Consider the following 142,226-nt stretch of genomic DNA (forward strand, 5'->3'; position numbering starts at 1 on the left):
GCACCGACCACCATGAAGATAATGATCACCGATCACAAATCGATGCGCCATTGTCGAAATCCTGTCGTTTCCAGAAGATGGGGAACAGGAGTCGGGTCAAAAGTCATGAAAGACGCCCAAAACCACCAAAATTGGCGCCAGACAACCCCACGCTCCGAGCCTGCAGCACCGATTAGCAAGAATCTTCACCGTTCGATGCGCCATAGTCGATGTCATATCCTTTCCAGAACATGGTGACCTTGGATCGGAGTAAGTCGCTTGAGGCCCGAGTGAGTGTTTAGCGAGTGCATGAAATACATCACTAGCGCTCTTAGCTTCACAATGGTCCTGTGGACTCTATAAACTGAGAGAACTCAAGTTCTGTTAAAATCTTTATCTGGGTTGTACAGAGATATTAATGCCCCTGCGAATGTTGTTAGAAATGGATCAACGATTTGTACTGACATTAACAAAATTATATAGCATTGTGCAACGTAGCTTTGAGGCTGTGTGCTCACATATAGCTACAAAAACGCCGATGCTGGCCTTGGGGTGGAGAGTTTAATCTTCAGTACTGGGGCCCTGACTGGCACAGGACTCTCCCATTGTCTCAATTTAAACACCTATCATAAGTTCTCGTGTTTCCTTTCTACACATTTTATTTTCTTCAACCAGAGTATAGGCCATATGCTACCGCGAAATGAATTATGTCTTAAGTTTATACGAAATGAACGGACAAAATCCTGCATTAAGTGATTGTATGAAATAAATCAACGGCGCTCTTCGTGTTACAATGGCCGGGTGGACTTCTTGAAGCCGACAGAACTCATGATTTTTTTCAGAATTTTTATTTTCGTTGTACAGATGTAACAAGGATTCTGCGAATGCAGATTGAAGGTCCAAATGGGTCAACAGTTTGTCAACATTGCTTGGCCATGTTTGTCTGGATCTATTTAACATCCAGTCAAAATCGAGCAGTAGTGAAAGTTATGTAACGTAGTGTTGAGCATGCGTGCTCGCAAATCTGAGCAACAAAAAAAAGAACTTAATGCCGGGCGTTGCGTTCTCCTTAGGTTGCAGAGCATGGGCCCCGCGGCTAGCATTAGACCGTGGCCAGCAGGTGGACGAAAATGGTGACGCATCGGGAAAGTACCTTTGAACCCTTTATGACACCAAATCTTAGATTTAGAGATTTTCCGGGCGTACATTTTACCTGTGCGTCTTTTAGATAGATGGCAATAACGTTTTGGTCTTTACAGCACCGCTCAACTGTGTTGGAGTCTATTGGTGAAACTGGAATAGTAAAGGTAAAATATTTATTTTCCGTCTTACTGTAGCTGTTAATCTGTCCAGAGTACAACTACAAAGCTGAAAAAAGTGTTTAGTGAAGTTGTTGAACTTTGCGCATGGATTGTGAAAGACATCCAGAAACATTATTTTACGATAGTCATCGTCGCGCGCTCGGCGCCCGTCCCCTGGTGTTACATGCAGTGGCCAACGCTGTTCGGTTTTACGATAACTGCAACCCAAGTCATCGCTACCCTTGCTCCTCGGGATTAGGGCCGTGTCACCGAGGCTTAATGACGCACTCAGCTTCTGGGACTGTATGTGGCGTCGCCAGCCTCTCACTACGGCGGAAAAGGAGGGCACCAAGGAAAATCGAACTCCGTACCTGTGGTTTCCCAGACGCGCAGCGGTTACCACACGCGCGTTCACCACTACACTAACGGTACCCGGCGCGTAGACTCCAAGCTTTTGATGGCATTTGTCTGATGTCCAAACTTTCGATTCTGCAAAATATTGAACGTTCTCAGGGAACTCTGAGATGGCCCTGTGCGTTTTAAAACTCATTTCGATCCACTCCATTCAACATAAATGAGACTCCGGATTTATTTCTGACAAAAGGCCCCCTTTAAGTAAAACACTACAAGGCACATTGTTATTGTTTAGGCCCGTCAAGGGCAAAAGGGCCGTCCTGTCCCACCGCGGTGTGTTTTCCGGCCGTCATTCTGGCGGCATGGGGCGGTATCCCCTGCCCGATCCGGTGGCCGTTGGAGGAATGGTACAGTGGTCAATGCAATGGGTGGTACAATGGAATGATACAATGGATCATATAACAATGGTCCGCTTTCTGACGCAGGAGGCCTTCTGTCACACACAGCTGACCCCGGATGGACGCATGATCCGTCATTAACGCAACAACATCCCCGCTGGCCGCAGTTGGTCAAATAATTAATACATAGACTCCAGTTGCGCTTAACGGGCCCATGCTGGAATAGGGTTGGAGAGCCCACCGTTCGCTACTAAGGGCCCTGACTGGCACAGGACTCTTGTATTACCTCAGTGTGAGCAGTTATCCTAAGTTCTCATGTTTCATTTAATCGCCAGAGCGCCCCGGCCAACGCAAAACTCCCTATGTCATTCGTGGTCCCGTCCCCGTCCCTGCTGAACAAATCTTGCCCTGACCGATCCGAGGCCCCTTGTTGACGCTGAATGGCCTGTCAGGCACTGGGGGCCCCTAAACGATACAGGAGTCCAATCAATGTAAAGTGTGGGCCCGGCTTTGCCCTCCCTTGGGAAATGGGCTCCCAGAGCTCGGACCAACACGGAGCGACTGCTCATTGTTTGTGATCTCTCGCCGAAATAGAGGAACGCCCTGTCTCAGGGGTCCCTATCGGTTCAAGAGATCATTTTAGTGACATTTGAGATCACGGCCCTATGGGCGGTGGTCCTTGATGTGACCTGCAGCCAGCCTTTCAGACCCTTCAGCCATGCCATCGGGCCCTTGGTCTTTGGTCTCGAGAGACCCTTCGACCCCTCCTTGGGCCTTTTCAAACACCGTTCCGACCCGGGGCCACTTGACGCCACAGGACCCTGTTCGGCACTGTGGCCCTTAACGAACACAGGGGCCCTCATTGTGTCAGGAACACCGAATGTTGCAAATCGCGGACCCAGCCTCGCTTCTGTTTGGGAATTGTGTTTCAAGGGCTCAGACTGACATGGGGCCGACTGTTCGATGTTCGTGGTCTCTGACCGGCTTCGACACCCGTATTGTCTCACGGGCTCCTCAAACGGTGCAAAAGGACCTCTGGCTGGTATTTCAGGTCACGGCCCGTAGGGCTGTGATTCTTTATGTGGCCTGCAGCTAGTCCTTCGGACCCTCATGCCTTCCAACCGGGTCTTTGGTCGTCGGTTCCGGTGGGCCGTCCTTGTCCCCCTTCGGGTTTCATAAAACACTTTCCTTGGTCAGATCGGGGCACTTGCGAGCACAGGGTCTCTGTAAGACAGCACAAAACTAGACCATGGTCAACAATAAACGTCAATAACGTCAAAAATACACGTGTTGTTGAAAGCATGCAGCGCGCAGCAAAGGCAAAACAAACTCTACGAAACGCAGTGCGACCGCGGAGCTTTCAAATATTGATTTACTCAGGTTCACGTAACTGGACATGATATCGCAATTTTTATTTGCTTTGGTCTCCTTGGACCCTGAAATAAGTAGTTGAAGCCTTCTTTAAATTTAATAGTTTTTTTTAGCCTTTACTTTTAATATCATTCATGCGCATAGCTTACAGAAATCTGGGGGCCAAACGGGGAGGCATCAAAAAGTCCAGGATCGCAGCGTCCAGAGTTGATGTCGTCCAGGATCGCAGCATCCAGTGTTCATAAGGTCCAGAAAAGTCCAACTCCGTGCCCACTGGGGGAATTCACAAGGTCCATGGACGCAAAGTCCAGAGTCGCAAAGTCCAGAGTCATAAAGTCCAGTGTTCAAAACGTCCAGTATCCATGATAACCAGGCTAGTTTGGATTCCTGCCGCTAGATAGCACCACAGAAGCATCTTTGAGTCCTGCTGCTACTTCCCTCTTTTGTCAACAGATGGCACAGTCAACCTGGCATCCCACTGAGGATCACGTGATCCGTACAGTCAAGCATGGTTATTGTGAATTACCTAGACGCCTGGCGACCGTGTCCGGCCTGGGTGCGGCCGCGCCCCGGGGCCTACCGGCGGACCCTGTGCAGATGCGCCGGGCGGCGGTGCGGCCGGAGACGGGCGCGCGGGCGGCGCGGGCGCGGCAGGAACCGCTGCGCCCGCGCGGTAAGCGGGCTCTCCAGCCCCGCCGCTGCTGCCGTAGCCCCAAATGCTAGGGTACACTCGGTTGCTCAGGCGCCCTTCATACTGGTATCGGGTTCTTTCCACTTGCTTGGAGGACCCGGTGCTGTTGCTGGGGACCCATATAAGGTGAGGCTCCGAGGCACTCGATGCTCAGAAGCCCTCTTCATCGACATATGACTCTTTCCCTTTTTAAGCTTATTTGCTGAGGACACTTGACTTGTCAGAACTCTCTCCGTTAACCTGCCCGGGCACTCTTAATCACACAGAGGCGTTAATTCATGTACACGGATCTTCGGCTAGTGCCCTTTGTTCATGACATCCTGTACTCCGGCCCAACCCTATATGTTAGCCTGCCGGGATGCTCCAGGTAGTTCAAGGCTTCCACCATATTAGTGTTAGGTTATTCTCTCTTGTTATGAGAATCCTTCACTGTTCATTGCAGCCTCTTTGTTGGCCTGCCACGGCACTTTCGTTTGCTCAGGTCTTAGGTCCTTATTGGTTTCGGGTTTTCCATATTATAGGAGGGCCTACGCCATTGGCGGGGATCTAAATTTTAATCATTTTTATTGGGGGTTTACTTCTTACCGACTGATAACTGAATTTGCGGCTATGGCAATTACGTCGATGAATCCGTTACTGTCATCATCGAGCATAATTTTACACGCCGCCGACGTCGTGCATCTTATTTCTAATGCTTATTGAATTTGTGACGATTATTATGCCCGTACGTTACGTTTTAATATATCTTTAAGGATAGGATTTTCTGTATTCTCTTGCAACAGACAGAGCAAAAACTATGCATCAGTCCTCAGCCATCAGCTGATCTCATGAACTACCCGGCTTACCGTGTATAAGCTAGGAATCAAGCTCTTGCTCGATTCTGATGGTATTAGCAGCCAATTTAAGTGTATGCTGCCATGTTTTTTTCGAAATACTTAGCCTTAAAATGATAGAATACACAATGGTCCGACGAAGATGAACAAGATCCATGTATCTGCATACAAAGCGCGCCTAGTTTTCCAGGGCTGTGCTCAGTAAGCTAGGTTCCCGCGTATGAACGGCATACATGAGAATATCAAAGCTTAATGGCCGGAATACGAGGGTTTTTGGTGGATACAGCCCTGAAGTCTGAGGAGCTCACAAAGTAAGAGGACTTCTCCAGTTGTCTGGCATTTTCGAAGTGTACATGTGTGGAGATTTAGTTACCGTGAAGCTTACTGTTTCCGATCACTCCGATATGGTGTCGTGTTAGTTCTGGCCGGTGCTTTTGACCGATATACATATATATATATATATATATATATATATATATATATATATATATATATATGTGTGTGTGTGTGTGTGTGTGTGTGTGTGTGTGTGTGTGTGTGTGTGTGTGTGTGTGTGTGTGTGTGTGTGTGTGTGTGTGTGTGTGTGTGTGTGTGTGTGTGTGTGTGTGTGTGTGTGTGTGTGTGTGTGTGTGTGTGTGTGTGTGTGTGTGTGTGTGTGTGTGTGTGTGTGTGCGTTTGCGTGTGCGTGTGCGTGTGCGTGTGCGTGTGCGCGTGCGCGTGTGTGTGTGTGTGTGTGTGGTTTTATGACGACAGGCAAACGAAGCTCGCAGAACTTGCACGGCATATGACTGATGGCGTGTTCTTCTATATATCTGGCTCTTCATTTCATTTCGACACCCTAAGCACTTTAAATCAGAGCATAAAACACTAGCATGCAAACCAATAATAAACTTTTCACTGCGCAGCACTCACTGCCGTTTTGACTTGGCAACAACAAACAATCTTTTAGCCGTGCAGGAGATAGCATTAGCACCACACATTGTGAATGACACAATCAACACAGCAAACCACAACACTGCATGCCAACCACCCAATACCCGCGCCATTCATCAGTGTCTTATTTCTTGTCTAAGTGAGTTACTGGTTGAGCTGCTCCAAAGACATAATTCATTAGTTTGATTCGTTTCTTTGTTTGGAAGTCGTTTGTGGTCATGAATGAGTAATGCATCCATAATGTTGAGTTTCATTGTTTTGTGTGCAGATGACAAAATTGCACTGTTTTGTGTAAGCGCTCGGCGCACGAGGAGAGTATTGTGGTCGGGTTGTACGTGATTCCTTGGCGCCTCCTTCGTGAGGTACTCTGTAAGACATCGGAACAAACATGTAGTTACACCATTGTAGCACGCGTAACCTTGCAGCAACACCTAGCAGCGGTCAACAGACGGGTGGAAATGACCGCATATCGAAATCGGTACTTTCCAACGCTTTGCGAAGTCAGTGGGTATGCATGTAAAGGGTGTCACCTCGCCGGATGTTTCACTATGCAATTTTTAGGTTGGTGGGCGGAACGGACTGCGGGTAGGCGCAATGGGAAGGCGCAATGGCGTAATCTCTCTTGCTCGTAATGCTGCAACTGCTCAACCCGTTCAGAGAATCAACTGATCAGCCAACTAAATTGCATTGGCAAAACGTTTTGGTCAGCAGCTGAAGGCATTACGTCCCATCCTGGGGTCCCCCAGCGGCTTGTGGTCTAGTGATCGCCCACAGGACCGTACGGAGACCCTCAGAAGGACGCATCACGACCGGTCCCCTCCTCGATGCGGCTGTGTAACTGAGACATCGAGCAACGGTTCGGCGCAGGGGCCTGCGATGATGCAATCAGACTTTTTACTGGCACAGAAAGTCCAATAATTGGCATCGAGACACTAATTCGCCTCGTCGGTCCCTGGTTGAAATGGTGCAGATGATCCCTCGTCCGGTTCTGGTGTCCCTGGCTGACACAGGCCTCGCCACTGTCTCATTGTACATGATGATTCCCTTTTGTCATCTCTCATGAATCATTTCATTGTCAGGAGGGTCCGGACCAGAATAATAGGCTCTTTGACATACCCCATCATCGTCCCTATTCAGCAAATGTGCTCCTGGTTGGGGCTCATTGCCGACACATGGTCTCTTGCTAGGGACTGTGGTCACTGACCAGCAATGTGGGTCCTTCATTGTTTCAGGTGTCCTAACGAATGTAGGATGCCTTCTAATTGGCATTTAGAGATATTGGCCTTGTCTCTGCTCGGGAAATGATGACTGTTTGATATGGCTGTTCTCAGTCAGTTGTTTCAAATAGAGACACAGTCGCACGGGTCTCCGATCAGTGCTAGAGCTACTCTTACATGTTAGGGTTCGGCCTTCAGGCTGTGATTCCTCCATACGACCTCTGGCCTGCCCTTCGTACCCTTTAATCGGACTCTTGATCCGCGGTCCCAAGGGACCAAAAAAGGGCCTTCGGAACCCACGGGACCTTTGCGGCCTAAGGGGAAGGTGGGGGGAGTCGTGCTTAATTAGGTTCCTCGCGAAAATAAAACTTAAGAGGCCGTTTTAAGTGCCCCCAGAATCTTGCATCGTTTTAAAATCTTGAATTGTTCTTTCAATCGCCCACTTGCATTTCAGGTGTCTCAAGGAAATAAATGCAATAGTGGTCCGAGAAAAGGTGTCGCTTAGCCGAATGGGCCGATGCAGGATTTCGTTAATGAAGGGGCACGGGCATTGTGATGACGCGTCGTAAAGCCCCAATGGCAACGGAGGCTGTTTTTTTCCGAAGTGAAAGGCACACCGACTGTAATGCCGCTGGATTTTGGTGCCCTTTTAAATTATGGCTTTGGGCTTTGTAAATGGCCCGCTTTGATTTAGTACCGCTTGGCAATCAAGATGATGTCCCCCTGTGAGGACGGTTTTGTGCCTCCTTGCCCATGATTCCGATCCAGGATTTTATCAGGGCGAAAAGCTGAACATAGTTATGCCCCCGGAATTAATGGGTCTTTCAGGATAAGGAGTTAGGGCCCCTTTTGGTACTCTCTGGAATTGGGTGCTTCTTGAAAATAAAGGTTGTGTTCCCCCGAAATAAAGAATTTGGTGCTCCCTCATCGCATGGGCTGATGCAGTGTTTCGTGGAGACCACGGCACGAACGCCGTGGTGCCCCTGCAATTTGGTGTCTCATAAAAATATAGGTTTTGTGGTTCCGAAATGAAGGTATTATTGCCCCTTGGCAACTGAGATTTGGTGGCTGTTCAGGGAGTCCAAACCTGCTTGGGCGCAAGGGGGAGAGGAATGACCCCATGCCCCCCCCCCCCTCTGGACCCTCTGGACCCCCCCCCCCTACTTTGTGGTGCCCCAGGAAGTGTGCGCCTCTGGAAAATAAAAACTAGGATACCCGGTATTGAAGTTCTTCGGTGCTCTCTCGTGGAGCAGGCAGGTCGAAAATTTTGCAAACTTGAAAGACATAGATATTGTGATATCCATAAATTTTGAACGCTGTTTAAAACCAAAGTTTTGGGAAATTTGAATTGCCCATTTGGATAGAGGGGCTTTGTAAAATGAAGATTATGGTGCTGCGAAATGAAAGTTATGGTGCTCCAAACTGACCGTTTCCATACCCCGTAGCCCAAGGGGCCACTCCAGGATTTTGTCAGGGTAGGAGCCACAACACTGCTGTATCCCTGAAACTTGGTGCCCTCAGAAAATGAAGGGTTTGCGGCGGTTATGGTGTACTCGTATTTCAGTGCATATCGAAATAGATGTTTGTGGTCATTTGTGGTGCATGTGAAATTTTGGGGCCTTTTGAAAATGAAGGTTAAGTGGATACGAAATGAACACTTCGCTGCCCCTTCACCATTATATTTTTTTGCCCCCTCACTCAAAGAGACAGGGGGCACAGCCCCATCAAACTCCCACCCCCTACCAGTCTGGATCCGCCATTGGCCAAGGTCAGTTGACAAGATACACCTCATCGCCTCATCGCCCCATCTATGTCACTTTGATGTGGATCTGAATATATGCCGTGTTGCGTTTATGACCGCGAAACCCAATTCTATGTTCCGAAAAGTGTTGTCTGTACATGCTATGTACCTGGCGCCTCCCTCGAACGAGACATGTGTAGTGGGCCATGCAGCCTCTAAACTCACCCCACGCAGGCTCTACGCGGATATTTCCTTCAACAGGTACCCACCGGCGGTTCAGATACGCACGCGAACAGGTAGGCACGCTGTGTTGCTACATACGGTCCGCTGCTAGACGTCTATTGCATACTGCATCGCTCATCCCGTTTTAAGAGCATTTGCAATAAGCACCGTTGAAGTGCTCCCTGCTGCCCTTGTCCCGAGCACACGATGTTCCTACCTCCATTACCAAGGGTGTAGCAAAACAATAAAACAAACTGTACATATCAAAAACTATAGTTATCACATCCATGATATATATATATATATATATATATATATATATATATATATATATATACTGCATATACTATCAATTGGTCGGACAGGGCCGCTTCCCTCTTTGAGTTTCTCGAGCGCGGTAGTCGTCCGGCACCGGACCCCAGACAGGTCGCGACTTGTCGCGTGGCAGTTGGTTTTCGGAGGTGGGCTCGGTGTGAGATGAAACAAGGAACAATTAGATATGATAGTAAGCAAACATTTTTGCCTAACATGGTTGCAATTGCCGACAAAATAAGGATAATCTTTTCACGAAACATCATTGCCTATACCCAATGCAACTACGATAATGTGTGAGACAGCGAGAGCAGGTAATTACACATGCGTACGACGCAACACATGCAGAAGGGATGCAATCATCAACCACATATTTCTAAGCATTGCATGATATGAATTCACACATTCGTGCTCTCATTCTTGTGACACATGTCTCCCGTTATACAGCTCCGTTCACAACTAGGCATGATATTACGGAGACCAGAAAGATATGTCAGAAGAAACACAAGTTCACGGTATGCCGTCATCTTAACCGAGACATGCATCAGAGAAAACCTGCCTCCGCCTGAATTGACGAAAAAAATCAAATTAAATGGCAGAGCCTGCCGCCGCCCTACTGCCTACCGGCCACGTATCCGCTAAATACCAACAAAAACATGATGACATTTGTCTCAGTGTTGCTATATGCGATCGGTTATTTGTCGCCTAACGCCTACACTTTTGCATCTCCCGTTTCAAGAGCACTTGTAGCATGCCCCACACACTGGGCTTGCCGTAAGCGCACCGTGTGCTTTTACATCCATGATCAAAGACTTCGCGAAACGATGAAAGGAGCTGAACATATTGAAAGCGATTATCATCATATTCAAATTGCATACCCGTATCTTCGTCATATTTCCTTCGGTCTTATGCGTTCATTGCAGTTCGTCTTACGCGATAACAGCGATCGGTTGCCTTGGTTGATCATCTGCTCGTTCGCGCCATTCTCATTAACGCCAACCTGCTCGTCACCAAACGCGTGTCAACAGTATGGCGCGTCAATGAGATGCTCTCGTTGTTCGGACGGGGAAAGTTTCGCGAACATCTAAACCTTTCGGCGCCAGCCCATGGACAGAGCACAACTTGTTGCGAGAGACTTGGTTTTTTGGGACGGGGTCAGCGTGAGGTCAAACTAGGAGCAAGCAATTATGGAAGGAAGCAAGCATTGTTTTTTCCTGTTTTGCCCGCTATGGCTTCAGTTATAAGCAAAATGAGGAATATCGTTTCACGAAAAATCGTTGCCGATACCCAAAGCAGCAACAACATAACGTTTGATAGGCGATGGGCGGCGGATCCTCGCCATGATAGGCGGTGATTATGGCACGTGTTTTGACACTAAAACGTGCTCCTAGATTTTCTGGTTTCGAAGCAGCAGGCAGTTTGTGATGAGCACTCGACGGCGATCTATGGCGGGCTCAGGCGGCGGGCGGCAAGAGAATTGAGCCACAGAATGCACTCAGAATTGAACAAGACGCACGCCACTTTAAGGTTCGTGTAAGTACAAGGCTTGTTCTCGTAAACATAAAACAAAAGCTACAAAGTGCGGTTTTCTGTAACATTCGACCTTAGACCTGCCAACAACATAACAACTAGTACCAATCGTGAGATCGTGTTCAGAACAGTATACTGCTGTCCTCGGCAAGCTCTATCAAGCTTGGAAACGCCGGGGGAGGGTCGCATCAACCCCCCTCTCCCCCCATCAGTCCGAGGTATGCAAAACGGCGGATCAGGGCGATGGATAAGAGATGCAGCGAGCATAGTTACTTAAACATACGTACAACGCATATGCAGAAGGGATATTACTATCAGCCACATATTTTCTGAGCGTGACATTACGTGAATCCACACTTTTGCACTCTCACCTGCGGGTGCCAAAGTTCTCCCATTACGTCACCCTGGCCATAATTCGGCCAGATATTCCCGAGGCTTGACAATCTTCACAAGAAACAGAAAACTGCAGGATATGCTGTCATTTTAACCGAAAGAGTCATCTAAATAACTTGTCATCGTCAATCACGAAAACCTATATGATGCATGTGAGCATTTAGCGGGGCAGTGTCTTTGAGATTTAAGTATTTCTGAAAGTATATTCGCATTGCCCTGCCATGAGACTGTCGTTAGTGAACGGGGACACGCACTGAATCTAACTTTCGATAACAAATCCGATCGACTTAATCTACAATGGCCCTCTGTCTTGGTCGATTCTGGACCACTCTCTGGCGCGAAATCCGATGCATGACTTAACCGTATGTCCCGAATGAGCGGCCAGAGGGGTCCACGAGTTTACGATTGAGGGCTTCCTGGGCTGCTAGACGCTGCTACGGTGTTGGCAGAATTTTTATTTGGCAATATTTTTGCTCTTCTCATTTAGTATGGTCATTTTTTAGACTTCACGGTTCCGAAAAGAGCTCCTCCCAAGGGGTTCCTGGACCCCTCGACCCTCTCTCACCGTCCACCTCCCCCCCCCCTTTCAAAAACCACATCCCAATAGAGTTTTCAGCCAAGCCTTAAGACCCCATGCATTTCTTGATTGGGGCTAAATGACCTTTCCGTCCCCTTTCAGATTGGCAATCGGTTACTTTTACTACACATTTTACATTGGTCCCCTCTCTGACGCCGAATGCCCTCTGACCGGTATGGTTGGCCCTGGATGAACGCGGGACCACTCACCGTTTCAAAAATGTCCCAAAAGTAGCAGGTTTACTAAATAGCACAGGGATCCCGGTTCGACGCATTTGGGCCCTAGAGAAAACAGGCAGAGGGACCCTGTGCGGTGCTGGTTCCCGACTGACATAAGGCTCTTCCATTAAGGCGCCTGTCAAGGAGGAGGAGGGGGGGGGGGGGGGCTCCGGTCCAGCACGAGTGAGATCTCGAGATGCCCGGCACGTCCGGATGTCCGGTCCGCCGAGATGTGAACCGCGGCAAACCGAGCGAAACCGAGTCAGTGGCCTCGGGCTCTGGTGTGAAGATGGCGGCGTGCCCGGCTGAGCTCGCAGCAGTTTCGGCCGCGGAGGGGCTGCCCCACAAGCAGGCCTCGCGCGCATGTGGCGCGGTTCGGTTCTTGGGCGAGGGACGGCGCGCGCGTGAGTGCCTTCTTTTTTGGCGGCCAGGCTGCCTCGTCCGTCGGCCCGCTGCGGGCGTGGCTGCCGGCCGGACCGTCGAGCTGGGCAGCCTTTGGGCTGGCCTATGTGTCCGAGCTCCGCCTCCAACCGGTTGCACATTATTATTCCCACATATATACAGTGATTGAGCGGAAGCATTGTCTGCAAATTTGTCGGGTGGCGGTTTGTTTGTTGGGACGGCCTGTAATACCGATTGGGGCTTTACGTCTCATTGGCTGCTATGGCTATGTTGAGGCCCTATTACGCCTCTATTACGCATTTATTAGGCATAAGGTACGTGGGATGCGGTAGTGGTGTGGCCAAGACTCCATCCCAGGATAGAAAAGTCCAGGGATGAGCACCATAACCACTAACCACCATGCCACTATCGCCCCTCTGCGGGGCGAACTGCACCCCTCTCGATAAACTCCTAACTGATGGTGCTGGACCCCAAATTCTGTACTTGGGAGGTTCTGAAGCGTAAAAGGATAAAAGCGTGTCAAGATCGATGAAGTAGATGACGAATTCAAGCTCACAAGTCTCCCAATTCATTCAGCTTATCTACTTCAAACCAGCTCACCCCGATACTGTCCGCTGTTCAGATGATGAATCAACAGCGCAACAATGTTTTGTGTGACGTTTGGCAGGCAGTTGAATACAATGGCAGTCAACGTAGTGCCGATGTGGCTGCTGATGATGGTGCCGGTGTGACAGGCGACGGTGACAGGCGAGTGTTGCCGCGTCGGAGCGGACGAGAGCGAAGGCCCGTGCGACTGTGTACTTGTTGATCATTAGGATCAGGGTGGGATGTTCGTAATGCAGTTGTACGTTGTGTCCTGCGCCCCTGCTGGGGCGGGGCGCGGCACGTGGTCAGGTTCGCAGGCCGGCCCCGGCTGCGCGGCAGATGCGCGTCGCCGCCGCAGTTCGCACGGCCCCGGCTCGCGGCCCCCGCTGTTGGGAGTCGCCGTGGGGAGAGCAGAGAGGGTAGGTGAACCGTCAGGGGCTGCTGCGGTGCGAGATAAAGATACAGAGAAGTTTTGGTGAAATACTTGGCGTCTCATTACACAACGTTTGCTTTTTTACTTTCTATTTACTTGCAACCGGGAGTGCGGTTCCCTATTCAGTTGTAGGGGCTTCACACCCGCCGTAACTTGGGTTGCGGCCTGCAGACATGTGAGAAAGTGAGCCAAATTCGGAGACAAACCAATTTGTTGGCATATTATCACGGAGCTCTTCGTTGTGTTTTCATCGCTCAGCCAGCTAACTCATTTTGGTAGACCACGCCCGTTTAAAACGTTCTTAATCGAGGAAACGATTGGCCTGGGCCACTGAACGTGTCTCACCAGGGAGTAGTATCCGGATTCAGCTGATGAGACAGCACCCACCCCCTCTCTTTGAGAGTAAAGACATGTATAATTCAGAATAAGTGCCGTTTGCAGGAGCGTGTGAAATACTTTGCAATTGGAGGAGGGAGGGAAACCAGTCAAATAAAATCACTAACAATATAGGCTAGTGTGCCAGGGGCTGGAGATCTATATGCGCGCCTACCTGGAGCAGACATTGAATCAGTCAGCCTTACATATCAGTCATGAATTCCTTTAAAAAATGAGAAACATCACCATCGCATACATCAAAAAACGAAACCAAATACCGCGGAGAACCTTATCCATTGCCAAATCCATAACAATACCAAACAGCAGGCTACCCGACGAGTGTTTTCCACCATTACCGTGCATCTACTACCGAATAACCAGCTTTTTCCGATGCCACGAGCCAGGAGTCAAAGTTTGGGATTCTTTAGTGCGCCTGCTGCCACAGACGTGGCGACGCGGCAAAGTTTGTGCGCTCAAACAAAACTTTGTCGATATCCATGCACAGTGGTTTGACTGGGCAGCACTGTGCTGCATGACGTCACTCGCCGGCTGAGGCGAGCGAAATCGGCTCCGGCAGTCCTCTATCGGGCAATATCCGAGCCATTAGGTGAAGGGTTGCGAGGAAGTGGGACAGTATCTCAAACCGTGAATCTCACGGACGTTGGGCTTTATCAACACTGGACGTTATGGTTCTCCCCTGTCCAGGGGTTTTGGACGTTTTCTGGACCTTGTGAACTCTGGATGCTGCGATTCTGGACTTTTTGACCACTGGACCTTATGAACTCTGGACGTTTCAACACGCATCCGGCTAAACTCGCCGTTGGTGGGGGGGGGGGGAGGACGGATTGGACATTGGGGGGAGGGGTCAGTGGCCCTCTCAAAAGTATACAAATCGACGTCTGTACCCAGGGGGCTTTGTGCCCTAATCCACAACAGCAACACAGTCTTTAAAGGTGAAGATGGCAATTTAAGGTCGCCAGTTCTAGAACGGTTTATGAAACAACATTCTTTCTTTGATTTGTGTTTGTCTGAAAATCTTGACCGCGGTTGCGCACATTGGTCCCGGCTGCATGGATGGCAGCGAAGTATAGGTGTCCAGCGTGAACGCACTGAAAGTTGCACACTGCGACGGTTTCAGCGCTTTGTGTTTTTACGTCGCCATGTGTGATTGTTCGGTGTATGCGGCCTTGGGGTGTACTGTTGTGCTGTGCGCTGGACGTTACCAGGTCCAGCAAGCGATAAGGGATTGTTTATTGGAAAGGTGGGATACAAAAAACCTTTTTAACTTGATATCAACTTACGGTTTCTTTTGAGTTATATTCCTGCGCCCAATCATCTGTTTCATCTAGTTCTGTTCCATCCGCAACTTTTTTTAGTTTTTAGTTTTAGTAGAGTTTTTACCTATTTTAGAATACTTGAATGAAGATTGTATACCTGCCAGTACTATTTTAGATACTTGGGATCACATGTGAATTTCTCATCAGGTGCATTAATTGCATCCTGTGGGCTGCACATTTGGATATTTGTTTTCACCTGTACCATTCTCCAGCTTGTACTTTCTGGTATCTACAAGATGAGCTATTATCAGTATTGGCCAAAGCTTTCAACTCAAATTATAATGTCATATATGGATGGTAGTCTAATGATAGGCACCAACACTTGACATTCATTACACATTGTCATGGGTAACATGTCTACATGTGGAATCCATTATTCAAGTAATCAATAAAGTCTGAATGGAGGGATACCTACTCCATTCCATGATGTCATTCATTTGCCTGCTTCCTTGTGGCTGCTGCTTGCAGTAGGTATGTGCACCCCAAGTAGAAAGCACTTTTTAGGCTTCATATAATGAATTTCAGCCATAGGATTCTGTTTAAAACTAGTCCATATATTAGTTCAAGGATATTGTTTCAGGAAAATCATGCTTTTCATGTTGTGAGTCAAGTTCTATGATGGGGATTCTTGTATGCCCTGCTCCAGTACTGGCCAGTGTCATCACCATTGCACATTTAGCACTCCTATGTTCACCTGACCATGGAGCACTGCATGAATGTCAGAGCAGCCAGGGCTGCAACTTAACTGTCATTCCTATGTGCAGAAAATGGCAGGTTAATACCTACATTAACAGCCAAATAACAAATAACAGTTAACTGATGTAAGTTGGCCAGTAAGTGGGCCAAATATGTGGAAAAACTTCTTTGTTAGTATTTTTGGGTGGAGGGTTTCATATAATTTTAATGCTCAGTCTCAAACCTTTTTTTGTGAAGCCAGGGGCCTGTGCCAGGTTCTCTGCATTAAGTGGCATCAGAAATGCTATGACTTCTTGTAGAGCATGCCAGACATACTCAAATACAACTGTAAATGTCTCACATGTAAGGGATTGAGTGTGTGCTGAACAATTGGCATTCCTGGCAGGCACAGCTGAACCCACATCAGTACCAGGTCTCTGACCTGCTGCAGCTGCAGCAGGGGGCAAAAAGAGGTGCAGCATGCAGCCCTGAAGCCCAATATTATGGCCCCCCATCCCCTCTGCACTTTGAGAAGAGAGTGGGACAAATATATAGGAAATCTATGTATTGACATAATATGTTGGTAATGATGGAGGTTATTTTTCACTGTTTAGTATTTCTCCCTGAGTAATTTTGTAAAAGTATATCCATAGTGTGTCCAGGTTTGTTTTTGATAAGTCATTTAGGAGTCACTGTGTGATCTTCTATCTGTATTCTCTTCACTGGTCCTCACCATTATTGACCACCCTTTGCCAGAAAGAACAATTTATATGCAAAACTCTGAGCATTTATTTTAAGCAGATTCCATGGTAGTAATCTGGCCAGAGCTGCATATTTTGAAGTGCTCAAAGTTTGGCTTTTTGCATGTTGCTCATCTCACCCAGCATGGTTGCATCCTGATGTTTGGGCTGAATTCAATAACCATTATGGCTATGCTGTCACCCAGTCACACAGCTGGCAGAGGGGCATGATCATCAATTTGCAATGTGTGCATTTGTGTGCAATGTGTGTGCAATTTGCATTTGCATGTTGCAATTTTGACCAAAAGGTGCATGGTTTCAGAATGTGGGCAGTGCAGTTAGATGTGTCTTGCTAAAGCTGTTCTCAAGATGTGGTGCACTGCAATGCTGAGTAAATGCTTAGGTGAAAATTTATTGATTATAAAATGTGGATTCTGTATGTTTTGTTGTTGTAAAGTTATCGCTGCATGCATGGCATGTTGTGATATGAAAGAGAGGCATCACAAATATGACTGAGTAACTGCCTTGAAAGCATGCCTGGATCTTTCAAAGCATTTAGCTCATGTCAGTCTTCATTTGCATATCAAGTCCTACACTGATTGAGAAGGGACTTGCCGGGCATCACTGCCTTGTGATAACTTAGCTTGACATCTGGTTGGTCTAGTTTGAATGCCAGCAGTGTGCATTGATGTGCTTGAACACTGCACTTTAGCACACCAAATCATGTATCTGGAGACACATGGAAGGTAGAGGGTCTTATAGATCAGTGATATGCAAAACAAAGAAAAAAACAGTTAAGTGAGACACTGCTTCAATTCAAGAAAATCACATGCAAAAGCAGTTTTATTTACATCATCTAACAGCATTTCATTGGTCTTCAGCTCTACGCCATTCTACCAGTGTATACCGAGTTATTGGGTTCCGTCCCATATTTGTAAGTTAGCACAGAAACCCTTCAACATGGAGTTTAACAATGCATGGTGACTGTTTTATTGTTAGAACTGATGCCCACCACCATAGGGTTTAACAATTTGTGATGACTATTTATGTTATCATCATTGCAGCCATGTCTAAAAGTCTGTTACTGCTTCTAGAGATGGAGTCAACTGGGCAGATGACATCACCTGCTGGTCAGATGACATCATCCATCAATCAGATGACATCACCAGCCGCCCAGTCAGTCAGTGAGGTTGGCTATGGCGCGCTACCAGTCGACCATGACGCATACAGCCTGCTGCTATCGCCGGGTGCTGAAATAGGCACCTTCCTGCTGCCCGAGGGCGGCGGCGCCGTCATGGCACCGATGGCGCGCGTCGTGCCCGTGGGCGTGCTCAAGGCCGGTACAGTGGAGACGTTCTCGGCGGTGGACGACAGCGCGGGCGAGCCTTGCGTTCAGCAGCTGGGGCCGGCCGGCGAAAGCCACTGCCTGGTGTGTAACGGGCCGCCGCCGAGCGAGCCGTATTCACTGTTCGACGGCAGTCTGTACACGACGACGAGCCGGTCGACAGTGCTGGCGACGCTGGAGCAGGCGGTGGAGGCGGCGCTGGACCCGCTGCAGGCGCACAGTCACGTGATCTGCTCCAACTGCTACGACCTGGCCGACCGGCTGGACCAGCTGCAGGAGGAGCTGCGCCAGGCGCGCGACGCCGTGCGCCGGCTCTTCTGGCACACGGCCGGCCTCTATCAGTCAGGGCAGGCGACGCGTCGGCGCGCGCGACCGCAGCCCGCTGCCGCGCTGGCCGCTGGCGCCCCCGCCGCCGCCGCCGCCGCCGCCGCCTCCTCGGACGAGGTGAAGGTGGAGCGGCGGCGGTCGCAACGCGCCGCCACTCAGCACGAGCCCGGACACTACCGCAGTCTGGCCGACGGCCGCACCACCTCGCCGCCCGCTGAGGTCAAGCCGCAGCCGACCGAGGTCAAGCTGCAGCCGACCGAAGCCGGCGCACTCTGCAACGAACTCGACATCGACATCCACGTCGAGAAGACGGCCAAGAAGCGTGAAAAGGTGTGGCTAGGGACGGACTGGCCGAGGAGTGAAGGGTGCAGATGTCTTTTGCTGGTCTACCGGAGCTATATGTATTATGTGGTAGAAGAAGCCGCCGTGGGCTAAATGGCATAGAGAGGGGCAGTGGTCGTATAGTGGTTAGGGTGCTTGGCTCTGGACCTGGTGGCCTTCGGTTCGGGCTCCTGCCACGCCGCCACCGCATCCCACATGATTCCTAGGAAATGTATCCGCCTCGAAATGGTCCTGGTGGTCGGCGAGACGTAAAGCCTCAATCAAATCCACCCATTCAAAGGGTTCGGATCAAATTTATAAAAAAAATAGGTGGCATAAAATATCAACCACGTGATAAAAGACGAAACGCCGGTGAACATTTCCCGGCCCAATTTGCCGGGCTGCGTCAAACAGGTGTAGGAATCAGTGACGATTTGCCATCTCGCCGGCAGAGGGAGGGGCGCCTGTTGTGCCGCTACTGCGGTAAGACGTTCCAGCGGCCAGCTCGTTTGCAGCAGCACGAGGCGTCCCACACTGTGCAGACGGTCAACCAGTGCCACATATGCAGCAAAATATTCAGCCAGAAGTACTACCTGAGGGAGCACATCAAACAGGTGCGTTGCCTGCGGCTGGAACGAATTCTCTATCTCTCTGCTACGGTCCATGCTTGTGACGACCCGTCCGTCGTGGTCGGACTCGGGACAGATGTTATGTTGTTGAACTGGATCGGCACATTCTATTGCTGCGTGCCCTACTGTTCCATTCTTGTTGCATGCTCATTAACGGTGTCGTTTCGTTGTTCGTAACACAGGTATGTTATTTATCACACTGAATGTTAATATTGCATGATAATCGTGATTTACTGAATGATTCTGTTTCACACAGGGACGCATGCTGGCATTGGCAGAGGCAGAGCAGTGCCAACATGCCGCCGATACGGCCACGCCGTCACCAGTTCACTCGGTGCCGTCCATGTCGCAGCTGACCCTTGCCTTCCCCCCCCCAGGTCCACGAGCGGCGCAGCCTACACAGGTGCGACACATGCGGCAAGGTGTTCATGCGTCGTCTGCACCTAGACGACCACGTGCGCACCCACAGCGGCGACCGGCCGTACACGTGTGAGGTGTGCGGACGGGGCTTCAGTCAGCGCGGCAACCTGCGCGCCCACGCGCTGGTGCACACGGTCAGTGCTCGCAGAAACGGCTCGTGCTCGGTTCGGCCCGGCTGTCGCCCCGTGTGTGTATGCGTGTGCGTGCTCGGCCGTGGTAAGTCGGTTATGAGCGCCGCGGGCTCGAGCAGTCTGAGCACGCGCCGGAGAGAAACCTTTCAGCGCACCGCCGTCGTCAATCAGTATAGTATCTGGGGTGGTCCGGGTGGTGACTTCGCGCGCGCGCACTGTCTTGCGCGGGTGCACTGGCTCACACCGGCGGTGCATACCTGGGCGGTCCGCGCTCCGTCACGCCCCCCCCCCCCCCTTGGCCATGTTACGCCTGGGCGCTCGGGCGACTGGTGACTGCATTGTAACTTGGGTTCACTCGTGTTTGGCTCGGCACCGCGTGTCTAGATTCAGAAGGAAAAGTTGGCGGGTCCCACGGCTTATCACAGAGCTTATACGGTTTCATTTACTCACATTGTAGGCTTGATGTATACACGTCTGCGGGCTGCAGACAACGCTGTTTACATGCAGTTTTTTAGGTCTGATTATTGTTTTCGTGATGGAGGCTGCTGCTTTTTGGTGTGAGCTCCATGCTGGGTTCGGGATACCCATTTGGCTCGCTCTATCCAGCAAATGAGATATTGAAGATACATTTGTGCTGCCTGGAAGCTAAATGTCGCTGGAACTTGAAACCAAACCGCATTTTATGCCTTTATCACGGTGCATTTTTCTTGCGCACCCTGCTCTTGCATCCTAGACACTTGTGGTACGGTCTAGTCGCCTAGTCTCAAATGTTGATTTGACACATCTGAGTGTCATGATTGAGTTGTTTTGTTATTAAGCAAAACACACCTGTCATGCGAGGGATGTATTCGCTAGGGTGTGTGTGCGGGGTGGGGGGGAGGGGGGCAAACTTCTCGTAAATTGGCTTAAACGCGAGCCCCGCGCGCTGACACCTCGGGCCCTCTTCGCCAGGGCCAGTTCCGGTACCAGTGTGACACGTGCTTAAACGCGAGCCCCGCGCGCTGACACCTCGCGCCCTCTTCGCCAGGGCCAGTTCCCGTACCAGTGTGACACGTGCGGCAAGCGGCTGCGCACGCGCCAGGCGTTCGAGGCGCACCAGCGCAAGCACAACGACGACCGCCGCTTCGGCTGCGACCTGTGCTCGGCGTCGTTCCTGCTGAAACGCTCGCTAGAGCGGCACCTGCGCAAGCACACCGGTTGGTCAGGCGGGCTGGGGTGGCGTCCTCAGCGCGTCGGGCGCGCCGTTGGGAGCACAAAAGGCGAGGCGTGGCTGCCACCGAAGCGTGGCTTGGTTCGATTTCATAAAGTGGTTTGTACTTGCGGTGACTTGAATGCGGGTGCACTGGAATTTATACCGGATATACCATCCATTATCTTCGCCGTCATTGCACTTGTCGCCTTTTTGGAGGACTTCTGCCACGAACTCCCTTGTCAGGACAGGGTAGAAGTGGTTTCGTGAGTGCGGCGCATTCACCCGCAGACGGTTGATTTATCCCATTAAGTTGGGTCGTTGCATGGCTTCGTCCATTTTCATCAAATCACGTCATGCCCTTCCGGTTTTCAAAACACTGATTGGTGCTGGAATTACGTAAGATGTTTATGCGTTTGCGAAGGACATAATAGACATAGATAAGACAGGAGTAATAGCCTCCTTTCTCGCAGAATATCTAGGCGAATGGAGAGGTGGGTGGATGATATTTCGGCCCTATGCCTCTATCCATGCATGTATCTCTCCATTTTCTAGATTATTTTACGCAGAATAAGGCTACTAGTACTGTCTCATCGCGGCGCAAGGATTACGAGAAATGATTCAAGGCGCGTCTGTTAGTCAACAGAGATACGTCCGGGCGCCGCAGTCTCACCGCGGCCACTGAACAAGACGTTTATGCAGCCGTTGGCCCGAACTGAACGGCGCACGGACAGGCCGGACGGCGCCAGACCGCTCGCGCAGGCCGCCTCACCCGTGCCCCGTCCGGCAGGCGCTCGGCCGTTCAAGTGCAACCACTGTGACCGGGCGTTCCGGGACCGCGGCGACCTGCGCTGCCACGAGGTCATCCACAGCGCGCAGCGGGCGCACGTGTGCCCGCTCTGCGGGCTCGGCTTCACGCGCCGCTACAAGATGCAGAAGCACCTGCGCACCAAGCACGAGCAGTCCGAGGAGCAGGTGCAGGAATTGTGTCTGCTGCAGCAGACGGCGCACCAGGTGAGCGCGCCGGGCGGCACGCCTGGGGCGCGTTACCGGGGACGGCGGCGCCATCCGGCCGACCCGCAGCAAGCGGCTCCCGCTTCAGCGCGTGAAGTTGGTGTAGCCCCGTCCATGATACAGCGCAGAGGATGTCGGATATGCCGTCTTGTGGCGTCTCTGAGCTATATGGTTTGCATGGATGTACAAGATACGGGCCCTCACGTCGTTAGAGTTCAGTGAAGTCACACGCTCGGGACGGTGCACAATGCGCATCCGAATTTTTAAACGTTTTGTAACAGAACCGATGGGCCTTGCGATGGTCACGGAGAGGCCAAGGTGACGGAGGCCAGTAACTGGACTACAAGTAAAAAGCCAAGAAGTCGAAGGATAGAGTCAAATGATCAAAGTCAAGCACAAAAAGTCAAACAGGCAAAAAGTCCAAAGGGATAAAAGTCATATGCATACATGTCAAACATCAACAGGTCAAACGGAAAAGTCAAATTGAAAAGGTTGCAAATTAAAAGAAAGTGTGAAAAGTTCAATGATAAGTTAACTGTAAGATGTCACCGGGGTGAAAGTAAACAGGATCAAGACTACATTAGAAAAAGTCTTCCCACTTGTCTCCCACGTCCCCTTGTAACCTCATTCCCCTTGCATATAAAAAGGGAAGAAATTAGTCTAAGAAATGCAAGTCAAAATGAAAGATAGGCCTGGGAGCCCCGAGGCAAGTAAGCGAAACAACCCTGGTCCATTGCCCGGGGCCCTTTCAGCTCCAATCCAGGGCACCCCATGGCCTCTGCACAGCACAGCACGGTTTTAGGCGTAGTCAGTGACGACGAGCAGGGAGAAAGCAAGGGGACAGGTATCCGCCCCCATAATTGGGCTAGTAGATCCGAATTCGTGTTTCTGACCCTTTCTGCGTCAAGTCGTAAATTTGACTGAGGCTTCGACACTTTGTCTGCTTACAGAGTCCATGGAAAACTAGATAGCTAACCCCATCTTAGTATCTGCCCATACAGTTGTTTGAAGTCTGTAACTTTATCTAACAGATTGTTAACACGCGCCCCGGTGGCCGGCTAGATACCCCTCGCTCGGGTGGGGGTGGGGTCGATTTGACTGCCCCCTGAGATCTCGGGAACTAAGAGAGCTAGAGACACCAAATTTACAGGGTGTATTAAGCTGTACGTGAACTCACTCAAGCGTCAAAGTTTCAGGTTCCTAGGTCATGACCTTCGGGTCAAAAAGGTCAAACAAGGTCAAGTTCCAGGTTGGTCTCCAGTGCTCCCAGACCCTAGATAACCGTTTCTAAGCGGAAGTTCGCATGCTCATTCAAGGCCAGTGACCTTGTTTGACCTTTTTAAGGTCAAGGTGACCAAAATGGTACAAGATTGCTTTCAGTTTTGCATTTGACTAAGCGTCAAAGATTACGCTAGGCAGTATGTTCCTAAAACAAAATATTGACCTGGGTCATTTAGGTCAATGACCTATTCTGACGTCGAAGAAGTCCATGGATGATATATAATGCGGTTCCTGCTACCAATAAATTCGAAATGAGCACCAGAAAGTATCCCATACAGCAAGCCCTAGAGTAATAAAACAGGTTGGTTTTGACCTTGGTGTGACCTTCATACCTGACCTTAGGTCAATGTAATGTGCTCATTCAACTTTTGTGTTGTCTAAGAAAGCATTTCAGAGGTGCATGGCGTCGACCGACACTCTCCGTTGTTGGATCAGATTGAAGGATTCCCAGGAAATTGCCTTCGCTGAAATCATGGCCTGACTTTGACCTGCCATAGGTCAGCGACCTTACGAGTTCCATCTAAATTTTCGATGCCAAACGATCCGCCATGTAATTGTCTACAGCTATGCAAAATTTGGCGCGGCTGCACCGCGCTGTTCGGAAACCATTTTGGAAAAACCTTCGGGGGTCAATTTTACCCCCATCCCCACCCCAACCCGAGCGCGTGTTAAAGCCGACCGAACACTTAAACAGTCACTCTTGCTTTTTACGGCTTAAACCTGTTAAGTCACGGATGTGGCTGCTAACAAGCAGCAAGGTAACGTCGCAAATTTTAGTGGGTCTACGAACTTCGCAAACAAGCAAATTTTAGTATGTCTCCAATTTTGTTTTTGTTTCTTTCATTGCTCTCGTTAACCCAACAAATGTGGTTTCCTTTGCCTTCCCAGAACCCGAAATAATCGAAAAACGGGACATACACCTTCTCCCAATGCGGAAGGTATAGTAGGCTTCTGAGAAGTTGGAATAGAGAGTGGTGATGACGCTGCCGCGCGGGTTACGTCGTCTTCGTCCCGCCGAAGCTCAGGAGGCCCCTTGATGGCCTCACCCAGCAGCTTTCTTTGCGAGGCATTATTTTGTCTAGAGGGCCTGAAATCACCTGGAAAGGTTTTCCCCAGCTCACAATCCGCGACGCCGCTCGTCGGAGGAATGCCCTTTTGTGGGTATGGTTTGCTGTAGCTGAGTGGACCTGAAGTGGATAAGCTAAAGGGTATCACATCGCGAAAAATCATCGTTAGTTAGGACGTGTGTAGTTTCCTATTCAGTTACTGCATCACAGTGCGAAAAATCGTGAGTTAAGACTTACCCGGGTGTGTGGTTTCTTATTCAGTTGGAGGAGCTTGGGGGCTCCGGTCCCCAACTTGAGCTTAAGTCACCCCATCGTTGGGAAGAAAATGGGCAAAATCTGTGGAGAAGCCTGCTTGTCGGCATATTTTGGGGTAGGTTGGGTCATTTTCCGCTGTTCAGCCCCCCTCGAGCCATTTTGAGAAACTACGCCCCTACGCTTCCATCACACAGGAAGGCCCTATTTCGATCAAAGGCTGAGACCCGGCCTATGCTCCTTTCGCGCTGTCAGAGCCGATAAATGGCTTATTAAAAGTGACTGGGCGGGGTGAACTCTTCATACCAACACCTTGCCCCATAGCCCTCCCCGTGAGCGCCTGACCACAGGCCCTTGGTGTATTTTGAACCCCTGTTTAATCCAGGGAAATGATTTGAAGTGTCTGTGTTCTGCTGCTATCCATTTTGCGTTTATCCCTTAAGACTTTTTGCCTTGTGACTTTTGCTTCTGACGTCATCCTATTCGACTTATCCAGTGACTTTTTGCCCATTTGGCAGTTTGCCTTTTGGCGTTCGTGTTTTGTTTTTTTTTACTTTTTCTCTGCGCGGCCTTTTGCATCTGACTTTCATCCTTTTACTTTTTGCCGTTTGACGTTTTGTTCTTTTAACTTCTTGGCTTGTTGCCTTTTTTGCATTTAACTTTTAGCCTGTTTGACTTTTTGTTTCTGACTTTTGTCCTGTGACCACGGAGACCTGCAGCCAGAGACCGTCTGTCCACCGCTGCATCCCACCGGTCATCGTCTCAGTACTGCGCCAGTACGGTCGGCGTTTACGGTCGGCGCGTCGCCCTGTGGCCCAGCACGGGCAGTGTCACGCTGCACGCGGTCCGCCTCCTGCTCAGCCCGCTCCCGCCGCCGGCAGATGCTGTCGCAGCAGGACAAGCTGGACGCGTCGCTGGGGGCAGCGCCGGCCGGGCCTTCCGAACCGGCGGCAGGGCCCGATGGGGCGCGGCCCGCCATTGATCGTGCTGAGCGCCAGCCCCGCTCCCGCCGACTGACTCCCGCGGCGCTGGGCGAGGCGCGCGGCCCGCCACTGATCGTGCCGAGCGCCAGTCCCGCTCCCGCCGACTGACCCCGCGGCGCCGGCCGGGGCGCGCGGCCCGCCACTGATCGTGCTGAGCGCCAGCCCCGCCCGCCGTCTGACCCCCGCAGCGCCGGCCGGGGCGCGACTCTTTGCTGATCGTGCTGAGTGCTGCCCCGCTTCTACCGACTGACCTCCGCGGTGCCGGCCGGGGCGCGCGGCCCGCCACTGATCGTGATGAGCGCCAGCCCCGCCCGCCGTCTGACCCCACAGCGCCGCCCCGGACAGACGACCACCGCCAGATGTACTTAGGCGACGGGCCGCGTGGTACGGTTGACCCGCTCTGCTACGTGTTGAAAGCTTCTTTCACGCAGGCAGAGGTTTTTGCACGTTACGGCGGATACGACTTACGCAATGCGGGAGATGTGTTGCAATACGTGGACAGGACAGGCGTATCCGGCAGCCGCTGCCAGGCTTTGGCGGCCACGTAGTGCCGGTGTGCCCGCGCACGCGCGTTCGACCGCACGGACCACACAGTCATTTGAACCTGTAAATTGTTGTTAGTATACGCCTTGTGTCATCATCTTTTGTGTGAATGACAGAAAATATATTAGACTTATGCAGGTTGCCTTTTACGGAAGGACTGTTGGGCCTTTGTACTTGTTTCTTGATTCTCCATGACGGTACGTGATTGATAAAGCGTGAGCGCGGGTGCGCACGTGTGCAAGCACTGGGCACTTGATTCTCCACGACGGTACGTGATCTATAAAGGGTGAGCGCGAGTGCGCACGTGTGCAAGCACTGGGCACTTGATTCTCCACGACGGTACGTGATTGATAAAGCGTGAGCGCGGGTGCGCACGTGTGCAAGCACTGGGCGTAACTTTATATTGTCCGTTTTTCACAGCAAAAAATCTACGGGTGTTGATATAGGTTCGACTTCGTGAAATATGGCGCGTTAGCCATATCTATCGCGTTTCAAACCATCAATGTCGTAGGTCAACAGACTGAGCTTTTAGAATCTTCTGATTCACATAACAGGCCGTGTGTCGCGTCAACCACAGCGCACAAGCATACCACATCCACATCCTGGGTACCGAGGCATCACAGCATTTCCTTCGCACCACAGCACCACATCCAGCACGTCCTGTGTGTTTGGCCACACATCTGTGTGGGCCGGGTCGGTGGCAGCAGCGCCTACCCGGTCGGCGCGACGGCGTGGATGGCGTAGCTGACGGATGTGTCGGCCGTCCAGGTCCAGCGGCCGCTTACCGGGTTGTAGCGGAGGCCGTGCTGTAGCCTCAGCGTCATATCGTCTGGAGCCACGGCACGGGTGATCACGCAGTCTGCGCACCGTAGCCGGCGCCGGGACAATGGCTGCCTATCACGTGACAATCCAGCGGCGGAAAACGGTGGCGAGCCTCTCGCCTCTCGTTTCGAACCCACGCCCTTTCACGTGCGACGAGATAAGCAGTTTCCAACAACAACGACACCCATGCCCGGCGCCCTGGAGACGGGCCACCCGCGCCACTCACTCTCGGCTATGAGGGCGTGCAGCTCCTCGGGCCGGAGGAACTTGTTCCAGTCGTGCGTGCCAACCGGCAGCAGACGGAGCACGTGCTCAGCGGCCAGCACGGCGGCCAGCCAGGCGCGCGTGCTCCGGCTCAGCGTGGTGATGAAGAGCGAGCCGCCCGGCTGCCGGAAGAGGAGACCGATTGGTAGCACATTAACCACACGTACCACACGGACTGACACCAACAGCTGACAGGAGGGACCGCGGCTCCGCCACACTGGCCGTAAGCTTACGGACGTGACTTGGGTCCAAAGTAAACGACCGTCGTATCGCAAGCGAGTTTCTTTCGAAAACTTCGTCACGTTATACTAATCGAAAGGCCTGCCTAGGATGGCTGATAAAACGAGTCGTCATTCCTTACTATGCACCTTACGTCAGACATTCGATAAACACTCAACTTGAATGCAATTCATTTCTTGGTCCACTGTGCACATCACGCAGACGTGGTCTCTAATTGCTGCGAAAGGTAAGACACGATCGGAACAAAGCCCAGCTAGTAGAGAAGGGAATGAAGTGAAAGAGACCACGGAACGGACACCAGATATGGTCCGAAATGTCCGTGGTCGAGCTCGAATGATTGTTTAAAGGTCGCGTTTTAAGTGTCGGCCTCGTCCGGGCACGCCCCTTCGCCTGACAAGCGCCGAGAACATGAATACAGCCGCAAACGCCGAGAACATGACTACCGACGCACACGCCGAGAACATGACTACAGCCGCAAACGCCGAGAACATGACTACCGACGCACACGCCGAGAACATGAGTACCGACGCAAACGCCGAAGAACATGAGTACCGACGCACACGCCGAGAACATGACTACCGACGCACACGCCGAGAACATGACTACCGACGCACACGCCGAGAACATGAGTACCGACACGTAACATGCCTGAAAAAGCATCATGGGGAAAATGCCAACAATACTCCACCCCTGCGCACCCCACCATCCTTGCCCAATGCCACGCCTCCTCACCTTCAACAGCCGACAGCACATATCCACGAACAGTTTCTGGTGGTCCACGTGCTCGAGCACCTCGGACGCGATCACGGCATCGAAGGCAGCTGGCCTCTCGTCGGCCAGCTGCTCGACGGTGCAGCAACGATAGAGGGGGCGGCGCAGGCTGGGCGCGCGCAGCCGGCTATCCTGCGCCGCGTGCAGCTCCGCCACCTGAGGACAAGCGGTCGGCTCAAAAAGATGCCAGTCACGTCAGGAACGGACGCAGATAAACCGTGCTGAGGTCGAGGCTCGTCGAGAAAGTGAGTCGGGCTGCAATAGCCAAGATGGAAATCGCCACTCAGTCAAAACAGTTAACTGCAATTGGCCGCACACGATAGACATTTAAGTAGACTCCATACTCAAAACAGCGCGTTCGATACTTCCTACGTTACCGCAATCTCCCCTGAGAGCACTTCGTCGCGAGCTTGAGGACGACCAAGCCGATGAACTACGCAGGAGCCATGATGACCTACCCGGTCATCCCCCCCCCCCCCCTCCGCCGGCACCTGCACATTGTCCTCGGCGGCGTCGATGCCGGTGACCTCGGCGCCGAGCCGTGCGAGCGGCTCCGACAGCAGGCCAGCCGCCGCAGCCGACGTCCAGCAGTAGGAGTCCATCCAGCGGCCGGGCCGCGCCGCGCCGCTCGGCCGCCACGGCGCCCGTCGCCACCAGGCCGTCGCGCACCAGCGGCACCCTGGCCGGCCGCACGGACATCGGTCATGCGCGGCCGGGCCGAAAATCGACGCTGATGTAAACTTTTTTGCTTTGTAGGAAATGTATACAAATGCAGAAGGCGCACGTAATGGTTTTGGTTGGCAGCTCAGCATCTTCTGAGGTACAACCAACGTGATTCATCAATGTTCACCAATCAAATACAGGGAATGAATGCTGCACACTTGGAACAGTCAACATGAACATAGAAAACAAGAGCTGCATTTGTGGGTTAGTTAGGAAAATTAGCTTAGGCCATTCCAAATGACGTGTTTGATATTAGTGGCATTAGTTCATCTGGCGTGAGTATAGGTGACTAACACCAAGTACTTGCTTACCTGAGCTCATTCATAGCATGGAGTGGACGTACTTCACCAAGCTCATCCCACCACTGCCCTGCCATGCGACTAAACTTAGCAACCTCATCTGTGTTCACTGTGCTGGCCGCTAGAAAGTAATAAGCAGTGTTATTTCCACTCAGTCTTAGACACGCACCCGCGTGGCCGATTTATTTACGTCAAATACGGTAAAACAAGGCCAACAGTTCATCTCGGTCTCCGAAGTTTATTTCAGGCCTCCTTATGCAACCAACTTTAACCTGGGTACCCCTGCCAAGCAGAGTCACCGGTGTCTACTTCGCCTTAATGGCCTTATTTGACTTAAAGGAAGTTACCGTGACCAAAAGCCTGCGACAACGTTTTATTTTCAATAAGTATCAAGGATTACGCTAGGCGGTATGTTACAGAAAAGGTTGATTGGGGCCATTCTAAGTCAATGACCTATTCTGACCTTTATAAAGCAGTTCAAACATTTTTTGGCCTCACCGCGACCAAGGAATCCCAAATAAGTGTCCAAAATGCATCACACAGCAAGGTATCCGGTAAAAAAGCAATTGGGTTTTAAACTCGAACTGACCTAACCTGACCCAACGTCGATAAAATTCTTTGTTATCGTAAATGCTATTGTCTAGCTGTCCAACAAACTGTCTCAAAGATGCATGGTGTTGTCTCGCACTTCGTTGTCGCATCACGTTGTACGATTCCCGAGGAATTGCCTTTGATGACAGCCTTGGCCTGACTTTAACCTGCCATGGGTCAGTGACCTTACAAGGTACACCCAACCTTTTAACACAAGATGGGCTGTGTAATCAGCTACAAATATACAGAGCTTAACAGGGTTAAACGGCGCCGTCCGGAAGTTGAGTTATTTTGGAAAAACTCGGGCGTGGGAGGAAATTACCCCCCCCCCCCTGCAAACGAGCGTCAGCTAATTCAGGACAAGATTGAGCAGGATGAAAAATGACCACGTCTGATTTGTCTGATTGAATGTAATTCTTTCGTGTTTGTAGCATGCTTTCATTGAATGAAAATGACGATATTCACATTCAAGCATTTGAATTAAGGCAGTAATATCATGGAGGCCAACCAGTTTTGTTGCTCTTTATGTTCATTTTGGTCACCAACTAACAAATCAGTGCAAGTTCCACTTCATCACATTTTGATGTTTTCTTCATGCAATATACACCATAGGAGGTCTACATGCTTACCATCATCTTCATGCTCTTGATGCTTCTGTGCTGAACAATGGCGAATACAGTCCTCCCCCAAGGTGCCGTGTCGCAGGCGTCCCTTCCTCCTCAAAATCACATGCTGCGTTCTACAACCATGAATAGTATACTTCAATGCTGTAAGCATTGTTAGTAAGCAGACCTGCTCAAGGCCGCGGTGGGAGCAGGATCGTTCTGTAATGACAGAGAAGAACCCACACAGTGAATGGCACAACTGAAAATGACTTAAACCCTAAAACCCCTGGCATGATGGCTCTGCAATGGGTTTGAAGAAAAGAAACTGCAGAATAGCATAAATCCAGGCATGACACAACACTAATCTGGCAGCAAGTCCTCTAGATCGCTGATGACGAGATACCAGAGCAGAGAAGCGAGAACAATCAAAGATTTGCAAAATGAGAATACGGCACCAATCAAGTCAGCAGGAGGCAGGCTTTTCAAGCAGACTCTTCTCAAACAGGGGGCTACCACATTTTTTTTAGGGGAGGGTCCTTGGGCTCGAATACCATCACACAGATTTGGAACTTTTAGTTGGGAACCATTTATGCTGAACCCCAAGCTACTCCCTTGGCTGCACTCTGCTCCCAAGTATGTTCACTCAGGAGGGGTTGGTGGTTGTATCAGCAGTGAAGAAAACCATGCCAGATGTTCTCTGGATGACCATTACACCTCACATCCAGCTGTTGAAGGAAAGGTGACCTCACTCAAGCCAACCTCCTCTTCAGGATCTAACTCTAACACACCCAAAGACATTGTGGGTCCGCTAAAGCATTGTCCCAGTCTTGGTACATGTATTTTTCATAAATCAGTTGACAACAGTGTGTTTCCTTCTGACTGATAATATTGCTCTCATCAACAGGTCCTGGGAGCTGATGGTGGAGAGAGGTCTGCTCCAGACAAATCTCAAGAAAGCTGCCTGCCATAACATTCCTGCTCCATGCTGAGTTGCTGGAGACCAAATAGGACTGGAATGCAGTCATTAAGATGAGGGCCAGTCACCTATATGGAAAGGCCTTTAATTCAGTGCTGCACCAACACCTTGTCCAGGCCCTTGGTGGTAAATGACTCCACAGGATCCAGGCCTCCCTGAGCAGCCAACAATAGAGAGCAACCATGAAGCACCATGTGTTAGACTGGACTAAAGTGGTTAGTGGCATCCATGTTTCACGACACAACAAAAATTGAAATAGCCCTGGCCGCAGCCCCCTGGCATGCAATTGTCATTGCATGCCAATCTCGATTGTCCTTGTGCTGGTCTGAGTGCTGGCTTTTGCCACTGAATTTATCAAAGTGCAAGAGCAGGCATCTGGGTCTATGACATTCATGGTGGAGCTACCTCCTAAATGAAAATGAGATTGGGGCAATTGAGATAAAAACATATCAGGGAATCATAGCAGCACAGCAAAACTGATATCCAGACAGATGTGACAGTGGCCAAGGCAATCCTTATGCTGGCTATGATCTGAGATAGTTTGCAAGCATCAACCACTTCACTCTCCCATTGACTGACAAGAACTTGATGAACTATTCCTATTCCTATTCATTCCTACAGTTAGGTGGTATCATGTGGATTCAATTCAACAAGAGATACCAGTATGGCCCAGCAGCTCACCAGCTACTGAACTTCTGGTTTGCAGAGCTTTGCATCTAAATCCCCATCTGTGATCTCTCGCAAATACTTCAATAATGCCTCAAGATCTGTGAGGTGACAGTTTTCCAGGATCATGTATATAAAACTATATATCCAGCCAAACAACTGGTTAAGCTCTGAGAATTGGGTTGAATGGATATCTGGCAGGCTGCCTGGCATGCTTGCCAATCAGGACACACTGTAGTTATTCATCATATGAAAATCACATGATACTGATTCACCACATAAAAGCCATATAACCAAAAACCAAAACCATCTTATCATCATTTATTACAGTGAAACTAACACCGTTTACCACATTACACTATAACCATTTACCATATCAAAACCATATCATGACCAGTGACACTAAACCCATATTTAATACCCAAATTGGTAATGAGGCCTCCAATGATAGGGCACCTAGCTACATTTGTATTACCACACAACGAGAGGAGTGACGCCAACATACACCACACCCACTCTCACTTTACAAACTACCAATTATTCGGCACCCACCCACCACAACATACATCGGCTGCCCCAGTGTTCAAGAGTGAATGTGCACTGGTTTTCAACAAAGCTGAAAAGACTTGCAGTTTCTTTGTATTTATGTATCAACAGTACCAAAACATACATGCGCGATAAATTAACAACATCTGAACGATACCTCTACGCGGCCAAAACGCAACTAGCTTGATTGCGAGGAACTGTCGAAAATGGCAGTAGTTTGACCACCCTGCATTCTTATGTTAGACGCTGCGCGGTGTGGTTGGCGTATATATTCCAGCACGTTAGAAAATTCCCTTCGTAAGAATGTGTTCTGAAGCTACCAGATAAGAAAAAGTTTTCTTACCTGTGCACGAAACTCCAAACTCACAGAACACAACACGGACATGGCGAATGCCGCTGCGTACGTTCGGTCGCGTGTTGTCGTCTTTCAGGCTTGTATCAAGTAGCCGAGAGGTCGCAACAATGCTGGGCACTGTGAGCAAGTTTTGCGTATATGAAAATACGCAGTCGCTTGTTACGTCCAGTGCAGCGTAGGTTTCTGGTTTGGTTCTCACTGGTCTATATTTGTTACCATGTTGTGATTAGTCCTGGTCTGACACAAAGAGCACTGACACTGACAGTTTGAATGATAGATGTTGTAATTAAGGTCAACATAGGCACAATTATGTCTCTGAAAGTGTGGAGTGGGACAGGTGCGTGCTCAAATGTTAGCGCCCCCTGGTGTGTTACCTCTCGCCTTAAAAGCAAGGGGTCAATGCGCCCCCCCTAAGGTCTCTTGAAGACACCTCTCCGGGATGTCATATAATCGCTCCCGAGTTTTCGGTAGCTTATGAAGTATCTGCTGTGCGTGTTTTGACACCAAAAATGCGTTCCTAATGTTTGGGGTTTCGGAGCAGAGACGGTGTAAGAGTACTGCAGGGCGACCTACGGCCGGCCGGCTGAGTGGGGGGGGGGGGGAGGGGGAGGGAGGGAAGGGCGGCAAGTTTCTATGCCCCGGAACGCGCGCGGCGAGACGTCATTGTTAAGCCAAACATAGGGGCGGATCCAGGGGGTATGGGGCCACGCCCCCCTTGTGCACCGAAGGGATCAAAGGCTCCAAGTGGGCCCATAGGCGGCTGAACAGACGCTTTTCCTTTTTTTACACAGAACGCATCACACTTTGACGTCTTTGGGCTTCCGGGCCTTCAATAACAGTCGCCAGCGAGAGTGAAGGCCCCACGAGTAGACAAAGATCATTTTTCACTGATTGAGAGGGTGGCGTAGGGAGTTTTTAATAGGACTGCTTACGATGCTCAGAGGCCCTACGCTATTTCTGAAAGCTCCATGTGTCCATTCACGGAGTCATTCTGATCGTTGAGGAGCCTTCTACGTTGCTCTTGATTTCATCGCATTCGCTCGGAGCGCTCTGCGCTGTTGCTGGGGATCTTCCTGACTGCGTGCCGGAGGACTCCTTGCCAATCAGCGGCCTTCCATGGATTCCTCGCATTCGCCTGAAACGCTCTATACGTTAAAGCCGGGAGGGTGAGTGGGATATGTTGGCATGCCGGGACATTTTCGGCTGCTCAGTCTGCTTCACGTTGGTCACGGTTACTCCAACGGTACACCTGCGATATGCTCATGGGCCCGCTACATTGGTCTACGGTGGTTCCAATTATCTGTCACTTGCTGAGGGCCCTACGCTCTTGTCTGGAGCCCATCTCTTAGCCTACTTGGGCTCACACGGTCGTTCGGGGCTCTCCAAATTGGGTCATTGGTACTTGCTATTTGAATGGAGGGTTCCATGCCCCTGTTGGCCCCCATCTGCTAGCGTGCTCGGGTGCACTGGATTGTTGGAGGTCCCGCACATTGGGCGTTGGTAATTAAGTGCAGGGCCTTACGCTCCTACCGGGGCTATCTGATAGCCTGCTTGGATACTCGATCTTTTGGGGGTCCCTCACTCTGGGTTTTGGGTAGCTTCTTTTGGAATGGAGGGCCCTACGCTCTTGCCGGGTGCTCTATCTGTTACTCTGTCAATCTTCTCGTAATTGAGCAAGGAACACGCCTGTTTGGGTTTCGTGTCGCCTCGAAGCGTGCCCTCCTATGTATGACTTTATCAATCTGGAAAGGTGCGATTTCAAGCCTTCGTGATTTCACTCGATGCAGACAGTTCGCGGCCTTTTTGTGTGTTGAATTTTGTTTGCTCGACAGCCATTCGTGAGGTGACTTTTCAGATTTTGGCTCGCTACCACGTTTACTACCTTCGGATCTTTACATTACCTGCTCACAACAACGCATTACATTACAATATATGTGTTTATATGCATACATGCATGCAGATGTATATGTATATATATATATATATATATATATATATATATATATATATATATACATAATGGGCTATGCTACGAAATATACTATAAAATACGGTACTATAAACTAGACTATAGAATATGACGATGTAAGATACGATACGATAAAATACGATACGGCCACAAAGTAACCAGCATGGGTTTAAAATTAAGGCGCATGACCTAAACATTTGCGTTTTTAAATGCAAGTTTTTAATCCCTCAAAATTCAGAGATGAAGACATAGTGGTGGTCGGAGGCAGGCGTTTCCAAGTTGCCGCCGCACGATAAGGAAAGCTTCGTGGCTTCCAATCGGCACCTGGACAGGTGGAGAGATATTGACATGGAGGAGCGCGTCTCCCTAAGCAAAGGAGAGCAACGTGGTTTAAAAAGATGTTGAGCAGGCCGGGCGATTTTTGAATTTTTCGACACGCCCCTCTTCCACCAAATCATTAATCCGGGGCCAGCCTAAAGATTCCAAAACCGGTGTAACATGCTGGGTGCGTTTTATGCTAGAGACAACCTTGGCGGCAAAACGCAAAGCTTTTTGAATCCTCTACATCTGACACTTGATCGCGCCACCCCATAGAGATATGCAGTAAGTTATATGTGAAAAATGTAGGCTTCGATTCTAATTTTCAGATCAGCAGGTGTAAAATATTACCGCAGGCGTTACAGCAAGATTGGAATTCCGTTGCATTTTTGTGCGACTTTGGCGCTACGATCACGCCGATAAATTGGATGTGCCGTGATGGTGACGTAGCCTATCAATCTATTATAAATTGAAAATCACAGTTTTCTTTTAATTATGTTTGATATCTATCAGAGCAAAGTCGGGTTTTGTCCTTGTTCATTTTCGCTGAGTTGGCGGCGAAGCAAGCTTGAAGCTCGCTCTCTGACATTTGTTAAGTTGGTTAGGATGTTGGCTAGATGCGTATGCACTAAGTTCATCTTAAACCAACCAAGGATTAGAACCAGTGACCTAAACCAATGACTCCAACGGCATGGCACGCAGACGCCGTTAAGCCAGTTGAAGACGCGCAAGAGACTAGTTTTGTGTGCAATTACGTTAGGAATGGAGGAAACATCTTTCAAAATTGCCTTTCAGCTAAATCTTGTTATATTTTGGCGAATTTCGCTTGCCTCAACCACGTTTTGTGCTGTGCTGTGCTGCGCTGCGGTGTGCTGTCCTCTGCTCTGTTGTATCCGTCTTGATCTGTTCTGTCATCTCTAGAACCTGTCGTGCGTGCCGTGTGCCCCCCCCCCCCCCCTCCCCCGCCATGCGCTATCGTCTGCTACCCTGCCTTGTGGCAGCTATCTCCTGCCCTGTCCCATTCTGCTGCCTCCTGTCTTGCGCTCTTCTACGCTGTGCATTTCCACCGCCGCTGCCGGCCGTGTTATGCCAAGACCCAGCCCCAGCCTCAGTGCCAGCCCCAGTGCCAGTGCCAGTGCCAGCCCCAGTGCCAGTGCCAGTGCCAGTGCCAGTGCCAGTGCCAGTGCCAGTGCCAGTCTCAGTCTCAGTCTCAGTCTCAGTCTCAGTCCCGAGCCCAAACCCAATCCCAGATCAAGACCCCGACCCAGCCGCAGTGCTAGGCCCAGGCCCAGCCGCAGTCACAGGCCCAGGCCCAGCTGCAGTCCCAGTCCCAGTCCCAGTATCCGGCCCAGGTCCAGTCGCAGTCTCAGTCCCAGGCCCAGCCGCAGTCCCAGGCCCAGGCCCAGGCCCAGGCCCAGGCCCAGGCCCAACCGCAGTCCCAGTCCCAGTCTCAGGCCCAGGCCCAACCGCAGTATTAGGCCCAGACCTAGTCGCAGACGCAGCCGTAGCCCTAGCCCAGCCCTGTGATGCACTACCTAGCGCCGCGCTGATCATATTACGCATGCAACCGACGGCGATGTAGCCAAGGGGGATTTGGCTGCAGGAGCTTGCAGGGAACTATGTTCAAGTTAGGGTTACTCCAAAATGCCGCAATGGGCCCTCCAAGAAAACATTGTGGGCCGCTTCAAGCCAGCTTGGGTTCTAGAAATCAGGATGAAGTTAAACTTTCGAGAATAAAATGGACCTTCTACAGGCCATAATTATGGCCCATTAATGAACCATCTATAGACGCCCCTTTAAAGGCGAGAATGGGTCCGCCACAGTCAATAAGGGCCATCACAGATCAGAATGGGCCTCTACAAGCCAGAGGGGACATCCACAGACTAGAAAGGGTCTTCTTCAGGCTCATGCTTGCTCTTTTTTGTCAGAAAGGAACACAAATGGCCTAGAATGAGCCCTCATCAGGCAAGAATGAAGTTATGCATGCACCCCCATAGCTTTCAAGTTGGGAGGCGTAGGTGCCCCCGTTCCGCCTCCCCGATTACCGCGTCCTTGTTTGGGTGTCATCCCCCTGGAGGTGGCGTGTGCTCCGGGAGCCAAAGGTGTTGTTCGAAATAAACTTGCGTTGTTTTTATATTTTATGAAGCTCTGGCTCGCTCCGATCCTGTTCTGCTTTACTTACGTGCCTACAGTACCCAGTTGCAATACCCTCGTCACTTCTGAGCTCGACATGCGTAATTATTTTGTGTACGAATCCTGCGCGTGCTGCAATAGTCTCTGGGAACGTGGGTAAAAACCTCTGTATTTTGTTAGCTTTGCACCACATTCTTGCCCGCAGTGGAATTTTCGTACGTGCCGGAATAAATACGCATGCGGCTGTATGCCGCGGCACGGTTCCTCGGATCCCCGGGTCTTCTGGCGCCGCCGTGCGACGAGCAATTTTATGATCCGTGATCTTGGTGAATGCCGGGCCCGCGCGGGTATTGTTCATTTAAACAAAAAGTGAACCAGGTGGGTGGTTAAACTAATGTTTGCGTGAAAGACAACAAGAAGACATCAAGAATGACGGATGCGGGCTTTTTCCGGGTGAGAAATACTTTTGGTTGTTGGGTTAGAACTCAATCTGGGATCATCAGTTTGTCAGCGTGCTGCCCGGTCAATTGGTTGGTGGAAAATGCATCATCTCGTGGTGTAAAATGGGCTCTTAGGCTGCATTGAAATATTGATGTCTTTAACAGAATTCAGAGGGCGCTGGGCTCACCCAGAACTAGGCTTTAAGCACAATATGTAGAATCGCAATGTGGGTACTCTGCCACTGCATTTGTCACCTTGCCTTGAGTTGAACTTTATGCTGGGATAACTTTGGATGGTTTCCTTACAAAGGGTTCAGTGAAAGGTAGGTAACAACTGGAACCAGTTGTACATTGGTGCGACACCTGCCAGAAGTCCACCTATTTTATTCAGACGGAAAAGTCCACTATGCAGAATGTACCTATTGAGCATTGTAGCAATAATTTCAGAGCATGTTCACTACTGAGCTGAAGGATTATGCATAGTTACCACCAATTTCAGTGCATAGACAGCCATTGTCTCTAAAGGTTTTGATATTGCAGAGGTAATTTGAGGCAAATGTACTCTGAAAACATTGCTCATGCAAAGTGATTTTATAGTTTGGTGTGCCCTGAGTCTGGTGTACTTGGATGTAATGTTCAGTGCACTGATAAATCACATGCATGTAACACAGTAGCAGATATATTTTGTGTGGCCTGGTCTATATTATAATTGGCTATGGCACATGAGCAACTCAGCCATCCAAAGGCCAAACCCCATATATTTTTATGAGACAACATTGCTTTCATTATAGGGTTCTATCACACACTGTTGATGTCTTAACAGTGCTTTGGTTATGTCCCTATGACCTATAAAAGCTTTGTTGTAGACCACCAGAAAAAGTGTTCAGGTTGGGTTTCTGCCTATTATAGCAGTGATGAAGGAAACACTAATAGGAAATGTACTTTTTGGGAAATATAGTTCTGGGGTAATTCAGGTTCAGTTGGATGTGATAGGAATCAAGCAGACGTGTCGGTGGAGCCTCCCCATCCCCCCAACATGCCAGGATCTATGCCAGGATCTTATACTCACAGATCAAGGATCACTAACTCCAGGTACATGCCTGGTTGCAAGATAAATCCTTGATTATTTTTTCCAGTGAGCATTTGTAGGAAGGGCTAATTTGAAAATGTGAATATTTTGCTTAAATGGCCATCTGGTCCTCTAGTTACTTTGCTCCTGAATAAAGATGCTCAGAATAACTAATTTTGCATCATTCAAGGATCTCTTGGCATCCCATTGCTTTACACTCTGGATCTGAGTCACCCTGTCTGAGGATCATTGATCACTCTGCCTATGCCCAAATGATGTGCATAATCATTGATAATCAGCTTATTGTTTCACATAGTTTTTTCATAATATTTGACCTTAAGATACATGAAACCCTGTTATGATAATCAACTAATTTTTATGCCATTTTTCTTAACTGTTTGATACCTTCAGATGCACAAAATCCTGGTCCAAGCCATGGTGTACAAGGTGGTCTTGTTTTAAACCACTTAAGCATATCTGTTGACTGAAAATTATTCAGGATCAAGATAATCATATGAAAACAAAGAGGCCATTTTGCCAGAAGAAACTTAATCTGATTATTTTTAGACTTACCTTTCACACCATACCAGAGCCTCCTGTTTGCCAGTTGCAAAATATCATCTGTGGCACCCATTTTTGCACATGCTGCCTGACCCCCATGCCAAAGAGTTGGGCCATTTACTTGCATGGTCACACACTGGCTGTCAGGCTCTCCAGCTGGCACTTGCACATACACAGGTCCCATTCCAATTTCCTTGTACATACACAGGTCCCATTCCAATTTCCTTGTACATACACAGGTCCTATCCCAATTTCATTGGACTATAGGAGGACTTGTGATGTCATGAAGGGAGGCTGTGCAGTCAGGAGATGTCACTGGATTGAATGGTCTAAACTGAAGGCAAAGCATGCGCATGTACCCACAATGTGGCATTGGCTGGGAGCTGTGTTACAAAGTCACAGCAGGTTGATTATTGGCCAGTTGCTGCCATCTTCAGTAATAGTTGCTGCCATCAGGGAGAAGCTGAAGTTTGACTTGAACCATGGACCTCCCTCCTGCATCAACACACCTGTCATGTAATTGTACCGTCAGGTGATGCTCCTTCGAGTCACTTTTAATTCCCTTGAGGTTTCAAAGAGTGTTCTTTGTTGAAAATATTGTAACCTTTCTGCTGCAATTATTATATACTGCCCAACACCCTTTGTTTCATATTTGTAAACTATAGCATACTTCATATCATTCACGACCTTGATTTTGTGTCAGTCTGCTGTGCTGTGCAGTAACAAATATTGTATTGATAAACACCAGGTGTGGATAAATGAAATATGCTCCACCTATGACTCTGTCTCATGCCATTCATGGTTGGTGCTAACAGTTTGGGTGTAGTAGAAATGACTTCAATTTTTGTGGTCTGGAAGAAGTGCAAATCACTTGCAGTTAGTGCCCTATAGTTGTTATGATCAGCAAGGTAAGTTAGGTGTTGCAAGTTCTTATGCACCACTTGTGTGCAGAGAAGTAATGCATGATTTTTCTGACAAGTAAAACATGTTTCTTTTTCAGGGGACATCTGCTGAGCAGGATAACCGCTTCAGTGACAAGGAGAAGAAAATGATGAAGCAGATGAAGTTTTCTGATAACTTAACAAAAAAGGTATGACTGTAGCAAATGTTCATATTGAAGGTTTGTTTCTGTACTCTATTACATGCCACAGTGATTATCAATGCTGGTAAATAAATACTGATGAAATGCTCAAGAAATATGCTGCTGGCAACATTGCTCTGTTCATCTGTATGTTGGTGCCTGAATGCCTGTCTCAATGTTATCCTGCGCAGTAGAGAGGTTGTTGACAAAGTCTTTGAAAAGATGTGAACTTTTTAGTGATAGTTGTGATCTAAGCAGGTATTAGATATGCCAACAAGTTTTCTTGCTGTTATCAAATCCTTGCTGTCCTTTTTGTTCCATTGTCAGAGTAAATTATCATTTGGTATTTAGAATTGCTGTTATTGTGTATATTAAAGCTCTTTTACTTCTAACCAATTTCTGCAACTTTGAAACATTGGACTACTTTTCATCTTAGTTGATGAACAGGAGCTATTATTTTATGCTTACACATTCACTAAAAAGCAATCAAAACATAGGGAGCAGCTTCCCTATTGTTCCAAGAGCTTCCAAAAAGAAGATGCAATGGCATTATGTTATCTTTAAGGTTTCCCTTGATGCATTTTGGAGTTCAGTATCTGTATGAGAACTGTTGATCGTAGAGCACAGACTGAACTTTCATTGTTTGATATGCAGCCAGTATTTATTCTGGATGTGTCAGTGATGAGTAGAAGCATTCATTCGAGCAATGTTTTACTGGTCTATTCTTATTTTCATCCTGGGGCCGACTAGTTGTACTGCGGTCGAGTTGACAGATGAAACACGCTAGTGCCAACCCAGGTAAGGCTTGTAATAGAAAACATCATCAGCATTAATGTTGCTGCAACATTTGCTGAATCAACATGACTTAAGGTCTAGTAAATACCTTGTGATGATGTTTGACTTAAACAGTTAAATTGGTCATACCAAGGTTCAATTTGTGAAATGTCCTGTTTTCTTTCTAGCTAGGCTAATATAGCATAAATGGTGTGACAGCACTGGATCTGTTTGGTGGCATCCACCACGAATTACCATTTCAAGCATCACATCTTGTCAACACATTGTGAGATATTGCTACCAAGAGTGGATTTGCTTATCATGAAACTAGAGAGCTTATGAAATGTAGTGTTTTGATTTACTTGTGGATCGCCACAGAGACAAAGTGGAAAACCCCAAAATTTTCAAGGTTCCTCGCAAATCGATCGCTAACCAGATTCTAAAAGGATATTTGCAATTGATTTGTTTTCAGGTCGACATGACCCGCGTGAAGCTGGACGTGCTGAAGCCCTGGATCACGCAGAGGATAACCCAGCTACTCGGCATCGAAGATGATGTGGTCATCGAGTTTGTCTTCAACCAGTTAGAGGAGCGGGTAGGTGATTATCCACCCTCGGCGAAGCCATTTAAATTGATAGGTTTGGGATATACCCCTAGGTTTGTATGTTATCACCTTGTATGCAAGTTATTTCTTATCAGCTACAATGTAAATAAAGTCAGCACCACTCTGCATTCCTGTATTGTGAACGTGTGAAGCTTACATTGATTGGCACAGGTGGAACAAGATTCTGTTTATCCTTGTCACCATACATATCATCCGTCAACAACAGGGTAGCAAACTGTCTTCAGACAGATACTGTCCGAATTTAACATTTTAGGGTAACAAGGGCAGAATTATGAATTATTTTGGAACAGGCAAAATGTCTGCAGCTGTTGTATGTATTTTTATTGGATATGATGTGACATGTGGCTGTAACCATGCGTGTCGTGACAGCGTTTCCCTTAATGCCCACTTCAGCAACCTGCCGATTTTCGCGCGATGTTGGCCGAAAGGCCGAGACGTTAGTGACCGCAGTCTGACCACGCAGTCTGACCCATTAAAAGACTGAGTGGACACTTTGGCCGCCTATCCTTGAATTCCGTGTACTCGGCGGCGCCAGTCTTGGAGTGACATTGTTTGTCACTTTCGTGCTTCAGATTGCAGATTTTGGCAAACTATGGAGGGGATGCTGGAATGCCCATATCCATTTCACGTTGTTAGGGATTATGCGTACCAGTAAGCAGGGCTAAGCGTGGCATTGTGCCGGTCGATAAATATCGCATGAATCTGGAAGTGGTCTGTTTTAATTTGTCAGGCAATGCTTACATCTGCCTGTTCAAGAACAGTATCGGTTTTGTACGGTTTTGTGACCTTCTTCCTGTTTAATTCTATACCGAGCTGCTTTCAAACCAGTCAACTCTTAAATAACTTAAGATGTTCTGTTCAATATTCCCCAGTGTCGTGCCCGTCTGGGCGAAATTGACGATTCTATCATTTCTTTTGTTTTTATGACATACCAAATCTTACAAACACTTGTGTGTACATTCGTTTCATGCACATGTCGGACACCGTTCTAAATTCGCTCTGCATGCATGATGTGCAGTATGCTCAAAATGCTAATGGAGCTGTATTTGGTTGACGATTAACAGCCATGCCTTTTTCAGAACCCAGACCCGCGCAAAATGCAGATAAACCTAACTGGGTTTCTGAATGGCAAGAATGCTCGAGTGTTCCTGCACGAGCTGTGGGGCCTCCTCAGTTCGGCGTCGCTCAATCCCAGCGGAATTCCCGACAGCTTCATCGAGCAGAAGAAGGAAGAAATCAGGAAACGAAACGTGAGTAGTGTGTGGCATGGACACAACAATGTGTTGATTGTTGAATATCAGGCTATGCTGCGAAGGTTGTAATCTGTCAAGTGAATTTATATTGTATGTGATAACCTGAGATGCCCCCGTCGACAACGATCCATATTGATTAATTATCATCTAGTTGATATGTTCTTTCAGTGGTTTTGCTAGTAGGGTGTTCCCGACTAACGTTGCGAAAACATCTATCTGCTGATCAACGTGCCTTAAAGGGAGTGCTCCATGTTTGAAGATATTGGAGCAACCGTGAGGTATGACGAAATAAGCTCACTTAAATCTCTTGGGCTGCTTTTCAGTGAAAAAGACTGCTTTAGACAGCATTTAGAAAAACAAAATTCATAAGTATTGTGCATGCTTCTCAATGTCATTGTTTGGTTACGTAATCGTACCTTATATGACACTGATGAACGGCCAATTGACGTCCGTTGGATCTGGAAGTCGTACTGGCGAAGGCCAGATATAATTAACTACGCTAATGGAATGGCAGGATTTGAATGACGTTATTATGGCGTCATGGATGCCTGAGCTACCTTCAAATATTGCCCTGAACGGCCTGTACATATTCGCGGGCGTATAGCCCAAAAAACTAGAGGGGCTTAGGTCTTGAGAAGGGTGGGGCTGTAAACTGTGCTGAATGATATTCAGGGTGGCTATTTCTGTTAAAAACCTGCTGCAAATATGGAACACTCCCTTGAAGATCTATATTACCCTTTGTTGCCTGTGCACTTTATGAGCGTGCGTTGCACTTGATGAGCTAAAAAAGAAGAACAAAACGCGAAAACCGAGAGAGGCACACAAAAGCTGTTGAGAGTGGTAATGAGGTAGTGGTAAGGTGGTAACTGTTAATGACGGCAATCAGTCGAAGGGAGACCAAAATGCTTACTGAATGTGACCACTGACGTACATTTATCTGACGCTTTCTCTACGAGGCTGCAATGCCGCGACTATAGACGGTGTTTGAAGATATTGGAGAGGATACCTCGAGTCTGTCTAATCATTCCACGGATTGTCCCGTCCGCCGCCTGCGCCATCGGTACAGTGTGACCACCACCGGGTACGATATTCAGGAGTACATTCTGACTACCAGTCTGTGGACAGGTCCAGTGAGTAGCTCTGGCCTTACACGGAAGGCATGCGCTTATCTTGTGGAGAAGACAACCACCATGCCACTTGAGGCCCACCCTGAAATCCCTGTGTATTTCGCTAGCGTCGATGCTGTCGCCTGGTCTCTTTTCACTGTAGCAAGTTGCAGCTAATGATACTCAGTCCTTCGTCTTTTCTCTCCAGTAGTAATAGAGACCGTAAGTGACGGCGACGCCTGTGGCTGCACGTGCCACGCCGTCCTGTTGTCGCTCCGCTGACAGCGGCCGTGTGCGCCGGCTGGCAGGAGGACCAGGCGCGGCTCGAGATCGACATCCGGCGCCAGGTGGAGGCAGAGCGCGCCCGCGTCGAGAAGGAGCTCAACGTCAGCAAGGCGCGCCGCCAGTCGCGATCGCGCTCGCGTGAGCGCGCCAGCCGGCGGCGGCGGCGCAGCACCCGAAGCCGCAGCCGCTCACCGCGCCGTGAGCGCGCCGCCGAGCCGGCTGTAAAGCCAGAGCCGGAGCGACCGGCAGAGGCCGAGAACGGCGCGGCAGCGGCGGCAGCGGCAGCGGCAGCGGTGACTCATCCGCGCGAGGGGTAAGTGGCGGCTGCTTGGTGAGGCCAGGAGAGGTGCCGCGGGGCTCAGCAGCTACGTACTGGCGCCTGGGCCCACGCCGAGCACGCTAGATCGTCCCGTTATTAGCTTCGATGTTAGCTTTGACTTAAGCTTCGACACCTCGAGGTTAGTTGCGGCTAGCTGGTTTTCGCGTGGGCTAGCTGGTTTTCGAGCGCTAGCCGTTCCAGGCCCGGCTAGCCGATCCGGGACCGGTGGCTAGCCGATCCGGGACCGATGGCTAGCCGATCGGGGACCGGCGGCTAGCCTATCTGGGACCGGCGGCTAGCCGGGAAGCCGATTTTGCGATCAGCTGATGACTAATGACAAATGCAGGTTTGAATTTTTTTTTTTGTAATTTCTGGGCGAACGGTTGGAAACGTATTCCCCGTCTTTTTATATAGCCTGAAGTCGAGTTAACTTTATCTCAACACCCCAAGAAGAATATCAATTACTCTAGACTTTGTGAACATCTAAAGGGCTACGAGACATTTCGCAATGTCCCAAGGTCTTCCCAGACATGACAGTGTCCATGGCGTTCCTTCAGTAGCATTCCGCTACGCTGTAACGACCACCTGCTAGACATTGCACCACTCTGCCGCCCAAAGGAAGTAAAGCACAAATGCAATTTTTGCCATTTTGTTTTTTTGCATTTTCAGACTCGCAATACCGATCCCCATCATCCCCGAAGGTGTAATTGTAATGGGATCGCCGATCGCCAACAATTTTGAATTTGTTTTTAAAAATAAGCGCAAGTGCAGAACAAGTCCAATCTGCAACGTAACAGAAGCGTAAGTGCGTCGGGCCAGGGTGAAAAATGCGCAAGTTGTTTTCCTTCCGCCGATTCAATTAATGTGAAGCACATGTTTGTACTTATGCTTTTTTCTCGACGCCGTCTATGCGCGGCCTCCCGCTTCCCCACCGCCATCTGGTCCTACCGGAGAACTCGCTGCCGTCCAGCCACGGCCTCCCGCTTCCCTGGCCGCTTCAGGTCCTGCAGGAGAGCTCGCTGCCGTCCAGACACGGCCTCCCGCTTCCCTGGCCCCTTCAGGTCCCGCAGGAGAGCTCGCTGCCGTCCAGCCACGGCCTCCCGCTTCCCTGGCCCCTTCAGGTCCTGCAGGAGAGCTGGCTGCCGTCCAGCCACGGCCTCCCGCTTCCCTGGCCCCTTCAGGTCCTGCAGGAGAGTTCGCTGCCATCCAGCCACGGCCTCCCGCTTCCCTGGCCCCTTCAGGTCCTGCAGGAGAGCTGGCTGCCGTCCAGACACGGCCTCCCGCTTCCCTGATCTTCCAGGGTATGCGGGAGGATGTTGGCCACCATACTCCAAAAGGAAGTGCAGACACCGCCCACTTTTAACACAGGCTCCCTACGCTCAAGCCTGTCGCTATAAGTCATCAAATTCCAGTCAATCTACGACGAAAAGCAGTGCAAGTTGCGGTTGCCGTTTCAAATAATGGGCTTTGTATGCATTTGCGGTTGCCCTCAACTGCCTCGAAATACACGCTTACTATTAAGATAAAGTACATGTTTGCACTCGTGCATTTTCATCGCGTACGTTAGTAAACTTGTGATTTATCTTATGGCATCCATTGTATTTGCGCTTTTCTTACCTTACAGAAGTCACGTTTGTTGCTAACAAGGTCGAAATATAAAAACCTCCTCTGAATTCATGTGAAAATCATGTGTTAAGGTGATTACAAGAGCATATAGACTGATCCACCTGAACGTGGGGAAATTCGCTGGTATCTGGCTATTATTTTTGTATAAAAGCATGTGTCACCAACCAATAGCGTGATATAGCAGAAAATCGAAAAAGCTCTCGCCTGAAAAGCTGCTTAAATGCACACGCGCTTCTTTTCCTTTGTACTGCAGCACTGCACATTGCAACATCAAGCTTCCCCGTAACAATCTTGTAACATCGTGGAAAATGGCCGCAAGGAATTACGGCAAATATGGCTTCTTGTTTGCTTTTTGCATCTTTGCAAATACCTTTGTCCGCCGTGTGGGACAATTCTCTGGCACCCGTGATATTTGTTAAGAAGTTAGCTATCTGGCTGGATTTATGCTTCCCAAAACTGTGGTGCCAGTCCGTGCGCATATATTTTTCAACAGTCTTCCAGGCTCCTCATGGCCGACTAACAAGGTTGGTTAGCTTACCCCTGGGGCTGGCCGATCGGTCGTCGGCTAGACGAAGATTATCCCAGGGCACCATGCGATGGCGAAGTCGGAGCATCCAGATGTCCCAATTACTAACCAGCTTTGATAAGCTGCACGGGTGCCGCGTGGTGTGCTTCGAAAGGTGACTGGTTCGAAAGGTGACTGCTTCGAAACAAATTATGTAGTTCGGCTTTGCATTGCATTTGGAAACGCCCTGTCATGTGTTTCATGTACGGGCGGCTAGTTTGACCCGTGGATTCGCTAACGTGCGTACCAGGCCTGTTAAGTGGTCAGATTATAATCCTGATTGCGGTCATGATATACCTCGCCTTAATTATAGGCCGATTACACTGCCGAACGCAGCGTGCTTTTAAAGAAAGAGCGTAGCATGCATGGAGGTGACGGTGGCATCCAGGCATTGGATGGCCGCGCACTAAATAGTTACTTGTTTTGTGTTTGCAGTGCTGCCGACGTTCACATGCAGCCTGCGGCGGGAGAGGCCGAGCCAGCTGCCGCAGACGTACCTGAGGAGGATCAGGAGAGCCGGCTGGTGGAGACAGCCGGCGACCACGACGCCGAGGCCAAGCAGAGCCAAGATTTCGAGATAAAGAAGAAAGAAGACACCGTGCAAAAGAAAAGAAAATACCGTTCGAATAAGGAGTCAGATGAAGACAACGAAAAGGTAATAATATGCTGCGCACTTACACGCCGGTGTCTTTTACCAAGTACTTGTTTCGAGGTGCAAAGTGACTCAAAACCAAAGAATGTTTGTCCGCTGCCTGATTACCTGTATACCACATACAGGCACAGCTATATTCGTTGATCAGACGTTTAGACTGAGACTTGAACACAATGAATGCGTGAGATGCTCGTGCCAGATAATAATAGTCCCTGCTATCCTTCTGTCTTTATTCATCACTGTAGCTCTAGAGGGTCTTCATTTTAAACTTATCCCACAGTTTGAATTCATTCCTCATAAAATTCCTCATTTTTGTTCAATGCCGCTCCCTATAGTCGCATTGGACGCTATAGTTTGAGATGAGTTGGAATGAGAGACTTCAGAGACCTCATTTGGAATGAGACACGATTCGTACTCACATGAACTGCATCCTGATATCGCCCCTGAAGAGTGATCAGGTTGACCAGTTTGAAGTCGGTTCACACGCAGTGAGCTAGAATCGCTTTTGAGCTAGGTTTGGGGTGAAAAACTCCACCGCAAAAAGACCTTGCAGGAGTGAAAAATTCAAGTTACGAAAGCTAGAACTTCGAGTCAGTGAGACATGCTCCGCTAAGCAAAGACATACGTTTCAAGTTAGCATGGACGTAATATCATTTAACATGACAAATAGGTTTTTTGTTTTTCATATCTTAGGCCATTGCACTGAGACAGAATATATTAAGGAATAGTAATTTCGTGATAGTGTGATGAGGACCAAAAACTTCGTGATACCAATGTTTAGATGCTTTACTTAACTTTTTCCTTCCGCCTCATTTTTTAACGCGAATCAGAACAAAGGAGTTCAAGAACAAAAAGAACAGTATAAAATTAAACAAGCATAAAGCACTCAAACAAAATAAGTCCTGGACTTTTGCACATCAACGCATCACGTAATCAGGCAAGCAACAACTGACATACTTTTGGTTTCTGCTAAAATGGGGGCAGGAAATACGAATATGGTGTCACGGTTTCGTGCAAAATATCTATGCCTACTTCCGTGAAAGTAGCCTAGCTAAGCCTAACCTAAAATGCCTTATCTCATATCATCCTGTCTGAGATTTTGGCTTCAAATAAAAGCGGGATGGTGTATTTGCTGAACGTCTGTATCTACATCATATTATAATCACTATGCAGCTTAGAGTAGTCCGGTGTCAAAAAATATGGTGCATATCTACAGTGCAGTCATTTGCTAGTCAGCAAACCATGGCAACTGTGGACAATATCCTGTTAAAGTAAACATTAGAGACCACTTCATCAAATTTGGGGCAAGCGATCGAGGGTATGGTGGAAAATGATTTAATTACATGTTTTGTGGCATCATAATTTGTCGCATGAACAAAATTCCGTGGATATAAAACGGAAATGGCCAAATCTGGTCACAAATCTTACTTGAAAGCAGGTAAGGTTAGCGATTAGATTCATCACAGAAGATCCCGGATTTTCAAGGACGGGCTTCTGTCTGCTTCCCAACAAAAAGTCAGCATCTTTCTAATGGTTTGCTGGCAGACAAGGTCTTTCAACCCATTCACAAAATACGAATATCAATCATGCCCACCAATCTACAAGATTAAGATGTGAAGTAAGTAAGAGGAGCTCTGTGTGAGGAAGCAGTTTTGAAGGGCAGAATTTCGTTACCAGACACCTTTGTTTTAGCTGCGTCAGGTCTGTCCCCAAGCTATGTGCGGAGGGATAATTTGAGGCGGTGAGGAGGTGAAACGAGAGTGGCCTAGATTTATCATTATTCAGCCACGCCATAAACAAACAAAAAACCGACTTACTAGGGATTAAAGAAGACAAAAAATGGCGGTCAAAATAATTTATTTGCTTCAAATTATCTTCATTCCCTATGAATTGTTCACCATTGGTTGCACGTCAAATTATGGGCAAATGGCGGATGAATCCAATTTATGTAAATTATGTGGAAGTTTTCAGTTGGAAAGTTTTGCAGAGTAATTGGTTAATTTGGTAGGCAACGATGTTGTCTTAAAATACTCAAAAGGGAAGGAAAAATAATTTGTGTATATTTGCGGGACCGAGGAAAACAAGTAAAGAAGTAAACATAAAGACTTGTAGTTTTTTGGTAACACTTTTCAATCAACTCGTTTGACAAGCAATCTGTGGAGACGAGTGCTTAAATAACAACATTGAGCTTTCGGATGTCATTTTGAAGGCATTTCTTGAATTTGTAATTCCTTCATTTTGGAAGTGGTGCAATTTGGTGGTTAAGTTTCTTCGGAAAAAAAAACAATACGTTGAGTTAATCTCTACCAGGCTTTCCTGATGTTTCCACCAGGCTTTGCTGGTGTGTTGTCTGCGTGGTGTGACCAGAAAGGGATGCGTGGAAACCTTGTATTTGGCACACAGCTGTATATTGTGATGCATTTTGCAAATAAGCCAAAACTGAAAAATGCAAGCGGCTGAAGTCGCAGGGACCCTTGAGCTTGAAGGTACCTAATGCCCGTGCTCTGTGCATACATAGACATGATTCAGATGTAGGTGAGGCAGGATGCAACCATAGGCGTCCAGGTTCTGTGAAGCCTTGTTTATGCTTGCTGGTTTCAAGTGAGCTCGGAGTTGGATAACATCTTAGCACCTCTGAAAGGGAAATGAATTCATTATGTATGGTTAAACAATATCAGTTAGGAGTGAAAATTCACATGAAGCATGGGAAACGGAGTGAAAAAATCCACCTCATGGGGTGATGCTTTAACTCAAAGTCGGCAATTCTAATACACTGTTCACACGTGGCCCCTCTGTTCTGCACCGTGTTTTCCTTTGTAGCAAACTGTGCAGTTGTTATCACTCTATGCTGCAAGTGTTGCGGCCCCCACCATCTGCGTCCGACCCCGCTGACCGCGGCCGCGTGTCCGTCTCCGGCAGAAGCGAGACCGGTCGCGCGGCGGCCGGGAGCGGTCCCGCTCGCGGGATCGGCGCCGGCCGGATCGCTCCGGTTCGCGCGGTCGGGACCGCCACGCCCGGGACCGCGACCGCGACCGGGACCGGCGGGACCGCGACCGCGATCGCGACCGCGACCGCGACCGCGACCGCGACCGCGAACGAGACCGGGAGCGGGACCGCGACCGAGACCGCGACCGGGATCGGGACCGGGACCGAGACCGGGACCGGGACCGGGACCGGGAGCGGGACCGGGAGCGGGACAGGAAGCGCGAGCCGGTTCGGCGCGAGCGGGAGCGCGGCCAGCGGTCCTCGCCTCGGCGTCGCTCTCCCCGCAGACGGTAAGTGTCCGGCGGCCGATGCGTGCAGTAGATCAGGCCTGCAGACCGGCAAGTACTGTGGTGGGGTAATGGGAGTACTGACGGGGAATACTAAGGCATCTGTGCACGTCATGCGCTGTAAATTCATGCAGTTGTCCTGCCAGCGATAGCTATCTTTCGTGAGTGTTTACGGATTACTTGTGCGGGTTGTTTCCTTGTGTTTCCACCGGCCGTCGAAGGCCACTGCGTCTAACCCTGTCTCAGCCAACGGTCCTCTCGCTTCGTATACAGCCCGCGCAGGAAGTGTGCGTGCTCACCGCCATGGTCGCTGACGTCGCTGTGCGGCTTCACGCAGGCCGTCGCCGCGGCGCCGCAGCGGCAGCCGGGAGCGGGCGGTGGCGGCGGCGCCGGCCCGCGTCGAGCGGGCTGCGCGGCGCAGCCCGCTGCCGCCGCCACCACCGGCCCGGCGACCCGCCGGCGGCCAGGCGGAGCCGGCGCCGGCGGCACGCCGGCCGCCGGCGCCCTCCTCCAGCTCGTCCGACGAGGAGAGCGAGTCCGAAGAGTCGTCGGCGAGCGCGGCGTCCGACGCCGAGCCGGCACGGAGCCGCAAGAAGGCGGCGTCGAGCAGCTCTGAAGAGAGCTCCAGCGAGGAGGAGCGGCCGCGCGGCAAGAAGAGGCGCCGCAAGAAGTCGGAAAGCCAATCGGAGGAGGAGGAGGAGGAGGTACGGAATCGACCGGAACGGGGGGGGGGGGGGGAGGAGGGGGACTGGATCGGCTGTTCTGTGTGCGTGATGCACGGCAGAAGTGTTCTTCGTGGTGGGATGAACTTGCCTAGCGCGGTGTTAGTTTGCAGTTGGTAGGAAAGCGATGGCAAACTGGTGTGCTTTTGGATGGCCGCCGCCCGTGTTTGACGCCATCCTGTGATGGTGTCATCACCGACATCACGTTTCCTCGATAGCGTTGTTACAGTTCTTTTTAGATGATCATGCTTGCTTACCTTAGTGGCGCGTAGAGTGCCATTGCTTAATTTTTCGTGCTGGCCATATGGTGCTGATAAGGAAATGACTGCCATCATTTTGTGGGACCTTCAAACACACCGTGCTATCTGGAGCAAGCCTTTGAATTGTCCCACATAACGTAATGCCCTTTGAGATTCCTGATTGGTGTATGGTCACGATTATGACTGATATGCCTAAAAGTGTCCAAATAATAAGTCTTAAAAATATTAATCGGTAGACGTGCTGGACGCATGTCAATTGATTATCATTTTGATTATCATTATATATCATTATATATATATATATATATATATATATATATATATATATCATTTTATCATATATCATTATATATCATTTTATTTGATTTGATATATTTTTGATTATCATTTATCATTTATCAATTGATTATCAGTATCATTGTTCATCTCGTGGTTTCTCGTGTTGCTTTCTTATAGACTGTCGACCCAACTCTTGAAATACTTTCAGGATTCAGAGGCGGACCGAAAGAAAGGGAGGAAAAAGAAAAGCAAGCGCAGCAAAAAACGTAAGAAGCAAAAGAATCGCCGTCGCGACTCCAGCGAAAGTGAGGAGAGCGAAGACGAGGACGAAGAAGATGAAGAGGCTAAGGAGGAGACCAGGAAAGATAGTCGGAAGGCGAAACCAGCCGAGAAGAGCGAGGACGACGACTCTTCTTCGTCAAGCGAGGAGGAGGACCTGGAGGAACTGGAGCGGAAGCTGCGCGAGAAGGCGCTGCGCTCGATGAAGCGTCAGGAGGAAACCAAGGCGTCGGCCAGTGAGAGCGGCGGCAGCTCGTCATCCGACGACAGTGAGTGAAGTGACGTCACTCGGCCGGCCGGCAGGACGCGCTGAACCACGGACGGGACGGGCAGGACGCGCCGAACCACGGACGGGCTGCAGTCTTGTGCAGGGCACAGAACTGCTGGTGCGCCGATCTGGGGTGTGAGCAGGTGCAGCCGGTATCTGCGCTGCCTGACGTTGTCGCAGCGGTGGCAGTTCGCTTTTGAGGGCGTCGATGCAGACGGGCTGCTACCCGGGACACTTTTGGTGTTTTGGGCGCTGTCATGATCGTGTGTTATGTATTTCACCCGCTCGGGACTGAGGAAGCTGGAAAAGCTCTTGGACAAACATGTTGATAAAGCTGAGCACATGTGGAATGGTAAAATACGCAATACACCCGCGATGGTCACGCTGGCGTTCATTTTGTTCTTCTTCAGGATGCTTAGGGCTTGATTTACGGTTTGAGTTCGCTTATATGCAAACCCAGCTTGGTTAACCGGTGCTAAGTCGGATGTCCTGTGGACGTGTAAACCTGCCTGCAGTGCCGATTATCTACCTCCGCACGGTACGGAACACAGTCGGTGTGGGCCCTATCGCGCCCTGGCGTGGCATGGGACATGAGACCCGCGTATGATCTCCGGCGAGAGTGGAGACCACGAACGCTCCCGCTGCGCGTCGCCGTGAGGCCTCCTCGCGTGGCATGGGACATGAAACTGACGTATAATCCCCGGCGACAGTGGAGACCACGAACGCTCCCGCTGCGCGCCGCCGTGAGGCCCCCTCACGTGGCATGGGACATGAAACTGACGTATAATCCCCGGCGACAGCGGAGACCACGGACGCTCCCGCTGCGCACCGCCGTGGCACCTCAGCACGCGTAACGTATGACCATGGGCACTCTCATCGAGGGAGAGCGTCACGCGATGGTTTGTGGCGTACTCAAGAGAAGGGACGCGCACGGATCGTGCTGCACCGCGAATGATCTCGCTCGCAGACAGCTGCACGCAACAGTCGTTTACGAGCGCTGGTCCCATGCGGCGACAGCGGTGTCCTGGGCGTGAACCATGGGCCCATTGCTGCTGTAGAGCCAGCGCCTCGTGTGCCTACGCCGCTGACATGGTCACCGCAAGCGCTTGCTTTGGGAGGGTCCGAATATGATAAGCGGTCCTTCACAGTTCCGTGTCGTCTACGTGAGAAGGTCGATATATGTCTGGAACGGGCCCTGATGCATCCCCAGGCTTGGAATGGTCTGGGGCCGCACCAGAATACGGGTGTTTTCGGGGATCATCGAAATGTGCATTTTCATATCTGATAGCTGAGACACCTATATACGAGGACACTTCAGATCACAAATAACCATTGTAAGACAGTAGTCATAGCTTTATCCCGCGCGCGCAAAAAAAGAACAGGAGAATGGGGATATAGATGAGTTGATATTTCGGCAACATGCCTTTACCAAAACGGCTAGCAGACGTAAATTCAAAATTGTCTGCCGATGATCGTACTCGATTTTTCATTTTTTTGTGAAACAGAGCTACAGTTTTTACAGGTCACCAACAGTCAGCGGATTGAAAAAGGAACAGTTGCCAGCCATTACCACGATACAGTGCATATCTATCTAGGAATTAGAGTACGCCAAAAATGCGTGTACATGGAAACGGATTCAAGCCAACAGGCATCACGCATCCCGCTTCATTCAAACCTTTGCGCAATCGGCCATGATGAGGCCGGAACGTTCAGGTTTGGTCACCGGCTTTTTATAAGAATAGATTCACTTACTCTTCTGTCTGGATAATCCTGTGCTCTGTTGATTACCTTGGGCTCTAAAAGGGGCGTTGGGCTCATACCTCTCTGGGTTTCAGCCTGGGCGTATTTTGCCTAAAAAAAGAGAAAAAGGGAAAAGTCACCGAAAAGGGTTATTTCCTGTCTTCTTTTTAGCACCTCGCAGGTGTCCATTATATGTCAAACGAATAAGGCGCATGAAATCCTCGACATAGACTATGTCCTCCCATGTTTTTCACACAGTTTGCACTTAATTTCGTAAACCTCGATTTTTTGCGTACAAACCATTGAAACCCAGGCTTGCATAAATGACATCTATCGCCACCTTGCCACTTGGGCTTCGGGACAGACAACGTCATCAGAGGCTTGTTTCGCTGATTATTATTCTGCCATGCCATGCGTACGCGCAGATTTGATTTTCTAACGATATGTTTGATCTTCCGGAGCAAGTGCTCATCTATGTAAGGTAGCGCTAAGAATCCGCCGTCCGATGGGGCGTGTTCCCGCCTGCTACTACCCATTCCCATGCGCTCTGGATTTTTTCCGACAGTATACCTAAAAGTCGCGGAGAATACACATAGCTCAACAGCAAAGCACATATGTTGTTTATGCTCTTTCTTTTCTTTTCACTACTTGATGAGTTGTTTAGAGCCCTATGGAACACGTTACGACTTATACTTTGCTTAGTGGACGTTGGACACACAGGTTCGCAGTACAGAATTATACCAGGGTTGCTTAACTTGAAAAAGAACCCCGTTTCTAACGTTGCGTGATTATTCCTCCCTTCCACCGTCACTAGTGTATCTAAACATGAAACCCCTTTCTGTCCCCTATATGCTCTCTCGTAAAGGAAAAATTTTGATGCTCGTTGTTTATGAACTCTAAAAATTATTCAAGGGCGCGCTGTCCGTGCGTCTATACTGTAGCATAATCGTCGAAGTATGTAGCTTAGAAAATATCCTTGAGATTCTTAACGTTACTTTACAGAAATGAGCACTCGCTTTGAAAAACGAAACATATCGTCGGAAAATCAAGACTGCGCGTACACATAAATTGGAAGAACGACAATAAGCCTAAAAGCCCGGCGAAATATTCTATCTTGACGCCTAAGTGGCAGAGAAGTAATGACTTTCATTCATGCAAGTCTGGTTTTCAAGACGTTTGCACGCAAAAAGGTGGCGTACGAAATCAAATGTAAACTGTGTGAAAAAACATGGGAGGAACATAATTCATGTCGTGGAGTCCATGCGCTCTATTCGCTTGAGATGTAACGAACACCTGCGAGACACTGAAAACAAAATAAAACAAAACTTAACTAAAAGGTGCCAATACCTCCTTTCAGTGACTATTTTTGGCAAAACACGCTCAGGCTGGAATCCAGGGAGGTATGGACCCTATGCCCCTTTTAGAGCTCAAGGTAATCTAGAGAGCACAGGACCGCCCAGACAGGAAAATAAGGGAATCTATTCTTATGAAAAGTCGGCGACCGGACCTTAACGTCCAGGACTCATCATGGCCGATTATGTGAACGTGATATCTACATTGATGTGTGTTGCTTGCTAGCTTAAAATCGCTTGCATGTATAAGTGGTGCCTGGCACGTGATGTGCAAGGTCTGTTTGATTGAAATAGTTTGCATGCACAATTTGCGCGTGATGTGTGATGCCTGGTTACTTGAACCCGTTTGCATGTTTGATAAAGCGTGATGCGTGGTACCTGTTTACTTGACTTTGTTTGCATGTACACGTATTTTTCGCGCGTGATTATTCTTAGGTAAATGTGCACTGTATCGTAGTAATGGCTGGCAATTGCTCCTTGTTTAATCCCCTGAATGTTGGTGACCTGTAAAAATTGTGGCTTATTGTTTCACAAAAAAAAGAAAAATCGAATAGGATCATTGCCAGATAATTGTGACGTTACTTCTGCTATTAGTTTCGGTAAAAGCATGTTACCGAAACATCAACACATTTGTATCTACGTTGTCCTAGTTGTTTGTTCTACGAGGAATGAAACTATGGAGACCGTCTTGTATATGTGCTTAACGTTCCTCGCAAATGCGCTTAACACCGTGCGTAACAGCCATTGCATATCACATAAGTGTATTTTGGTGCAGCTGAGCAATGCAATTTTCACCTCGTTCATAAAACTACGTGTGTATCTTTCGGATAGTGGGGAGGCCATTCATCGAGAAAAACAACGTTCATCGGGGCGGCATTCGAACAACACAGCCTTAGGTACAACACAAAAAGCACGTTGACTTGCGCCTCGCTATTCCGAAAAGGAACTCATTCAACTATCGTCATCGTTTCGCCTAATCCCAACACAGAATGGTCAGAACACGTCGCTATAGCTTACATGGCAGTGCGTACTGATCAGTCTCAAACCTGCGAAGTAAAGTATTTGGATCCAACTGAAATTATAGAGACCAATAAACCGAGATTAGCCCAGATGACATCCGACGTGGCGCGGCTGCAAGCCAAATGCGTGATGTACGTAATGGCCGGCGCAGCGTGTCAATGCTATCCCAGACAGCACGGCATCGCTGGCGTCTGCTGCGTGCCGCCGCCGCGCTCCGCCGGCCGGGCGCCGCTGCTGTCTGGGAGACGCTTCCGGCGCTTGGTCAGCCTGTCCCAGACAGCACGGCATCGCTGGCGTCTGCTGCGTGACGCCGCCGTGCTCCACCGACCGCTGCTGTCTGGGAGGCGCTTCCGGCGGTCGGCCGGCCTGTCGTCAGGACGGCGAGCCGCAGTGCACTCCTGGGGTGTCCGAGCCTGTCCACGCTCTCGTGCGCCGAAGACGCGTTCCGGGCGGCCCGGCAGCAGGCTGGTGGATCGGACGGTGTGTCGTCGGGGCCGGATCAGCGCTTTTCCGCCGGACCCGCCCCGCTTGAAGACTCCTGGGACGGAGTATCAGTGTTGGATCAATCGGTGATGATGTTAACATTTCATACACTGCATGAACGTCGCACGCGGTATTCGCAAACGGAGTATGATTTGACGTCGTGTGTATGTGCCGGTGGCTGCTAGGAGCATTCAAGTTGTTTCGGAAATAAGTATTTGAGCTAAAAACCATCAGGCATGTGACCAGCTTAATTTTGAGTGGTTTAAGCCAAGTGAGCGTTCCTCCTATTAAAGGCTTGGGAGGTGGCTCCACGGGAGGTGGGGGAAGGCTAGCGGTCCACGGATTTCCACTAGGTCCTTACCTCGGCCTCGACCCGCCTCGCCGGCCGCGGGTGCGTGGCTCTGCGTCTGCCGGCGATGCTGGGGAAGTGCGTCGTCAGTGAGAGCGTCATCTCCATGTCCTGCGGCGAGACCAGCGTCAGGCTCGTCCAGTTCTTCGCCTCGCCCGCGCCCCGCTCCGCCGGTGCCACCGTCTGCGCCGCGGCACCGCGCGACGTCAGGGCCCCTAGCGGCGGGGCGACGAGGCGCGGTGTGCCGGGCCGCGGCCGCTGGGCCGCCGCCACCCCCGGGTCGGCTCGGGGCGGCTCGCTAGGGCCAGCTCGGGGCGGGCGGTGATCTTCCGCTAGGGACACAGCCGAGCCGGTTGCACCACGGAGCCCGGGGCTTTGCAGACTGTCGCTGGACAACGACCACATCCCTATCCGTCGACTCGCCCGGCAGGGGGCCCCATTGTCGCCCTTGGCACGGCCGAGCATGGCTGGGAAGGTCTCTGCACAGCTGGTCTGGGATGACGAAGCCGGCGATGGGGCGTGCTCCACTCCGGCTTTAGGGGGGTGATCCGAGTCGGTATTTTCAGCATTCGACGTCGGAGGGACAGGCTTGTCGCTTACCACTGGATGGTCGCGATAGCCGGTTTCAAGTTTGACGTTGGCGCTGCCGACCTCACGTTTGACGTTGGCGCTGCCGGCTACGTTGCGAATCGGCTTCACACCGCTTACGGCTGAGACGGACGGTACACTGCAGGTAACGGGATCCGAAACTGACCCTGCTTCGCCGTCTCTTGCATAAGCGGCCGACGTTCCCTGAATGCTGTCAAGAGGTGGCACGGCTGGCTCACGACAGCTGATGGGAGCTGACGTCATGACAACACTACCGGAGTCCGAGTGTGTATAAGCACAGCTGTGACAACAGGTGCGTTTGGCCTGGTCTTCATAGCTCATAGCAGTCGGTAGAATTTCCGGCCTGGAAAATACACTTTCACCAGAATTACGATCACCACCAGGGCCATTGGAGGGTCCCCTGGCTGTCCTGCCCGCTTCACTATTGACGCGCTGAAGGTATGTGAGATGTTCGCCGTGCGCCTCTCTAGGAACAGGCGAAGTGGAGGGCACCGTACTTGATCGATTATCGGGGGGCACCATCCTCGATTTCGTTCCCCGTGTTGAGCCAGCGACCTCGCTGAAATCTAAGCCGGCGTGATCGGGTTGAACGACACGACACCTCGGCTGCTGTTGAGGGAGAGTCGGACGGCAATGAGTCTCAAGCGGTCTGCACGCACCACTGCGGGTAGCACATGCCTCGCGGCTGGCCATGACACCTGGTGACAACCGCCTATAGACACTGGCTGAGACAGGCAGACAAACGCTGCTCACATTGGGATGATGGCGGCGGAAAATGTCGACCAGCTTCCCCACATTTGTCATGCCTGTCGATCTAATCGAATTTCTGTTTCGTGGCTTTTGCGGTAAATTCCATGCGTCCCCTCTCCGTCCATCATTGCTGATTTTCTGCTGGCTCCGAAGCTTGCGAAGCAGCAGAGTTCTGTTGACTCGAAAGCCTTCAGACCGCTCAGGGAGGGGTCGGATCACGCAAGCATTACCCGCCGTAAAATCGATGAAAAACGCCCTGGGATCCGAGATGTCTTCGGGGGCGGTATCTCCTTGCTGGGTGTTTTCGGGCGCTCCCCCACAACTGGAGCCTTCTTTTACTATCACGCCGGTGCTCGGGCCATCAGGCCGATGGGTTTCAGGCTGTTTTTGCGATACCTGAAAGCTCGTCTCACTTTTATCGCACGCATCGTTGTTGGCGGTAGGGGAAGGGGAAGTGTGGCATGTTTTGATATCTACACAATCTGCTGATGTGCTTTCAACGGTCTGTTCCGAACACTTCACGTCTTCTTTTTTGAGGCTAACGTCTAACCTAGAGTCAAGTCCGCATTCAAAAGACCCCTGCGCGTCTTGAGCATGCTCAACAGCACCTCTCTCGGAGGTCAAATGGCGCTTTTTCTCACGAGATGCCGGCGCTTCTCGTTCAGCATACAAGGACCGGTCAGTTACCAAACCGTCGTGATTCTCTCCTTCAGAAAGTTTCGCAAGGTCCTCATCAGGTGGCTTGGGCTTCTCAGCCTTTGAAGGCTCCTGCAGCACAGCGCCGCTGCGTTTAGCGATCGGGCTCCGGGAGTGGTCTTCATCTTGCTTGTCCACCGCCCCAGCACGAGACACATCAGCTTGCCCCTCGCCAACCCCGTCCGCCCCTACCTGAGCGCGCGGACCACCGTCCCCGGCGCTCTCGGACCGCTGAGAGAAGCGGAGATCGACGAAAACCACCCTCTTATTGGTGTGAGGACCGGCGCCGGCGCCGCTGTTGCGGGCATTTAACACTGAAGAGCGGCCGACAACGCTCAGCTGGTCGGCCGGCTCCGACTCCGGGCAGCTGAGGTGACGGCAGCGGTCGCCGGCTAACGCCGTCAGGGGGCGCTCCACTCTCGCCATGGGTCGCTCCACCGCCGCCATGGGTCGCTCCACCGCCACCATCGCTCGCTCCACCAACGCGACGTGAGCCGGGCGCGGACAGCCGCCGTGGCTGGGCACGGGTCGCGGCGGATCTCCGCCGTCCTCGGCACTCCAGGAGGACCGGTCCGGCGGGTGGCCGCAGTTAGCCTGACACGCGACGTCGACGCCACAGGGGTGCTGACACCCTGACACTCCGACACACTGACAACCTGACACCCTGGCACACCGACCCTCTGGCACCCCAATGGTCTCGCATCCTGACACTCCGACAGCCTGACACTCTGACATTCCGACACAATGACACCCAGACACCCCGACATCCTGACACCCTGACGCTCCCAGAACCTGACGCCCCGAAACACCGACAGCCTGACGGCCTGCAGTCGCCCCCCGAGACGAACTCTTGAGTATGCCCTTGTTCGGCGGCGGCGGCGGCGGCGGCCGCTCGAGGTCTCGGGCCGCGCGGCGCGGCCGGCCCGGGCTGAGGTCGCGGCGTGACGGCGGCAGCAGGTCGCGTAGAGTGCGGCACAGCTCCGGCTCGCTGCACCACCAGGCCGCTGGGGACGACTGGATCGCCGGCTCCGGGCCGGGACAGCCGTGCGCGCTGTAACGCAGAGCGCGTCACCCGGCCAGCCTCAGCTGGTGGCACCATCTGTGATCAGCCTCGGCTGGTGGTACCATCTGTGATCAGCCTTGGCTGGTGGTACCATCTGCGATCAGCCTCGGCTGGTGGTGCCATCTGTGATCAAGTTAATGTCGGCGGCGTGACGGGAGAGCGGCACCGGGTCAGACTGGAGTGGCTCTCGGACTAAGCACCAGCTTTTGACCATCCTTGCTATTCCATAATCTTTCCAAGAGCTAGAATATCTTGTGGAAATGCAAACGCTTGATATAAGTGTTCTTTCGGCGATAGCGGTCGGAAATAAGGGATCACTCACGGTTCGGATGTCGGAACTCGGTGATCACGACGCATGAACGCTGTGAAAAGACGATTTCAAGCGTCAATGGTATCCATCAACTGATGAAAGCACACCATATTCATATAAGGGAAATATGTACAGTAAAGAGGACACTTATTTTGTTCGTGGGTGCAATAACAAGACGAGCACATGGTTACTAGAAACAGATTACCACACGCACTAGATATCAAGCATCTTGAGAAGGATTGCGTAAGACCAGTGGAGCCGCATTATTCGGTGCATGGATCTTGATCAACGAAATATTACTGGGGAAGTCCATAGGCGTAGGAAGGGCTCAAAAAGTGGCTGTCATTTTGGTGCATTCTTAAGTCTACTCTTTCCACGCATCACCGTAGGGATAAGGCCCAGTATTCTCGTTAGCGCACGCTGAGCTCCGACATCCCAGCGGGCGCTGCATGACACCCACGGAAATCCTTGTTCCTGTGCCTATAGGGCATATAAGAAAAACACTTCATGTTCTATACCAAGCAGTTGTCAACCATCCATGCAGCCGAGCCGACCCAGTGCAGCATGATCGTGTTCTTTTTAGTCTTATTTGAATACATGATCATAGTTGGCACCGATCTGTTGGTATTCCCACAGATCATAATGCCCGAAGTTCACGAAAATAAGTAGGCAACGGCCTTGCGAGTTTCAGAACACGTGTTTGGTGGTGCGAACTGCACGCGGAGATGACAAAAGGCTACAATTTTGACGACTTGAGCTACGTCACGGGACAACACTCCCAGTACACCTCCCACGATACCGTCCATGCGTACGTGCTTATGTAGCTCGTGTACGTACCGCGAACAGAGGCTAATTCTGGGTCAGCTCCGCCGTAGCAGCCACGAGCCCAGACTACCAAAAAATATTCACCGTACTGCACGCCTACGTCAAACGACATCGGTGCGCTTAACCTGGTGCACACGTTCGCCGAACTCAGGTTAAAGTCAAATCATGCCGCTTTTTTAATTAGTTCTTGAAAATATGCTGTTTCCGCTTTAAATTAAGGCTACAATATCATAATATCTTGAAACATCGGTTTTCAATGCACCGACACTGGTGCCGCCCAAACGCCGAGCTCGGAGCGCTCGGACTTACGACGTGTATGCACTGGAATTGCTGCCAGGACCTCGCCGCTTCTCCCATCATGCTCGGCGCGCGTGTATTTTTAATAGCAATCTGGCCACAAGCCAGCAGTCTGGCGGTGTTTACACCTGATTGTCTGCGGCGGCGTGCTTCACAAACGAATCACCAGTTAGTCCAACCCGCCGGACAGAGTAGCATTGCGGAGCAGTCTATCTTTTGACGGCGGCATTTCGCGTTCATCCAGTCATGATCACCAGTTCATGTGCGATATGGCTCATTAGTCACCACCCTGACCAGAGGCCTACCTTTCAATTTCGCATTACATCACTTAAAGGAAATGCTTCACATTTGAATATATTGCAACGAGCATCAGATATGATGAAACACTTTCACTGAATACTATTGGTACACTATGTAAGTGGAAACGACTGCTCTAGACAGCACAACCCTCTGTTTAGTAAATATGCTCCTCAATGCGTCATTGTTTGATTATGTCATTGCAAGCTCCACAACATTGATTGAAAGCCAATTAACGGCCGCTATATCTGAAAATTGTTCTCAAGAATACCAGACATGAACGCCCCGACAATTATATTTGTTTGGCCTTATGCGTGGCCTGTTTGCATGGGTTAGAGAATGACAGGATTTTAATGACGTTAATATGACGTCATGAATGCCAATGTGACTGAAATAATCTCCCCGGTATGCCTTTTCCCACCTTCGCGGGCGTATTGTTCAGAAACTAGAAGGGGTTAGGTCTTAAGGACAGGTTTGTGAACAGCACCGAAAGGGCTTCAAGGTGAGTATTTCAGTTCAAAACCCCATACAAATCTGAAACATTCCCTGACCGTGCGGGACATATGGAGGCAGCCTGGCCATCACGTGACCTATGGACATACGCGTTAGGAAGGGCAGGATTGTCAACAGCACCGAAAGGCCTTCAAAATGGTAATTTCAGTTCAAGACTCCATACAAATGTGCAACACTCCCTTTAACTCATTGACGTCAACGATATCCGTAGAAGTGGGACGGGGGTCTGACGTTATCAATTTTGTGAAATTTTGCAGGGAGTGTTCTTCATTTGTATGTGGGTCTTGAACTGAAACGGCCATCTCGAAGACCATTCGGTGCAGTTCATAGCCCTGCCCTCCTTAAGACATAAACCCCTTTAAGCTTCTGAGCTACTGCACCGTTATCTACATCCGCTCGCGAAGACGTGCAGACTGTTTCAGGGAGACTATTTCAAGGTCAACCAGGCATTCATGACACCATGATAACGTCATCAAAATCCTATCATTCCATGAATCATGCAGCAATCAAAGCCAAGAAATGTACAATTGTCGAGTCGATCATATCTGGCGTTAGTAAGCGCGATTTTTAAACACAACGGCCGTCAACTGGCCCTCAATCAATGCTTTACATGGCACGATAGCGTAATCAGGATTGCTCATCGCACTTAAATTTTACTGAGCTATTGGTGGGGCTGCTGTGCTCCATGACGTATTAAGGAGCACATTCACTAAACATGAAATTTGTGTAGTCTAAAGCAATTTTTTCCTCTTAAAGGTGCAACAAAAAAGTACCAATGGTTACATGTGAGCTTATTTCATCACATCTGATGTTTGCTTTAAAATCATCAAATGTGAACGAAAAAGTCCCCTTAGAAAATCCCTTTTGAAAATCCCTTCAGCCTGACCTCATGGTGATTCAAGAAATAATTCAAAAAGAAATAAAATAATTCAAAAAGTTCCAGTCCATCACACTTGAGGTTCGTTCTCAAGTCTCTGAGACCAGCTGTTGGTCCCCACGTGACGTCCACCGCTGACAGTCGAGCTGACGTCAGCTGACAGTCGAGCTGACGTCAGCTGACAAGTCGAGCTGACGTCAGCTGACAGTCGAGCTGACGTCAGCTGACAGTCGAGCTGACGTCAGCTGACAGTCGAGCTGACGCTGACAGTCGAGCTGACGCTGACAGTCGAGCTGACGCTGACAGTCGAGCTGACGTCAGCTGACAGTCGAGCTGACGTCAGCTGACAGTCGAGCTGACGTCAGCTGACAGTCGAGCTGACGCTGACAGTCGAGCTTGACGCTGACAGTCGAGCTGACGTCAGGTGACAGTCGAGCTGACGTCAGCTGACAGTCGAGGCTGACGTCAGGTGACAGTCGAGCTGACGTCAGCTGACAGTCGAGCTGACGTCAGCTGACAGTCGAGCTGACGTCAGCTGACAGTCGAGCTGACGTCAGCTGACAGTCGAGGCTGACGTCAGCTGACAGTGGAGCTGACGCTGACAGTCGAGCTGACGCTGACAGTCGAGCTGACGTCAGGTGACAGTCGAGCTGACGTCAGCTGACAGTCGAGCTGACGTCAGCTGACAGTCGAGCTGACGCTGACAGTCGAGCTGACGCTGACAGTCGAGCTGACGTCAGGTGACAGTCGAGCTGACGTCAGCTGACAGTCGAGCTGACGTCAGGTGACAGTCGAGCTGACGTCAGCTGACAGTCGAGCTGACGTCAGCTGACAGTCGAGCTGACGTCAGCTGACAGTCGAGCTGACGTCAGCTGACAGTCGAGCTGACGCTGACAGTCGAGCTGACGCTGACAGTCGAGCTGACGCTGACAGTCGAGCTGACGCTGGCGGTCATCGCTGACAGTCGAGCTGACGCTGGCGGTCATCGCTGACAGTCGAGCTGACGCTGGCGGTCATCGCTGACAGTCGAGCTGACGCTGGCGGTCATCGCTGACAGTCGAGCTGACGCTGGCGGTCATCGCTGACAGGCGGCGGTCGAGCGGCCACTCACGCAGTGCGGTGACCGGCTGCTGGAGGAAGCGCTGGACATCGGTGGCCCTCTGGCGGCGCCGCTGCAGCAGCGCCGCCTGTTGGCGACCTTGCTCAGCTAGCGCGGCCAGCTGACGCTGCACCTCGACCGTCCTGCCGGTGGCCGACGTCGAGGTCATACTATCTGCGTTGGTGGGTTTGGGATGGATTGAAAGTTCAGTGGCACTCTCAGTTGATGTGGGTGCGTCGTAGCGCAGTCATGATGAGGTGCTGACTGGCGGTATTTTCGCGATACCCGTAAAAAGACCAACTTATTTACGCTTGTGAAGAAGAAAAGTACCACGCCGAACTAAAGGACTCTAGCAGTGTGGGCGCGGCTTCAGCTGATAAGCGGTGTTGATTAAACAGCGTGGGTGGGCACGCGTGGCTCGGGTCTCATGGCACCGAGACTGCTGACGCACACCTGGTGCCGAGGGCAGGGCACCTGCCCTCACCGGCAGGGAGCTACTACGGTAGCTTCGGCCGGCACCAACTGGGCACACAGTCATACCACGGATTTTAGAAAGCCGTTCAGTTTAGCCACGTGGGGATCATGCTGAAATCCACTTATAAATCGAAAAATGATTAGATCATGAAAATTCCGCTCTAGGTGGGAAAATTTGAGTGCGCAGCTTTGTGCTACGGCTTCAGCGCCCTATTACAGTGGAGGTCAACTTTTTTTTAATGCGTCAGAATAGTTCTGCGTTGGCTGTAGAATTACTTCGTTATTTTGTCGATCCCATTTTCCTCTTGAAGACGGTTTGAACACGAAAAGTGGTGTTGGAGCACCGCAGAGGGGATATTTTTCCGCATGGCCAGGCAAGTCTTTATGATTCATGGGGACAGAAAGAAACGTCAAAAGAACCATCCACGATGCGTTCAGGGCATGCAGAAAGTCATGGGATATATTATTTGCTATGTCATCCAATTAATGTAACAACGTTCAAATTTAGTATTACTTCAGTAGCATTCATTACCGCATGGTGAGACGTTGCTTGTCAAAATGTATATTTCAATGGTCAAATTTTGGACCTGCAGTGATGAAAGGCCTGCAATGAATAAATAGTACTTTTACAACAAATATAGTGTCAATGCAGTTTAAACAACCCAATTTAGGTACTGGCGTAACTTCACATGATACTTTGGCGCTGGTGCAAATTGGGGCAATTTCTTTCACACCCTCGTAACATCACCCATTATTGTTCCCTGATGACAAAAAAAAGAAAAAACGGTTGCCCGTGGCAAACTTTGTCAGTGAATGAAATATGTGCAACAGATAGGGATGCAATCTCCCATTCAGATCGCGACTTCCTGACTTTCCTCTGCACAGTTGTGCTTTAGACCCCTCAAGTTGAGAAGAAAGTGACCAAATACATGGTGAGACCGTTTGCTGGCGTGTTTTGCGGTTAGGTTGCGGCATTCTGGCCAGCTCCCCCTCCACTCCCCCTTCTCTCACCCCACCCCCAGCTCAGTTCGGATGGTGTCAAGGTAAGCTTTATCAATACTGGCGTGGCCAGCTGGCGCCATAAGCCGTCCTCACCTGCGGCGCAGTCGGCTTTCCTGCGAGCACTGTCTGGCTCTCACTGCATCCTCCGTGTTTCCAGTCAACTCCGGAAGAGAGCGGGACAGCGACCAGCACCTCCTGTAGCTCACCGGCACACCGCTGAACACAGCCGCGGGCGGGGAGCGGGACAGCGACCAGCACCTCCTATAACTCACCGGCACACGGCCAAACACGACCACCGGAGGCGGCCGTTTACCACCGTTTACTCGTGTCTCCTTCGGTTACGCATTTCATATTGACTTCAAGTAGTCAGAAGGAGAATGACTAAACATCGCAATATCTCTAACGTTTTCTGATGGACAAAATTACCGCATTCGACGAATACATATTGAGTTAGCGTTAGAAGTGTAAAATAGCGCTGACGTGGTGCTTGTGGCAAAAGGATCAGGTTACTCCACACTGAAGAGAAGGGATAGGGACATGAAATATCAATTATCGGAAATTTTAGTCAGAGTTCTTATGCTGGCAGTTAATAGTAAACCAGGGATACCTTCGATCTTCAGTAAACCGGTAGGCATTAGTCAAATGATATTATCAAGTGACTATAGTTCATGTTAAATATAACCAATGCCAACCAGCGCCTCCTGGCATACTGAAAGTCTCTAACAGTCAATATAAAAATGATGAACTCACAATAGTAGAAAACCGGGAGCTCAAAGCCTTTCTCGCTCGCACAATTTCAAAAAATCATATAGCCTGCTAAAAACGTGCATTCTTAGAATCTGCACGCAGGTAGCAGTTACCGTCAAACAGACGTTTGAAGTCCTTCAGACAGTTTTAAGTCTTTTTGAAAAGAGAACATGTGTAATGCGTGAAATGACAGGTTGACAACACTATTAGAAAAACGAACGATAGGCAACATCCAAAAGCGCAGTCTTTCTTAATACGATAAACGTTTATGAAAGAAACCAGCGCTTGCATAGTTGGAATATTTAAACAGACAGCTCAGGTCATGCATCACTTTGGACCTGTTCAGTCACCCAATGGCAGCAGGGTGATTCACTGTCTTAAACTTGTTATGGCATCAAACTGGCTGAAAAAAATGCTGTATGTATGCTTGTATGTGTTTTGTAATTTGACCTGATTTTCGGGAGGATTATCTGTGATGGTGAACGGAGGTGAACTCATGGTTCACCTTCGATTATGTCTCGTAGAGCGTGCCTCGTATTTCATCCTATTTCGAAGTTTTCCGTCCGACTATTTTACACTGCTTTGAGAGTGGGAAAGAAATTTCTTGAAACGCTAGCTAGCTTAAACTAATATAGATAACTATAGGCGAGCTGATTCAAGACTTATCGAAAACAACGAAGGACTTACTTCGAACAATCAAGCAAACGCGAAACGAACTGATTACATGTTCATTTCTCCTCTCGTATAACACAACTTGCACACACACACACACACACAAACACACGCACACACTCAAGCACACACAAAAACGCATAAACACACACGCGCATATGTCATATGCATATATATATATATATATATATATATATATATATATATATATATATATATATATATGCGTGCCAGCGTGCCAGCAACAGTTCTCGGACTAACCTGGCAATTCTCTCCTATTCTTACCTTTTGGGAGGTGAAAGCGGTTGATCCTGCTGCCTGAGGCTCTTGAACCACATTTCCGTTTCTTTCAGCATAGCTGTTGGTACTCGGATGATTGGCGATTGACCACGCGCGTGCCAGACCTCGGCCCCAGTCTGCGGCCCGTCTGGTGGACCTGCGAGACCAGCGCCCATCCAGACACGGCCGGACACTGAAGCGGTCCCCGGCCGGCCCCCGGTCCCCTCCCGAGATTACCGCCGGTCTGATGAGAAGTCATCATCGAGCGGCGAGATTGAGGCCGGTTTGGACGCGGTATTTGTTGCGGCCTTATCCCTCGATCGACCGAGTCACGTAGTAATTGCATAGCGGTATCAGAGAGCTCGGGGCTTAACGTCGTCTCTGATAGTAGCGTGGGCCCACCCTGGGCCACCTAATGTAATGACAGGAGGCGACGACGGAGGGTGTTTCAAGTAGAAATAAACGTGAAGTGAATTGCTCGTGCTCAGACGTAACTCGGGCGGTTTGTCCGTTTGGCTGTTCTCGCGACGCATGTTAACCAAGTCGGTCTTTTTCGGCGACCTCAAGTGACATCTTATTCGGAAGTAGGGTTCGAGTCCACGATGCTTGCCGCTGGAGATACTCATTCTCTATCTGGAAGATTGCTGCAATATTTATATAAGAAAAAATCGAGTGAGAAGTGCAATAATTCTGGATTGAACAATGAGCTATCACTACGGCGTTTATTTCCATGTCATCCACGTCCTTTATTCAAACTGGATCGCAGAAGGTGGCGCTTGAATTGGATCGTTCCTCCATTTCCACCTCTCCTGGGCAGAGTACGTCACCAGCTTCGTGCAGCATGACGTCACGACATCCTGCATGCTTCGCTACTGAAGCCAACCACGTCAGGGGCAGCGCGTGGCGACGTGACTGGCAAGGCGTGGTAACACCACCTAGCAAGCCGCAGTGACACCGCAAACACGAGCTACAACGTCACCGGCGGCACCAGTGAGGTCAACATCAGCGCCGGTGACGTCACGGGCATGGCGTGAAGGTGGCAGTGTGTTTGTCGGCGAGCGGGCCACCGTCCCAGCAGAGCCGGACGGTGCTGGTCTGAAGCCGGGCGTCGACGGTGCGCGCCCGCAGCGCCGCCGCGCTCAGCATCCGCTGCGCCGTGCCGTGGTGGTCGTGGTAGGTGAGTTGGACGGAGCGCAGTGCGCCCAGCTCGGCACGCGTGTGCAGCGTCGTGTGCAGCTCGCCCCCAGCCGGGATCGCCGTGTGGTCTCTGGTGGCGAACAGGGGCGCCCTCAGAGGTGGTGACAGGGAGGGGGGTTGGGAGTGGCGGGTGACGGGACTCACGCGAAGGGGGTTCAGACGTCAGAGGGTGGTGTCAGGGCGCCAGGTGGTCTCTGGCGGCGAACAGGAGCGCGCTCGGGGTACTAACTGGGGGTGGGAGATGGGCGACGGGCTCACGCGGAGAAAGGTCAGACTGGTCAGAGCTGGTGCAGTTGCGACCGGGTGCTCACATACTTCACTGCTCAGGTGTTACATGACAATGAATGTCACACATCATTGTGCAAGACATTCGTCACCACTGGAAGACCAAAGATCCATGATGGACTTAGCTGCGCGGACTTCTGACACAGTGCCTGATAAGACCTTCTCAGCGATCATCATGGCATCATCAATGCCATCTTACCTCCAGCCCGTTATACGGTCTGAGCTGTTGTTTTTGCCATTGAGCACGAACACCATGTTGCCCAGGGTCTCTTCCTGGTCCTCGTTCAGCTCTATGAAGACCTCGAAATAATTCACTGAAAAGCGAGTGCGAGATTGTTGCGTGTGTAGCAGATCGTAGTCATGGAATTTTGAACTACAGTGAGATAGACGAGAGATAGATAGGAGATAGAGAGATAGAGAGAGAGAGAGAGAGAGAGAGATCAGAGAGAGAGAGAGAAGAGAGAGAGAGAGAGAGAGAGAGAGAGAGAGAGAGAGAGGAGAGATATAGATAGAGAGAGTAGAGATATCTGATCTAGGATGCCGCTCGCTCGCTCGCTAGCTGCTCCGCGCTCTCTCTCTCCCTCCTCGTCTCGCGCTCTCTCGGTCGCGGCGCGCTCGCGCGCTCTCTCTCTCTCTCTCTGCGTCTCGCTCACCGCGCGTGCTCTCTCTCTCGCGCTCTCTCTCTCTCTCGCTATCTCGCGATAGTCGAGTCGATAAGTCCGACTTGCTTTTGACGCTCTCATTTCTTGGCTATTGTCAATAGCAATGCTGTCATGAGTGAGAGGCAGTTGTGGGTCTGGAATTTCGTCAAGCGAGACACGCAATACTTCGTGCCCCCTTGGAGTTTGGAGCCCCCTCAAAAAATCATCTTCCGGCTATTAGATGTGGAAATTCTTGAGCATGCTTGTTGCTATACGAGAACCCATTTTCCTGTGTGCCGCCCTAGAAAACTAAGCGTGGTGCGTGGATGTCCGTACATGGAATGCGCTCATTTTCCCCGGATCATGGTGGATCCTGTCATTTTCCCCGGATCATGGTGGATCCTGTCATTTTCAAGCTAAACATTTCAGAAAACGTTCGTAGAATGAGGTAAAGTTGGCTGCTAAACACCATCAAAATCAAGCACAACACTTGACTCCAAACTTATTTACGGCTAGGCAGCTTTCCGCGGCTAGCCGGCTAGTGGATGCCACCAGCTGATGGCTGATGGCTGATGGCTGTTGGCTGATGGCTGTTGGCTGATGGCTGATGGGTATTCCGGAGCTTTTGCTTCGGTTGTTATCATTGTGTGCAAAATATCCTAGCAAGCGAAATGTGTTAAGGTTGTGATACACAAGTATAAAAGTGTGGCAACTTTAAGAACCAACGCAAATAACATCTACGACATCTGTGGCGCGTAAAACTATGCTCGGCAGTTGCGCTAAAGTCGTCATGAAGATTTCGAACTTGCTTACATGAAGTAATTTTGCCAAGCCCATGCACCCGAGCAGACGAAACGCCCTGGCGCTCACAAGCGCGTGAGGGGCTTTCCGCAGCATAATGACATCTTTCTCACATCGTTGGAAGAGCTCTCACCAATGTGGAGGGCCCGGAGCGATCAAGGGTGCCCCGTCTGATTAACAGTTAGGCCCACGTCAATGGGGTAAATAAAATGGGATAAGCCAAAACCAATAGGTATGGCCCCTGAACGGACCGAGAGTGTCGCAGCAGGCCATCGAAGAAACAGTATGGGGTCCTCAAAGCAGGCAAGAAAAGCCCAAGATCAGTGTGATGGGCTCCAGAGCGATTGGAAAAGCCCCGGCGGATGAACATATAGAGCCCCGATTAGGGCGCAGGGCCTTCCCAGCAAACTGGAAGAGCCCACGACTTTAACTGATGCCTTCGAGCGATCGAGAGTACGTTGGCAAATGAACATATAGGGTTTCGGACAACAGCGCAGGGTCCTCCGAGGAAACGAGCTAATATTAAGTGCCCAGGAGCATTGTAGCAGGCCCGGCAAGTGTTCTTATGGGACTCCCGGCAATAGCATAGGGCCTCTGGACAGCGAAATGAGCCTCAAAATCTCCCCAGTCACTACCCCCTTAATCAGCGAATAATAATTTTTGTCTACTCAAGGACCCTCCGCTTTCGCTTGTGACTGATCTTAGTCGCCTGGGGGCCCAAAGCCTTCCTGTGTTGTGTGAAAAATTACATTCATTTGGTTGGTTATGCTTCCTGGGAACCTATGAGCCTCTTCGGTGTCAATGGGTGGGAAGGAGCGTGGCCTCGTGCCCTCCCCGACCCCTCTGGGCACGCCATTGGTGAGAGGGCAAGACGGCTCTAATTTGGCACAAGTGGCTGGACCAGGCTGGACCTAGCACACATTTAGGCGATGAGTTGCATGCATCATTCCTCGTTTTTTCGTCGTTTTACAACGGATGGTGTCATCTTGTTACCAAAAAAGCCATTTGACATGATCAGGGTACAGGTACGATCCGTGCCGTTGGCAAATATGCACGCATTGAGCTTGAACCGAGACACAAGACTTACAGCACAGGGCGTTGGGATCTGGAGATGTCTGCAGATAGTAGGATCCGCTCAGGTTGAAGTTGATGCTGTCCATGCCAAGGACGCCCATGTTGTCGGTCGCCATGTTCTGACAGTCGACGGACAAGTAGTCGTCGTAGTTTTGACACCTGAATCCCACTAGGGGGCACTGTCGGCCACGCAGCGCCTCCACGAACAGCTCGGTCGCACGGCCGTGGGAGCAACTCAGCTGACCGCCCATTGCTGCCGGCCACATGTCAGGTCTCATGATACAGAGGTCGTGAGCAAACGAGAGGAGAAAAAGAGCTGAAATGTGCGTGGGTGGTCCGCTATTGAATGCTTAAAAATAGTCCGTTAAAATGTGTTTGACAAAGGCAATTATCAACGACATCAAGTATGACATGCCCTTGCATTGTCGAAACGGTGGTGCTGGCCATCAGGCACTGGACTCCTCACTCACCAAGCCAGTCTAGGGTCTCCAGATCCCAAATTAGGCCTTCAATCTCGGCGTCAAAATCGCCACAGCCGGGCTGGTTCTTGCCATCGTTGGGGAAGAAGTCCACGTCACCGTTCGCCTTCAAACGTTAGAGACTAGCGTCAGGGTGGGTGGGGCAATTACCTTTTCCTGCAGTGTTTTACCAGCTTGAACACTGGGATGCACACAGCCAGCTTTCCGCCAACCATCACATAGATCTTAACACCACTGGAGAATATGATGTAGACGAGTGTCTGCAAACACGGCAATATGTGTCCACTGTTATGTTTGGTTTTGCTGATGCTGTACGGCAACCGCACGCTTGTTGCCCGCTACTAGGATTGCTTTACCCGAGTCATCCACTGGTCAAGTGCAACCCAGAAATAGCCCTCCCCAGTTTGGAGTACTTCGCGCAGTGGTAGCGGGAGTGGCCTCACATGCTTGAAGCCGACCCCGAGGAACAGAATGTCGCGGCCATCCGTGTGGATCACGTCCACGTACGCGGCGTCGTCCCGGTCCAGGTGGACGACCGGCTGCGTGTTCTCAAAGTAGGGCTGCGCTGGGTCCAAACCTGACGGCACAGCCTGGAGTCATATCCCAGCAGACCTGACGGCACAGCCTGGTGTCAGGTCCCATCAGACTTGATCGGAAAGCCTGGAGTCAGGTCCCCGGGGCAGCCTAGGGTTAGGTCCCATGGACACCAACAGAAATGCGGAGTGTTTCCAATACTTCCCCCAACGAGAGCAATGACGCTTTCTGTGCCCTAGCCCAGCGTCAAAAGTCCTGATCACGCCAATGCAAGAATACCTACCGACTGTAGAGCAAATTATAATGGAAGCGTCATTTTAATCACCGAATTATCATCTATGTGGTATTATATGGTATGTAGTGTAGTGTTATATGGTATCTTTGTAGTGACATTGTAATAAACGAAACGGTTACGATCGGAGCAAAAATGACGATCCTTGCTTAGTTCGATTCCTGACCGCGGCACACTCTCCTGCTCCATGAGCCCAGACAGCTCCGCTTTCAGCACCACGGAGCCGACCGTTCGCTGCTGCCTCCTGCGGCGGCAGCGGATGCCGACGGCACGTGCCTGTGATGCGGCCCAGACCCGGCGTGTGGCTGCCAGCATAGCCGCAGACGTGCGCGCCCAGGGAGTGGCCGACCAGGTGGACCTGGGCGAGGCTGGCGCCACGCGAGGCCAGCGCCGCCACCAGCAGCGCCACTTGCCGTCCCACCAGCTGTGTGTTGGCGGTGGCCTGCAGGTACGGGATGGTCGAGCCGTGGCCCCAGTCCACCAGGATGACGTTGTAGTCGTCCTGCGGGTTGGTGATGGGTTAGTGGTGCCTCACTCACGTGAGCGAGTGTTTGAGGGCTATACCGCTCGGGTCGAGAATGACGTCAAGGACCGCTCGGTTTCATGACAGGACCGGGTACTGTCCTGGCGGAGCATGGTTAGAGGACGATGGAACGACATGGCAATGGGCAAATGGCTAGAAAAGGGGCCATGAACATGCATTAGTGAACACCTTGTGAGTTGAGGCGGTTAAGATTATGAATCATTTAAGGACAACTGTTGCCTTCCCGGGCTTTTCTCCGTTGCATATAATTTGACTCCAGGCACGTCCGTGACTCATTCGTATGACAATGAGCATCCAATGCTAATTCATTCCATGCGTGATCGTGTTTGAGTAGTGAGAGATGTACCAAATGCAATGAAAGACTTTTAAAACATCTGTATTTGTATTTCTTTGCTAGGTTTAGTTCGTTTCAACATTCACCCTCTCTTTGCAACACACCGCACAAATACTACAAAACACGGTAATATAAATCAAAAACGCACAAACAAATCCTTAGAAATACGGAGCTCTTTTAAACGTGACCAGCTAGCTGAATCAGCTCCACTCAGCTGACAGACGCAAAGGACCAAGCCAGGGGCGCGCGCGCTTCAGTGTCTTCGGCACTACCAAAAAGTGTCACTGTTTTTAAGCCCATGCCCACCCATGCTACCAATTCGGACGTCAATCTAATCATGTGATTGGTCAGAGGAGGTGGTGTCGTCAAAGTTTGAAACCCTGAGAAACTCGGTTAACGTGGCGATTAACCCCCGGCATTGGGGAAAAAACTCACACTTACATGTATTTTGCTTCGGTTAGAAGTGCTCGAAATGACAACGCCATAAGGGACATCTAGTTCATTTAAAACGTAAAATTTCGGAAAAACTCAGGGTTGACATTGGCAAAGATCAATGGATCTCAGCTATCACTCTCCACCCCGTTCACTTTAATTTGTCGTGCTCATTTTGTTTTGGTAGCTTATCTGAAGTAACGATGTGATGCTGTTTCATGAACGTGCAAATAAGAATTGGTGGGATGAAACGCCAGCGTGGGTGTAGGCATCGGAAGCCATCAGCCAACATATGTTATATAAATAAATAAATACATAAATATATATATATATATATATATATATATATATATATATATATATATATATATATGCCATCCGGATGTGCCAGCATCTGTTAAAAAGTGCTGACCCAGATATGAATCAAACAAAGGGATGATTATTTTTTTATTTTATTCAAGGGAATACTGTAGGAATTATTACTGTGTCATTGATCTCTGTGCTGCTTGATGTGAAACATCATTTTGGTTCGGTGTTGAATGTCATAGGATAAGGTAAAATATAAAAAAAACGACTGAGTACCACCTAAGCTGTCTTAGTTATATACCATTTCCAAATATACTGAGTATCTTAAATCGACAGAGCTGTTCACCTGGCACGAGTACCGGCTTGTGTGGCACGAGATGGGATGCTGCTGGCTCCGGACCCGCCGAGCTTTGTACCCGCAGATGGGCATCGTCTCACTCGTCAAGGACGTTCGGAGCCGCCGCGCCTGTCCGGGGCTACGGGCTGAACCACAGGCGTCCGTACGCCACAGGAGGTCATCCACCCGGCGTTATGTTCCTGGCACTAGTCATGGCGCCGGACGACGTGTCCGTCCGACTCACCCTACGGGGCGAGAACTGCTGGCTGTAAGTCACAGTCCCACTCCTGTCACTGCCGACCACCAACGGCCTGCAGGGCCCGCTCTTCGATCTCGAGGCGATGTCCTCCTGGTATCGGCGCCAGCAAGAGCTTCCACCCACCGAGCTGCCGACCGGTCTACTGCTGTCTACTCGCGGATTACACTGCTATCGGTGCGAATCCCCCGCGAGAGGGAGCCTGCGTGGTGCACCATTATAAACGCGACGGACAAGCTGCATGAGGCAACGTGTTTTGAGCTGTGGCGTTAAGACGTGTTCGACTCTGCATCATGCCGCGCGACAGATGCATAAGAATTTCAACCGTAGGCAACCTAAGGCCGATAAGTGGGTTTAAGCAGTTTGCAATAGAGTGCTTTGAACTGAATATTACTACCTTTCGCAAGCTACATCAAAGTGACAAGACCTTGTTCTGACTAACTCAGCCGTGCAGACATATTTCGAGCCCAGTCTCATTGCTTTTGAAGTGCTGGCAAATTGGCAACCCGAACGGGCCGAGCCAAGCCGTCCTGGCGCAATGCAACGCGCTGGCGTGCGGTGATGCTAGCAAGCATGGTCAATCAACCCGGCAAAAAACAACATTTACCTGATTCCCACATTTTTTCCGGGATGCGGTTCAATCTAGTTCCTGGTTCCTGGTACCAACACCAGGAAAACTTAGGAACCAGTTTAAAAGCAAGCCGTAGATGTAGTAAGAACCAGGATTCAATTGAATTGAGGTTGGGGAACTAGCAGAAAAGGGTTTAAGCTTGAAACTATGCCGACAGTTTCGACAAGAGTTCAACATATGGCATAAAGTGTGCAGAGGTGTCAGAACCGAGAGCCAGCTTCCATTGTGCCGATAGTTCCAGCAATAGCAAATACTTAACCTGGAAATATGATGAGGATCCAGTAGCACCAAAAAGCAGCATAAAATAAAAGGCATCAATGAGAATCAGGTTCTCACCTGTAAGCATTGTTAAAAATCATGACTTATTCATTCGATGAGCTTATGTTATGCATTGTGCACATGTAAATATTAAAGAACATGCGTAAAATATTGTTGATTTTATATATCATTTTAATGGCGGAATATTGTCAAATGGTAACCCAAGCTGATGCTGACGAATGAGCCGGTGACGAACAGGAGTTAGTATCAAGCTGTTTGTGAGTGAATTAATGGAAACCAGAAGCGAGGGTGGTGTTTGTCAGGAACTGAATGGAGCTTATAACCCATACGTTGAGTTTGTAAAAAACGAAATCAGTGAAAGCCAGCAGCCAAACCGTGGTGTTTTAAAATAATCGGTGAAATCCAGGAACCAGGGCTGGTCACGCTAAAAGAACCGCCCAAAACCAGGCGTCTAGGGTCTCGTTTTGACAAGGGAATTGAGAACCAGAAACCAACATTGAATGCCAGACACAGATCTGTTGGTACTGGATCTGTAAGCACAAACACGAATACAAATTTAGTGGCAATGCCGAACGCGGCATTTTGTATCCATCATAAGCCATCATGTTTATCCGAGCGAACAGATTTCGTATTGGTTGACGTTAGATTAAATATTTTCTGTTCGTAGGTACTGATTCCAAAGGAAAACGTCCCAGCCCCAAGAAATCACTAGCACCTATTACAGAACTACCATTTTCACATGTTGTTTTGTGTTACAATACCATGAAAACACGTAATGGTAGTGCAGCATTGATTGAGTTGGCCTTAAAGTTATCTGGCATGGACCAACATTTCGAAAAATTGGGCCAAAAATTGTCCAACCGCTACCATAAGATAGATACCGGGCAGGGGGGGGGGGGGAAATCGTGCTGCACTTGACCTACATGGGTCGCGATTACTTTTAATTAACATACGAAATGCTCAGAACCTGTCCGGCTTTAAGAGCATGGTAAATGCAACAATTGTAATTCATTGCGCGTTGTGTGTACGAGCAATTTTGTGAACAAGCGCATAAACTTAAATTACATTGACACACTTGCATGTCATGCAGCTACACACCAACACTCCCGTATTGGACCTACACACTTGGTGTCGATATTGCAAATTACAACCTTCATTCGCCGTCTCATTTTGCGTCATTACAGCATTCATGAGCGTAGACTGCCTGATATCCGGAACATAATTTTTGACTTATTTTCCTGTTCAATGCTGTATTGCTGTTCCCTGACCTCTTTTCACGCCATGTCCATTGTACCATGTGCATGTCTTGCTGACATCACAACGATTTGTCTTTCCGTGACGATTGACCGTCAAAACATGGCAAGCCCATTACATGAAAATCCTGTGCCATAAATAACAGCATTTACGCGTAAATCGTTCTTGTTAATATAACATCTCAGGTTGTCAGTGCAAACCCACTCATAAACATCTCTTTTCTGCCTCAGGATCATACAATATGACGTAACACAGGTCACGGCCAACCCTTGAACACACCACCACAGTACAGAATCTGAGCTTTTTGCCATAGCAACTGGAGTTTAAGTCTTTGACGAGATGATATCCTATGACCAATTAAAGCAAGAGTATGATCTCATTCGCGGCTGCTCCCGAAGCCAGAGGGTGTACATTTACGGAGACCGGAGCGGTCTATCATATTGTTTCTATAGCCTTGGACGAAACATTCTTTAATGTGGAATCGGAATGTAATAATGTATTTCTAACCTGCTGCAGCAGAAGATATTTGGAGTTAACCATCCAGCCGGTTCTTCCGTTGTCGTTGAATCCGTGCACAAGAAATACTGTCTTCCGTTCGGGAGAGAAGTCACCCAAATCTGGGCCGTTATATGTAATTACTTGCTCCGTATTGTTTCTGGAAATGCCACGTTCATATTTGTAAGGTTAAGAATATTTTCAGCGTAAGCGTCGAATTGTTTTACCTGGCCAGTTGACACATCCAGGCATGCTAGAAGCCTGATGAATGTTTGTAAAAAGTTGACAACATGTGACAGTGCTCTGAATACATAACAACATAAACTATGCATTCAACGCTGTCAAATATGCATTTTTAAGTCAATAACTTGCGACGTAGTATTACGTGACGCTTACCTCGTGTACAGAAGAAACCTGGTGCGAATCCTCTCGGGGGACTCGGGCAAGTTTGGGAAGGGTCTCATCAGGTCGCTCCAGGGGTAGTCGGTGGTGAAGCATCCTACGTCGTTGTAGCATACATCGTCTGTAAAAATGTCACAGACGTGATTCGTTTCAAGCGAACCCAACATTGTGTATTAAAGGGAAAACTGTCATCTTCCCGGTTCAAAAATATGTCTCGAACCGGAAGATACCAGCGGCCTTTTGGAGTATCGGCGGTCTGGTGCTTCATGAAGCCGTACTCGTCCCTGCAGCCAGTTGCGAAGACCATATTGTCTTTATCAATTATAATGTTATGTAAATTATGTAATTTTTGTATTATGTAACTTAATTGATTAACATACAAGGTTTCAAGAAAATGTACAGAACACCGGCTTTCAAATCCAGGCGATGGTGTCCATGGTTTTCCGTCAAAGACAAAAGCTCCCCATCACTAGCTTTTGCATGGTGACATTTTCCACTCCTTTAGTTATCCAAACGCGTTACCGCTATTACGGCTCGACACAAATTCTGCACCAAATTTGACGATGAAGCTAGACAACCGGAAGCGTGTTTCTTAATGCGAGACTGCTTGGGTCAATAGAAAGCACTGCGACACTCCATTTGAAATGAGCGGCCTCATTGCATTAGACCATTTACTCTTTTCTGAGTTTGACAATTTCTGTCCAAGCTGTTGCAGCCAAATCCACCAAATTTTCGGTCCTTATAAGTGATAACGCTGACACATTCTGCTCGATTTTTTCGATGATAGTTAAGAGCGCAGTCATAACTGCATATGCGATGGGTACACGACAATCCTTACGCATATGCGATTATCTGCAATTTTCTTTATTATTCTGGGTTGTTTTAAAATGATTCATTCACTGATTGACTGTTTGGCATTTAGGGGTAGTCACACTTCACGAGGTCACCAACAGTAGTAATACGGGGCCAAGTCATACATGCCGTAAGCAGGCTTGACGGACACATTTCTCAAACCAAGGCCATGTGAAAACCGGTAAAATCACACCCAATGAGGTGACTTGCTCTCGATCGAGCAAGACCCAGACTTGCCTTAATCCTAACATTCATCAAAATCACGGCGTGACACTGGAGCGCAAAAGCCTGCTCATTCATTTGGTGTTACTTGTTATACAATCATACGGCAAACATTATAGATACTAGCGTTTTTCAGTTGGTCGAAGATTTTGATGATTTTTAAGATATTCGGCGTGACACACGACGTCATAGTTTACATTGCAACTGTAAGCTTAACAGGTGTTCGGGTAGGGTGGGGTCAATTTGACTGCCCAAAAGCTTTGTTATTGGATTAGTTAAGAATAATTTATTATCGACAAGGCGTAGCCGCCTCAAACTTTACCTAGCTGTAAGGAATTGACTGGTGGTTCTTTTGGTACACGACATTAGATATACTTTTTAAGTTTTCTGAGCTGTGGCAGGTAAAAGTCAAGCCATGACTGTAATTAGAGGTCTTGGGGAATCGTTCGATATGATCGAATAAGGAAGTGTCAGGCGAAGCCATGCATCTCTCGGAAACTTTCCTAGATAATTGCCCGATTTGATTTAGGATTATGACGGACTTCATTGACCTTGGGTCAGGTAGGGAGTCAGACCGTGGTCAAAACCCAACTGTTTTGAACGCAGACCTGGTTTTAGGGGGGAGTTTTTATGCCTTTTCCAAATTTCTCGATCACGAGGACGTCAACAGATATTCTATGTTAGCCTTTTGAAGGTCAGGGCAGGTCAATGACCTAAAATTACCCCAATCAACTTTTTGTTTTGTTAGAAACGTGCCACCCAATGTAATCCTTCACTCTTATCTCAGTTCAATATGAAAGCCATATCGTGGGTTTCGGTCACTGTGACCTTCAAAGGCCAACTAAGGTTACTGATCTGAAATGAACACTGGTGATCTTTTGATAAGCACAGGTATCTAGCGTAAAGGCGGCTGCGTGAGGAGGTCTGGGAACACTTCAAGCACCAATCCGGTGTTTGACCTTTTTGACCTTATTCGATTCAAAAGTCATGACCTAGGATCTACAAATCTGTAACAAGTGAGTTCACATACAGGTCTCCTCAGGGGGTTTGTTAAAGGCCTCAGGGGACTCAAAGTGATCCCCCGCCTGAGCGTGTCGCATTCAACTGACCACCTGTGCACGCATTCACAGTTCCTAGGTGACATTTAACGGCAGTGTAAAATGCCGTATGAATTCTGCTAACTTAATTAACACGCGCTCGGGTGGGGGAGGGGTCAAATTAACCTTCCCAAAAGGTTTTCCAGAATGATTTCTGAACGACGAGACGTGGGCGCGCCAAATTTTGCATAGCTGTAGAAAATTGAGTGGAGGATCCTTTGATGCAACAAAATTGGATGCACCTTGTGAGAGCGCTAATCTATGGCAGGTCAAAGCCAGGCCATGACTGTCAGCGAAGAGCATTTCCAGTGTTTTTAATTGAACTAGGCTCAGGTATGAATGTCAGACCGAGGTCAAACCTAATCTGCTTTTTTACTCGAGACCTTGGTTCTCTGAGGGAGTTCCTGGTGCTCATGTCAAGTGCATTCATGACAAGAACCACAAAACACATGTTTCTTGAACTTTTCAAAAAGTCGGAGAGTAGGTCCCTAACCTAAAATGACCTACATAAACATTGTGTTTTTAGGAGCATACCGATTAGCGTGACCCCTGATGCTTATTCGAATGGTAAAATGAGAGGAATCTCATAGGTATTTTGTCAGCTTAGCATTATAAAGGTCAAACAATGTCACTTACATCACTGAACTTTTGCCTAAAACAGGTAACTAGCTTTACGTCGATTACATGAGGGAGTCTAGGTGCACTTGACACACCAGTCTGTAGTTAAACCATGTTTGACCTTATTTGTCCCAGGGTAATGACCTAGGAACCTTAAATTTTGACATAAGTAAATTCACATACATGCTAATTTACCCTGATGTGTCTCTAGCTACCTTAGTTTTTGAGATCTCAGGGGGGTCAGATTGCCTCCCCCTCCCCAATGGAGCGAATGACATTCAACTGGACACCCGGGTGCGTTATAACCGTGGGAACCTGATACAATTTCTAAGGGGAGGGAATATTTTTAGTCCGTAAGGTCGCGGACAGCGGAACACTTCATCTGGCGCCTGTAAAACGACACTGAAACATTTTACGGCCCCCAAGCAAAACGAGGCATTCATGAGAGAACCGTTCTTGTGTCAGTTTGCACTGAGCTGGATAGCAAAGGCGCACAAAGGCAGCACACAGCCGTGGTTAAGCTGCATGGGCACCGTCCATTCTCGACTCATCCTATTGGGCGAAGAATACCACACGCACTGTGCGTCTATAGTCGTCTCCATCCTTTTCCCCGCCGACGCCTGCAGCACTCTCCTGCTTGTCCGGTGTTTTGTTTCGGCAAAGCTTTGCGCACGGAAGTCCCTATGCATGAATGAGTTTCGTGTACCGAAGTCATCTCCATTTACCCTCTTATCCTACACAGTTATAATACGCGATATCCCTGGTAAACAACGTTTCACTTCTGACCGTTTGACCTCTCGGATTGCTTCCTGGTAACTGGTCCACTACACCATCATGCTGATGCAAGACCTGCAGGCCACTTGCTATAATATATTACAGAGATGCTCACAAAGTTATTTGTAACTGTTGATTTTCACTCATACTCCAATGTCTGTTTATTTCGTTTGTTCCAGGAATCTGATGAGCGCGCCTGCAACACGTCACGGCCGAATACTAACCGGCTGACGATGCTCCCAGACTAAGCAGCAGCCAGCACAGCCAGAGCAGGCTGGTCTCCATCGTCGGCACTGTGGACAACTGAGGTGCCGTTACAGTGCCATGGGAGCGCGGCCTTGTCACAGATGGTCTGATCCCAGGCAGAGCCGTCCTTGACGCACTCTCACTGCTGAGACCAATGCCATCCGATAGATATACCAATCAACGGATATTAATCCAACGAACGTTGGGACCTCCAGCCATGGGATATTGGGACTTACGAGGGCCACATGATGATAACAAAAGTGCCGGCCTTACAAAAGTTCCCAGAAACTCAAGAACATTTCACGTTCCCATGAGCTTAAGTGCACCAAAAACAATAAAATAATGAGATAAAAAGACGTCATATTCGCTCGCATCTTTCTCATTTTGCGCACATCAGCATGTTTTTTGTAACCGCACCATGAAATATACACAAATTCTACGCACCGCGTAGGATAAGGAAAATTATAATGCCCAGAGTCAGATGGTGGCAGTTACTTGCCGCCCTGGATTTGCGTTCTGACTATGAGACTCCATTGCTTAATAATGGGTAGTCCCTTAAATTATATATATATATATATATATATATATATGTATATATAACATCGGATATATATATATATATATATATATATATATATATATATATCTCTCTCTCTCTCTCTCTCTCTCTCTCTCTCTCTCTCTCTCTCTCTCTCTCTCTCTCTCCCTTATATGGTATAATATATCATAGAGTATTATACCATATATGACCAATAGAATATGAAATATTATAATAATGATTTAGATACATTTACATGATATATCAATATGATATCTCTATATAGTTTTATTCCCAACCCCACCATCGTCATAACATCATAGGACTATTGCCACGCAACTCTTGGAACACGCAAGCAACAAACACGGGCAAAACATCATCGCGTGCGTGTGTTTTTATTAATATCCGCATTTAACAATAGACATCAAGAGTTGATCGCGAAAGCTGTGTTCATAAAACTTTGCAATTTCGCACCTTCATGACAGTTGGTTGCTGCCAACGACAACTCAGTCAACCGGCACGATGAATTTGCAAATGCAAGGCAGTAATGGCCAATGGACTGATGCAGCAGCATGCGAGTGAGCGTCCAGCCTCACGCCAGCCCGTTCCGCGGGTCCGCCGAGCGCATCCTTAACCTCCCGTCATCAACTCGCCTGCCCGTCCCCTCTCACTGGATCGGCAGGGGTCTGCGAGCCTCCCCCGTCCACCCGGACGAGCCGGCCCGCTCTTCGGTCCGGCGCGGCGTCCCGACCCGGGCTTCAGCGTGGACAGCAGCCCTTCCGCTTGTCCTGGTTCAACATCTGCAGTCGCTTGGCCGCCTCATCCGGATTCTCCTGCAACGCCACCGACAGCCGCTGCTGCTGCAGCGACATCATCGGGTCGAACTGTGCACGGCTGCCGTCCTGGTATTGCAGGGTCGCCGGACCCATGTCCTCGGGGGAGTTTTTGCGGAACACGCGCTGGAACATGCTCTTCCGGCGCACCTGCGGCCCGCCCATGCCCGGCGCGCCCTGCATGCCCTGACCCTGCATGCCCATGTTTCCGTACGGGTTGCCCATAGGGTCGGCGTAGCCCTGAGGCCCTGCCATTCCCTGCATGCCGTACGGCGTCATCTGGCCCTGCGGCACCTGGACGGTGGCCTGGAACGCGCTCATGTTGGCCCGGAACGCCACCTCCCGCAGCCGCTGGTTCTCGCTGCGCAGAAACTGCACCTCCTGCTGGTCCATGGAGCGGGCTCCGCGCTCATTGGCGCACCGCTTCTCCACGTCGATGATCTGAAACAGCAGCACAGCCAGTCCTTGGTGCACAGCACAAAGGTCAGCCCTCCCTTGCTGAACCGGGCTGTGCATCTTTCTAAGTTAGCTGCTACGCGTAGGTATCATATTACCACAGTCGACGTTACACGGGCGCTCTTCATGCTAGCGGTGTTAGATACGGACCTTATTTGGTATCAAACCAGAAATGCACGAAACATTGGATAAGCGGCAGCAAAACCCGTAGTTTGTGGTCAAGGCTATACATATAGCGGTAAATCTTGACTCCTGAGTCATTTTTGTAATGTGTTTCATCACCGGTCTTCGATCTGGTGCACCTATTCATCATGCCACATCTACGTTAACGTGAAAAAGGATGAACGTAAAATGATGAAATTGGAGATGATGACTATATAAAAGTGATTATAGAATAACTTTTGCCGACTTTTTTATAGACCGGACGACAAACGATTGTTTGCAACCCTATGTGTTCTGATTTCCTTGCATTTCAGATTAGGCACCGAATTAGGCGCATTTCTAATAATATCAACGCAAAAAATCCACGTTGAATGCACTACGAAACATCAAACTGACTCGCTCCTTGGCCTGCCGGTGTCGTCTGACCTGCTGCGCGGCCATCCGGAGGCGGGTGCAGAGCTCGGGGGCCTTCACCATGTCTTCGTTCAGCGTCTGCAGCAGCTGCGTAATCTGCACGGACGCCTCGCGCATGGATCCGCAGTCGCCGACCGGCAGGTTAGAAAGGTCCATCTCCAGCCGCTGGATCTGCTCCTTCAAATCCATGTTATCCTGCTCCATCTGCTGTGTTCGGTCCCGCTCCTCCTCCAGTTGATTCCGGATCTCCTGAGCACAGCACACGCGCGCGGGCAGATGCGCCCGACACAGAGCCAGGCACAAGCGACAATACTGGCATTCAGTTTCCCCGTACTTGTCATCTCGAAGGCTGCGGCCATGGACCCGGTATTTTTTGTTGATTACAGTTTTTGATATCCTCTAAAGTTTTTGTTTTGATTAGGCCATGAGGTATTCAGAAACACATAAGAAATCGCATTGCAAATAAGTGTGCTATATGCATGCTTATAAGCTCCCATCTTGATCAGTCTGGTTATAAACTCACCTCTTGATCAGTTTCGTCTTGCTTTTGAGCCTCCTCTAGTTCGTAAATTCGCTCTTGCATGGTCTGTTTTTGGCCGGTGGCCTCTGCCAAATCTTGCTGAACTTGCTGAAGCTGACGGTCTGAATCAGCAGCTGGCTGTGGAAGCATTTTGATTACCTACATTTTGAGGTTGTCATTTATTCATACAACCGCCGGGAATATTCCCAAGCAGACAATTTTGAGATAATGATGTTTGTTTCTCTGTGTACAGAGCTCGATCTGACGCGATCAGTCCCCGAGATGTTTCTCAATTTGAAAAAATGCATCTCTTATCCTCATGTATAAGGCACAGTCAAATGCCTCGGGCTGCTCTTCAAAGCTGAAACTACGGCACAGTTATCATGTTCACTTCGCGCTTGCAAAACTCCAATTACATTGACACGGCGCTAATACAGTCTGACGCTTAACAGCCGCGCATGCCTTACGCTGTTCCTGGTGTCGGAGAAGAAGGTGTTGCAGCGGCAGCGACATGTCCTGTCGGACGACCATCGACGGGTGGGTGGCGGCCGACTGCGCTACAGCCAGGCACAGACAAGTCGGACAGGGGTCAGCCGGTGAACGGGCACGAGTAATCACGCATGTATTCGAGGTGAATACAGTGGCCCTGAGACAACAAGCACTACTTTAGTTGCTTTCTGGTTTCTTTAAAGCGCATAAAAACAAATTTATCGAGGGCATTTATCGGTGTGGAAATGTGAACGCACGTACGTGTACATGTCAAATGCTCTCTGCGGCGTGGGCACAATAAAGGAACTCAGTTGATGCAATGCAATGACACGGGATGCCAGTAACGTCACTGGCACAGCTACCGTACCAACGACACTTGTAGCTTTTCTCCCTGCGAACTTTCTTTGAGCTGAGGGACACATCCTTTGGTTTACTCCAAGCGTTTGTTGGGGAAGGTAGAACAGCTTTGTGCTGCCGATTCATATTGCAAACGGAAAATGGAAGCAGCTTTGCGCAACGTGGACGTTTCTGAGTGCTCCTAAAATTCCAAAATGTTTTTGACAGTTTGGGAATATTGGTATGCATGACATGCAAAGCGTCTAAAATATTGACTGTGCCAACTTCATGCAAGGATCGGACAGATCACTGACGAAGTGTTAATGTTATAAGTGTTAGAACAGATCCCAAGTGTTATACGCCGCAGTAATCAACGCTTCGACCTAATCATACAGCCAAAACGCTAAAACAGCGGAACAAGAACCCAAGCGGTCATCATGCCACACGTCCAATTACCTGAGTGTTCAGAGGCGTCGCCTAGCCTAGCTCGTGTGAGCTCGGCTCCGAATGTCCTCCCGAGGCCGACGCGTATGAGTGCGTGCATACCTTAGTGGCGCGCGCCCGGACGGTGCGTGGCTTGGCCAGCTCGCCAGGTGACGAGGTGCGCGTGACGTCACGGCTCCTCTCCGAGCGGCAGTCACCGCCGTAGCTCTCCAGCCTCTCCAGCTCGGATTGCATCACGTCAAGCCGCTCCTCCATGCTTCGCTGGAGCATACCGTCTGTTTTAGAGTATGTCATGCGCGCGGACGTTCTGAAAGTGGCCATCAAGAACGTGGTGAGGAAGTCATGTAGCTTTCAAAGGATGTACAAAGTGCGACTTAAGTAGCTGTGAAATGTTGGTTATTAGCACCCCTTTTCATTTTACCAGAAGCTGCGCTTGGTAGGAGAAATAGTCAAGAACCTACTACGTCCATCACTCAACAGACATGTACAACAGAATTGCTAATTATGCATGTTTCAACAAGCTAGTAAGATGCACCCAATTCTTCACGGCGCAGATGAAGTGGTTGTCTTGCCTCACCATGAACATGCTCACTAAAAAACCCTGGAGGCTGTCTGCCCGCACTGGGTCAGAAATGCAATGGTCCCTCAAATCACATGTTCCCCAAAGCTATCTATGCTACGGCTTGGATGCTTTTGGGCAATATAATTATCCTACTGCAGCTGTGCTGTAGCGCGACGATTTTGCTTTCCCACACTATAAGATAGTAAACTCAAGTGTTTGACAGGACAGGACAAACATTTATGAACATAACAGCTGACGATGGCATCGTAGCCTTGCTATTTTAAGGTGAAGTATTCAACAATATACAATGAGCATTAAGGCTCATCATCGAGGCTTACCTTCTCCATGAGCATTGTTTCTATAGACATATCTCCGTCTCTTGGATCTGACCGAGACACGTTTGTAGCGGCATCTTGCAGGTCTTTTTCGATTTTATCCAGCTTTTGATGTAGCCGAGCAAAGCTGCTGGGCTCTTGGTTATTATCCCTTCGGCAGCTCATAATACCCTGTATTTTGTCGGGATGGTTAGAAAATCGAATGCCAACGGTCACCTGTTCCCCTTCTGAACATATTTAAGTTGTTAAGGTCAGTGTGTTTAGCTCATCGTCAAGAGTCATTCACACGGCAGATTTTTATATTTTACAATTTTCATTCCGAGGTCAGGCGCCGAGATTCCAGTGCGTCTGAGAGCAATCATGATGATTTCGTGTTCTGAATACAGAAAGCACGAGCGTTTGATACTTTGATACGTTCAGTGAGTGGACGCAAATACTGAATATAATACCTTGTAGTGTCAACACCCGACATTAATATTCAAACAACGTTTTGTTGCCCGCAGGCCATTGGGTCGTTTGCAGGTCATCGCAGTTCGAGGCAAATAGCGAGCACCTAAAGAAACTCTACCTCACCCCGCCAGGGATGGATAGATCAAAAGGCAGGCATTCCATCCAACTGAGCTATCGGGACGAAAAAAAAACATTTGAGCCGCCGGAAATAGGAGATTTTTGCGAGTGCAATTTCCAAGGCTTTCAAGAATATTTAGGAGCCTTGCTTTTCAATAAACGACCTCACCCAATCCGAACTTTCGAAAAGTGTTTGCAAGTTTATAGCTTTGCGACAAGAAGCCATGGATGAGTGGCTTCAAAACCATAACATTGTTCCACCTTTAAGAATTCACGCCTGATTAACTACGTCGTACCAATGTTCCATTGCTGAGCATAATCCACTCACTAACCAACCACGATCAAAAACGTGCTTTATACACGCGAGCTCATTTCCTCTGCGACAATCTCTAATTGCTATCGTGTGCCAATCTGAGTTGGGAATTCTCTGCTAAGTCACTTCACTATTTTTTTTTCAAAACGCCTCGTACGATGTGACTAAAACGCCTACAGCTAGCAACACTGCGCATCGCAGCCACAGCAAACAACGAGCAGCACATTGACAGCATAAGCCCGGATCATGCCATCAGCTGAGCCACTGGTGTCGCCATCTGAGGGGTCTGAGCAGCCCCGACCGCACCTGACCCCTGTCTCATCATGACACCCGACGGCGCCAGGCGTTCGGCGGCGCCGAAGCGGGCGCTGCGGGCCAGCGATCCGCCGCCGGCGGTGGCGCGGCCTGCTGCGACCCGTCTCAACGGTACGAGCCGAGCGCACGCGCTGCGGGATCGACCGGCGCGCGGCCGGAGGGTCGCCCCGTGACGTCAGCGCCTGGCGGCGTCCCAGGCGTCAGCTGCTGCACGCGAGAGCTGGCCGCCAGCCGAGCTGCGACACTGCCGGACGGCCGTGTCGAGCGCCGCGGGACAAGCAGCACGCTGCGGCAGGCGTACTGCGACCGGCGGACAGGCCGGGTCTCGGGAGCGAGCCGGGCCAGCGGCGGGGTGGCTGACAGGTGGGTGACGTGGTGTCGCAGCCGACTTGGTAGGAGAGGTGCATACTGGTGCGTTGCCAAGGCTTGTGGCTTCAGGTGCTGACATATCAGTGACCCTCTCTTTGTTGGGGATTGGAAGCTCACACACGACTTCGGGTAGGCCATTTCGGTCTGTGAATCATGCATCTGGGCTGCCGCTCTTCACTACTCTAAGCTTTTATTGATCTGAACTGAGGCCCTCTGACCTGATCCGACCATTTTGAGCCTTCGCCGAAGCTTGGTTGCACTCCGGTAATGGTCCATTGTTTGGTGTTTATAGCATGTGCTAGATTTCATTGAAGAGCTGGTTGTTCAAACAAGAGACGAGAAGAAGGCGAAAAGGTATGGTCGTTCATAGCCAAAGAGTTTAGGGGTGATTCCCTGTTTCCGTCAGAAATGTATAAACGGAGGTCTATGGCGAGCATATTTCAACATGTTAAAAGATATAGTTTGATGATAAGGTGACAACACATGATATACTACTGCAACTACACGACAACTTCAAGTCACACAGCGTTTGGGCGAGCTTTCTTTGGGTGCGCGCAGCCGGGGGAGATGCGAGGCAGCTCGTGCCCGCGGCTGCAGACGGCGTGAGGGAGATGTGTGACAGAGTGTGTCCGCGGCTGCAGACGGCGTGAGGGAGATGCGAGGCAGCGTGTGTCCGCGGCTGCGGACGGCGTGAGGGAGATGCGAGGCAGCGTGTGTCCGCGGCTGCGGACGGCGTGAGGGAGATGCGAGGCAGCGTGTGTCCGCGGTTGCAGACGGCGTGGAACGGCGTGCACCCTCGGTGCGGGGACACATCTGGCGGCGTATATCCGCGGCGGCGGGAGATGTGCGCGCCCTTGGCAGCAGTTGTGTGAGGGCGTGTGCCAACGGACACAGATTTGGGAGGGCGTATGCTGGCGGCCGTACGTGTGCAACAGACTGGTGGACGTGAACTCGCTAGGGACACCATGCATTGGAAGATTGGACATGACCCCGGGCTGATGCGTTAGAACTAACTAGGAGCTTGCTTACTATAGATTTTGAGGCCAGACTCGAGTTCGACTTGAGCTGTTTCGTGAACTGAGTTCCGTCACATAACTGGTAAATGCTATGAGCTAAATCGTGAGCCCATCACTTGCAGCTTGAGTTCGACTTGAGTCTTGCCAGTGAGCCTTGTATCTCAAAGCAAAATAGTAACATGAGGAAACATAGCACGCTCCAGAAAAATCCACAACTCATTTCAGCGTGTTAAAATCAACAGCATGCAATATTAGCTGAAAGCTCTTTATAAAATCGGCACACAGTTTGTTATTGTAATTCCTAGGCAGCAATCACCATATTCCTGTTCCTGATTTAAAGTTTTTTTTTGTATCAGCTAGGAGCCAGGGATATTACATGGCACAGACATCCTGCATGGAGCTACACTAATAGGTCCAGGTCATAAGCGCCAGCTAGAATGTGCTGGCCAGAAACTGAGACTAGAGGGAGCTGGTTGGTAATGGTTCAAAGGAAAGGTATGCTTGCTGCACTATTTGCCAGATTTAAACCACAAATTTTCCACTATGCCAGTTGTACATTGTTTCCATGCTATTATGTATATGTATGTCTAAATGTATATATGCATATATATATATATATATATATATATATATATATATATATATATATATATATATATAATTTATGTATACATACATATATGCATGTATATACGTATATATATATATATATATATATATCTATATATATATATATATATATATCTCTCTCTCTCTCTCTCTCTCTCTCTCTCTCTCTCTCTCTCTCTCTCTCTCTCTCTCTCTCTCTCTCTCTCAAATGAGTAGTCAGGCAACGAGCTAGAGCTGAGTCGGATCATTTTATTTCGCAAGCCGCATGAGTCATGAGCCAAATGATTTAACGCAAGCGATGAGTCTGAACTAGACTAAATGAAACAATTTGGAACGGCTTTGAGTCATTAGCTGAACCGAATCCCGCAGTATGTGAGCCGGTCCTGCGTCGGAACACACGTCTGTCTACAGCCCCACGGACTTCCACTGCGCCGTCCTGTCTCCATTTAACGTAAAGCTCAGCTTTCTGATGTACTTTATGCGCCGGTCTGTCGATCGTGTTGTGTTTGGCGCGGAGCGTTCCTGCGGGGCTGCGCTGCCTTCTGTCTTATCTCGCACTCTAACACATACATGTTCAGAAGCATCTACATACAGCTGCTCAGTGCCCAATCTTACTTGTCAAAGTTTTTTATTGGCTCATTGAGGAGGCACACCTCCCGAGCATAGCGCCGTGTCTGATGTACCATAACGCAAGTCCTCGGTGTCGAATTGACACCAACTACGGCCGCGGGCAGCCCTGCCCAGTCGCGGCATCCCGTCCGGCCCGGCCCGCCTGACTCGGCCGCCATGTTGCCGGCAGGCAGAACGATGTCAGCCGGCGAGGACGAGGTGGTGTGCGCGCTGGGCGCCATCGGCCGCTGGCAGGTGCAGCTCTCCGTGCTGGTCTCGCTGGTCGGCCTGCTGTGCGGCTGGCAGGTACTGGGCGTGGTCTTCCTGGCGCCGCCCACCGACCACTGGTGCGCGCCGCCAGAGGGCACTGGCTGCGGCAGCCCCGGCGCCCCCGGCGCCCTCTGCACGCCCGAGCAGTGGAGGGCGGCCGCGGTACCGCTGGAACTCAGGGTGAGAGGCCGGGCCGAAACGCTGCCGTCGCTCGGAGCGGGGCTGGGTGGTGGGCATGTGCATGTCGTGAGGAGTATCACTGCAGTCCGGTATGAATGTCCAGACCGCAGTAATACTACAGCTCGGATCGATACCCCCACTCGGAGGAGTGCTGAAACTTGTGATAGTTACTCCGGACCGGGAGGGGGGGGGGGGGTTGAGAGGTACTCCGGACCAGTGGAGGTCGGCGGCAGCACCAACGCAGCTCAGGGTGGGCATGCTGCACCGGCTGTACTGCCCTCGTATGCGCCATCGCCACGCGTGCGACGGCAGCGCTGTCTAGTGATGGACATTTGTGTTGGCAGGATGGAGCGGAAGCCAAATCCCAATGCCTCGCCTTCTCCTGGGATGCAAATACTGTGATGCCTGAGGTGAACGTTACTGTGCCTTGCAGCGCGTGGCATTATGATACCACGGAATACACGAGCAACCTCATCATTGAGGTAAGATGAGTGCACCGCCGGTTTTTACTTAGTGTGTAAGTGATCAGGCTCAGTCCAGTTATTTTCGAAATCCATCTAAACTATCCAAGTTTACGTGACTTGCCTTTACAAACATCGCTATCCGTTACAAACTTTTCTGGCAACGCCATGTCATGTTTAGTCTTCGAGATGCTGTGATGGTAGGGCTGTGCACAAGCTGGAAACAGACCGGGGTCAGAAAACCGAGCGCTAATATCAACACTCCCACAATACTTCTCTGGTTCCGGTGGTTTATTGGCACATCTGTTCTTTCAGTGGGATCTGGTTTGCGAGCAAGAGTGGCTGCAGATGGTGGTGAAGGGCATCTACATGATCGGCATCATGTTCGGTGTCTTGACCTGGGGTGTGTTCGCAGACAAGTGAGTCCAAGCTTAGGGAAAAATGTCACCTGCATCGCAACATCTCAGCCTATCTAGGATGAGGCGACAGGGAGGCATTCAGAAATGTTTGGCCTTCCTGCTGCGCTTCTATCTTCTGGTGTTGTTTAGATGATGAGCCTTTATAGTGTTAGATCGCCTAGCACGCAGCTGGATGCCCTAACGATGTAGGCACGCCGTTGTGACGTCGGAAGTCCTATAGAAGCGAGGCGCCACTGGCCGAGCAAGCAGCCGCGTCAGGTGGCGGCCGCAACATTTCACCATCTCATCGACCGTGTGCCCAACGGTGCCGTTCATTACGGCGTCACAGAGACACACCCTCCTGTCAGGCTGTTCGCCGGCGAAATAGCTCCATTCAACCCCCTGGTTTAGTCGCACCGTATTGATTACGCAGTTCGCATCTGCAGGATGGAAGGTAGTTCTGCGCGGTCGGAGACGACCTCAATGCGCCATTAGTACAGGCTCTGGGACCTGGCCCATGAGCCGCTGTCATCACATCCAATGAGTCTTTGTTTGCTCGCAGCTTCTCTGACACCGTCAAACACAAATAGCTTCTCGGCACACCGTTTGACACCGTCAGCTTCTCGGACACATCGTCGGGCACCGCCAGAGAGGTGGCCAGCACACACTGTACATACTGTGTACCGTAAACGTACATCCACCATGACGTTCGCAGGTACGGCCGGCGGCCTGCACTTCTGGTTTGCCTGGCGCTCAACTTCGTGTGCTCGGTGGCCACGACCGCCTCCACCAGCGTCGAGATGTTCCTCTTTCTCCGCTTCTCCTCCGCCTTCTTCGGGATCGGCATGTACACGACCGGCTTCGTCATGTGTAAGTTGACCGCGGTACGCCTCGGGCTGCACCGTAATGATGGTGGTCTGCTTTGGCCTTAGCAGAACAGTGTCAAAAACGTGTGACTGAGAATACCTGTTGGAGAGGACGTGCAACTGGGAAGACAAAAAACTGACTGCGTTTTTATCTTTTCCGATAGCAGTCAGTTTGCAACCGTAATTATGTACTTGCAAATATCTGAATGACTCGCCATCATTGTGCCGTAAGCCGCTGCGATACAAAATTCATTTCTAGACTGTGTAGACATTGTAATACTATGACATTAACGTACGGGTCATCGTCATCGATGCGTCAGAGCTATGTGTTTGATGAATAGTATCAGGCAGTAACAAACTTCGGTAGAGGCAGCTGGGCGCGTTGAGGTGAAATGTTAGTCGCGTATCTCTGTTGCAGGACCTGTCCCCCAGAAAACCTATGGAGTTTGCGCATGCTCGTGATGGATTCGTGAGCAATGATACAAACTGGCGGTTAACAGGCAGTTCAGATTTCCCGCGCCGGGCTTGACTATTTGTGAAAATGTGAACAAGAGTTTGTGTCTGAAAACGGCTTGCATCCGGAAACGGAAAACGAAAAGGGAACATACCCACCACTGGCGACATCAGACAAATGTTTGACTTACGCCAACCTCATGACATATTAACACGGTGCATAAACCTCATCCAGGCAGCAAGAGAAAAGTTTTTCAGAGCTCATGCTGCCTGCTCCCTTTTCAGAGCTCACCTTGCATGTTGTGGCCTGCTCATGTGTTCAAGCCATTCGTTTTGCTTCCGCTCCGTGTCGTTGGAGAGTAATCTTCCCATCCTACACATATTACCGCGGGCTGAAATAAGAACCCAAGGTTTGAATTCAAAGTATGGTACCGCAGTAGAAATTGTGCAAAGTGTAACGTGTCATACTTGCTCGTACGTCACTTCGGCGTACGCAAACTCTTGCTGGCCCATTGTCCGTGTTTTCAAATGAGGAGAACTGCAGTGGTCTCGGCCCGGGCATTGGCGAATGCGGCTGTTTCTCGTGGTCTCCTTTGAACTTCCCGACCCCTGAGCCGGGTCACAACCCGTGACCTCTCGACCCCTTAGCCGCGTCACAACCTGTGACTTGCCGACCCCCGAGCTGCGTCACAACCCGTACAGTTCAGCCCGCTGATGATCCGATGAACTGCAGCCATGGAGTTGATCGGGGACAAGTGGCGTTCACTGCTGGGCATCACCTACTGTCTGCCGCTTTCCTTCGGCTTCATCACACTGGGTGGCATGGCCTACCTCATCCGCGACTGGAGGACGCTGCAGCTGGTCACCTCGCTGCCTGGCCTGCTGTTCGTCTCCTTCTACTGGTGAGGGGTCATGGACGACCGCAATCATATCACGGAGTTGTCAGAGACCGAGCGTGTGTTGCGCATCGAGACCCTGATGTCAAGTTTGACTGCCGAGTGCTCTGTTTGCTGCCATGAACAACGAACATGAGATGACGTATCGATGACACTGAATGTTGATCGTTTCACGTGAGGAGGGCTGTCTCGCCACGTTGCTGAGCGAAGCGAAGTTGCGTTGTTAATGGCGGTGTTTCTGCTTCCCTAGGCTTGTGCCCGAGTCCCCGCGGTGGCTGCTCTCAAAGGGCAGGGTTTCAGAGGCTAGAAACATATTGGAAAGCATATGTAAATACAACGGCAGAGCGCCGCTGGAGAAATTCCCAGAAGCAGAGGTTTGCGATTCGTCTCTCAAAAGGGTTTTCATATTTGTTTACCTGACTTATCCAATAAAATGAGCTTGCCTTTCTACGCTGTTGTGACTTCGTCGTACTGAACTATGAGCCACGCAATGAGCATGACCTTTGCATTCTGAAGACGTGCTCTCGTAAATCTCTGAGTCATCTTAGCAGTTGCTGTGCTGGGGGAGTATCGAGATTGTGCACACCATGCTCAGGACCAACTGATTTCAGTCGTCCAGTGACGAGAAACCACCCGTTGAGGAGGGCTTCCTGAACGTGCTGCGCAGTCCCAAGACCGCGGCGCTGTTCCTCTGCCTCTTCTTCTGCTGGCTGGTGAACAGTATGGTTTTCTACGGCATTACTCTCAACGCCGGCGACTTTGGTGGAAACATCTACTTAAACGCCAGTCTCGGAGGTGGGCGGAAAATCCGGGGCAGCTGGAGGAACTGGCCACGGTGCGTTGCCCACTATCATCGTCATGCTGACATAGCCGCCTGAGCTTCTCGAAATATGTTTCCGAACCACATCAAGTCAGTTCTGTTCACTATCAGAGGTGCTTACTGCCTACCCTTATACCTGCAATCTACGTGCCAATTCATGTTCCATCAGTGGGATTTTTTCTCTGGGCTCACAGCTCTCCGCACTGACACATTTTCCACGTCGGTGCAGCTTAACGGAAGCACTTCGCGCAAGATTCCTCCAGGAAAGCGCGGCCTGCGAGCACCTTACCGTTGCCCTTCACCGCCAGGCGTGGTCGAGATTCCCGCCCTCGTCACCTGCGCCTACGCCATCTACCGGCTGGGACGACGCGCTCCGATAAGCATAAACATGGTGGGCGCCGGCGTTGCCTGTCTGCTCACGCTCGCCTATCAGAAAGGTCAGCTGAATGTCCGCCGCGCCGGCCGGGCGTCCGGCGGGCTGTTGTTCCCCAGATAGTCGGGGACTCTTACTTGGCCAGTGGGGCGCTCGGTGGTCGGCACTGTTGTCAGCTCGTCAGCACAACACCCAGTTCACGGCGCGTTCGCTTGCTGACCGGAACTGCACACAACGCAAGTGTAGGGCCCAGCAGGGTGTTTATGGTCTACGGTCGAGGGTACATTAAGAGGCATCAGCTATGCGTGGGTCCAATATGACATGCTGTGTGGATGTTTGGATTGATGGCTGCGATAAAAGGTCCCCCAAGCACACCTGGGCATGTTCCCTGCATTCATTTTCACAAGCTCGTACTATCTGCGAGTCATGTGATCGTAAGCACGTAACGCGCGTCCCAACAAAGTGTCAGACCTCCCAAACACCAGAACTGGCCCAGCCTGCCACGTATCACCGCGCACGCCGCCGAGCGCAAGCCGCGCAAAAACACAGCGTCTGTGGGGATCAGTTGAGCCAGGGTTCAACTGAGCCGAGGTCGCCCGCCCCGCCCCGCAGGTGAGTACTCGCACGACTGGCCGATCGTCTGTCTGGCCATGATGGGCCGGTTCTGCATCACGGCCTCCTTCTCCACCATCTACATCTTTACGGCCGAGGTGTTCCCGACGTCGGTGCGCAACACCTGCCTGGCCAGCTGCTCGGTCGGCTCCCGAGTGGGCGGCGTGCTGGCGCCCTTCCTGGCGCTGCTGGTACGGGCGCCGCTCCGGGCGCGCGCCGCTCGCTCCTCTGGCGTGTACTCGTGTACCTCCGGTCATGTACCAGCGCACCATACGGGGTTCGCGTGGCAGTCCAATGCCGTCTCGCTGTCCGAAGCACATTGTTGAGTACGATAGTGGAGGTGAATTGTTTGTTGTTCCTTTCCGATTGGGCGTTGCTAGGAGAGCCACATCTGGTACATGCGTTATTAGCCCGGCAGTTAAACAGCCGGTCAATCCGTTGATGTCATTTATGAAATAAGTCACGACTGGCTTCACACGTCAGACGCATTTCAGTTGCAGACGCCGTTTGCATCGCTCAACCCTATTGATTTCTGCCAATTTAATGCTTGGTTTGGGAGCTCAGCCAAAAATAGTCCAGACATAACGTGCCTGAACGAAGAGCAGCTCTGGACCATAATGTCAGTTATCGACCATAACCAGCGGCCACGGCCGGTTGCAGAAGGACGCCATCCACCCAGCCGTGCCCGTACTGCTGTTCGGCGGGTCGGCCATCTTGTCCGGCCTGAGCGTGCTCCTGCTGCCGGAGACGGCCGGCCGACCGCTGCCCGAGGTGCTGGCTGACCTGACCGCGCCCGCCCGCCGCCGCCGCTCCGACACGTACGTACGCTCTACCGGAATATGCCGCGATATTCAGGGGGCTTCCATTCACAGCAAATATTTTCCTTTCCGCTGTAAAAACTGTGTTCTCGTCCGTAACCGGCACAACAACTGCCTAGGTCACATCCCCGTCATAGGTCAAGTAAACGCACATGTTTCACCCAAATTTTGCAAAATTAAAATGATTTTATGTTTACTGCACAGGTGGAGTATTACCATATTGCCATATGTTGCGATTCTTCATCGCCCTTTTTAGCTAGTTTTTAGTAGATGTGCGGACCATGTTAACCATAAAGGCTGGACAGCTATCACTAGACCGCGCACGATAGCTGAAGACGAGGGCAACTCAACAAAAACAGCCGTCATGGTTTGAGTCTGTACTTTCACTTTTCTAAACCGGTTTCATTTCTCACCCTTCCCTGACCGCACTCGGAGCCGAGGGCAAGTTTCCTTGCAAAACCTGTCTTCACCTACGACATGATTCCTCCGAGTGTTAGAAAACGCTTTTTGCTGTAAATTGTTCTTCTGCTGTTGGCATGCCCGGAACACACCCCCTTTCTTCTCACAGTAGACCTTTGCGTCACACAACAGTGGAGAGCCAAATACGGCGTTGCTATTTTCGTGAACACCCAAATGATATACTTTCAATACATTTGAAGGCGTTGTCCCTGTAATAAATTGTGCTAGTTGAGGTATCTATCAGGCATCAGATATCACGTGTCTCTTAAAAGTTTACAAATGGAACTAAAAGATGGGACGATTGCTTGTGCATCATGTTTGCTGAAATTATGTTGTGTGTTTTTCATGTTTTGTTCGCGATATTGTGGTGTCTGAGATTGCACAGAGTCGAGAGGCCGTACCGTGTTGCTTGACACGCGGCCGGGGTGTGGGGAGGGAGGGGGGGGGGGGGCGTTGTGTGCTTGGCGGCGCAGCGTGCTGCAGGGGGGCACTTGTCACTTTAAGCCAATGGGCAGCAGCCAGCGCATCGGTCACCAGCGGAGTGGAGTACGCTGGGCCGGGCCGAGGGAGTCAGGTGTGGACCGAGGGACGAAGCGTTGCAAAGAGGCCTGTTGAGTAATGCTGCGTTCTCTTTGTTATTCGTTGAACTCAAAATCTCACGCTGTGTCAAGCTGTTGCGTTTAGTTGAATCATGAGCGGACGTAGAGTGGGGCGAGGAGGGACTACAATTATCTTGTACGTTAATACGTATCATGTGCGCCGGGAGTTTTACCTATTTAGGTGTTCACAAATAAACTAGTCAGATCTTTGATGTAGCTGCAATACAAGTGACGCTATAGTGAACTGAAAACGAGCCATGAATGTCGTCCGTTTCCATGAAAGATAAGGTCACAGGGTAAAATTTAGCGCTCTGTGTAAAAGTTTTGAGTTATTCCTTGCATGTCCCGCCCAATTTTGTGTTCTGTTGAATTTTCCGGTTCTTGGTGATATTAACCCACAACTAGTATGCTAGTAAGTTGTAAATTGTGTGGCATCTTGTTAACACTTCATATTTAAATGGGACGGCTTTGGCCCAGCTATTAAGGACAACTTGCTAGACCTGCGAACATTATCAACGCTTTATCTGAGAAGCAATATAGCCATTAAAATAGAAACAGCGGGTCACGTACTTGTGTGAATGGTTGCATAGCTTTATGTGAGACCTGTGGAAACACCTGTTGACTTTTTCCCCCTCCACAGGGATGAAGAAAATCTTTCGGAAGAAGCAAGTCCCATCGACGTGTGAAAATGACATCTAACGTCTGGTGTCCTTGTCGACGTTCGAAATCACGTGTGTAACGGAGTGAATCTGTCAAAATGACTAATCAAGGGGTTTTGTAGGGTTTTACGCATTTTTAGCCTATGTATCTTTATTTCCGGCATCCGGAAAGCGCTCCGTTAGCTTACAGCACAGCCCCGTCTCGCGCAGCAAGTCCTCGTCTGGTATGCATCGGCACTGTAGCCATAGCATTATTACGGCGCGACTGAAACAATCAGTCATGTGATTCTACATGTGCATCCGTCTACCATTTGAAATGCAGTGGTGGCCTAATATCTTGTGATTTCTCCTGTTTTTAAGCTGTTTGGAAGGAGACCTTAAGCAGCCAGAAAAGCTCGAAGAGGAAGCGCCGCTCGCACGTGATGGCGACGCTTGTGCAGGGTTGATGCGGTGCGCTAGGACTCTTGCTGGCTTCTTCCGCCCTGGAAGGCCTGAATCACACGATGCCGTACTCTAGGACCACAATCTCCTGACGAGACCGTGGTGAACAGTTTGGGAGCATATGATGCAATGGTCGAAACGTGATACCGGGATTGAGTGCTTATGGACAGGGTGTGCATTTGTTCGCGTTCTAGCAAGGATGCCAGATTCTGGAACTCACTCGAACTCTATGGTTCTGGCCCATGTCATTCAATGATTACCATGATGTGATTGGTGAATGCGACCAGTAAACCAGTGAATCACCACCGAACTGAGCACAACATTGTTTAAAATTATCTGGATAGCGGTAAAGCGGATTGCATTAGAAGTTGTCATGGCAATATAGACAGGTAAATGCATTTGTCATCTTCGAGAAACTAGTGTGCATGTGTGTCTTAGTCACTTGCGCGTGTGTGTTCCCTTTTGCTGGCCAGATCAGTGGCCCGTTTACGCGATCGGTTTAGGTGGCAGCTCTGGCTGATCGACTACAGTATCTAATGGTCTGGAGCTCCTTGGTGCCAATCTGGCAGTGAAATCCGCAGCCACCTCGCTCACTCTCCTGAGTTTGTGTTTTACGGGACTGTTGCATTACACCGTGTTCAATGGTGTCAAATGAACAGCTCTCAACATGGTTTGAAAGTTATGTTCTGCGTCGAAATAGCGAATCGTTTTATTTGCTGTAACGCCTGGCTCCACACAGCTGTGTAGCACACAGAAAGGGTTGTGCGCTGAACTGCATTACGTTTATAGCAAAATATTCAGACTTCGAAGAAGTTAAACTCCCGTAAACCATGAACGTAGCAGGACCTGGTCATAGCGATGAAAATTGTCAGTAGGCAATGCATACTTGTGACTGGATGGATAGTGTAGGTAGAGGGAGAATGTAACCTTGGCCGGTGTGTACGTCATACGCATTTCGCATCGGCAGCGTGAAATACAGCTCTTCTCGGCTGGCGATGTTTTTTTTTTTAGCGCGCGCCCGGATGGTCGGTTGAACACGACGCCGTCCGGGTGGAGAGGGGGGGGGGGGGGGGGAGTGAAAAAATTGACCCCCTGATATCTAGAGAATAAGTTGGCCGGAGACACCAAATTCACAGAATATATAGGCATGTTATCTCTAATGTCAAATTTGTAGACCCCTAAGTCATGATATTTGAGTCAAGCAGGCTTAAACGAGGCGAAACGTTATGTTGGTGTGCGAAGTTCCAGTGGACCTCCTAATGCAGCTTCCACTAAGCGAAAGATCACTGGTGCTCATTTTAGATAACTGACCCCACCTGATCTTCAGAAGTTTAAGGTGACCTAATCCCACGTGTTTATTGGTTTTTGAATTTGTATCAACGTCAGGGATACGCTGTTAAAAGCAAAAGGTTGGTTGAGACGAGTCCCTCAAGGTTCCGGCAATCCCGCCGTGACGTCACCACGGGGTGCCTGGACAAGCCACGGCATTGTAAGCCCACTGGAAAGGTCTTTTTCGAAGGCAGCATTTGGGCAGATTGAGAAGGTACAGACGGCTGAAACGATTTCAGCATCAGGCAAAACGCGTGTTCTCTCGTTTCTCTCGCTACGTCAGGTGTGTTTTTGAAGCCCAGTGTCTTAGCTTTAAATTGATAGTCATTTTCCATAGGCGTTGCAACGCAACTTAAATAGCTCCACTGGTACCAACACTAGGTTTGTAGAAGGTGCTGGTGTTGTTCGTGGCCTTATGACACTCATCCAGCTTTCCGAGATACTTACATCTTAGTTCTCGTGGCGTTCTGCGTGTTTGGAACGCGAGCTGTGCTTGCTGGGTTTGAAATATCTTAATACCTTGCTTGCAAATGCCGCCCTTTAATTTATTTGGTCATCGAGGCATATTCTCGGCCCAATTGGCCTGTCTGGCTCGGCCTGTCATTCTAGCCTAACTGTCACATGACAATATATCACGTTGTTGGTCACTTGTGAGGTGTGTGAGGTGTGTGAGGATTATTGCTTCGGCTGGCTGCTCAACTGCTACGACTTGTATTTGGTGGTGAGAGTAACCACGACTTTTCGTTACAAGGGGAGGAAGGGTTCTAGTGTTGGCAGGTGCCTTGCTATATGCGAGAAACATAGTCTCTGTAGAGAGGCAAACATCCGGCTACACTGCCGGATCTAGGTACCGAGGGCCCGGCCAGCCAACCAAATCACACACCCTACTCCAATGTCCTTTGCGTCCTTGAATTAGGTCAGTGCTCACCTCCATCCACCTGAAAAATAGTGTTCCTTCATTTAAATGTAAGATTTTCGGTGTCATGCGAGTGGTGCGCAAAAGCGTTTGGGTTCAATTTGGCGCTCTTCCACAATTGCCAACTCAACTTTTTGCCATGACATTGAGAGTGGCATTTACCAATGCTGTTGTGGGATTCAGGCCAAAAGCAAACTGCCTTCGCTAGGTCCCCAACAATGCGCCGGAAAAACAGCGATGAGGATGAGTTTACTGTAATTTGCGAGTAGAAAATGTGTGTGCTTTTAATAGGACTTCCAAGTGCCTAATAATCATTAACAGCCGCTCAGGTCGGAGGTAAATTTGGCCCCTCTCCCTCGCCAAGGTTTTCCAAAATAGCCTTTGATCGGTGCGGCGTGGCCGTTCTAGCGTTGGTAAATGCACAGCTATGTACGGCAATAGCGCGTTTCTATCGAGAGATAGATATCCGGCTATATTTAAGACAAAGATTTTGTAGCGGTGGACCATGCCCCGGAACAGTGTGTCAGCATGTAAGGCGAGTGGGGCGATGACTCATGTCTGAGTGAGAACAATCACGGCTCGGGGCGGTGCGTCACGGTGGCGCCGGCCAGTCGCACGCAGATCGTGTTGCGGGTATGAGCCTTGGAAGGAATATAAGAGGTGCTGCTCGGGCGCGTGGGGTGGGCCTCTCCCTGTCGGCGTCGTGTGCGGCAGGTCACTGCTGCGTGTGAGGCAGCCCGACCGAGAATTCTTTTCATCATCGAATACAGATTTGGTGCGGCTACGCCGAACTTTGTATAGCTATACACAAATGATGGATCTTAACGTATGGAAAGTTAGACCACATAGTTATGTCGCTGACCTATGGCAGGTCAAAGTCAAGCCATGACGATCGACAAAGACAATTCCAGAGGAATCGTTCAAGCTAATGCGACAACGCGATGCAAGAGGAAGTATCCCACCTTATTTCTTTTCACTCATTGTTACATCAGACGCGTGCGATTGAGGCAGTAATGCAAATTTCCTCCAAATCCTAGACAGCTCAGAATTTTGATTCTGAGCGGGCAACCGTGCGGAAGAAATTTGACTCCGTGCTCACCTCTATGAAATAAGTAAATTTAAGTTACCTTGCTGTCCGAACGTGTGTGTTCTGAAGTATTTGCAACACACCAGTGTGTCAAAATGTTCGGGTAACAAATGTTACGAAAGCTTGAAACGCTATTTGAACAAAAGGATATGCGAGCACAAAGCTTTTATTTCGTGAGTTCAACGGAACGCTGTGCTGTGGCTTCACTTGCTTAATATGGCGTTTACTACCGTGACGCTTTTTCGAGGCGCACTTTGGCTTGCGGAATGAGAGCATCACATGACCCATGTGACGCACTGGTTCAAACTTCAGCCAATGCGTTTTTCGGTAACCGGCCCTTGCTGCGCCAATCACAAACGCTCTTTTATTTGCACCAACAAAGTTGCACACGGTGGTTGTCATGACGACGGTAGAGGCGACTGCGTAGAAGAAGCGTTATGCTGCTACGAAGCGTTGAGAGTACAATTTGGACTCGTAAATAATTGAAATTGCTATCTTAAATATGGCTTCACGGTGATGCAGTGGCACTACCTGGTGCCACTGTTGGACGTAACTGATCCTAGGATTTCAATGCGGCATGTTTTTGGAACATGCTCCTGGGTCCCTTTACACATTCCTTGTAAACGAAGCTATGCATCTTTTAGACGCCGTCTTGGACAATTACCCAATCGAGGTTGGGATTACGATTAATTTCACTGAACTTGGTTCAGTATGAAGATCGGACCGGGAGCAAAACCAAACCACTTTTCACTGACACGCGTACTTTAAGATGCAGTTTGTATGCCTTTTTTGAATTTATTGAATGCAGGGACGTCAACAGGCACCTTATCCTGACTTCTTGCAAGTCAGAGGAGGTCACGGACCTAAAATTTCTCACATAAATCGTTTTTCGACCGATGTGGCCTGAAATGAACCCCAGTAAAATTTCGCTTAGGACAGGGTTCTAGGGGATACGTACTGAAATCTCCAGAGTTCATAAAGTCCAGTGGTCAAAAAGTCCAGAATCGCAACACCCAGCGTGCATAAGATCCAGAAAATGCTCAAAAGCTCTGGACAGAGGAGAATCATTAAGTCCAGTGTTCATTAAGTCCAGTGCTCATTAAGTCCAGTGTTCATAAAGTCCAGTGTTCACAAAGCTCAGCGTGCGTGAGATCCACGGTTTGGAACACTGTCCCACTTCCTCGCAACCCCTCACCTAATGGCCCGGATTTTGCTCGATAGAGGGCTACTGGAGGCGATTTCGCCCGCCTCGGCCGACGAGTGACGTCACGCGGTACAGTGCTGCCCAGTTAAACCACAGTGCATGGATATGGGCAACGTTTTGTTTGAGCATGCAGACTTCGCCGCGTCAGCACGCCCTTGGCAGCAGGCGCATTAAATAATTCAAAACTTCGATCCCCGGCTCGTGGCATCGAAAATAGCTAGTTATTCGGCGGAAGCTGCACGGTAATCGTGGAAAGCACTTTTCGGGTTGCCCGCTGTTTAGTATTGTGGACTATGGATAAGATTCTCCACGGTTTTTGGTGCCGTTATGTACGGTATGTTTCTCATTTGTTGAAGGAATTGATGGCTGATGTGTAAGGCTGACTGATTTATGTCTGTTCCAGGCAGGCGCGCATATAGATATCCAGTTCCTGGCACGTTTACCTATAATATTAGTGGTTTCTTTCACACGCTCCTGCAAACGGGACTTATTCTGGTTTATACATGCCATCACTCTCAAAGAGAGGGGATGGAGACTGTCTCATCAGCTGAATCCAGATACTCCCTGGTGAGACACGCTCAATAGCCCAGCCTACTCGTTCCTTCGATTAAGTACGTTTTAAACGGACGTAAGTTGGTTGGCTGAGCGATGAAAGCACAACGAAGAGTACCCTGATAATTTGCCAACGAATTGGTTTCTCTCCGAATTTGGCTCACTTTCTCACAAATCTGCAGACTGCAACCCAAGTTACGGCGGGGGGTGAAACTCCTGCAACTGAATAGGGAACCGCACTCCTGGTCGCAAGTACATAGAAAGTAAAAAAGCAAACGTTGACTGCGAATGTATTCAACTGCCTGCCAAACGTCGCGCAAAACACTACGCACGTGCCGCGCTTAAAGGCGCTGTTGATTCATCATCTGAACAGCGGAGCAGTGTATGTGACTGAGCCCGTTCGCGATAGATAAGCTGAATGAATTGGGAGAATCGTGAGCTTGTACTCGTCATCCACTTCATCAACCTTGACACGCTTTCTTCCTTTCACGCTTCAAAACCTGCTAAGTAATATAATTTGGGACCCAGCAACACCAGTCTTGAGTTTATCGAGACGGGTGCAGTTCGCGCCGCAGAGGGGCGATGGCGGCATGGTGGTTAGTGGTTAGGGTGCTCATCTCTGGACTTTTCAGTCCTGGGATGGAGTCCTGGCCACACCACTACCGCATCCCACGTGCCTAATGCCTGACGAATGCGTAATAGAGGCGTTCCGCCTCGAAATAGCCACAGCAGCCGGTGAGACGTAAAGCCCCAATCGGTATTACAGGCCGTCCCGACAAACAAACCGCCACCCGACAAATTTGCAGACAATGCTTCCGCTCAATCACTGTATATATGTGAGAATGATGATGTGTAATTAAACGGACGCGGAGCTCGGACACACGGTCCAGCCCAGAGGCTGCCCAACTCGACGGTCCGGCAGGCAGCCACGCCCACGGCGGGCCGGCGGACGAGGCAGCCCGGCCGCCAAAAAAAGAACGCATTCACGCGCGCGCCGTCCCTCGTCCAAGAACCGAACCTCGCCACACGCGCGCGAAGCCTGTCCGTGGGGCAGCCCGTCCGCGGTCGAAACGTTGCCAGCTCAGTCGGGAACGCCGCCATCTTCGCGTCAGAGCCCGAGGTCCCTGACTCGGTTTCACTCGGTTCGCCGCGGTACACATCCCGGCGGACCGAACATCCGGATGTGTCGGACATCTCGGGATCTCGCTCGTGCCGGACCGGAGCTGCCCTTACCCCTCCTCCTCCTTAACAGGCGCCTTGATGGAAGAGCTTCACGTCAGTCAGGAACCAGCGCCGGACAGGGTCACTCTGCCCGTTTTCTCTAGGGCCCAAGTGCATCGAACTGGGATCCCTGTGCTATTTATTAAACCTGCTACTTTTGGGACCTTTTTGAAACGGTGAGTGGCCCCGCCCCGCGTTAATCCAGGGTCAACCATACCGGTCAGAGGACCCTTCAGCGTCAGAGAGGGGACCAATGTATTATGTGTAGTAATAGTAACCGATTGGAAATCTGAAAGGGAACGAGAAGGTCCTTCAGCCCCAATCGAGAAATGCATGGGGTCTCAAGTCTTGGCTGAAAGCTCTATTGGGGTCTGGCTGTTAAAGGGGGGGGGGGGGGTACGGAGTGGGAGAAGGGTGAGGGGTCCAGGGACCCTTTGGGAGGAGCTCTTTTCGGAAACGTGAAGTCTAAAAAATGACCATACTGAATGAGAAGGGCAAAAATATTGCCAAATAAAAATTCTGCCAGTACCGTAGCAGCGTCTAGCAGCCCAGGAAGCCCTCAATCGTAAACTCGTGGACCCCTCTGGCCGCTCATTCGGGACATACGGTTAAGTCATGCATCGGATTTCGCGCCAGAGTGGTCCAGAATCGACCAAGACAGAGGGCCATTGTAGATTAAGTCGATCGGATTTGTTATCGAAAGTTAGATTCAGTGCGTGTCCCCGTTCACTAACGACAGTCTCACGGCAGAGCAATGCGAATACACCTTCAAACATATTTGTGTCTCAAAAACAACGCCACGCCAAATGCCCACATGCATCATATAGGTTTTCGTGTTTGACGGTGACAAGTTATTTAGATGACTGTTTCGGCGAAAATGACAGCATATGGTGCAATTTTCTGTTTCTTGTAAACATGGTCTAGCCTCCGGCAAATCTGGCCGAATTATGACCAGAGTGACATAACGGGAGAGCTTTGGCACCCACAGATCGGAGTGCAAAGGTGTGGATTCATGTAACGCTACGCCCAGGAAATATGTGGCTGATAGTAATATCCCTTCTGCATGTGCGTTGTACGTATGTTTAAGTACCTACGCTCGCTGTATGTCTTAACCGTCGCCCTGATTCACCGTTTTGCATAACACGGACTGATAGGGGGAGAGGGGGGTTGATGCGACCCTCCCCCGGCGTTTCCAAGTTTGATAGAGCTTGCCGAGAACAGCAATATATTGTTGTGAACACAATTTCACGATTGGTACTAGTTTTTATGTTGTTGACAGGTCAAAGGTCGAACTTTACAGACTACCGCACTTTGTAGCTTTATTTTATGTTTACGAGAACAAGCCTTGCAGTGCCACGAAGCTTAAATTGGCGTGTGTCCTGTTCAATTCTGAGTAAATTCTGTAGTGCAATTCTCTTGCCGCCCGCAGCCCGCCGCCTGCGCCAGCCATAGATCGCCACCGAGTGCTCGTCACAAACTGCCGCTGCTCCGAAACCAGAAAATCTAGGAACACGTTTTGGTTTCGTGAAAAGATGATCCTTATTTTGTCGGCAATTGCAACCATGTGAGGCGAGAACGTTTGCTTACTCTCACATTTACTTGCTCCTTGTTTCATCTCACCCTGAGCTCACCTCCGAAAACTAACTCCCACGCGACAAGTTGCGATCTGTTTGGGGTCCGGTGCTAAACGAATACGGCGCTTAAGGAATTCAAAGCTGGAAACGTCCCCGTCCGACCAATTATAAATGCCATTAGAACAATTTCATCCACGCGCGGAACTTCACTCGCTTGACAACACGCAAGCTGGCGCCAATGACAATGGCGCGAACGATGAGCTGATCGGTCAAGGCAACCGATGGCCGTAACCGCGCAAGTCAGAAGTCATTGAACCAGACTTCGCATAAGGCCAAGGAAATACAACCACGATACAGTTATATACACACACACACACACACACATACATATATATATATATATATATATATATATATTACGGATATAACTATAGTTTTAATATGCACAGTTCGTTTCATTGTTTTGCTACGCCCTTGGTAATGGAGATAGGAACATCGTGTGCTCGGGGCAAGGGCAGCAGGGAGCACTTTCAACGGTGCTTATTGCAAATGCTCTTGAAACGAGATAAGCGATGCAGTATGCGATAGGCGTCTAGCAGCGGACCGTATGCAGCAACACAACGTGCGTACCTGTTCGCGCGCGTACCTGAACCGCTGGTGGGTATCTGTGAACTTGAAGGAACCATGCGCTTAGAGCCTGCGTGGGGAGAGTTTAGAGGCGGCATGGCCTAGTGCACGTGTTTCGTGCGAAGGAGGCGCCAGCTACATAGCATGTACAAGCAACACTTGTCGGAACATAAAATTGGGTTTTGCAGTCATAAATACAACACGGTATATGTTGAGATCCACACCAAAGTGACATGAATGGGGCTTTCGCGATGAGCCGACTGGCGAATTAGGAAGAAATAACGGGCTACGCTTTGAGGCGATGAGGCGATGAGTTGTGTCTTGTCAACCGACATTGAACAAGGGCGGATCCAGAGTGGTAGCGGGTGGGGTTTGGATGGGGCTTTGCCCTCTGTCTCTTGTGTGAGCGGGCAACAAAACATCGCGGTGAAGGGGCAGTAAAATCTTCATTTCGTATCCACATAACCTTTTTATTCAAAAGACCCCAAAATTTCACGGGCACCACAAATGACCACAAATATTTATTTTTGATAGGCACTGAAGTCTGGGTGCCTTCACTTCTTTTCTTCACTTCATTTTTTTCATTTCATTTCTTCACTTCATCTTCACTTCACTTCATTTTTTCAAAAACATTCATTTTCTGAGGGCACCAAATTTCAGGGATACAGCAGCGTTGTGCCTCCTACCCTAACGAAATCCTGGAGTGGCCCCTTGTGCTAGGCGGCACCGAAGTACTCAGTTTGGAGCACCATAACTTTCATTTCGCGGCACCATAACTTTTATTTTAAAGAGCCCCTCTATCTAAATGGGCAATTCAAATTTCCCAAAGCCTTGGTTTTAAACAGCATTCAAAATTCATGAACATCACAGTATTTATGCCTTTCACCCTAGCAAAATTCTCGATCTGCCTGTTCCACGAGAGAGCACCAAAAAAACAAACACATTACCGGATATCTTAGCCTTTATTTTCCAGAGGCATACACTTCCTGGGGCACCACAAAGCAGGGCGGGTCCAGAGGGGAGGGGCCATGGGGTCATGCACCAAATCTCATCGTAAAGGGGCAACAATGCCTTCATTCAGGAACCACATGACCTATGTTTTTGAGACACCAAATTGCAGGGGCACCACGACGTTCGTGCCGTGGTCTCCACGAAACCCTGCGTCGGCCCACGCGGTAAGAGAGCACCAAATTCTTCATTTCGGGGCAACATAACCCTTATTTTCAAGAAGCACCTAATTCCAGAGAGTACCGGAAAGGGCCCTAACTTTTTATTCTCAAAGAACCATTAATTCCAGGGGCATAGCTATGTTGAGCTTTCCGCCCTGATAACATTATGGATCGAACCCTTGGGCAAGGGGCTCAAAAACCGTCCTTGCGGGGCAAAACATCATCTTGATTGCCAAGCGGTACTAAACAAAGCGGGGCATGCACAAACCCAAAGCCATAATTTAAAAGGGCATCAAAATACACCGGCATTACAATCAGCGTGCCTTTCACTTTGGAAAAAATCTGCTTCAGCCCGTTCAGGGAAGTTTCACCCTGTTCAAGGAAACAGGCAACAACAGCCTCCGTTGACCTTGGGGCTTTAAGACACGTCATCACAATGCCCGTGCTCCTCCATTAACGAAATTCTGCATCGGCCCATTCGGCTAAGCGACACCTTGATTGTGGGGCATCACAGCACTTATTTTTATGATCTCCCAATTTAAATTGCAACACCACAATCGGCCCAGACATTCATTTCAAGGCGATGCAAGATTCTGGGGGCACTTAAAATGGCCCCTAAAGTTTTATTTTCGCGGCGAACCGAATTAAGCACGACTCCCCCACCTTCTCCTTAGGCTCCAAGGGTCCCATGGGTTCTGAATATCTTTTTTTGGTCCCTTGGGCTGAAGATCAAGAGGCTGATTTAAGGGTCCAAAGGGCAGGCCAGAGGTCGTATGGAGGGATCACAGCCTGAAGACCGGATCCTAAAATGTAAGAGGAGCTCTAGCATTGAACGGAGACCCATGCGGTTGTGTCTCTATTTGAAGCAACTGACTGAAAACAGCCATATCGAACAGCCCGTTCCGTGCTATTCTGGGGCGTAGCGGCTATTTCCCGAGCAGAGACAAGGCCCAGATCTCTAAATGCCAATTAGAAGGCGTCCTACATTCGTCGGGACATCTGAAACAATGAAGGACCCACATTGCTGGTCAGTGACCACAGTTCCTAGCAAGAGACCATGTGTCGGTAATGAGCCCCAACCAGGAGCATATTTGCTAAATAGGGACGATGATGGGCCCCCGTATGTCAAAGAGCCTATTGTGCTGGTCTGGACCCTCCTGACAATGAAATGATTCATCAGAAATGGCAAAAGGGGGTTCTTATGTACAATGAGACAGTGGAGAGGCCTGTGCCAGCTAGGGACACCAGAACCGGACGAGGGATTCTCTGCACCATTTCAACCAGGGACCGATAAGGCGAATTAGTGTCTCGATGCCAATTATTGGACTTTCTGTGTCAGTAAAGAGTCTGTCTGCATAAGCGAAGGCCCTTGCGTCGATCCGTTACTCGATGTCTCAGTTAGAGGGCCAGCCGCATCGAGGAGGGGACCGGTCGTGATGCATCCTTCTGAAGGTCTCCGTACGGTCCTGTGGGCTATAACTAGATTAAAAGCCACTGGGGACCCAGGATTGGACGTAATGCCTTAGCTGCTGGCCAGCACGTTTTACCAATGCAATTTAGTTGGCTGACCAGATGATTCTCTGAACGGGTTCAGCAGTTGCAGCATTACAAGCAAGAGAGATTACGTCATTGCGCCTTCCCATTGCGCCTCCCCGTGATCCGTCCCGACTGCCAATCTAAAAATTGCATAGTGGAACATCCGGCGAGGGGACACCTTTCACACGCATACCCTATAATATAAAGTCACAAATTCAATACACGATGGAAATAAGATGCGCGACGTCGGCGGCGTGTAAAATTATGTTCGACATAAACAATAACGGATTCGCCGGCGTAATTGTCATATACGTAGATTCAGTCATCAGTCGGTAAGAAGTAAAGCCCAAATAAAAATGATTAAGATTCAGGTCCCCGTTAATGACGCAGGCCCTCCTATAATATGGAAAAACCCGAGACCAATCAGGACGGGACCTGAGCAATCGAAACTGTCGTGGCAGGCCAACAAAGAAGCTCCAATGAACAGTGAAGGTTCCTAATAACAAGCGAGAAAAACCTAACCCCAATATGGTGGGACCCTTGGACGATCGGGAGCACCCCGGCAGGCTAACATCTAGGAGCCGGCCAGAGTACAGAATCCCCTGAACAAAAGGCACTAGCCGAAGATCAGTGTACATGAATTGACAGTCCTGTGTGATCAATAGTGTCCGGGCAGGTTAACAGAGAGAGTTCTGAGAAGTGAAGGGTCCTCAGCAAATAAGCTCAAAAAGGAAAAGAGCGATAGGTCAATGAAGAGGGCTCTTGAGCGCCGGGCACCTAGGGGCCTTACCTTATATGAAGCCCCAGCAAGAGCACAGGTTTCTCCAAACGAGTGGAAAGTAACCGATACCAATATGAAGGGCCCCTGAGCAACCAAGCGTACCCTGGCATTTGGGGCCCAGGCAGCAGCGGCGGGGCGGGAGAGCCCGCTTATCCCGCTGGCGCAGCGGTTCCTGCTGAGCCCGAGCCGCCCGCCATGTTTCCGGCCGCGCCGCTGCCCGGCGCATCTGCGCCCAGTCCGCCGGTAAGCCCCGGGGCACGGCCGCACCCAGGCCGGACACGGCTGCCAGGCGTCTAGGTAATTTATAGTAACCATGCTTGACTGTACGCATCACGTGATCATCAGTGGAATGCCAGGTTGACTGTGCCATCTGTTGACAAAAGAGGGGAATAGCGGCAGGACTCAAAAGATGCTTCTGTATTGTTATCTAGCGGTAGGAATCCAAACTAGCCTGGTTGCCATGGATGCTGGACGTTTTGAATACTGAACTTTACGATTCTCGACTTTGCGACTCTGGACTTTGCGTCCTTGGAACCTTATGAACGCCCGCAATGGCCACGGAATTGGACGTTTTCTGGACGTTATGAACGCTGGATGCTGCGATCCTGGACGATAGGAACACTGAACGCTGCGATCCTGGACTTTTTGATGGCTCCTCATTCTCTTAGTGGTTAAAGCGGTTGCATAAGCAGGTCTGGAAGAGCTTCGAATGCCGATCTGGAGTTTGACCTTATTTGGTCCAATGGTCAGCAGGCATTTTGACCTAGTGTATTTCAAAATGTTGTACGAGTGGGCTCATACACAGGTCTTTCCACCTTGTCAATAAAGAGTTTCTGGCTCTGTTGCTTTTATATCAGGGGCAAATGGCCACCTTCCCTGTTAAGCGCGTCGCAATCAAACGGCCATCCGTGCGCGTGTTCAATGTTGTGCGTCTGAGGCGTCCGTATATGCCCATAGAATGGATGTGTGTCATATCTTGCAGGACACTGTAGTTTCATGTGGGCTAGTTCTCCCTCAGCATTACAAAGAAGTTGCGATGTATGAGCGCTCTCGCCGGCATTAGTCGACAGGCGTCCCGGTGACCGCTGACCGCGGCGGCAGGTCGGCCGCCGCCTCCGGCGGTCGGCCGCAGAGGCGCGCCCAGGCGCTTGCACTAGTAATGCAATGCACCACATTATCCCCTCTCCAGCTTGCGAGTTCATCGGCATCGAAAGTTCTTGAAGAGCATTTTCTTTCCGTTCATCCCACTGCAACTTGGTCTTTCTAGAGATTTTATGCAGCGGAGCCGCCGCAACCTGGAGATGTGGCACGAAATTATTGAAGTAATTGCAATGCCCAAGAAATTGTTTCAACTGTTTGGTTGTCTCTGGTCGCGGCCAATTCTTGACAACCTCAACCTTTTCTGCATCTGGCTCGAAACCTGTTAAAGACACAACGTGCCCAAGAAACCTTATCCGCCGCCTGCAGTGCACCACTTCCTTGCTCTTTACAGTCAAACCAGCACATCTCAATCTTTCCAACACAACTTGCAGCTGGTGCAGGTGCTCCTCTTCAGTTTTTTCCACGGACAGTGATATCATCGAGATATGCAGTAACCCTTTTTTAATCAGGCCTCGCAATACCTCTGCTATCAGGCGAGAAAAACATCCAGGCGCCCCAAATGCCCCAAATGGCATGGCAAATGGCATCACTCGGAATTCCCATTTCCGGTCCTCTGTTGTAAATGACGTTTTTCTCTGGTCTTCTGGGGCCACTGGGACCTGCCAATAAGCCGAGTTCAGGTCCAGCGTGGTAAACAGCCGGGACCCGGCCAAACCATCCATGCATTCCTTGACAGATGGCAGGAAGCAAACCTCGTCCATCGTCTTCCTGTTTAACGCACGGAAGTGCACCGCGAAACGAAAAGAACCATCTGACTTCTCAGCCATCAAAATAGGTGACGACCAAGGAGAATTGGAACTCTGGATTAGCCCACGGGCCTCCATGTCAGCGATTTGCAGCCGCACCTCTGGTCTCAAATGATATGGGGTTCTTCTTGGCCTGACTGCAACAGGTGGTGGCCTGCCTGTGTTGATGCCGAAATGGGCACGATGTGTTCGACCCAGCTCAGCATCAGAATTTGCGAACACGTCCCGATACCTGTCAAATCGACTCTTAGGTTTCCTGCGACTCACCTCACTGACTTTCGCTTCAGCCAAATCAACGTTTACCGGTCCGACCCGTTCAGGCTTGTCACCCCTCACTGGAGCCGGCGTCATGTCTTCAACCTTGCCAAGAACCGAACAGATATAAAGACGGACAGAGTCTGGTCCGGGGTCTTCCACGAGGATTGGAATGCGGTCATCCACCCCAGACCGAGCCAGGCAAGGGCTAACAGAAATTCCGTAATGCTTCATTTGTCGAGGATCCGGGTCAAACATAACATCCCGAGAAATCGACCCGAAGTCCTCAGCTTGTGCCTAAATGATCCTTTCAGGAAATGGTTCCACTGTGAAATCAGATGCAAGGCGCACGGAAACTGGCTGCATCGGAGTGCCATCTAACCGCTCCTCCAACGGTACGCGAAAACCCCCTAGATACAGCACCCGCTCCCCGTAGTTTACTTGGAAGAACTTAAACGACACCAGAACACCATTTCCAAGGATGGCCGTGGCGGACAAATCATCCACCACCAAGACCTGAACGTCGTTCGTCGTTGCCGGACCGATGAAAACTTCTGCAGAAACCATTCCAACGCATTTCAAGGTTGTACGATTGGCTGCGATCGGGTGTACTGCCGCTGGATTGAGTGGTAACGAGCTGACCCCCGGAAGAGATGCCGACACACAGGAAACCATTGCTCCCGTATCAACCAACCACGTACAATCCACTTTCGCAATGCGACCACGCACATGAAGCGAACGGACCTGCGATTGTGGGGACCTTTGACCTCGAGTCTGGGTACCACCGGTCCCGCGGCAGTAGCCCCCCCCCCCCCCCCAGTTTAAAGTCTGATGACAATCATGCTGACTGTACCCAAACTCACGACAACGCCAGCAGAAAACGGGGGCCGGTCGCCCCCAGCCGCGACCCAACAGAGCCTGAGTGCACTCCACCTGCCGGTGGTCAGAAAACCCACATGTCCAGAGCATCGCATCCATCTGCCCCGGAAACCAGTCCGGCCCGACCCGGGCGCTGGCCAGCGACCCTGCCGCACCGCTGCCCTCCTCCTGTGCACGCTCCTGTGGGCCGCCCGCCCAGCTGACCTTGGCCGGGTCACATGGTGGTTCCCCGCCCCGCTGAGCCGACCGCTGGCTGACCCGCCCGGCCCCGAATGACGTCACGCCGCCCCCGGCGACTGAGCCGTTCCTCATACCAGCTCTGGGACGGACCGAACTCCCGACGCAGCGCCGACTTCAGGCTCCGAACACCCCTTGTGTCACCTTCTGACAGCGCATCCATCACCGCAATCCGCGAACTGATGACAAGAAGCGCCTTCCCCACCGCTTTCTTCTCGTCCCCCACCGCCAGCCGACGGGCATCCAACCGCCGCAAGAAGTCTTCCAGTTCTTCCCCATCACCCCGCGCCAATTTCTCCCTCGACTCTATTTGGCACGCCCCCACTCGCTGCCACCAGTGTGATATACGCGCGCTGTTACCGGTGTCATTCGAGAGGCGTCGCGGTGACCGCTGACCGCGGCGGTCGGTCGGAGGCGCGACCAGGCACGCGGACAAGTAACGCAATACACCACAAAGTATTAATGATCCTACAAAATGATTTTCGTTTAAATGCATGCGATTGCGCATTACTAATGGATAATGCTTTCTGTTGCGCACGACGATGCACTTCTTTACGGTTTGAAAGTTTATTTTAATTCCAAATTTATGAGCTCCGTAAAAATCGCAAAAGAATGCAGCTAAGTATTTAGAAATATAATGATCACAGTATTCCAGATGAAACAAAAACTTGCTGTATTTTTGCGAAAAGAAGTGTAGGGCAAGTGTAGGTGAAATGGTGTGTAACAACATAACCAACATTATTATTATTGGTGGCATGCATTTATCCGAGTTCAACTGTTCATGGCTGATTTCTAGGTCACAGGTGATATCTTTGGGAAGAGTTAGTGATGTAGCAGCTAACAGCCTCTTCCTCTCCACGAAACCGTTGCCGCTGCAAAGCACAAAACGGTTGCAAAAGAACTATATTGCCGCGAAGACACATCAATCGACATTGCCGAAGCCCAACTTTGGTGGAGCTGAAATCAACTGAAATTATGTTGACCACAACGTGATGTGGCGAAAAGCGTGGTGACGGGTTCGCCTTGCAGGACAAGCGGTCGCATATGGCTCGCCGAAGAGGTCCATTTGGCTGCTGACTTGACAGCGTCAGCCTGATCACAGGGCGCCAAGAGTCGTGTAGTTGCATGACGCGGTGAAGGTCCTGTTTCTGGTATTTCGATAAGGGCCAGGGGCAAAATGGATCCATGAAATCTTTAGTACAATATTGGGAAGTTGTTTCGTGATGCTAGTGATGCTTCGTGTTTCGTGATGCAGTTGTCATTTTCAGCAGGGAACCCGATTCAAAATTTCTCCTCGCAAAATGCTTGTTTTCTGCTATGTATATCGCACACCCATTTCATGGCTTAACCCATATTCTAAAATAACAATGTCACACCAATAATAATATTATGTTGCCCGATATTATTTTCTCATGAGACCATACCGTAAGGAAAACCGGGTTTCAAGTAAAACACAATGCTGGGTTCGTAGTCTTTCATAAGAAGCAGACAACATGACGTCTTTACGAGACCACTGAAACAGTGGCGTAAGTATCATGTTTGGTTCGCGGAAAAAAGCCCCTGAGGTTATATTTGACAGGCAACAAAACAGGTCACATACAAAAGTGTATGACCCCGCATTTCAAGTAATCACAAATTTGTGGGAAAACATCGAGGCTGCGGCAGGGAGCTAGAATCGCTTTTGAACTAGGGCGAGAGTGAATGATTCCATCGCAAAAAGACAATGCGGGAGTGAAAAATTAATTAAAAAAAGATGGAACTTATCAGCTCGTGACTGATGCTTCAGCAAACAAAGACATCTATTTCAAGTTGGTATGGACTTAATATCAGGAACCTGACAAAACCATTTGGTTTTTTTAACATCTTAGGCCATTTAAGTGAAACAGAATACATTAACTCGGGTACAGGGTGGGGAAGCAAATTGCCCCCCCCCCCGAGGGTTTTTCCCGAATGGTTTCTGAACGGTGTGGCGTAGCCGCGCCAAATTTTGTATAGCTGTAGAAAATTGCATAATGGATCGTTTGACATACACATTTTAGATGTGCCTTGTACAGTCGCTGACCTGTGACAGGTCAAAGTCAGCCCATGGTTTCAGCGAAGGCAATTTCTAGAGAATCGTTTAATCTGATACAACAACGGAGTGTTTGACAAAGACGTTCATCTCTGAGATGCTTTCTTAGGCACCATAAACATTGAATGAGCAAATTACATTGACCTACGGTTAGGTATGATGGTCAGACCAAGGTCAAAACCAACCTGATTTACTACTCTAGGGCTTGTTGTATGGGATAGTTCCTGGTGCTCATTTCGAATTTACTGACAGCAAGAACTGCATTATACATCTTCAATTGACTTCTTAGAGGTCAGAAAAGGCCATTGACCTAAGATGACCCGGGTCGAACGTTTTGTTTTAGGAACATACTGCCTAGTGTAACCTTTCTCGCTTATTCAAAAGCAAAACGTAGATCAGTCTTGTATCATTTTGGTTACCATGACCTTCAAAGGGTCAAACAAGGTCAATGACCTCAAATGGGCTTGTGAACTTTTCCTTAGAGACAGTTGCCTAGGTTCTGAGGGCGCTTTGGAGACCAACCTGAAATTTTACCTTGTTTGACCTTATTCAACTTGAAGGTCATGACCTAGGAAGCTGAAACGTGAACCTAAGTGAGTTCACGTATGGGTCAAGACACCCTGTAAATTTGGTGTCTCTAGCTTTCTTAGTTCCCGAGATCTCAGAGGGGCTGGGTGAAATTGACCCCCCCCCCCCCCCCACCACCACCACCTGAGCGAAGGGTATCTAGCCGGCCAACCGGAAGCGTGTTAGAGCATAGTAATTTCATGACAGTAGCATGAGCGTAACAAATTATTAACACCATTAATTTAATGCTGCACTTTTCAATTCCCTTCCACAGCACTTTTAAAACCAAGCAAAGCAAAGAAATTCAGTAACAAAATAACAACAGAAAATTCAATAAGCATAAAACACTCAAACAAAAAACCTTGGACTCCTACACATCAGCCCATCACCAAGTCAAACACAATAGACATACTTCTGGCTTCTGTTTAGATGGGTTCAGGGAAAACAAACATTTTGTTACTGTTTCTTGCAAAATACCAATGTCTATTTCCATGAAAGCAGCCTATGCCTAACCTAAAGAGGCCTTACATCATCTCATCCTGTATAACCTGTTTGTATCACAGCAGCAGTTGTGAGTTACTGATTCTTGCACAATTCCTTTTGCTACTTGTCATGCACTTGACGAACTTAACCTAACTTAGAGCAGCCCATATGATGAACATCATCTCAACTCACCTATCTGTTGACAGCAGCACTTGTGATAAAAATATGATATTTAAAGCTAGTTTTTGGCTGGTTCCAACTTGCATTTTTATTCAGTTCACTTGTGTATGCTTGTTGACATCAGACAAAGCTGACAACACACAAATCAAAACACTTTAAAGCACTTTGAACAACTTATTTTGATTGTCATGGTTAACCTATGTCAAAGGCAATAATAGGTATGCTCCACAAAACAATCTCTCTTCTCCAAATATAACACAACTTTTAGATGACCAGGCCAGTATTGCTGCTTGCCTTTTCAGCTGCAGCAAATGCATCCATTTGGGCTTGTTTATTCATATTTAATGACAAAGTTTGAGATGTTGGCTTCACATTTTAAATGGGATGGTTTGACTATTTGTTACATACTAATATTTGACTCATATTATAATTGCTATGCAGCTTAGACTATCCCTGTGTTGAAAATATAGTGCATATACACAGTACAGTCACTTGCCGCTCAGCAAACTATGACAACTGTAGAAAACATGTGGTTAAAGCGGCCATAAGGGACCACTTTAAGAAATTTGCGGCAAATGACCAAAATATGGAACAAAATAAGCCCATTGCATGCCTGTGGCATCATAATTTGTCTTATGGCAAAACTCGATGCATTAAAACAAAAATTGCAAACTCTGGTTACCAATCACGTGTTGAAAGCAGGTAAGGTAAGCAATTACTTGGTTCACAGGAGACTTACTGGCTTCCTCCTGCTCCCCCAAAACAAAAATTCAGTACCTTTTGCATGGTCTGCTGGCAGACAGTCATCCGACCCATTCCCCAAATATAAATATCAGTCATGCCCACGAATCTTCGAGATTAAAATGCGAAACAAGTAAGAGGTGTGCATGATAAACATGTCCATAGGGCAGAATTTTGCCATCAAACACTTCTGTATTAGCTGCATCAGGTCCGTCCCAAGGCTCTGTATGGCAGCATTTATTCCAATACTAATACATTGGCAGGTCGCCTGGTAAGTCAGACACTCGAAAGGCTTGGATTTATCATTATTGAGCACGGCCATGAACCCAAAAAAACCGTTAACCGAAGGTTTAAGAGGGAAAAAATGGCGGTAAAAATAAGTTTCGTGCTTCAAATTGTCTCCCTCATTCTCTGTGAATTGTCCAAGCTTGGGTGCATATCAAATATGTTTGGACGGCTGGCGAATTAATCCAATTTATGTATAAAACACGTCCGAGTTTGCAGTTGGAGCATCTTGCAGAGAAATTGGTCAAAATTTTAAGCAGCAGGTGGCACTTCTGAAGACAATCGAAAAGGAAGGAAGAGTAAAGTGGCATGACACTGGTATGATACCAAGAAAAACAAAAGTAGCTAAATAAGTATAAAAACTGGCACTTTTCTCTACAAATTTTGTAATCAGCTGATTTGACTTAAAATCTGCTATTACAAGTGCTCAAATGGCTATTCATATTCATCTTGTAAGTTTAATTTATAAGACATTTCTTGAACTGTTCACTCATGCATTTCGGGAATGATGCAATTTAGTGGTCAAGTTTTCTCGGGAAAAAAGAAATACGTAGAGTAAAATTATCTACCAGGCCTTGCTGGTGTTTGGACCAGGCTTGCTTCTGTTGTGTGGCGGTGAGACCAAAAATATAGGGGATGCGTGAAAACCTTGTATTTGGCGCACAGCTGCAGATTGTGATGCATTTTGTAAACAAACCAAACTTAGTGCGTGCAAGCGGCTGGGGTCGCTGGGGTTCTTGGGCTTGGAAGTACCTGGCGCCCTTGCTCTGCGCATACATAGACATGATTTAGATGTAGGTGAGGCGGGACATAGCTATTGGTGTCCAGGTTCTGCGGAGCCTCGTTTATGCTTGCTGGTTTCGAGTGAGTTTGGTTTTGGATGACATCTGAAAACATCAGAAAGGGAAATAGGGGTTTGGGGTGTGCGATTAGACAATGTCAGGCAGGAGTGAAAAAATCACATAAAATACGGGGAAAAGGAGTGAAAAATTCCTCCTCATAGGGTGTTGCTTTACACCCAAAGTCGGCAATTCTAGGACACTGGGCTGTTGGCTTCAGGCTATCCCACTGCATTCTCCATGCCGACTTAAGTACGCAGCAAGACCAAAGAAGATAATCTTGGCGTTATAGTCATCTTTTACCCACGCTCTTTGCAACATTTCAACCGAAAACCTTACGGGGGCCAAGCGAACATTAGGAGGGGGGCCAATTCAACGTGGAGGGGGGGGGGGGAGGTCAGGACCCTCACAAAAATAAAAATCGACACCCGTGCACACAGAGCTGCGCGGGAGCCTTTGCGTCCAGGCCAGCTAATAGTAACATGATGCAATCGGGAAGGCGTCGCCTGCCTTATACGCTTCAGAACCACGCGTCCCAGAGAAACGCTCTCACCAGCTCCAGGAAGCGTGCCAGGACGTGGAACCAGATCAGCCCCTTTCCCCTCCATCCGGCCAGTGGAACAGTGGCAGCAGGGCTAGTTCGGTCGGTCTGGGGCTGCCACTGCTCGTCGCGTGAGTAAGCATTAATGACCCACTGGTTGCGCTTTTTAAGGCACTTTGGGCACCACCTAACCAAATTTTAGAACCCACTGCAGCATCTTTTCAAGAAAAATTCATTATTTCAGATGGTGATCAAACATCGTTTCTTACGATACATTTTAAACGGACGTAATAGCCTGCGCTCGTGTAGACCTATAATCACCCATGCAACCGTCGAAATATGCACTTAGTTTTTGGTGATAGCATGCATTTCCATGTAGCAGCTCAGTAGTGTTTTACCTTAATTTACCTCCGGAAACGTGCTGAGAACTTGGGGGCTATGGCACGCCTGACCCAGCCCCATCCCAAATTTGGGACGCCTGTCAAACAAGCAGCAATTTTACATGAGGGTATACATCGGTATTCACGGCTCTCATGATCTGACTAAAAAAGGCTAGACAAGTGACGTTGAGGCTACGCGTTTCAAAACCTCAAAAGGTCGGTGTGCATGGTGAATTGAAGCTAACGTATTTCTTTGACGAATTGACGGCAGTAAAATCGTCATCAGTGCATTGACCTTTCCAAGTTTTCACAACAAATTATATTAGAAATCCAAAATGCAGTCTTTTATCCAGCAAGAAAAGTGCGAATGCAATTAATGGGGCGCAACTCTCTGAAACATTTTAAATTGAAGTTCAAGGCTACAGCGGACTGGTTTGATGGAGCTCAAAACGTCTACTCGTAGACCAGCGCCCAAGGTTTTAAAACACTGAGTTTGGGCATATAAATATCTCGCGAAATTCTATGTGTCCTAACTTAGCTTTTCGTAGTTCGAAATGGGTGGCCAAGTTTTTATTAGCCTGCCAAATTTCGTCTAAATTTTGTCAGTCCTGAATATTGATCGACGGTTTGACGCAGATACGTTGCTAGCTTGACAGGTGTAGTTTTAGGGCCAAAAAGATTGACTACCGCCAGGATTCCGTCTACGTCTTGTCCAGCCATTAACATTTTGAGCCTAGTTATTTGGCATTATCACCCGCACTTGAAATTGGCGCTCTTCATTATGCTTTGCACCGATATGAGAGTCCGATACGCCATTCCGACGTCTGAACGCCAACTGAGAGCTCAACCATCGCCCTGACTCGCTGGTTTTCATAACACAAACTGATGAGGGGGAGGGGGGGGGGAATTGATGCGACCCACCCCGTCATGAAAGTTACACAGACGTGTCAACTGTTTCATTCTGAGCTTATCGGCATATCGTTTTGGTGTGTTTTGAGCATACGTGTGTAATGTAAGGCTTTGTTGCTATAACAGTTAAGGTCCCCGCCGCGGCGAACGGCGGCCTTGTCAGCTGCCGCCCGCTGCCCGCGCCGGCCGAAGATCGCCGTGCAGTGGCCCCAAAAAGTTGCCGCCCGCCGCCCGCGCCGGCCGAAGATTGCCGTGCAGTGGTCCCAAAAAGTTGCCGCCCGCCGCCCGCGCCGGCCGGAGATTGCCGTGCAGTTGTCCCAAAAAGTTGCCGCCCGCCGCCCGCGCCGGCCGAAGATTGCCGTGCAGGGGTCCCAAAAAGTTGCCGCCCGTCGCCCGCGCCGGCCGAAGATTGCCGTGCAGGGGTCCCAAAAGGTCATTTTTAAATTTCCATTCTAGGGACACATTTTTGTGTGCAAACGCGCCTAATGAATGCCCCAGATGGCGCCAAAAAAACTTGGGCACGATCGCACAACATGCAGGAAAGATATTCTCAAAAATCTTGGGAGGAGGAGGGAGCCTCGACGGTATTCTCTACCTCATCGACCTGTTATCAGAAGGGGGGGGGGGGGCTTAATTGGTTTGCGAGAATATGAAAGGAAAGAGCACGCATAAGCCTTAGCCATGCATCTGCCTGGAGAGCCAGCTCCCGCTTCAATGTCTAAGCATGCCCAGGGGGCTGACGCCGCCACTGGAAGTGCTTCCCTTCGCATCGTTCACGTCGAGCTTGCGCGTAGGGATTGAATCTGGGTCATCCGCGGCATGGAACAGTTGAAACTTTAAATCGCTTTCAGACCTCTTTTCTAATAAAATGCTTCGAACGAATTCTGGAGCTAAACCGCGCCGTAATACTCGTCTTGTCTTGATTTCGAAATGATGATGAGGCGGCGGCCCCTATATTCTCGTTAAACGGTGCCCCGCGGCACGATTCTGCGCAGGGAATCTTTAGCGATGTGAATTAGCTAAAAATGGCACTTTTATGCGCATTACGCTTTATTCCGCGAAATAATGGCGTGCTATAATTTGTCAACAAGGACAAAACAGCAATGGATTTCGTAGAGATATCAAACATATTTCCGTTGCTGAGATGTTTCGTATACAACAGAAATATCTACTAAATTGCTCCGGTGTACCTTGGTTTTATGTTTAAATAGCAAAAGTTAATCAAGATCTTAGAGCACACACTAAGTTCTTGGATCGTATTACATTAAGTTTTCATCACAGGCCATATTATTGATGAACGCTACAGTAGCCCAGCGTTCTACTCGATGACATGCCGTATCCAGCAGAAAATGTCGTCCACCGCGAGTACATCACTGGTCGCCAGGTTCACATAACCTGTATATCAAGTGACCGTGGATAAGGGTCTTTCTATGCCAGCAACTTTTTCTGAATTTTATGAAGTTCAAATGACACCGGTATGTAATCAGAAAGTTCGAAACGAGTGCCAAAAGCAACTCACATTGCTAAATCCCTGGTAGAAACAATTTGATTTTGACCTCGACTCGACATTTATACCTGACGTAAGGTCAATGGAAGTAGTCGCAATCCTAACTTTGGTTGTTCAGTTGTCAAAGAAACTGTCTTAAACATATATGACGTGATATTATGACACTCCGTTGTCCTAAATACCGAAGCACTGCCTATTTCATTGGTTACAACCAAGCATGGGAGTATAAGAGCTGTTTTTGAAAAAAAAACCTTCAGCTGGGTGGGAGGGGGGGGGATTGACCCCCTATCCGAGCGCATGCTAATAAACTGCAAGTATATTGTGTGAAACTCAAAATGTCGCCTAAAAAAAACACTGGGCTGCGCAGTTTTTTCATTTCAGTTTAGCAGTAAGGGCAATGAACTCGAAGAATTATATATACGAGCTTGCCACCGTTCCGTCACTTCTGAATCCAAATATATGTGATTTGGGCCAACCACGCCTTTGCCTACAGCTCCATGTCATATAATAAAGCTTCGCGGTATCTCCAGATGAGTCCGTGTGCGGGGATATCAATGAAAGTTTATAATGATGCCTATAAATGCAGTGCTATAAAGTCTCTCCATGACCTTTCATTACACCCTCAGTCTGTGCATGCTTTTAGTCTATACGAAGAGTCGTATGCATGCATTTTTGCCCCAGACCTCCATCAGCAGTTACGATCATGTTGCCAGCAGCCTCACCTGCGCCTTGTGTCATCCCTCTTGATCAACCTGTTTTCCACGGTAAATGCTCGCTTTATCCATCGAAGTCGGAGAAGCGGATACTGTATTTAGCTTGCCATACATTACACCATACATCAGCAGTTTGCGCGGTAGACAGCTCGGCAGTGCCACGTCTGCCAGTGCAGGATAAGGGCACGGCACGCGCTAGCGCGCCGCGCGCACGCCAGGGCACGCGCTAGCGCTTGCGAAGCAGCCGGGCCAACGAGACGCCAGTGGGCCAGGCCCAGCCCACGAGGAGGCGCGGGGCGGCCCTGCCGACAGTGCTGCTGCTGACCGGCCTAGCCCACGAAGCGCACGTTGGTGTCAATCTCGGAGGCTGGGTGAGCGTCGCTGCAGAGACGGGCCAGCTGACTGGTGGAACCGCTGCGGGCCAGGTGCAGCGCGTGCAGGAACTTGACGATCTCGTTGGAAGATGGCCGGCATACCTGACGAAGCGGACAAGCCAAGAGACGAAGAGGCCTCAGCCAAAGCGTGGAATGGCTGAGGGCCTTGGCCAAGATGTTAATTAGGACTGTGAATACTCGAACACACCACTGGAAATGTCAATACCGTACACAGAACATTACTGGCTCATGAAAAGCAAGGAGTCTTCTGATGGCCAAATTATGTTCGAGAGCCGTATCCAGGCGACATCACTGATATGTCACTGCACGGTGCGTAGCCGTCCACCGATACACGCAGAGAATTCAGCGCACGCAGTGCTGGGTCAGCCAACGGTGGTTTCTACCAGCGAGTAGGTCAGCTACCGATGCAATACAAGGAGCGTGTCGGCGGCTCGGTTGCTGCCATTGCCAGTGGCGGGTTGTGGAGCCGCGGACCGGCCGGCAGTCCTGGCACCGCTCCTTACCTCGTACTGCTGGCTGCGGAAGCGGGCCGGCGCGTACTGCGCCTGCCGCTTGTGCAGCGCGGTCGGATGGCTGGGGACCAGCACGTACGGCACTGTCACCGTGCCCTCCAGCAGCGAGTTAAGGTACGCTGAGGTGAGCCCACCGCCAGGGGACAGCCGGTCCGAGTACTCGCCTGCCGACGAAGGGGCTGGCTGTCACTGGCCACGAGGCTTGCAGCGGTCAGACCATCACTCGGCGCCCGAGCCGCTTCGACCAGATCATCACCGACACTTGGCTCGCTCGGGCCAGTTTATGGCCAACTTCATGAAACGTGAGTGGCTTTGGTAAGGCCACCACTAAGCGCACGACCTCGGTTCCTTGCTCATTGCTAATCGCATACGCAGTTCATGCTAGTACACTGCCAATTATCTGATGATCTCGTTACCTCGCTCGTACACTGACAATCATCTGATGATCTCCTTACCTCGCTCGGATTGCAGCATCGCAGCCGCACCGTTCCAAATGGCCAGGGAGCAGAGCACCACCATCAGGCGAGCCATTGCTGCCGTCTCAACAAGCGCCTGTAGAAGGCAGGAACAGTGAATGCGTCCTGTAAGCGAACACCGCTCCAGCTTTACCGTCACAAACTCCAGCTCTAGCTCCTTAGTGTTGATTGGGTGCCCAAAGCGTGGCGAGGAGTGGCGTTCCCTGCTGGTGATGGATCATCGGAGTGTGCATTCGTAGCGCACGTCGTCTCGCATTTCTTGGACAGGGTCCATTGCTGGCGACGGGTAGCAGCGACCGTCGAAACAAATGTCCGAGTGCATTGTCAACAAACACGGGTCCGTAGGAAATGCAGTGGAGAAAATCGGCGCGACGGCAAACAGTCGACGATTTTTGTTTTTGGTGAGGGGGGGGGGGGGCCTGTCGGCGCTTACACCCCGAGTAGCGTCCCAGCTGCTGAAACACGGCTTCAAAGCGCACACAGACATATTTATGATGTTCAATGTTCAAGCACCCAGCTTTATGCACTGTGCACGTTAGCTCACGAGCTGATGACCCCCTCCGTGGTGCTACATAGTTTGACAAGAAACCGCGAAGTTTTTTTCAGGAGAGCTCCATCCATGAGAGATCCATGATAGAATATCAGTTTTACCATAATGTGGTCTGAATCTTTCCCGTGAAATCAAGATGTTGTTTCACTGATTTGTTGGTCTTTGGTGATGCTAACATAGATGGCATGAGCAGGGCGTTTTTCATAAAATATGCTTTTGTTTCCAAAATGTCATTAGAAATAAAGTATTTTTTTATGAACGCGAATTTTTTATAGAATGTTATTGCAAATAAAACACTTTTATGAACGTAAAAACAGGACTGAAAATGTGGCGTACATGGACTATGGGAATCTACATTCCGCGAAGAAACTTTTCCAAAACATATCCATTGGTACATGGCAGGCGTGATTTAGTACATGAAATCCGAGGCAATGGTTTTATTTCCTCGGTACATGACATTCGAGACAAAATGAGCGCGTATGACGACGTTTCGCCGAGTTCAGTGCGTGTCACTATTGCTAGCGTTTCGACACATCAAATACGCCTCTGACTTGCTACAACTTGGTCGTTTTAGCCAATGCGTACATGTATTACTCCAATGGCTGCAAGAAGGTGTATCAGTTGGAGTCCACTGCAGAAGGCGGGTGCATGGCTCGCCGCCACAACCGGCAAGGACAGCACCCACCTTGAACAACAGGACAACAAAACCCACCTGGAGTTGGAGTCTGCCGACCACGCTGTCGGTGCCTGCCAGCTGGTCGTCGCCGCTGGAGAGTGCCGACTGATCTCAGGCACGTGGCTTTATACCCGCCGTGGTCAGCCCAGGGGGGAGCGTGGGCCACACAGGCCATAAGTCAGCGTCGCCGTCAAGTGCACGCCGACAGCGGGGCGGTGCGGTTCACCTGCCGGACGCCCAGAGAAATGAGAGCGGCCGTCGGTCGGGCCGTTTGTGGATCTGGAAACTTAGGCCACCCGGACATGGCCTCTCGGTGAGTTTGACAAGTCAGCGTCCTCGAACACCTTCAGTACACCCTTACAGTACAGGCATGCAATGCACCAAGGTGGCACTCATCATGCGCTTTTTTGTTTTTCTATGCCTCAAATTTGATGTACACATACACGGCCCGTGACGGATGTGGACGCATATTTCACACGTTTGTTCATCCTCACGATCATACAGTGTTTAAACAAATCAGCCGCGAGCAATCAGTAGCCCTGCGATAACACCTCATGCATATTACGTAATCCGGACACATCAGCCGCGAGCAATCAGTAGCCCTGCGATAACACCTCATGCATATTACGTAATCCGGACACATCAGCCGCGAGCAATCAGTAGCCCTGCGATAACACCTCATGCATATTACGTAATCCGGACACATCAGCCGCGAGCAATCAGTAGCCCTGCGATAACACCTCATGCATATTACGTAATCCGGACACTACATCATCCATACACCCATCATCTTTATGTGCCCCCCGACTCATGTCCCACCTCTAAACCTACCGTTCACTTCTCACTTCGTGCATATGTCACGAGCCCGGAGATATCCCGTCACGTGGTCACGACTTCTACAAGTTTAACGTTCCAGTTGTATCTATCATAGCCTCCCACTTGCTCTTGTCCATTCCCACTCCCACTTGTCACGTCGAGCGATCAGCGACCGTGCGATGTGCGCGTGATGTGCAATCTCATGTGTAATACGTAATCCCGACACCACATCCTCTGTACACCCAGCGTTTTCATGCGCCGCCCCCCCCCCCCGCCCGACCTCTTAATCTACCATTCGCTTTTCATTTCGTGTATATGTCACGAGCCCGGAAGCATCCTGCCACATGGCCACGACCTCTACAGTGTTGACGCTCCATCTGTATTTACCATAATCTCCCACTTCTTTCTAAATTTCTCCACTTTGCTGGCTTTTTTGGCAACAGCACCCTATGTTTGATCGCATGCATTTATGACTCCTTTGGCAGCCACCAAAGCTGGCTCACAACCCTCAAACCCAGGTTTTCTGGACATGATATTTTGTTTTGTTAACACAATTTTTAGATCAAACAGTGGTGGAGCATCGCCGTATCAGAATAGAACTACTTGAAGTAAGCTGAAGTTGTCTGGCATTTTAAAGATATATATTTGCGTCACACGTCACCATATCGGCCTTACGCCTGCGCCCTCGTAAAAGGGGTGTTTCGAATCATTTGCTATCTTATGTCATGATCATCTGCTTCTTATGCTTCTTATGTCCCAATCATCATGACACTTAATGCACATCGGGTTCTTGACTATACCTTTAGTGAACAAAAAATGTTGTGCTGTACTTGTCATACAACACAAAATTTTTAACTAATTAACAGACAAGCTTTGAATGCGCTAGTAGATAATCCCATAATCGGTCGATTACGGCCCTGTGGACGTACAACGGTTGTATGAAACTTTGTATAAATGAAATCCCATCTTTCAATTCCATTTCCTTCTTCTCTCCAGCTGGCTTCTGCGACTGGGATATGTCATTTTACTGACATTTGGTAGAAATGCCCGGATCTAATCATGCTAACTTTCACTACATTTATTTAAACTCTCTTGTCTTCTTCAGTGATTGTTACCTTACGGTTATCACGCAGCAATTGTTTCTATGCGACTGGAGCTGCATTTCTCAGTCGCTGATATTATAAGTAAATGCGCCTCCAACTGTGGAAACTTTACCGTAAACCGGGCTAGAGACAATTTTCTCCGTTGTATCTTAGTCCGCTTCGTCCCACAATGTCGGTAATCAGCCGGATTGCTGCCCTGTAAAGCGGCTTCATGAATATGGGCTTTCGCCCAATCCTTATCCCGTCATTGCGCCCCAATAATTGCATTCGCACTTTTCTTGCGTCATTTGCTGGATAAAAAACTGCATTTTGGATTTCTAATATGATTTGTTGCGGAAACTTTGTACGGTCAATGCACTGATGACGATTTTACTGCCATCAATTCGTCAAAGAAATACGTTAGCTTCAATTCACCTATCCCAGCTTGTAATAACTGACACCAAGGTGATTCCAATGAGTTGTGCATCCTTCTGATCCAAGCTAGCCGCAAAGTCGCATGAATTTTATCCACGTCAGGCACATTTAAGCCATGGTTTTTAATGCTCACCATGGCGTTTCTTTAGCAACTTTTGCAGGCCTGCCTCGTCAGACATGTATCTTTCCTACACAAACCTGCTAAGATAGTATGCACGATTTTATTCATCACTCTACCTGACCTGTTGACTACAACTTTGGCTACTATCCTATGCATAGCATCCAGCAGGCAGATCGGTATTTTATTTTTCAGCAACACATGACATCTTTTTTTGGAATGAGCGTTAATATCTCCAACCTGTATGATATAAATAGCTGTTGTTTATTACGTCATTTATGTAGTCCGTTAACATGTCACCAATGATTTCCCAACAAAAGCTATGAAATTTCGCCGTAGATCCAGATACTCTAGGTGCTTTGCTACGTGCCATTTTATCTAGCACGTTCTTACACTCTTCTCTGATTATTGGCCTTCAAACAACGCCCTATTTTCCTCCGAGAATCGAGGAATATTTTCATCAAGTGAGAAGCTTTCATAAGTCTGATGTTCGCATTGCTTGTTTGTACAGCTCTTTGAAGTGCGCAGCACTCCCATCCAGTATCGCCTTTTGACCACTTATGATGCTTTCATCTCGCTTCTTTAACGAGCTGACCGTTGTCTGGGCTGCCTCACGTCTAGCGTTTATAAAGAAATACTTCGTGAGTTTTCACCTTCTTTTATTCATACAGCCCTTGAATTCAACGTTGACACTTTCTCAAGGTTTATTTTGAATTTATCCAGCCTTTTTCGCACCCCATGTACTCGTCCAATGACTGATCATTTGGCGGGTGAAATATTTCAGCCCTGAAAATATTTAATGCTTTGTACGGACTGGCTTCCTCCGAACGGAATTGCTCCGCAATCGGCTTACTCTTTTGATAGCCAGTACCCTGATTTTACTGATCATGAATTCAACCATAACGCCCTTTGGCATCTCACCGTTGTATTCATCTATACTCATCAGGAGCGCAGCATAGTAAAAGGCCACCACAAAAATTCTCTGGATATGACCCATTTGTTATTGAGGAAATGTTTTTCTCAGGTATAACACACACACACACACACACACACACACACACACACACACACACATATATATATATATATATATATATATATATATATATATATATATATATATATATATATTCCCGCGGCTTACACTAGATCGTGGCCAACAGGTGGATGAAAATGGTGACGCAACTGCAAGAAGTACCTTTGAATGCCTTTGGAGACCAAATTGTACCTTTAGAGAGATTCCGGGCGTATATTTCATCTGTGCGGTTTTTAGAATGCTGACAATGGCGTGTTGGTCTTCACAGCACCGCGAAGTGGTGCTGGAATCCGGTTGTGTAGCTGGAAGAGTAAAGGTAAAATTTCCATATATAGTTGTTGTTGTTGCATATAGTTCCATTGTTGCTTTGCTGTAGCCTCAAAGCCGCCCTCATGACAACTTTGATTTAAAAGATTCAGTCCAGTATAATTTCTGAATCGTGCAAATTAATTTTGGAAGACGTTTAGAAACATTATTTTACTATGGTCAATGTTGCGCGCTCGGCGCCCACCCCCTGGCGTTACTTGCAGTGGCCAACGCCGTTCGGTTTTACGAAAACTGCAGCCCAAGCCATCGCTATCCTTGCTCCCCGAGATTACGGATGTGTCATTGGGGCTCTATGGCGCTCTCAGCTGCTGGGACTATATGGCGCTGCCATCCTCTCTGGCGTGAGGGGCGGGTACCGCGGGGAATCGAACGCCGTACCTGTGGTTTCCCAGACGCACAGTGGTTAACACAGGTGCGTTACACACTGCACGATTGGCACCCAGCGCACAGGCTCAAACCTTTTGATGTCATTTATTTCTCTGGTCGTTTCTGCAAAATAATGAACGTTCTCAGGAAAACAAGGAATGGCGTTGTGCGTTTTGAAATCATTTCGATCCTGGATGACTGGAAAAAGGTTGGAGGGCCAACCTTTCGGCACTGGGAGCCCTGCATGTCACAGAACACTTCTACTGCCTCATTGTAAGCACTCATCATAAGTTCTTGTTTTCTTCTTTTGTCAGAGGGTCCCAACCAACGCAAGAGACCCTCTGTCATTCGGGCTCCCGTTCCTGTCCCTGCTGAACAAATTTTCCCTTGACCGATCCGAGGTCCCTTGTTTACGCAGAATGTCCTGTTGGGCACTGTGGGCCCCAGGACAATACAGGAGTCTGACCGATGCAAACCGCGGGCCTGGCCTCCTCCCTGCTTGGGAAATGGGCCCCCAGAGCTTAGACCAACACGGAGCTGACTGTTGTTCGTGGTCGCTGCATGAAATAGAGGAATGCTCTGTCTCAGCGGTCCCTATCGATGCAAGAGACCATCTTACGAACATTTGAAATCACGACCCTAAAGGCAAGAGTCCTTAAGGAAACCTACAGCCAGCACTTTGGACCTTTCAGTAATCCCATTGGGCCCTTGATCTCTGGTCGCGAGAGACCCTACGGCCCCTTTTCGAGCCCCCTCAAACAACGCTCCAGTTCGGGCCACCTGCTGCCGCATGACTCCTGCTAGGCATTGTGGCCCCTAGCCGACATAGGAGTCCCTCATTGTGTCAGGGACTCTGAACGTTGCAAATCGCGGACCCCGGCCTCGTTTCTGCTTGGGAAATGGGTCTTAAGGGCTCAGACGGACATGGAGCCGACTGTTCGGCCTTCGTGGTCTCTGACCGACTTAGACACCCGCATTGTCTCAGGGTTTCCTAAAACGGTGCAAGCGGACCTCTGACTAACAGTTCAGGTCACGACTCCGCGCGCCACGATTTCTTATATGACCTGCAGCCATTCCTTCAGGCCTTGTGTCCTCCAACCGGGCTTTTGATAACCGGTTCCGGTGGACCTCCTGGGTCACGCTTTGGGCCTCATCAAACACTTCCGTTGGCCGGTTCGGGGCTCTTGCAAGCACAGGGCCCTCTGTTGGGCACTGTGGGCACCTGGCAGATACAAGACCCCCGACCAGTGTAAACCACTGGCCCCGGCTTTATAGCTGATTGATATAGTTGCTTGGGTCCTCAGGTCCATGCGGACGCGAAGCCGACTACGTGGTACGGTGGTACCTGACCGACGTATAGGCTCATATCGACTCAGGGTGTCCCCGATCGGCACAAAGGGCCCTCTGACCGTTATGTGAAGATCCGTCTTCGCATGTCTCAGCCCCTGAATAAGACTCAGATCAGCTGGTAATGTCCCCAGACCCTCCAATCGGGCCCCTGATCGTCGAACCCGATGGGCCCTCTAGGCTAGGCTCTTCGGGCCTCCTTGAACGCTCCCTCTGGACGACTCGGGGCCTTTTGACAACACAGGGCCTCTGTAAGGAGCTGTGGGGCCCCGAGCAATGTAAATCACTAGCACCGGTGTTGTCTCTGCTAGGGAAATAAGCCCTTAGGCTCATGCCACCATGGAGCCGACTGTGCATTACTGGTGGTGTTTGGCTGAAATATAGGTTCTTATGGACTCAGTGGGCCCCTAATCAGCACACAGGGCCGTCTGGCTGGGATTTGAGTGCTCGGCCCTGCGGGCCGGGGCCCCTGAATGAGAATTCTGGCTGGCATTTCGGGCCCTTAATCGCAGGTTCCGAGGGGCACTTCGGGCCCCTCAGAATCTAAGGGGAATCACATGCTCCCTATACCCTCTCCCTGCTTGCGCTACTTATCCTGCTGACTGCTTTGTTAATCTCGGATTGCAAGAGATTGACATCTTCTTCGCTGTCCAGCAGCGTGGCACTAAATTACTTAATGCCAGATCAGCGCTCACCACCACGAAATTCAACTTCCGCGTAAACAAAACTGTGATTGCTTGACACGCGCCCTGGTGACCGGTTGGGTACCCTTTGCTCGGGTGGGGGTCAATGTGACCCCTGAGATCTCAGAAGCTAAGAGAGGTAGAGACAATTAATCTGCAGAGCGTATTGACCTGTGCGTGAAATCACTTACGCCAAATTTTGAGTCTCATAGGCCATGACCTTCGGGTCAAATATGATCAGATAGGGTCAAACTCCAAGTTGGTCTACAAAGTGTCCTCTGAACCAAGATGCCCGTTCGAAGCAAAAGGCCACGTGTTCAGCCAATATCTGTGACCTTTTTTGACATTTCGAAGGTCAAGGTGACCAAAGTAATAGAAGACTGCCTTGAATTTTGCATTTCAATAAGTGACAAATATATAGCTGGGCAGTGTTAACGTGTTCAGCCAATATCTGTGACCTTTTTTGACCTTTCGAAGGTCAAGGTGACCAAAATAATAGAAAACTGCCTTGAGTTTTGCATTTCAACAAGTGACAAATATATAGCTGGGCAGTGTGTTCATAGAACCGAAATGCTGACCTGGGTCAGATTAGGCTATTCTGACCTATAGAAAGTCAATAGAAGATGTCTAATGTGGCTCCTGTCATCAATAAAATCAAAGCGAGCACAGAAATTACTCCACACAGCAAGCCCTAAAGTAATAAAACAGGTTGGTCTTGACCTTGGTCTGACCTTCATGGGATCCATCTGACCCTAAATCGATGGAATTTGGACATTCAATTGTTGTGTCGCCTAAGAAAGCATCTCAGAGATGTATGGCTTTGTTTAGCACTCCGTTGTTGCATCAGATTGAACAATTCCCCTGAAAATGACTTCGCTGAATCTATGGCCTGGCTCTGACTTGCCGGGGGTCAGCGACCTTACAAGGCATATCTAATTTTTGATACCAAACGATACTCTATTCAATTGTATACAGCTGTGCAAAATGTGGCGAAGCTACGCCACGCCGTTCGGAAACCATTCGAGAAAACCCTTAAGGGGTCAGTTTGACCCCCACCCGAGCTCGTGTTAACACACCAGCATCCATGCATGAAAGAATTAAATTGTTGTGCCACGTCGTTTCGTTAATGAAACGTATGCTACGCTAGACTGCTGAAGCGGGTTTATCTTGCGCCAAACAGATTGCTTTAAAGAGGGGTGTTTCTCTCTCCACACATCTACGAAATACAATTCGGCCATGATATCTTTCGGTTTTCTATTCCCTCTCGTTGTCGGGCATGGTCAGCCCGACCACACCCGACAACTGTTCGCAGCAGATGCGAGAGAAAATAAGTCATCCGATATTGTGTCGCTATTACCACGGAAAATATGCAATCGTCTTAACTACTTGAGCTAAACTGGCATAGATCAATTTAAATCATTATGACCCGATCAAGCAATTAGGCGAAAAATCGTCGTAATTATTGTCTGGCAACGAATAGGTAACCTTATTTCACTAAGATGCACCAGCCGGGGTACAGTTTACGAGACCGGCCGCTGGCTGCCCCTGTCTGTCGGCCGCTTGCCTCCTCGGTCCGCCCCTCCACCACCACCCCCGTCCAGCACAGGATTACCGCGGCCGCCGCGCCCCTCACCCGGCTCGGTGAACGCGGCTGCCCGCGCCGTCACCGCCACTGGCAGGGGCGGCGCTACCGCAGTCGCTGGGCCGCTGATTGTCAGCTCCCCGTCCTCCTTCAGCATTGCTGTTGCTCCAGGCAGACGTCTCGTGACCGACGGCGTCCGTGGTCCGGCGATCCCGGCTGTCGATCCTGACGCCGCCATTGGCCGGGTCCCGACACCAGTGGCCTCCATGGTTTCCTGCTGTAGCGTCGCCTCTGCGCCAGCGGCCGCGGCCGCCTCCGGCCGGGCGCCGGCCGCCGCGCCCGAGGCATCCGGAACACGGCCGGCTGGCGGCTGGAGGCCGTTTCGTAGGATGTGTTGAGTCTTCCTGATGTCGCCAATCCACTGACCTTCTGAGTCTTTACACCATTCTACGAAAACGACGTCTCGTTTGGTGAGAACCGATTGGATGATTCCATTCGTCTTGGTTCAAGCATGGCATCAAATATTTATCGTCTTCCCTTTGGTAACAATTCCCTTATGTGTGGGGTATTTGCCTGCCACTAGCCGTGGTGACTTCTTGCCAGGGTAAATCGCTGCTTGAACACTTTGCTGCACTTGCCCGTTTTGAGGAATTTTGTAATAACCTTGTCGTTGCGGTACAAGCGGTGGACCGTCTGAGAGTATTCCTTTCGACGTCGACGTCTGGTGTGTGCTTTCTGAGCAAATGTCGAAGCTCTTCCCCAAACACTTCCGTTCTGGCCTGGTTGTCCTTTGGACAAGAAAATGAGCAAGTCCATCGTTCGGTTAGTATTAATGTCTTCAGTTTGTTCCGACATATTGTTTTCCATTCTGAGCTCTCCGATCTTTGACTCAAGACATTCCAGTTTGGTCCTTTTGTCGAAAAGTTCACCCTCATTAATTTCCAAACGGTGTTCTAGCGTTTTGAGCTTGGTCTAAATCGTAAGTTGCGAAGTGCATTTGCGAGGAACATTATTCACATAGATAGGACAGTAGTAATAGCCTTATTTCTCATAAAAAACAGGAGAATAAAGAGACTGATGCGTTTCGCATTCATAAAACGCATCTATAAGCACATCTGTATTTCCATTTTCCCGGTTGTTCTCCGGAGACTAGAGCTTTTACTACTGTCTTGCTCTCGATCGTTTGTATGACGTCATTTCCTGTTTGGATGAACAACTCACTGGCGGCCGGGGCGATTCCCGAGCCGTCATTACCCTTACCGGTGTGACCGCTGGCCTGTCTTTGCGGCTTCGAGACCCGCGACCCTTTCTCTTAAGGCGCTTTCAGCATCTCTGGGACGGACTGCTGTCTCTTCTGCCGCTCCTGGTGGGGAAGTCCTGATGATTCATCCTCGTCAGCGTCTGTTTGTCCGGATTCCCAATCCGAGCCGTTCCGCCCCAACACGCACTGAGTTCCTTGCTGTCATAATGTTGGCAATCAGTTCCATGCAGTCACTTCGTGCTAAAAACCCATACCAGTCACAACTTCGATTTCTCGCAACCACTCGGTGCCGCAATCGCTCGCAGTGCCTGGTCCGGCTCGGCCCGCCGCTGGGTTAAGGTTAGCACACCACACGCCGCAGAGCGCCCCTGGGCACGTCCGCCCCGCACGCTCCGATCGACTGGCAGTGATCATGGGTTAGGAGGGCTTGGAGTGTTACGCCTGACTCGAGTTCAAGCTTTATTTTGACCTATCACGTTAACAGAGCAGTAACAGTAAAGTACTTAACAACATTAAAGCCTGCGTACGGACCCGAACAATTCTACCGGAAAGGAGCTGCCTCCATCCAGATAAAAGACAACAAAGCAACGTTGCATACAAATAGGATGTCATGCTCACTTTGGCACTTGCTGCAAGACTTCGTTTGCCGTCTTGTTTCTGCCCCGGTTGGAGCATGGGTAAAGTGGGGTAATTGAGCACGGTGGTGAGCTGATCCACCCCGTGTCTCTCCCCTCCCCCCAAACACTCCATTGTTTTCCAGCGGTGTCCGGTGGCATGTCTCAGAGGGTCGGTCTTTATCGTTTTGACGCGAACGGCGGAGGGCGGACGGTGAACGCACACTGAACATTGATACGATTTTAAACAGTCTATGTAATTATTTCCGAAAATGTTTGAAGTTTTCTGTTGTCTTTAATATTGGAGACATGGTTTGTGTATTAGCTCACGTATATTTGGTCATGCCTGATCCTAAAATATCATAGCTTTTGCACGGCTGAGCTTGAAAGTAAACCATCAGCAATGCCGTTTCAATTGGCATGCCGTCGTGAGGCAACTTGTTCCGAGTTGGCAAGATGATCATGGCTCAACTTAGATACTACACGGGCGCTACACCAGAGGCTATGCGTCTGGCGGAAGCCAGCGCTTTCACTAAGAACACGGCGGGATATTTTTTTGATAACTTTGAGAGAGTGCTGGAAAGCCCACACTCTTGCCTGATGATATCCACAACGTTGATGAGATGGGCGTGGTCACATTGCAACCACCGAAAAGAGTGGGGACGAAAAATGGATCGAGGCGGGTGGACTTCATCACTTCCGCAGAAGGAGGAGAGTTGTGCATGCCCGTTTGTGCAACCAACATTGTCGGGCATTATGTCCCACCACTCATCTTTCGTAGAGTGAGCTGCAAGGACAATTTCCTTCAAGGCGCGCATACAGGCACTTCGTTGCACAGGATGTGCAATAGAGTGTGTCATCAGTAACACAACCTAGTGAGACAAGGAAATTCTTTGGCGCTGGAGCCCACAATTACACGGCATAACAAGGTTCCTCCCAAAAGCTGAAATTCGTGAGGTGCGAGTCGATCGAAATATCGCCGTAAAGCGACGCCCGGCGTTGCAGTCACGCAATGCTGGGCGGCGGCCGCCGCCACAGGTAGCACCAAGCCGTGGGCGGCAAGGGATATAAAATACCTTTGCGTAAAGAAACGATGCTACTGAGCGCTCCTTAAGCCGTCGTGCGAGAATGTCCCGGTTTAAAGCCTAATATGCGGATCAGACATTGCCCGATTGATTGCCTTTTGTCGGAAACTTTAAGTGCTGTTCAATATGAACTCATTTAAGTATGTTGGTTAGTGTTGCTTCAGACTTTCACTTCCCTAAGACAACTCACGTCATGCAAACACAACTATGCATAGGATATGACTCAGAATATATTGTCCGGTGTGCAACTTAATATACACAGCAAGTTCTGAAGCCTGTACCACGGACGGTGGGGGGGGGGGGGGGGGGGCGGAAGGATCACCCCATGCACATCTTGCTCCTTGCTGAGTCTGTGTAGTCGATGTACTGGCCCAAACAGCAACTGCTCACAGACTGGAAACCCAAACCGCGTGTCGGCAGAGATCGCACGGTAGCAAAAATACTTTCGCTGCTGGGCTCCACATACTGCCGAAGCTCCACCTCCAGCCCCAGACGTCCTCGGCAGTATGGCGCTGCGTAGTAGTAGTAGCATTCCTAGTGTGAACCAGATGCAGCAAGATGGGCAGCGGCACCTACACTTTGTTCCGCACCACGCAATCGCTGAGGTTTCGCAGTGGGGGCTGCGTGACGGCTCCGTGCCAGGGAATCAGTTCGGTGTACCTCACGGCCTCGAAGTTTACCGCTGAGGTAGCGAAGACCCTGGGCTGAAGAAGACCCTCGGTTTGCTGCTCACGAGCGGCGCGACGATCAGAACCGCCTGTTCGCCGACCATCCGGTTCTCATCCCACACCTTGTCCAGCAGCAGCTGTTCCGGACGGACCCATTACACGTTACGTTGGAGGACTGGATGCACCGTGGCCTATGTGTGCTGCGTCAGGTCTTGGAGCAGCGCGATGTTCCGGGACAAGTTGCGTAAGCCAAAAACGCAGCCGCTGTTTTGCCGGGTGGCGGACCATACCGACACATAGTGGCCGATCACGCACTGGACGAGGTTCTTAAGAGCACTGCTGGAAGTCTCCGTAGAGATGTGAACTAGGAGCATACAATGCCCAGTGTCGAACAATTCGCTGCGAACTGAGCATTAGGTCATACAAAAATTATTGTACTTCTTTAATGTATGTAACTATACCGATATCCAGGGTCCTCAAATGTGACGGAATACCTATCAACAAATATCCTAGTAAGCATGAACCAACCAGCAAGTGATGCGACATACTACGGCACATGGTATGATAATAAGTAGCACATTAAATATCGATTGATACTTGATGGACTCTAAACACCCATCGCTATGAATTCGAAGATAATGCTTTTTCATATTTACCCGACATGGTTCGATGGTCCGATTCGCCGCTGGGCTGCCTCGTTTCCGACAAAGCCGTTTTGAACGCCGGAGGCCAAAAGGTCGCCATTTTCCGCCATGTACGGAACCGTGAATGAATACACGAGTCCGTGCTCTCAGCTGACTCGCCAGCACTGAGACTACTTGGTCCCGTAGCAGGCCCGGGGTCAGCACTAGCAGACAGCGTTGACTCAGCAGGCGGTGCGGGCTCAGTAGTCGGCGTGGAAGGCGACTCAGGTCAGCAGCAGACACCGTCTCACTGGCGGCCGAGCCGCGACGCCCCTGGAGTTGTCTGGCGATCTTCCGCACCTCGCGGGCGTCCCTAGTCGCAATCGTATCCCGGTCATATGACCCCAGGGTAAGCTTCTGGTGCCTGCACTGATCCTTCATGGCAACCTCCTCCTGATACACTGTGCAGGCAACTGGGCATGGCAAACTGTACTGAGGCTTGCACTAGCATTTCGCGACATCAAGAAGCTTGTTGAATTTCGCGGTGACGGCGTTGCTGTGTCACTCTCTTTGATTTCTTGCTGATGGCTCTGTTGGGATGATATCAATCCCTCTCGATCAATTTTGTCACATATTTTAGGTCATGAACGGGGATGGCTTCGTTGGTTCACAGTACTCTGATTTTTTACCGTCACGGTCTTGAAGATGGTATTAGTGAGATTCCTCTTCGATTCTTTCAGTCACCTGATGTAGCTTAAGGTTTTCCCGTATTCGGCAGCTGGTGGTGGTACAGTAGAGTCGGGTGGCCTGTCACAAAATGCTTTGTGCGCGACCGTACAGCTTTTGGCATGCTCATGCAAGTAATTGTTCGAAAGAAATGTTTCAGTACCGGCAAAACTAAACTAATAAGCTCATATCTCCCACGTAAAAAGCACATAAATTGCAAATCAACATCACAATGATGCGTTAGCAATGAAAAACTTGAGTTTAACTTGGTCTGCTGGGGCACTCCCACAGCTGCACAGCTTTGGGTTTTACCAAAAATTAATGTCCTTTACTAAAAAATTAGCTTAAAAGCTGTTTGGCAATGTTTTACTGGTGCTCTTCATGATATTATTTCATACTTAATCTCCCAAGTACCAGTAGTGTGGAAAGTGGCAGCTTTGTAGCTTGTTGGAGGATGATCCCAGTGCGTAGAATAGATGGCGCTAGTATCGAACGCGGTTTTCTTGGCTATCAAAGAAAAACTGCTCTCACCTCTCTAATATCAACATTGGTGCGGTGCAACAGGCCTGAAAGTTTATCATGAACCCGTGCGCCAAGGAAAAACTTTGTCTCAACTGATTCCAAGAGATTCCCCCCCCTCGATGACACACCCTAATGAGCAACGAAGAAGGGATGGGTAAACGAGAATATATTCCTCGAGTATCTCAGTCGCTTTCAAAAGCACACTCGGTGTTCAGCGGAGCAACAAGTCCTCGTCATCCTGGACGACCCCGTCGCTTCATCTCACCTCGTACAAGTGAGTTCGCTTCCGCTAACGTGATCGCCCTTCGCCCTTCGCACGCTTCCGCCGCACACCTCTCACTGCGTTCAGCCTCTAGACGTAGCGGTGTTCGGTCCGCTGTAGACCTACTACAGCTGGGCGATGACGGACTGGATGCGGCAAAATCCGGGAAAGACGGTGACAGTCTACGACGTCCCGCAAGGTGGGGACATCGTGTACACCAAGGCCCTCACCGCGTTCAACATTCAGTCTGCGCTCAAAGCAGCTGGGATATCCCCGTTCAACAGAGAAGTCTTCCCAGAGCAGGCATTTTCGCCGGCAGATGAGACCGACAGGCCACTACAGGGTGGCTCCGGCGGCGCACTAAGTGGTGCCCTGCGGGGAGCGAGCGCATCCGGCGCGGGACCAGGTAGCGCCCACTTACGGGCCGAGCTGGGAGCAGAGGGCACCGTGCCGGACGAACCAGTCATTCCGTTGCATTGGAAGCCGTGTTACTCATGCCAAGAGCTCCACCACGAAAGAGTGGCACGCCAATCGTAAGCAAGGAAGATTGTTGGTACTGGCATTGCCTTCCGACAAGAAGCGACTCCATTAAGAATAGCAGAAAAAGAGGAGCGGCAAAGCAAAGCCACGAGGTGGAAAAGCAAAGCGGAAGTCGACGAAGAGAATGTCATCTTCCGACGATGATAGTGATGAGGATGTGGTGGACTTGTTGTGCATAGAGCCATACAGCAACCGCCGACAAAAAGAGAAGTGGATCCAGTGCACCACTTGCAAGATGTGGGTGTACGAGTCATGCTCGCCCGGCGGCGACTGTCAGTGCCAGTGTCACAACTGTGATTCGGATTATCCTTAAGTGGCTACGATCGGACGACTCTGTTTCAGTGCACTATGCTATTGTTCCTCGCGCTACGCAAGCCTTTGTCATAGAGAATATAGCTAACTTCGTGTGTTAATAACGACTTTCCAAATACACGTATAAATCGTGAGTTTTCTTTATAGATGACAGATGCTGCCCCACTACGCCACACTACGTGGAACATGTTACCCCACCCACCGGGCAAGATGAGCAAGTGGTCAATGAAATGAAAAGTGAGAAGTTACGTACAATTTTTAACAGTTACACATGTCATTGCTACACTATTATATGTGCAAACGGACAGCGTTAAACCATGTGTAGTCAAAAGTTTGAAATTTACATCGGCTTTATCACAGTTCATTAAAACGTAAAAATGGTTTATCTTACATATGCTTACTTATATATGCACAGCCTATTAAATGATATATGAATAGCCTAAACTATAGATATGGAGGCCGTTCCCTCCTGTCTATGGTATCGGCGTGGATGCACCGGATGAACTTCGACCGAATTGTCTCACTCATCAGTGATGTCAGAATCAAGAAATCATGCAAACTTTATTTGTTTCAGTTTCGTAGGCCTACACAGCACAAGTACAAGTATGAACAAGTTCATACTTGTACTACATGAAATAAGGCTCCGCAGGTCTGGGCGAACTATTCCTCTGTCTGCAGCCATTCAACAGGACGCATGGCCCAGGGGGACGGGATAAAGACCAGGTTGGCTGCATTTTGGCACGCTCAACATTTTTTTTCTGGCAAATGTGCCAAGCTTTTCAGTGATAAGAGGCATTCCAATCAATGGTGTCTTGTTTAAACGCATGTTTAGCGACCTAACTAAACGTTAATTCTATACAT

General features: G+C 49.6%; 7 protein-coding genes across 11 annotated transcripts; 3 read left to right on the plus strand and 4 right to left on the minus strand.

Moving 5' to 3' along the window:
- Positions 1 to 14,998: 14,998 nt before the first annotated feature.
- Positions 14,999 to 25,945, plus strand: LOC119100234 (zinc finger protein 316). Its single transcript, XM_037223344.1, has 9 exons — positions 14,999 to 15,126; positions 17,712 to 18,303; positions 18,379 to 18,619; positions 19,063 to 19,224; positions 19,617 to 19,793; positions 20,818 to 20,986; positions 21,770 to 21,993; positions 25,475 to 25,630; positions 25,922 to 25,945. Exons 2-9 carry the CDS (start codon positions 17,714 to 17,716, stop codon positions 25,943 to 25,945), a joined length of 1,743 nt encoding a protein of 580 aa, XP_037079239.1. The 5' UTR covers positions 14,999 to 15,126; positions 17,712 to 17,713.
- Positions 25,946 to 26,497: 552 nt separating this feature from the next.
- Coq3 (ubiquinone biosynthesis protein COQ3, mitochondrial) lies at positions 26,498 to 32,643 on the minus strand. The gene is given in 8 exon segments (XM_037223923.1): positions 26,498 to 26,948; positions 27,168 to 27,327; positions 28,178 to 28,372; positions 28,708 to 28,782; positions 28,784 to 28,895; positions 29,251 to 29,359; positions 30,459 to 30,653; positions 32,629 to 32,643. Coding segments are annotated over 7 exon segments (918 nt in total). The 5' UTR covers positions 30,607 to 30,653; positions 32,629 to 32,643; the 3' UTR covers positions 26,498 to 26,829.
- A 5,010-nt stretch (positions 32,644 to 37,653) lies between these two features.
- On the plus strand, positions 37,654 to 52,842 carry Srrm1 (Serine-arginine repetitive matrix 1). The gene is made up of 10 exons (XM_037223345.1): positions 37,654 to 37,850; positions 40,468 to 40,557; positions 41,795 to 41,917; positions 43,027 to 43,197; positions 44,615 to 44,904; positions 47,537 to 47,756; positions 50,673 to 50,798; positions 50,934 to 51,028; positions 51,540 to 51,729; positions 52,495 to 52,842. Exons 1-10 carry the CDS (start codon positions 37,827 to 37,829, stop codon positions 52,840 to 52,842), a joined length of 1,677 nt encoding a protein of 558 aa, XP_037079240.1. The 5' UTR covers positions 37,654 to 37,826.
- An 8,153-nt stretch (positions 52,843 to 60,995) lies between these two features.
- On the minus strand, positions 60,996 to 68,430 carry LOC119100236 (uncharacterized). The gene is made up of 4 exons (XM_037223346.1): positions 68,294 to 68,430; positions 66,683 to 66,784; positions 65,126 to 65,256; positions 60,996 to 61,018 (listed from the first exon to the last, which is right to left on the minus strand). The coding sequence occupies exons 1-4, from the start codon at positions 68,362 to 68,364 to the stop codon at positions 60,996 to 60,998; spliced, it is 327 nt and encodes a 108-aa protein (XP_037079241.1). The 5' UTR covers positions 68,365 to 68,430.
- A 510-nt stretch (positions 68,431 to 68,940) lies between these two features.
- LOC119101401 (pancreatic triacylglycerol lipase) lies at positions 68,941 to 82,707 on the minus strand. The gene is made up of 9 exons (XM_037224736.1): positions 82,648 to 82,707; positions 78,855 to 78,981; positions 78,471 to 78,618; positions 73,867 to 74,092; positions 73,208 to 73,341; positions 72,756 to 72,870; positions 72,299 to 72,538; positions 69,969 to 70,083; positions 68,941 to 69,554 (listed from the first exon to the last, which is right to left on the minus strand). The coding sequence occupies exons 2-9, from the start codon at positions 78,920 to 78,922 to the stop codon at positions 69,305 to 69,307; spliced, it is 1,296 nt and encodes a 431-aa protein (XP_037080631.1). The 5' UTR covers positions 78,923 to 78,981; positions 82,648 to 82,707; the 3' UTR covers positions 68,941 to 69,304.
- An 879-nt stretch (positions 82,708 to 83,586) lies between these two features.
- LOC119101109 (ankyrin repeat domain-containing protein 26) lies at positions 83,587 to 88,093 on the minus strand. 3 transcript variants are annotated; one of them, XM_037224379.1, is made up of 6 exons: positions 87,762 to 88,093; positions 86,964 to 87,122; positions 86,060 to 86,149; positions 85,596 to 85,730; positions 85,085 to 85,321; positions 83,587 to 84,481 (listed from the first exon to the last, which is right to left on the minus strand). In XM_037224379.1, exons 1-6 carry the CDS (start codon positions 87,921 to 87,923, stop codon positions 83,966 to 83,968), a joined length of 1,299 nt encoding a protein of 432 aa, XP_037080274.1. In that variant the 5' UTR covers positions 87,924 to 88,093; the 3' UTR covers positions 83,587 to 83,965. The 3 variants fall into 3 exon arrangements, with proteins under 3 accessions (XP_037080274.1, XP_037080276.1, XP_037080275.1); XM_037224381.1 differs by having other exon boundaries at positions 86,060 to 86,144; positions 86,964 to 87,168; XM_037224380.1 differs by having other exon boundaries at positions 86,964 to 87,168.
- Positions 88,094 to 89,235: 1,142 nt separating this feature from the next.
- On the plus strand, positions 89,236 to 100,858 carry LOC119101219 (organic cation transporter protein). Of its 3 annotated transcripts, XM_037224516.1 has the most exons (13): positions 89,236 to 89,316; positions 91,747 to 92,006; positions 92,351 to 92,488; positions 92,783 to 92,886; positions 93,581 to 93,735; positions 94,918 to 95,086; positions 95,331 to 95,454; positions 95,692 to 95,875; positions 96,209 to 96,337; positions 96,886 to 97,076; positions 97,546 to 97,703; positions 99,402 to 99,492; positions 99,781 to 100,858. In XM_037224516.1, the coding sequence occupies exons 2-12, from the start codon at positions 91,755 to 91,757 to the stop codon at positions 99,445 to 99,447; spliced, it is 1,650 nt and encodes a 549-aa protein (XP_037080411.1). In that variant the 5' UTR covers positions 89,236 to 89,316; positions 91,747 to 91,754; the 3' UTR covers positions 99,448 to 99,492; positions 99,781 to 100,858. The 3 variants fall into 3 exon arrangements, with proteins under 3 accessions (XP_037080411.1, XP_037080410.1, XP_037080412.1); XM_037224515.1 differs by having other exon boundaries at positions 99,402 to 100,858; XM_037224517.1 differs by lacking the exon at positions 96,886 to 97,076 and having other exon boundaries at positions 99,402 to 100,858.
- Positions 100,859 to 142,226: the final 41,368 nt, after the last annotated feature.

The sequence above is a fragment of the Pollicipes pollicipes genome, unplaced genomic scaffold, assembly GCF_011947565.3.
Source record: "Pollicipes pollicipes isolate AB1234 unplaced genomic scaffold, Ppol_2.1 Scaffold_4881;HRSCAF=5763_pilon_pilon_pilon, whole genome shotgun sequence".
Classification (NCBI taxonomy): domain Eukaryota; kingdom Metazoa; phylum Arthropoda; class Thecostraca; order Pollicipedomorpha; family Pollicipedidae; genus Pollicipes; species Pollicipes pollicipes.

Excerpts from the sequence above, each read along its gene's own strand:
- LOC119100236 (XM_037223346.1), bottom strand. The coding sequence starts at position 68,364 with ATGCTGAAAGAAACGGAAATGTGGTTCAAGAGCCTCAGGCAGCAGGAT. Across the intron at positions 65,257-66,682 it reads GAAAGCCGACTGCGCCGCAG|GACGGTCGAGGTGCAGCGTC; the intron begins GTGAGGACGGCT and ends GGCCACCGGCAG. Across the intron at positions 61,019-65,125 it reads GCAGCCGGTCACCGCACTGC|ATGGCACCACCAGCCGAGGC; the intron begins GTGAGTGGCCGC and ends ACTTGATCACAG.
- LOC119100234 (XM_037223344.1), top strand. The coding sequence starts at position 17,714 with ATGGAGTCAACTGGGCAGATGACATCACCTGCTGGTCAGATGACATCA. Across the intron at positions 19,225-19,616 it reads TGAGGGAGCACATCAAACAG|GTCCACGAGCGGCGCAGCCT; the intron begins GTGCGTTGCCTG and ends TCCCCCCCCCAG. Across the intron at positions 19,794-20,817 it reads CCCACGCGCTGGTGCACACG|GGCCAGTTCCCGTACCAGTG; the intron begins GTCAGTGCTCGC and ends CCTCTTCGCCAG.
- LOC119101109 (XM_037224379.1), bottom strand. The coding sequence starts at position 87,923 with ATGAGCTGCCGAAGGGATAATAACCAAGAGCCCAGCAGCTTTGCTCGG. Across the intron at positions 87,123-87,761 it reads AAACAATGCTCATGGAGAAG|CGAAGCATGGAGGAGCGGCT; the intron begins GTAAGCCTCGAT and ends GGTATGCTCCAG. Across the intron at positions 85,731-86,059 it reads TCTCCGACACCAGGAACAGC|CCAGCTGCTGATTCAGACCG; the intron begins GTAAGGCATGCG and ends ATGCTTCCACAG.
- Srrm1 (XM_037223345.1), top strand. The coding sequence starts at position 37,827 with ATGACGGATGCGGGCTTTTTCCGG. Across the intron at positions 41,918-43,026 it reads TCAACCAGTTAGAGGAGCGG|AACCCAGACCCGCGCAAAAT; the intron begins GTAGGTGATTAT and ends TGCCTTTTTCAG. Across the intron at positions 51,730-52,494 it reads CGGAGGAGGAGGAGGAGGAG|GATTCAGAGGCGGACCGAAA; the intron begins GTACGGAATCGA and ends AAATACTTTCAG.
- LOC119101219 (XM_037224515.1), top strand. The coding sequence starts at position 91,755 with ATGTCAGCCGGCGAGGACGAGGTGGTGTGCGCGCTGGGCGCCATCGGC. Across the intron at positions 96,338-96,885 it reads CACGCTCGCCTATCAGAAAG|GTGAGTACTCGCACGACTGG; the intron begins GTCAGCTGAATG and ends CCCGCCCCGCAG. Across the intron at positions 97,077-97,545 it reads CGCCCTTCCTGGCGCTGCTG|AAGGACGCCATCCACCCAGC; the intron begins GTACGGGCGCCG and ends GGCCGGTTGCAG.
- LOC119101401 (XM_037224736.1), bottom strand. The coding sequence starts at position 78,922 with ATGAGACCCTTCCCAAACTTGCCCGAGTCCCCCGAGAGGATTCGCACC. Across the intron at positions 72,871-73,207 it reads TCGGGGTCGGCTTCAAGCAT|GCGAACGGTGACGTGGACTT; the intron begins GTGAGGCCACTC and ends TAACGTTTGAAG. Across the intron at positions 69,555-69,968 it reads GACCGTATAACGGGCTGGAG|AGACCACACGGCGATCCCGG; the intron begins GTAAGATGGCAT and ends GTTCGCCACCAG.